The sequence below is a fragment of the Antechinus flavipes genome, chromosome 4 (assembly GCF_016432865.1).
Source record: "Antechinus flavipes isolate AdamAnt ecotype Samford, QLD, Australia chromosome 4, AdamAnt_v2, whole genome shotgun sequence".
Lineage (NCBI taxonomy): Eukaryota > Metazoa > Chordata > Mammalia > Dasyuromorphia > Dasyuridae > Antechinus > Antechinus flavipes.
Window position 1 is genome coordinate 39,073,198 of NC_067401.1, and position 144,179 is coordinate 39,217,376.

At 36.7% G+C, this 144,179-nt stretch overlaps 2 protein-coding genes, 1 long non-coding RNA gene and 1 other non-coding gene across 13 annotated transcripts; 3 read left to right on the forward strand and 1 right to left on the reverse strand.

Annotated features, from left to right (window-relative positions):
• The first annotated feature begins 30,412 nt into the window (after positions 1 to 30,412).
• Positions 30,413 to 30,519, forward strand: LOC127563581 (U6 spliceosomal RNA). Its single transcript, XR_007954028.1, has one exon. It is a non-coding gene; the product is annotated as a U6 spliceosomal RNA (small nuclear RNA).
• Positions 30,520 to 57,923: 27,404 nt separating this feature from the next.
• On the forward strand, positions 57,924 to 118,737 carry POGZ (pogo transposable element derived with ZNF domain). 10 transcript variants are annotated; one of them, XM_051992646.1, is made up of 20 exons: positions 57,924 to 58,415; positions 73,083 to 73,207; positions 74,096 to 74,254; positions 96,343 to 96,450; positions 99,704 to 99,879; positions 103,633 to 103,741; positions 104,634 to 104,924; positions 105,033 to 105,227; positions 105,738 to 105,844; positions 108,573 to 108,907; positions 109,174 to 109,328; positions 111,995 to 112,095; positions 112,548 to 112,694; positions 113,762 to 113,896; positions 114,013 to 114,185; positions 114,356 to 114,496; positions 114,782 to 114,841; positions 114,992 to 115,104; positions 115,399 to 115,423; positions 115,542 to 118,737. In XM_051992646.1, exons 2-20 carry the CDS (start codon positions 73,084 to 73,086, stop codon positions 117,187 to 117,189), a joined length of 4,302 nt encoding a protein of 1,433 aa, XP_051848606.1. In that variant the 5' UTR covers positions 57,924 to 58,415; position 73,083; the 3' UTR covers positions 117,190 to 118,737. The 10 variants fall into 10 exon arrangements, with proteins under 10 accessions (XP_051848606.1, XP_051848607.1, XP_051848609.1 ...); XM_051992647.1 differs by having other exon boundaries at positions 113,765 to 113,896; XM_051992649.1 differs by having other exon boundaries at positions 99,707 to 99,879.
• A 1,175-nt stretch (positions 118,738 to 119,912) lies between these two features.
• PSMB4 (proteasome 20S subunit beta 4) lies at positions 119,913 to 123,237 on the reverse strand. The gene is made up of 7 exons (XM_051992658.1): positions 123,067 to 123,237; positions 121,732 to 121,938; positions 121,252 to 121,398; positions 120,990 to 121,071; positions 120,680 to 120,796; positions 120,421 to 120,509; positions 119,913 to 120,066 (listed from the first exon to the last, which is right to left on the reverse strand). Exons 1-7 carry the CDS (start codon positions 123,204 to 123,206, stop codon positions 120,054 to 120,056), a joined length of 795 nt encoding a protein of 264 aa, XP_051848618.1. The 5' UTR covers positions 123,207 to 123,237; the 3' UTR covers positions 119,913 to 120,053.
• Positions 123,238 to 123,273: 36 nt separating this feature from the next.
• Positions 123,274 to 124,486, forward strand: LOC127559073 (uncharacterized). The gene is made up of 2 exons (XR_007953061.1): positions 123,274 to 123,365; positions 124,230 to 124,486. It is a non-coding gene; the product is annotated as an uncharacterized LOC127559073 (long non-coding RNA).
• Positions 124,487 to 144,179: the final 19,693 nt, after the last annotated feature.

Consider the following 144,179-nt stretch of genomic DNA (forward strand, 5'->3'; position numbering starts at 1 on the left):
ACAGCAAGAGTATATGATCATCAATTCTGATATCATGGCTTCTTTCAATCATGAAATGATTCAGACCAGTTCCAATGACCTTGTGATGAAGAGAGCCATCTGCACTCAGAGAGAGTACTGTAGGAACTAAGTGTGGATCACCACATAGTATTCTCACTCTTTTTTTTTTATAATTTGCTTGCATTTTATTTTCTTTCTCATTTTTTCCTTTTTGATTTGATTTTTCTTGTGTAGCAAGATAATTGTATAAATATGTATGCATATATTGGACTTAATATATATTTTTACCATGTTTAATATGTATTGGATTACTTACTATCTAGGGAAGGGAAGGAGGGGAGAAGGGGGGGAAATTGGAACACAGGGTTTTGCAAGGGTTTATGCTGAAAAATTATCAATACATATCTTTAGAAAATTAGAGAGCTTTAATAAAAAAAAAGTGCTCTCCACCTCCAAAGAAAGAACTAATGAATTCTTGAGTGCAAAATGAAGTATAATTTTGTCAATGTCTTCTTTATTTTTCTTGCTTTTTTATTTTGTAACATGGCTAATATGGAAATGTATTTTTGCATGAATTCACAAATATAATTGATATCATATGATCAATTCTGATGTGGCTCTTTTCAACAATGAAGTGATTCAGGCCAATTCCAATGACCTAGTGATGAAGAGAGTTATTTGCACCCAGAGAGAGGACTGTGGGGACTGAATGTGGATCATAACATAGTAGTTTCACCATTTTTGTTGTCCTTTGCTTGCTTTTCATCTTCTTTCTCATTTTTTTCCTTTTTGATTTGATTTTTCTTGTGTAGCAAGATAATTGTATAAATATGTATGCATATATTGGACTTAATATATATTTTTACCATGTTTAATATGTATTGGATTACTTACTATCTAGGGAAGGGAAGGAGGGGAGAAGGGGGGGAAATTGGAACACAGGGTTTTGCAAGGGTTTATGCTGAAAAATTATCAATACATATCTTTAGAAAATTAGAGAGCTTTAATAAAAAAAAAAGTGCTCTCCACCTCCAAAGAAAGAACTAATGAATTCTTGAGTGCAAAATGAAGTATAATTTTGTCAATGTCTTCTTTATTTTTCTTGCTTTTTTATTTTGTAACATGGCTAATATGGAAATGTATTTTTGCATGAATTCACAAATATAATTGATATCATATGATCAATTCTGATGTGGCTCTTTTCAACAATGAAGTGATTCAGGCCAATTCCAATGACCTAGTGATGAAGAGAGTTATTTGCACCCAGAGAGAGGACTGTGGGGACTGAATGTGGATCATAACATAGTAGTTTCACCATTTTTGTTGTCCTTTGCTTGCTTTTCATCTTCTTTCTCATTTTTTTCCTTTTTGATCTGATTTTTCTTATGCAGCATGATAATTGTGGAAATATGTATAGAAGAATCATATATGTTTAACATATATTGGATTACTTACTGTCTATGAGAGAGGATGGGCTGAAGGGAAGGAGAAAAAATTTAGAACATAAGGTTTTGCAAGGATAAATAGTGAAAAATATCTTTGCATATATTTTGAAAATAAAAAGCTAGTATTTAAAATGAATTGATATATTGCTTGCCTTCTCAATAGATATTGAAGGAACTAGAGGGAAAAAAGAATATAATGTTATTCAACATTTTTTAAAAATGTCAAAAACAAATAATTTTTAAAAGGACAAATAAAAGACAATTTTATTTTTAAAATAATACATACAAATAAAAGACAATTTAAAAAAGAAAACCAAACCAATCAGGGTGATATCCAAAGTTTGTAACAGCATCTCACTTCTCCTGTGTAGTCACATGTAATTGTCCATTGGCCCCCAACCTTTATACTACTTGGTGTTTTCTCTTGTTCTTGTTATTTTGTTGTTGTTGTTTAGTACTTTCAGTTCTGTCTTACTCTTTGTGATCCCATTTGGAATTTTCTTGGCAAAGACATTGGTTTGGTTTGATATTTCCTTCTTTAGTTCATTTTACAGGTGAGATTGAGGCACAAAGAATTTAAGTCAGGGTCACATAATTAAGTGTCTGAGGCAAGATCTGATCTCAGGTCTTTCTGCCTCTAGGACCTGCTTTCTACCCATTGAGTCCCTTAGCTGCCTTACTGGATAAGGATATTCCAAAATTCACAGATTTCTTGAAAATTATGCTCCCATTCAAATGCATCCCATTCTTTTTTCCCTCCTCATAATAGCCCCCCAAAGAATTCCCTCAATTGGCAAGTCTCTAAATTACATTTATAACAGTGAAAACTAAAGCATAATGTCATTACCATCCAAGTGGCAGGAATTACTGTTTGTCTTTCATTCTTGACAAGCACCATGGTATCAGGGAGGTGATTCTATAACATGTAAGTGAACTGAATTTAAGTGAGGGAGACTGTGTAAGGTCACCTGCCTCACTTTCTCCTCCAGAACCATCTGGGTCTAGTGGCAAAAATATAGATCAGGATTACTGGAAATTAACTCTGGATACAGTGGGACACCTTAGTTACCTCTATTAAAGTCTGAATAGCTATCTCACTCCATCATGCTAGTTTTTCTTTGTTTTGTTTTGTATTTGAAGTGAAGGAGGAGGCAAAGGCACACAAAGGACTTGATATAGAAGAAGTATCATTAAAGCTGGTTTCTTGATCTTAAAAGTCACAAGGTTAAGTAAGATGATCAAATGACCATAGCAGGTGACTGTAGATTGTCAAGTTCAATGTACCAAGTCACAATGGCCTGGTTTCCTGGACTGTTGCTACTCCAGGCTTCCCTTCTAAACTGACTAAAACATCCTGCTCTGATTCCTGAGCTCCAGAATTCCCATAACTTGATCTAACTTCCTGCAACTAGATTTGAAAAAGACAAACCAAACAACTAAGATTGACCCCATTTAATTTTCTAATTAAGAAACATAATGAAGCCCTTCAATGATGCCAAAACTGCCTAGTTTCCTTGTTGACTCAACTTGACAAAAGTACACAGAGGTCCTTTGTTCATAATAGGCTGTGAATTAAAAAAAAAAAAAAAAACAGGATCCTTCTCATATGAGGGACTAATTTACAAAATTCATCATACTGATATCAAACTAGCAGAGATCATCTTTCTTTTCTTCTGCCATCTTGGAGGATTGATGATTTTTCTTCCAGGTTCCAGAGATAAGAGGTTCACAAATTTCTTTGTATAGTTTAGTGATTTTTCAGGTATAACTCTCCAAATTCATTTCTAGAATGTTGGACCACTCATGGGGTCAATTTCTTTCTTTCTTTCTTTTTGGGTGCCTATTTACTTTATTATTTTTTTTATTAAAGCTTTTTATTGACAAAACATATGCATGGGTAATTTTTCAACATTGACCTTTGCAAAGCCTTCTGTTCCAAATTATCATCTCTTTCCCCCCACCCCCACCCCTAGATGGCATATAATCCAATACATGTTAAATATGTTAAAATATATGTTAAATCCAATATATGTATACATATTTATACAGTTGCTGCACAAAAAAAAAAATCAGATCAAGAAGGAAAATAAACTGAGAAAGAAAACAACAACAGGAAGAATGAGAATGCTATGTTGTGATCCACACTCAGCTCCCATGGTCTTCTCTTTGGATGTAGATAGGCTCTCTTCGTCACTGAACAATTGGAATTGGTTTGAATCATCTCATTGTTGAGGAGAGCCATGTCCATCAGAATTGATCATCGTATAATCTTGTTGTTGCCGTGTACAATGATCTCCTGGTTCTGCTCATTTCACTTAGGATCAGTTCATGTGAGTCTCTTCAGACCTCTCTAAAATCCTGATCATTTCTTATAGGACAACAATATTCCGTAACATCCATATACCATATTCAGCCATTCCCCAACTGATGGGCAATCACTCAGTTTCCAGTTTCTTGCCACAAACATTTTTGCACATGTGGGTCCCTTTCCCTTCTTTAAGATCTCTTTGGGATATAAACTCATGGGATCAATTTCTTTTGTCAGTTTCATTTTCTTTGCACTAAAGAGTTTATTTAATCAGAATAAGTAATTCTTTTAGATTACTCAAAATTATGAAAGAGATAAGAATCTCAGTAGAATGAGTGTGGACATAAACCAATAAATATTAATTATTGTTTGGAATATGAACTAGACAAGCAACTCAAGTTAAGGAAATAAAAGAAAGGGCTGAGAGACTCAGCAGTTTCTATATACAAATGCAAAATGACTAAAAAGAAAAAGACCTTGCTTATGCATGCTTAATAGGACTCAGGCAGTTTCCATATACAAATGCAAAATGACTAAAATGAAAAAGTCCTTGCTTATGCATGCTTAATTTCTCCTCCACTCTGAGATTATCTTTTATTTATATTGTATATTGTACAAGATATATTGCATATATCTTGTAGGGGTGTCCACAATGTTCAAGAAAGATTAGAATCTCTGTGTGTGAGGGCTTGCCAAGTGCTTTTTGGGGCTGCTCACCCACCTTTGATGTTTACCTGCCATCCAACTCTCACCTATGGCTCCAAGCAGTTTTAATATGTGCAATGGCCATATCTGCAGATGGGCTGAATTGAGGTGAACCAACAAGCTTCAAACTCACCAGTGAGTTAGGGGGATGTCTACCTCAAGCATATGAAAACTCTCCTTACTGGAATGGACAGATGAATACAATTTGTTCCAACGGCTACAAAGGCAACTGAAGCAGGCACTGGGGAACACTTAGAGCTTGATCAGACACTGAAGACACTGCATCCCAATCGATTGCTAAGTCATCTTGACTTCTGACTTGTCACTGGACTTCAATGACTATGGAAAAAAGAGGGAGATGAGTGACTTTGTGCAACTCTACCTCTCGTAAATATAATTCTCAAGCAAGGTAAGACGTCCCCTTACCATGTCAGTGGTCCTCTTGGAAAAGAAAGGACAAATGAACAACATATATCTTGAATGTACATAGTATTTACATAGTTAGCAAGTGTCACCTCAGTTACATTGTGAATTCCTTGAGAGCAGGGGGAGTGTGTGTGTGTGTGTGTGTGTGTGTGTGTGTGTGTGTGTGTGTGTGTGTGTGTGTCTGACCTCTTTTTGTATTCCCAGAGCTAAAAACAAAGTCTGGCATGTGGAAAGAGCTTAAAAAATGCTTGTTGACTAATTGTAATTTAGGAGCTTGGATTGCCATCTGGTGGTCAATCTAGATATAGCTACCCTAGTAATGCCCTTCTAAACCTAGAAGTAACAGATTAAAAACCCCGTAGTCCTATCAAAGTTCATTCTGTTAAAAGGAAGCAACATTGTTTCATTTCCATTATTTTAGTAATTGTGTGTATGTACATACACACATATTATACTTATTTATCACATTTTTTTCACCCATTCTCCTATCCATGGATAGTTGATTTCTTGCCAGGATTTTGCTCCCATGAAAGTGCTACTAAAACTATTTTGGCATATGTAGTATCTTTATTTCTGTCACTGATCTCTTTGGGGTAGTAGTGAGATTGCTGTGTCAGAGTATGAACAGTTTAATAGCTTTTCTCATATAATTCCACATTGTTTTCTTTTTTTATTATAGCTTTTTATTTACAAGTTATATGCATGGGTAATTTTTCAGCATTGACAGTTGCAAATCCTTTTGTTCCAACTTTTCCCCTCCTTCCCCTCACACCTTCCCCCACAGGGCAGGTTGACCAATACATGTTAAATATGTTAAAGTATAAGTTAAATACAATATACGTATACATGTCCAAACAGTTATTTTGCTGCACAAGAAGAATCAGCTTTGAAACAGTGTACAATTAGCCTGTGAAGGAAATAAAAAATGCAGGTGGACAAAAATAGAGGGATTGGGAATTCTATGTAGTGGTTCATAGTCATCTCCCAGAGTTCTTTCACTGGGTGTAGCTGGTTCAGTTTATTACTGCTCCATTAGAACTGATTTGGTTCATCTCATTGTTGAAGAGGGCCACATCCATCAGAATTGATCATCATATAGTATTGTTGTTGAAGTATATAATGATCTTCTGGTCCTGCTCATTTCATTCAGCATCAATTCATGTAAATCTCTCCAGGTCTTTCTGAAATCATCCTGCTGGTTATTTCTTACAGAATACTAATATTCCATAATATTCATATGCCACAATTTACCCAGCCATTCTCCAATTGATGGGCATCCACTCAGTTTCCAGTTTCTGGCCACTACAAAGAGACCTGCCACAAACATTCTTGCACATACAAGTCCCTTTCCCTTCTTTAAGATTTCTTTGGGAGATAAGCCCAGTAGTAACACTGCTGGATCAAAGGGTATGCACAGTTTGATAATTTTTTGAGCATAGTTCCAAATCGCTCTCCAGAATGGCTGGATGTGTTCACAATTTCACCAACAATGTATCAGTGTCCCAGTTTTCCCACATCCCCTCCAACATTAGCATTATCTTTTCCTGTCATTCTAGCCAATCTGACAGGTGTATAGTGGTATCTCAGAGTTGTCTTAATTTGCATTTCTGGAGCGTCTTTTCATATGGCTAGAAATAGTTTCAATTTCTTCATCTGAAAATTGTCTGTTCATATCCTTTGACCATTTATCAATTGGAGAATGGCTTGATTTCTTTTTTTTTTTAATTTTATAATAACTTTTTATTGACAGAACCCATGCCAGGGTAATTTTTTGCAACATTATCCCTTGCACTCACTTCTGTTCCGATTTTCCCCCTCCCTCCCTCCATTCCCTCCCCTAGATGGCAGCAGTCCTATATGTGTTAGATATGTTGCAGTATATCCTAGATAGAATATACGTTTGCAGAACTGAACAGTTCTCTTGTTGCACAGGGAGAATTGATTCAGAAGGTAAAAATAACCCGGAAAGAAAAACAAAAATACAAATAGTTTACATTCATTTCCCAGTGTTCTTTCTTTGGGTGTAGCTGCTTCTGTCCATCATTTATCAATTGAAACTCAGTTAGGTCTCTTTGTCAAAGAAATCCACTTCCATCAGAATACATCCTCATACAGTATCATTGTTGAAGTGTATAATGATCTTCTGGTTCTACTCATTTCACTTAGCATCAGTTCATGTAAGTCTTTCCAAGTCTCTCTATATTCATCCTGCTAGTCATTTCTTACAGAACAATAATAATTCATAACATTCATATACCACAATTTACCCAGCCATTCTCCAATTGATGGGTATCCATTCAATTTCCAGTTTCTGGCCACTACAAACAGGGCTGCCACAAACATTTTGGCACATACAGGTCCTTTTCCCTTCTTTAGTATCTCTTTTGGATATAAGCCCAGAAGTAACACGGCTGGATCAAAGGGTATGCACAGTTTGATAACTTTTTGGGCATAATTCCAGATTGTTTTCCAGAATGGTTGGATTCGTTCACAACTCCACCAACAATGCATCAGTGTCCCAGTTTTCCCGCATCCCCTCCAACATTCCTCATTATTTTTTCCTGTCATCTTAGCCAATCTGACAGGTGTGTAGTGGTATCTCAAAGTTGTTTTAATTTGCATTTCTCTGATCAATAGTGATTTGGAACACTCTTTCATGTGAGTGGTAATAGTTTCAATTTCATCATCTGAAAATTGTCTGTTCATATCCTTTGACCATTTATCAACTGGAGAATGGCTAAATTTCTTATAAATTAGAGTCAATTCTCTATATATTTTGGAAATGAGGCCTTTATCAGAACCTTTGATTGTAAAAATATGTTCCCAGTTTATTGTTTGCCTTCTAATCTTGTCTGCATTAGTTTTGCTTGTACAAAAGCTTTTCAATTTGACATAATCAACATTTTCTATTTTGTGATTAATTATGATCTCTAGTTTTTCTTTGGTTACAAATTCCTTCCTCCTCTACAAGTCTGAGAGTTAAACTATCCTATGTTCTTCTAATTTATTTATAATCTCATTCTTTATGCCTAGGTCATGAACCCATTTTGACCTTATCTTGGTGTATGGTGTTAAGTGTGGGTCAATGCCTAGTTTCTGCCATTCTAATTTCCAATTTCCCCAGCAGTTTTTGTCAAACAGTGAATTTTTATCCCCAAATCTTGGGTCTTTGGGTTTGTCAAACACTAGATTATTAAAGTTATTGACTATTTTGTCCTTTGAACCTAACCTATTCCACTGAAGAACTAGTCTATTTCTTAGCCAATACCAAATGGTTTTGGGTAACTGCTGCTTTATAATATAATTTTAGATCTGGTACAGCTAGGCCACCTTCATTTGATTTTTTTCTCATGAATTCCCTTGAAAGTCTTAACCTTTTCCCTCCAGATGAATTTTGTTGTTATTTTTTCTAAGTCATTAAAGTAGTTTTTTGGAAGTCTGACTGACACAGCACTAAATAGATGAGCTTTTTGTCATATTTATTATATTTAGTAACATATTAGTAATTTAGTAATAGATTAGTATTGTCATATTTATTATATTTGCTTGTCCTAATTCCGCATTATTTTCTAGAATAGTTCTTACAGATTTTTATTGATATGATAAAGTTGGTACCCAAGATGGTAGCTGTTGATCTATGGTATAGTGGAAAAAGGCTTTGAACTGGAATAAAGAAGACTTCAGTTCAAATCTCGCTTCTGATCCTTATTAACTATTTGATCTTGGGCAAATTGCATTGTCTCTTCATGAAATGAAGATATTAGACTAGAGGACTTTAGAAGAAAGGTCTTTTCTAGGTCAATTTATGGTATTTGAATTAACAAATACTTATGAAACATCTAATATGATTTTTTCCTAAATGTTATGTTTTCCCCTCTTTGTTGATTCTACAATGCTTTCCAAACTGGTTATCTCCAATACAGATTTCTATAGTGTGTACTTGGTCTGGTCCAATTCTTTTCTTGTCCTTTTTGGTGTCATTTTATTTCTTTCTTTTTAACATTCATATTTAAAAATTTTTGAGTTCCAAATTCTTCACCTTTCTCTATTGAGCAGACAAGTAAATTGATATATATTGTACATGTGTAGTCATGCAAAACATATTTCTTAGTCATATTGTGAAAGAAAACAAACCAAACAATCCAAGAAAAATAAGGAAAGTAAAGAAAATTATTCTTTGATCTCCATTCAGACTCCATCAGTTCTTGCTCTGGATATTAATAACATTCTCCATAATAAATCCTTCAGAATTGTCTTGAATCATTGTCTTGCTGAGAATGGCTAAGTCACTGATCACCATACAATATTGCTATTACTGGGTTTAGTGTTATTCTAGTTCTGCCCACTTCACTTTGCATCATTTCATGTACATTTTCTCGGGTTTTTCTGAAAGCCTCCTCCTCATTTCTTATAGTACAATATTATTTCAGCACAGTCATATATTGTAATTTGTTTAGCTATTCCCCAAATGATAAACATTTCCTCAATTTCCAATTCTTTGCCATCACTAAAAGAGCTGCTATAAATATTTATGTACAAATAGATCCTTTTCCCTTTTTTTTAAAAAAAAATTTATTTGGGATAGAAACTTGATGGTATTATTTGGTCAAATAATATGTATGCTTTTATAGTTCTTTGGGCATAGTTCCCAAATTGCTCTACAGGACAGTTGAATCAGTATACAATTTCAGAGTATTAGAATCTCAATTTTCCCACATTCACTCCAACATTTTTCATTTTCCTTTTTTATCATATTAACCAGTCAAATAAGTGTGGGGTGATAGCTCACAGTTTTAAAAATTTGCATTTCTTTAAATAATAATTATTGAAAACATTTTTTCACATGACTATTGATAGTTCTGATTACTTTATCTGAAAACTATCTGTTCCTATCCTTTGACCATTTATCAATTAAGGAATTGTCTTATGTCTATAAATTTGACTTAGTTTTCTATATTTTTGAGAAAGGAGGTCTTTATCAGTGAAATTTGTTATAAACCTTTTTTTTTTTCCCATACAGGATTACTATATATTTCCCTCTATCTTATTTCCCTCCCCCATTCTCTCTCTCCTTTCACTTATCCATTCTCAAAAGTGTTTTGTTTGTTTTTGACATTTATCTCCTCCAATTTGTCCTCCTTTCTATCTCCTCCCAAATCTTCTATTATCTCCTTCCCCTTCCACTTTCCTGTAAGATAAAGTAGATTTTTAAACCCAACTGAATGTGTATGTTATTACTTCTTTGAGCTAATTCTGAACAAAGTAAGATTCGTATACTCTCCCTAACTCCCCCTATCTTCCCTTCCATTGTAAAAGCTCTTTCATGCCTCTTTTGTCAAATAATTTACCTCATTCTAGTTCTCCCCTTTCCTTTCTCCTGGTGCAAACTTTAATTTTGTTTTTTTAGATAATCATCCTATCATGTTCAACTCACCTGTGCCCTCTGTCTATGTATACTCCTAACTGTCCTAATAACGAAAATGTTTTTTAGGAATTACAAGTATCATTTCTTTTGTAGTAATATATAATATTCTAATATATATAATATGTATTATATATTATGTTATGATATATAATATTAATATATAGTAGGAATATATAGACTTTATTAAATCCCTTGTAATTTCTCTTTCATATTTGCTTTTTTATGCTTCTCTTGAATCTTGTCATTTCTATTCAGCTCTGGTCTTTTCATCAGGAATGCTCAAAAATCCTCTATTTCATTGAATATCCATTTCTCCTCAAAGAATTATATTGAATTTTTCTGGGTGAATGAATCGTGGTTATAATCTTAGCTCTTTTGCTCTCCAAAATACCATATTCCAAGCCCTTTGAATTTTTAATATAAAACCTGCTACATCTTGTATTATATTATCTTGACTATGGCTCCATGATATTTGAATTGTTTTTGCTTGCTTTTGCTTCTTGTAATATTTTCTCCTTGACCTGGGAGTTCTGGAATTTGGCTATAATATTCATTATTTATTTTTAGGAAAAGGAGGTAATTAGTAAAGCCTTTCAATTTCTATTTTAACCTACTGGTTCTAGAATATTAGAACAGTTTTCTTTTATAATTTCTTGAAATATGATGTCTAGGCTCTTGGTTTTTTATCATGGCTTTCAGGTAATTGAATAATTTTTAAATTCTCTCTCCTGGATCTATTTTCCAGGTCAATTGTTTTTCCAATGAGATGTTTCACATTTGAAATATTTCACTATTTTTTTGCATTCTTTTGATTTGGTTTTATTATTTCTTGATGTCTCATGGAGTCATCAGCTTCCATTTGCCCAATTCTAATTTTTAATGAATTCTTTTCTTCAGTGAGTTTTGATCTTCTCTTTCCATTTGGCCAATTCTGCTTTTTAAGACTTCATCTCTTGAGTGAGTTTTTGTATATCTTTTTCCATTTTACAGATTCTGCTTTTCAAGGCATTCTTCTCTTTGGATTTTTGTCTTTCTCTTACCATTTGGCCTATTCTTTTTTTAAGGTGCTATTTTTTCTACAGTATCTTTGCATCACTCTCATTTTTCTTCCAATTTTTCCCTTTACTTCATTTACTTTTTAAAATCCTTTGCGTTCTTCCATAGCTTAAAACCCAAGTCATATTTTACTTTGAGGCTTTGGATGCAACAGTTTTGAATTTGTGATCTTCTGACTTTGTGTTTTGATCTTCTCTCCACCATTGTAACTTTTTACAGTCAGGATATTTTTTGTTGTTTGCTCATTTTTCCAGGCTATTTCTTGATGTTTAACTCTATACTAAAGTGGGGCTCTCTTTGTAAAGTGGAGAGGGCACTTTCCCATATTCAAGTTTTTTTGTGCAGCTGTTTTCAGAGATAATTCTGAGGATCTGTAAGTTTTTGGTTCTTTCAGGATGGTATGACCTAGGGAGAAGTGTTTACTACTATCCTTGCTCATACTCTGGAGTGACCACATTGTGGTGAGTGACCACAAACACTCTTTTCTGCCCTGAAACTGTGAGCAATGTCCTAGCTGCCCTGTGACCACAAGCTCTGATGTGCTATTGCTCTTCCTTGACCTAGGATTCAGGACATGACCAAGATTGAAGTATGGACAATGAAACAGAGTCCTGCCCCCAATACCAGCAGAGGGACCCCTGTAATATCATTCTGTCCAGTTGTCTAACCTCCTTACCATCTGTGGGCTAAGAGGTAGCACTGTTATTACTGATTCATTGGACTCCACTGTTGCTCAGACATAGCCTGTTCTTTGCTCTGCTCTCAACCCAATGCAACAAACTTTTCCTGCTGAACTTCTGAGTTGTCTTGGGCTGCTATTGTTTCTGCCATTTCATAATTTGTTTAGAGGAAATATTTAAAATTGTTTGCAATGGTTTTGGAGAGAGCTCAGCTGAGTCTCTGCCTTTTTATTTCTGTCTTGGCTCTGTCCCCTTCAGTGTCATTTTTTACTCCCTTATATATTATATTAGGTACTGATATTTGGGGGACTTAATATAGTCTACTATCATCCATAACGAGAACTCACTATTGAAATTATAATAAATTTTCTCCTTTTTAATATGAACAGACAATTTTCAGATGACGAAATTGAAACTATTTCCAATCATATGAAAGTGTTCCAAATCACTATTGATCAGAGAAATGCAAATTAAGACAACTCTGAGATACCACTACACACCTGTCAGCTTGGCTAAGATGACAGGAAAAAATAATGATGAATGTTGGAGGGGATGTGGGAAAACTGGGACACTGATGCATTGTTGGTGGAGTTGTGAACGAATCCAAACCCTTCTGGAGAGCAATCTGGAATTATGCCCCCAAAATTATCAAACTGTGCATACTCTTTGATCCAGCAGTGTTTCTATTGGGTTTATATCCCAAAGAAATACTAAAGAAGGGAAAGGAACCTGTATGTGCCAAAATGTTTGTGGCAGCTCTGTTTGTAGCAGCTAGAAACTGGAAAATGAATGGATGCCCATCAATTGGAGAATGGCTGAACAAATTGTGGTATATGAATGTTATGGAATATTATTGTTCTGTAAGAAATGACCAGCAGGATGAATACAGAGAGGCTTGGAGAGACTTACATGAACTGATGCTAAGTGAAATAAGCAGAACCAGGAGATCATTATATACTTCAACAGTGATACTGTATGAGGATGTATTCTGATGGAAGTGGATTTTTCCAACAAAGAGAAGATCTAACTCAATTTCAATTGATCAATGATGAACAGAAGCAGCTACACCCAAAGAAAGAACACTGGGAAATGAATGTAAACTGTTTGCATTTTTGTTTTTCTTCCCAGGTTATTTTTACCTTCTGAATCCAATTCTTCCTGTGCAATGAGAGAACTGTTTGGTTCTGCACACATATATTGCATTTAGGATGTACTGTGACATATTTAACATGTATAGGACTGTATAGGACTGTCTGCCATCTGAGGGAGGGGGTAGAGGGAGGAAGGGGAAAAGTCGGAACAGAAATGAGTGCAAGGGATAATGCTGTAAAAAATTATCCAGGCATGGGTTCTGTCAATAAAAAGTTATAATTATTTTAAAAATTTACTCCTTTTTATTTTTGTTGTCTACCACTTTTATCTATAAATAAATGCTCCTGAGAGAATCTGGCTGAGTTGGGTTTCAAGCCAAGTTTCCTGTTCACTTGTTTTTCTTTTCCATGTTTTCCACTATTTTGTGAGGCAATCTGTTCTTAATGGTTACAGAAATGTAAATAAAAACACCAACTAAACTGAACTCAGATGACCAATATTAAACTCAGAAGAGAGATGACTAATGGATGTTGAATGTGATGAATATGGATAGAAATAGTTGCTTTTTATTGATGTTATCAAGAATAATGATGAAAAGACCTCCACACAAACATCATATTATGATGCCTCATTGTGGTATGGAGGGGATTCTAGGTTCTTGATGTCTAGATAAGCTGAGAGAAAGCTCTATCAAGCTAAATAGATTTCAAGTTTGGCTGCAATGACAGACTGGACCTGATGTCTAAAAACCATTCTCATTAAGGAGAGGTTTATCACCAGTAGAATCTCCTCCAGGTAACAAATTCTTTAGCTATATAATAAGTCATGAAACAAAGAAAAATACAAAGTTGTCCTCAATTCTTTGTGTGAAAAAGACATGTGGGATGATAATTAAAACCAAAAGTGGGAAAAAGAAGGAAGAGGAGAGGAAGAAGGAGAAGGGGATGATAGTGATAATGATGATGATGATACATTTTGACTTGATTTTCCCAACTAAATGAAATTATTCTTTTCCTAAATAACAGTTCTACTTTTTTCCTTTCTTCTACCAGATAGAAACATTCAATTAAAAAAAAAAACCTACAGTAGTTGTAGAAGACAGTATTATGGGATCACTATAAGAAAAAAAAATTCAACATGATCTCTGCTCTGATAGAGTTTTTAATCTAGAAAGGGGAATTGAGAGTTCTATGAATATACTCTTAATTATATATAACAGGATCTTGGATTTGGGAAAGGGAATAACTATTTTCATCTTTCTCCATGAATCCTTTTTTTTTTAATTGAAGCTCTTTATTTTCTAAACCTATATAAGGATAATTTTTCACCACTGACCCTTGCAAAACGTTGTGTTCCAATTCCTCCCTTTTCTTCCATGCTCCCCGATGTTAGAATCCTTACAAAGTGTTAAGTCATTAAAATTGATAAGAGACAATAATTATCTAATTTAGCATGATTCAGTATGATTGATCTGATCCTACAAGGAGATGTTATGGGCCAGAATTTGAAACAAGGTACTAAGTGGAATTGAGGAGACAATGTTTAAATCTAGTTTAGAATTGATTTAATGCTACAACAAATAATGGTTTCCTAGTGATATAATAATTGGTGTGTACTCAGTGTACAGCATATAAGCAAGAAGCTCTTAGGGCCAGACACAGAAGCCCAGAAGCCCAGACAGAAGCTCACTCTCAGAGGCGGAGACAGATTCATTCCATATTCTACCTTTGTGCTGGCTGGAGACATTTGGAGGGAGCTAGGAGCTGAAGCTCAAGACTTTGAAGGACACAATAAAGGACTGGATTTTAACTCCTGGCTGCATTTGGAGTGATTATTACTTGGAAATGAAACTAAGGCTGCCTCCAGAAAAGCTCCCCAAGAAACCTGCGCCCAGAGAACCATTATATATTATACAAAAGAAGAGAACACCACACCCCTAGATTGCAAATAATCCAATATATGTTAAACATGGTAAAATATATGTAAATCCAATATATGCATACATATTTATACAGTTATCTTACTGCACAAGAAAAATCATATCAAAAAGGAAAAAAGTAAGAAAATAAAATTCAAGCAAACAACAACAAAAAAGTAAAAATGCTATACTGTGATCCACACTCAGTTTCCTCAGCCCTTTCTCTGGGAGTAGATGGCTCTCTCCATCACAAGATCATGGGAACTGGCCTGAATATCTCATTGTTGAGAACAGCCATGTCCATCAGAATTAATCATTGTATAATCTTCTTGTTGCCATGTACAATGATCTCCTGGTTCTACTCATTTCATTTAATATCAGTTCTTGTAAATCTCCCCAGGCCTTTCCGAAATCATCCTGCTGGTCATTTCTTACAGAACAATAATATCCCATAACATTCATATATCATAATTTATTCAGCCTTTTTCCAATTAATGGTCATCTACTCAGTTTCCAGTTTCTTGCCACTATAAAAAGGGTTGCCACAAACATTTTGCACATGGGAGCCCCTTTCCCAAGCTGAGAGGTGTGTATCCACTAATCCTTTATACTTTATATATGGGAAATTGAATGAGATTGTGTGTGTCTTCACTTAAGGGAAATACAAGATCCAAGAAGAAAGATTTCTGGAGGCAATGGGTGTTGGGTATTTGTCTGTTTCTCTGACAGAATTTCTGCTGCTCCCGCATCTCCTGCTACTTTCCTCATTCCGTTGGTCCCCTCACCCCTCCCTCCTGATGGTGTTTCCTCTCAGTGGTGGCAGATGTTCCCAGAAATGCTTCGTCTATTCCAGGGACTCTGGGATTTCCCCTGCGTCCATCTGTAACATGATGCCAATGAAAACTCTATATTGTATTTTGTTTGGTAAGATATAGTTCTTTAAGTATTTACTTCAAGAGTACAAGACCCCTGTTCCTTCCAGCTCCATCTTCTGCCATCACCTCCAGAAATCTTTCTTCTTGGATCTTGCATTTCCCTACCCAATCAGTGGAGAGTAGCATTCATTGCACACTATGGTGGCTGAACGTACTTTGGTTCACAGGTAGGTTTTGTTTAAACTATCAATCACTTAGAACACATTTATTAATCATTCTGTATGTGCCAGCTAAATGCTGATGACATAGATACAAAGGAGAGACAATCCCATTTGTAATGTAAATTCACAGGTAAATAAATATAAGCTATATGTAATACAAACAATACTGCTCTCCCCCTCCAAAAAATATTATATGATAAATTTGTGCAAAAGATAAGGGAATAAAGAAGGACCCCTTGAAGAAACTAGGCTTGAGGTGAGTCTTAAAGTAAGGGAGATTCCGAGAGCTGGAGGTAAGGAGTGAGAATATTTTATATACTGAAGGCAATTTATACAAAGACACAGAGGTGATCCATGGCATTTCCTGCATGTTGAACAAAAAGCAAGTCACTGAATGTATAAGTTGTTGAATGTGAGTAAAATGTAATCATCCTGGAATCAGTCTTGATAATCTGACTGGAATCAGATTTTGGAGGGCATGGAATGACAGAGAGTTTGTATTTTAATTTAAAAGGAATAGACATCTACTTGAACAGAAGAATGACATGGTCAGAGCTATGCTTTAGGAATATCAATTTGACAGCCATATGGAAGATGGATTAGGCAGGGGGAAAACTAGAAGAAAAGAAATTAGGAAGCTATTGCAATAGCCCAGGTAAGAGGTGATTAAGGTCAGAGATAGGGACACTTGTAAAATACATTGAGAAGACAGAATTAGCAAGATTTGGGAAATGATAGGATATGGGGATGGCATGAGAGTGAAGAGTTGAAGATGATAAAAAATTTATAATAAGAAAAAATGAATATAACAATATCTGTAATCAGATAGGCATGAGAAAGGGTGTTGAGAGAAGAATAAACTTTTTGGAACTTGTTTCAGTCCTGAAGAACTAATAATAAAACCAATAGATTTAATCCAAGTTCTTTGTTCCAAGACACCTGCAGGGACTTGACCTCCCACAGTGATTACTCCCCTATCTGTTCAACTTGTCTCTTTCTCTTTGATCATCAGTGCCTGCTCAGTTGCTACTTGTGCTATTGGCTCATTAAATCCCAAGAGGTGGTGAAGAAGCTACCGTTGCTGCTCCCTGCTCAGCTCATGCCAGATTCATCATTTCAATCATCTTCCCCAAATTTACATCCCTTTTTCAAAGCTACCAGGAGTGATTCAAGTCTATTTTCTGCTTCACACATTGATGGTTAATATTTCTCTCAAAGGTAAAGGAGAATTTGTATCCTTCTAACGTACAAATTCTGGAATGTCAATAAGTTCATAGTACACAACCACAATATAGAGTAGTCATGAACAATCAATTTGCCATACCAATAATTGAGTATTTTCTTACCTAGAACGCAGCATCTTTATTTGTCCTAATAGATAGTAGATACTACATGTGACATACTCCAATTATTCTCTCTGATATATATTCATATATCACGTAATTGCTGTTGCTATAATCTCAATGCCTCTGCTATGATTTGCTGATATTTCTGAATGTTCTATAAGCACTTCCATTTCTGTAGGGGAGAAGTTATTTTCAGGAGCATTGCCCATGGTATAAATTCTGTACCCATACCTATAGATACTTCTGACTATAGGTGAGGGCAAACAGGGCAATATATTTTCCTTAGATTTTCCTCAGGTAAATGGGCAATGCAAGTAGCTTCTGTACTTTTGAGATCTCTACTGAGGAAGTAGCATTCAGAAGGTATATTGTTTCTGAATTAAGTCCTTATTTTTTAACTAAACAAGCATCTCTTACATGCAGCTTTGGCAGTCTTCTGCATTTTCTAATTTATTTTCCCTCCATCAGGATTTTGGTCCAGAATGTTTCAATGTGGTTCTTCCTCCAAATCAAATGTCCAACTGGTTTTGGCAGGGTTTCATTTCTTGGCTGTTTTACACTTTTTCGGTAGTTTAACTAGTTCTCATATGGGTGTCAGATAAGCGAGATAACATTATCTTTGTAGGGCTCTGGCCATTCTGTGGGACTAATGTGGCCACTTCTCAACTACTTGGTATGGGGACATTGTCTATCAGTCCACCTCTTGTATATTCCGAGGATGCCAAGAGTCTATAGAAGGATTCTATCCCTCTTAATTTATAACAACTTGAACATCATGCTACTCTTTGTTTTTCTCAGTGTTAGGCAGGAGGACATAACCTGGTCTTTGAAGGGATAAAATATACACTTGGCACACTTTTAAGTTTAACTTGTATTATTAATATTTTCTCTATTACTTTATTAAGTCTAAACAATCAACAAAACAACAAATTGAGTCATGATTTGTTCCATTTGCCAATTCCCAAAGTGGAAACACATACGTTAAACATATAACAAATAGTTCTTGCAAGCTGGTTCAAATCCCTTGATCAAAACCCTTGATGTTAAATGCTAGGCTTTTCTCAACTTCATCTTCTTTCACCCTAAAATATATTTTAACTAAATTGTTTTCAATTATCAGGCACTTGAATTTTATTAATGATTTGGAGCATTTCTATATGACTGTAGAAAGTTTGGGTTTCTTCCCAAAAAAATGCCTGTTCATATGATTTGATCATTTATCAAAGAATGACTCTTATTCTTAAATTTTTGAATTATACAGTTCATCAACAAACATTTATTTAGTACCTACTATATTAAGCATAGAAATACCAAAAAATACAAAAATACAAAAAGCCAGTTCCTGCTCTTAAAAAGCTTACAGTCCAATGGGGGAAATAATGTACAAAACAAAACAAAACAAAACAAAAAAATCTAAATGCCCAACTACCTAAAACTGTACAAACATATATATAGGGATAGGGATGGCACTAGCATGAAGTAGGACAAGAAAAGATTTCTTGAAAAAAATATGACCTTATAAAGCAACAGTTACTAAAACCAGCTGGTATTGGCTAAGAAATAGACTAGTTGATCAATGGAATAGGTTAGGTTCAAAGGACAAAACAGCTAATAACTTTAATAATATAGTGTTTGACAAACCCAAAGACCCCAGTTTCTGGGATAAGAATGCACTATTTAACAAAAATTGCTGGGAAAATTGGAAATTAGTATGGCAGAAACTAGGCATTGACCCACATTTAACACCGTACACCAAGATAAGGTCAAAATGGGTTCATGACCTAGGCATAAAGAATGAGATTATAAATAAATTAGAAGAACATAGGATAGTTTACCTCTCAGACCTGTGGAAGAGGGAGGAATTTATGACCAAAGAAGATCTAGAGATCACTATTGACCACAAAATAGAAAATTTTGATTATATCAAATTAAAAAGTTTTTGTACAAACAAAACAAATGCAGACAAGATTAGAAGGGAAACAATAAACTGGGAAAACATTTTTACAATCAAAGGTTCTGATAAAGGCCACATTTCCAAAATATATAGAGAATTGACTTTAATCTATAAGAAATCAAACCATTCTCCAATTGATAAATGGTCAAAGGATATGAACAGACAATTCTCAGATGAAGAAATTGAAACTATTTATAGACATAGGAAAATGCTCCAAATCATTATTAATCAGAGAAATGCAAATTAAGACAACTCTGAGATACCACTACACACCTGTCAGATTGGCTAGAGTGACAGGGAAAGATAATTTGGAATGTTGGAGGGGATGTGGGAAAACAGGGACACTGATACATTGTTGGTGGAATTGTGAACACATCCAGCCATTCTGGAGAGCAATTTGGAACTATGCTCAAAAAGTTATCACACTGTGCATACCCTTTGATCCAGCATGTTTCTACTGGGCTTATACCCCAAAGAGATACTAAAGAAAGGAAAGGGACCTGTATGTACCAAAATGTTTGTGGCAGCCCTGTTTGTAGTGGCTAGAAGCTGGAAAATGAATGGATGCCCATCAATTGGAGAATGGTTGAGTAAATTGTGGTATATGAATGTTATGGAATATTATTGTTCTGTAAGGAATGACCAGCAGGATGAATACAGAGAGGACTGGCAAGACTTACATGAACTGATGCTAAATGAAATGAGCAGAACCAGGAGATCATTATATACCTCAACAATGATACTGTTTGAGGATGTATTCTGATGGAAGTGAATCTCTTCGATAAAGAGAGCTAATTCAGTTTCAATTGATCAAAGATGGGCAGAAGCAGCTACACCCAAAGAAAGAGCATTGGGAGATGAATATAAACTGCTTGCATTTTTGTTTTTCTTCCCGGGTTATTTATACCTTCTGAATCCAATTCTCCCTGTGCAACAAGAAAACTTTTCAGTTCTGCACATGTATATTATATCTAGGATATACTGTAACCTATTCAACATGTAAAGGACTGCTTGCCATCTGGGGGAGGGGGTGGAGGGAGGAAGGGGAAAAATCAGAACAGAAGTGAATGCAAGGGATAATGTTGTAAAAAATTACCCTGGCATGGGTTCTGTCAATAAAAAGTTATTATATTAAAAAAAAAAGAATTTGTGTTGATCAACTATGAAAGACTTGGTTCTTCTCAGTGTTCAGTGGTCCAAAGCAATTCCAATAGACTTTGGACAGAAAATGCCATCTGCATCCAGAGAAAAAATCTAAGGAGTCTGAATGTAAATTAACACATGCTATATTCATTTCTTTTTTCTTTTTTTTTTTTAATCTATCCCATGGTTTTTCCTTTTTGCTCTGATTTTTTTCTCCAAATATGATTCATAAAGCAAGCAATGTGCATTAAAAATAAACAAATTTACTAGGAAAAAGAGAAATAAGGAGTTGGCAGGAGGAGTGTGGGGATACAGTAAATAATAAATTCAGTTTTGAACATGTTCAGTTCAAGATGTCCAATAGGCAGAGATATGAGACTGGAGATTGAAAAAAAAATTACTGCAGATATATAAATCTGAGAGTCATTTGCACATAGTTCATAACTGATTCAATGAAAAATGATGTGATCACTAAGTTCAATTATTTAGAGAATGAAGAGAAGAGGTCCCAGGACAGAGTCTTGGGGGGACACCCACAGTTAGTTCAGGACCTCAAAAACGATCTGGAAAAGGAGAGACACGATTACATAGGAACAAAGAAACCCAGAAAAGAGCACCTTACAAAAATCTAGAGAGAAGAGGTTATCAAAGAGAAGAGCCTGATTGCCAATGTTAAAGGCTGAAGAGATATTAAGAATGATGAAGGTTGAACACCATTAGATTCTTTTTGGATCCTAGAAATGAGACATTTATTAGAGAAATCTGCTGTTAAGACTTCCACTCCACTCCTCAATCCAGTTATTTTTGTTGTTTTTCAGTTCTGTCTGATTCTTCATAACCCTGTTTGGGGTTTTCTTGGCAGAGATATTGGAATAGTTTACCATTTCCTGCTGTAGCCCATTTGATAGATGAAGAAACTGAGGTAAACAGGGTTGTGACTTGCCCAGGGTCACCCAGCTAGAAAGTGCCTGAGGCCAGGTTTGCGCTCAGGAAGATGAAACTTCCTGACTCTAGTTTTGTCATTCTATCTGCTTTTGTTCCACCTAACTGTCCCATCCAATTACTTGCTTCTCCTTTCATATTGGCTATATTAGGATGATGTCCCCTACTGTTAAAAATTTATGGTTTCTCCTTATAACTTATTTAACATTTCCTTAAGTTCTTAAATGATGTGCCATTCATGACACATATGTTAAGTGTTAAAATTAATTCAGTGTCAAGGATGCCTTTCAGAAAAATGTCATTTTCCCATTTATTTCTTTTAACTAAACCTATTTTTTGCTATTGCCTTTTCTGAAATCATGAGTGATATTCTTGCTTTTTTCACCTTGATTGATATATAGCAATTTTGCTCCTGTCCCCTATTTTAACCTTGTGTGAATCTTTATATTTCAAGTGTATTCCTTATAAAAAAGAATATGTTGTAAGACACTACTTTCTAATCCATTCTGCTATCTTCTTTCATCTCAATGATGAGTTCATTCCGTTTACTTTCACAAACTTGTTTGTTGCTTAAAGACTAGATTTGTTGTTTAATAGGGTCATGCTGACCCCAGAAACCTTCCAGAGTGATCTGGAGATTGCTGCAAAGAATGTAAGGAGCTACCTCCCATTATATGTCTTTAAAAACTCATATATCCATTCTGGAAATTGCCTCTATATTAGCCAATCATCTGTTTATTTATTTGTTCTTTCATTTAATATAATATAAAACTTTTAAGGAGGTTACTAAGGGAGCAGGTTACCTATTTTGGCTCTCCCTTCTACCTGATGACTAGAATTTCTTTCTAAAATTTTTTTCAGGTTTGGGTTTGTTCTTGACCAACAATATGGTGCCAGAAATGGGATTCCCTGATGGTCAGATAGAAAAGTCAAAGGCTCACCTGGTTCATGGATATTGAGTAATTCTCTGTGATCTTAGGATTGAGGCAGGTGATAATGACCTATATGGATTAACTATCACAGTGAAAACTTGGTGAGTATCCTAAAGATTTGGGTGGAACATAGTCAAGTTGCCTCTGATCCCAGACTAGATTTTAAGATTTAAGATTCTGGGTTCCAGAAACCATTTTAAACTGGGAATTAGTCAACAGTGGGTTAGGAATGGCCTAGTTGCTCTCATCTGCAAATTAATAGCCCTTATAACTTATGTTTAGTCATTTTGCAGGTGTGTGTAACTCTTTATAATCCCATTTGAGGTTTTCTTGGGAAAGATACTGGAGTGGTTTATCACTTCCTTCTCCAGTTCATTTTTAGAAGGGGAAAACTGGGGCAAACAGGGTAAAGTAACTTATTCAAGGTCACACAGCTATTAAGTATATGAGGCCAGATTTGAACTCTGGAAGTTGAATCCTTCTATTCTCCTGAATATATAAAGGAAGTACTTTATGAATTGAGCCATCTAGTTGCTCCCAAAATATAACTGCTGCTATATTTGAGTATAGTGTAGTATAATTTTGTCCTTGAAGAACTATTAGAAGGATGTGTTTCAATCTTTATACAGGGGATATAGTCATATCATCATGCTTATAATTTACATATTTTAGAAGAACACTCTCCTAAAAGAGACGAGATGAGAATATAAGACTGTCACCATAAATCTTCAGAACTAACCTCACTGAAAGGACTCTGCTTTATAATTTGATATGCTGGCAGCTAATGGCCCTTGAAAAAATTAAGATTTTGAATACCATTTATGATTGTAAATCCTGATTTGATTTGTTCTAAAAATAGATTATAATGTGGCCTCATTTAAACTAAAATGTATACTCCTGAGGATAATTATGATGTTTGATCCCCTATGGTAAATCATACCTTAATAGAAAATATAATTGATAATTGGCATTAAGGTGATATGCTTAGGAACTTCATGAATAAGAATTAAAAATGCACTTGCTTCAAAATTAGGTTCAAGAAAGATAATGAATACAAAATATATCATCTATTATTATTGATAATGATAGTGTATATCAATTAATTATTAAAGCTGATTAATAATAAATTCTCATAATTATGTTTGATGGAATTCAGATAGAAATAGTCCTAGGACAGGTTACTTTATTAATATTTTAAATTAATATTTTAAATTAATATTTTTATTTTATATTTAATGTTCAGTAAAGTGTTTCATAAGTAAAGAAAATAATTAATAGTAATTGAAAAAGATTGTTGGGCTAAAAGCTTATCTTCTGTTAACTCAGTAAAAGTATCTTTGGGACAACTCTTTTAGTTGAAAAAAAGACTGACGATGATGAATACTCTTTATCGTTCCCTTAAGGTTTTGATTTTTTTTCACTGTTATTATATTTTAAGAGCTTTTGATTTCATGTAGTTTGGAGCTTATGAATATTTGGTATGGCAGTATCTATTTAAAATAGCCTTAAATTTTTATAGGTCAATGTTTTATATAGGCAATTGTGGGAAAGCTTTATCTGTAATGATATTCCAATTTAAGTCATTTATTTGTTGAATTCTTAGGGTATTTTGAGGTTTGAATTTATAGTATGACAATCTGTTACAGGCTGTTAGTATATGAAGATTAGCAAGATTCTTATAAATAAAACTGGCTACTCAGTCATGTCTTTCTAGGCATACAGTAGGTGCTAACTTTTTTGGTTCCTTGAAGTAATATGTTGCACAGTTTTTGCATTTTCCTTTCAAAATCTGTATCAATTTACAAGTCTAGTCTTAAGAATAAATATTTCATAATTTCTGATTTCATGACATTGCTCTGCACTGGTTCTCATCTTATCTATTTGTCTGCTTCTTCTTAGTCTTCCTTGCTAGATCATCACCCAGGTTACTCCCACTAACTGTGGGTGTCCAACAAGTTTCTCTGTTCTTTTCTTCCTTTTTACTATCACTTGGAAATCTCATTAGCTCCCTGAATTCAATTATCTCTATCCTAATTATTTGCAAATCTTCTTACCCAGTTCTAATCCCTCTTCTGATCTACAGATTCTAATCTCCAATTACCTATTGAATATCTTCAACTGGATATCCTATAGATATTTTAAAGTCAACATGTCCTGAAACTGAACTCATTATCTTCTCCCTGAACTTGCTCTCCTCCAAACTTCCCTATTATTCTTAAAGGTATCATTATCTTCCTGGTCATCCAAGCTCACAACTTTGGTGTTATTCTCAATTCCTTTCTCTCTCTGTCTCTTTCTCCATATCTAACCTGTTACATATTGATTTTTACCTTCATAACACTTTTTGTATATATCCTTTTCTCTCCTTTGATATAGCCACAACCCTAGAACAGGCTCATATCATTTCATGCCTGGACTACTTGTAATAGCCTATTGGTGGATCTGCTTGCCACAAGGCTCTCCCTACTGATAGTCTATCTGTCACTTAGTCATTAAAGTGATCTTTTTAAAAAATAATATTTTATTTTTCTCAATTGTATATATAAAAACAAATTTTCCCAATTTTTGAATTAAAAATTCTCTCTTTTCCTCCCTTCCCTGTCCATTTCCTGATATGGTAAACATTCTGATATAACCTACATGCTAGATCATGCTAGATCTTCCTTATGCAAAACTTATTTTCATATTAATCATATTGTGAAAAGAAAGCACAGACCAAAACAAACCTCACAAAATAAAGTGAAAAATAGCATATTTTGATTTTCATTCGGACTCTTCTATAAGTTCTTTCTTTGGATAGTGATAGCATTTTTCATCATGAGTCCTTTGGAATTGTCTTAAATCATTAAATTGTTGAGAAAAGCTAAGTTATGCACAGTTTGTCATCATAAATATTGCTTTCATTGTGTGCAATATTCTTCTGATTCTGTTTGCTTCACTTTGCATCAATTCATGTAAATCTTTCTAAGATTTTTCTGAAATCTACTTGTTCATCATTTGTTATAGTATAATAGTATTCCTTACAATCATATTCCACAACTTGTTCAACCATTCCCCAACTGATAAACATTCCCACAATTTCCAATTCTTTGTCACCACAAAAAGAGCTGCTATAAATATTTTTATACAAGTAGGTTCTTTTCCCCCTTTAAAAAAAAATCTCTCCAGGATACAAACCTAATAGTGGTATTGATGGATCAAAGGATATACACAATTTTATAACCCTTTGGGCATAGTTCCAAATTGTTCTCAAGAATGGATGAATAAATTCACAACTCCACTAACATTACATTGATGCTCCAATTTTCCCATATTACCTCCAATATTTATTATTTTTCTTTTCTATCATATTAGCCAGTCTAATAGGTGATATCTCAAGGTTGTTTTAATTTGTATATCTCTATGGTTTAGAGGGTTTTTTCATATGGCTATAGATAACTTTTATTTCTTTGTTTAAAAACTTCCTGCTCATATCCTTTGATATTTGTCAATTGGGGAATGATTTGTATTCTAATAAATTTGACTCAATTCTCTACATATTTGAAAAATGAAGCCTTTATTAGAGGCATTTACTATAAAAATTGTTTCCCAGGTTCTGCTTTTCTTTCTTCAAACAAGACATCTTCATTTCCCATCTGTGAGCATTTAGACTGCATGGAATACTCTCTCATCTTTACCTCCATGCATGGAATACTTTCTCATCCTTACCTCCTGATTTCTCTAGTTTTTTTCAAGTCCTAACTACAATCCCATCCTAAACAGGAAGTTTTTCCCACTTCCTCTTAATTCTAGTGCCTCTCATTGACCCACACTTAACACGGAACACCAAGATAAGGTCAAAATGGGTTCATGATGTAGGCATAAAGAATGAGATTATAAATAAATTGGAAGAGCATAGGATAGTTTACCTCTCAGACCTGTGGAAGAGGGAGGAATTTAAGACCAAAGAAGACCTAGAGATCACTATTGACCACAAAATAGAAAATTTTGATTATATCAAATTGAAAAGTTTTTGTACAAACAAAACAAATGCAGACAAGATTAGAAGGGAAACAATAAACTGGGAAAACATTTTTACAATCAAAGGTTCTGATAAAGGCCTCATTTCCAAGAGAATTGACTCTAATTTATAAGAAATCAAGCCATTCTCCAATTGATAAATGGTCAAATGATATGAACAGACAATTCTCAGATGAAGAAATTGAAACTATTTATAGACATATGAAAATATGCTCCAAATCATTATAATCAGAGAAATGCAAATTAAGACAACTCTGAGATACCACTACACACCTGTCAGATTGGCTAGAGTGACAGGGAAAGATAATGGGGAATGTTGGAGGGGATGTGGGAAAACAGGGACACTGATACATTGTTGGTGGAATTGTGAACACATCCAGCCATTCTGGAGAGCAATTTGGAACTATGCTCAAAAAGTTATCAAGCTGTGCATACCCTTTGATCCAGCAGTGTTTCTACTGGGCTTATACCCCAAAGAGATACTAAAGAAAGGAAAGGGACCTGTATGTACCAAAATGTTTGTGGCAGCCCTGTTTGTAGTGGCTAGAAGCTGGAAAATGAAAGGATGCCCATCAATTGGAGAATGGTTGAGTAAATTGTGGTATATAAATGTTATGGAATATTATTGTTCTGTAAGGAATGACCAGTGGGATGAATACAGAGAGGACTGGCAAGACTTCCATGAACTGATGCTAAGTGAAATGAGCAGAACCAGGAGATCATTATATACCTCAACAATGATACTGTTTGAGGATGTATTCTGATGGAAGTGGATCTCTTCAATAAAGAGAGCTAATTCAGTTTCAATTGATCAAAGCTGGATAGAAGCAGCTACACCCAAAGAAAGAACACTGGGAGATGAATATAAACTGCTTGCATTTTTGTTTTTCTTCCCAGGTTATTTATACCTTCTGAATCCAATTCTCCCTGTGCAACAAGAAAACTGTTCGGTTCGGCACACATATATTGTATCTAGGATATACTGTAACCTATTCAACATGTAAAGGGCTGCTTGCCATCTTGGGGAGGGGGTGGAGGGAGGAGGGGAAAAATCGGAACAGAAATGAATGCAAGGGATAATGCTGTAAAAAATTACCCTGGCATGGGTTCTGTCAATAAAAAGTTATTTAAAAAAAAAAAAGAAATCATGCTATCAGACTACATAAGGATATGAATAATGAAATTAAATGATAATGAAATGAACCATATACTATATAACCAAAAAAAATTCTAGTGCCTCTGTTATTTCCAGTTTATTCTATATGTAGTTTGTTTATACAGAGTTGTGTACATATTGCCTTAACCCTTATATTGTGAGATCCTTAAAAGCAGGGACTGTGTTTTATCTTTCTTTGTATCCCCAGCATTTAGCATAGTACTTAGCACATAGTTGGTCTCAATAAATATTTATTGACTGACTGACTAGTAGCAACAGTGGCTTAGTCTGTATCATTATCATGAACCCCTTCTTTTTTGTAGACAAATTTATTTTACTCAGTCATTTGGGTTCCTTTGCTGACATATTACTGAGTTCATGGTGACATAATTAAGTTCATGTGAATATTGCCAATGATCAGCTTTTTTATTCTGTTATTAAATCTTATCCTTTAATAAGATTCATCTACTGGCAGACTAATATAAATTACATTCAATAAAACTGACTATATGTGTCTGTTATTAGTATAACAGTTACCTCAGTCTTTACTCTTTACTTAGTTCTATGAAGTGATGTCTGTTCTAAAAGTGTACTGAAAATTTTTGACCTGTTTTCAATGTCCTCTGAGAACATCCATCAATCTTTTTTTTTAAGAGTGTAAATTTTTTGTTAAGTGTGGTGGGGTGGTAGGCTGGATAATTTGTTATTGTTAAGAGTTGTTTTTTGTATTCTTTCTAAAACTGCTGTCAATGTTATTGTTGTCTTTCCTGTTTTCACACTCTTTTTTCATGAGGTTTAGACAAAAACAGTTTGGGAACAAGTTGCTTTTCTACTATTTTTATTATCATGCTCTGTGGAATCTTGAAGAAGTTGCTAAAATGGCTCCTTTATGTAATAGGAGAATTGGAAAATAAATTCATCTTCTATAGAACCACTGAAAATCTAATAGCAGACAGTAATGTATATTCATCTTGTTCCCATGTGATTTTTTTACTTTCTCTATTTTGTGCAAGTTTTGTATTCCACACAGCTTAAAGATTATTAGATTTTGTTATGGTGAAATCAATTAAAAACATTATTCTTAAGTTCTTCTGGATCAATGTTGTGTACAGGCAATTGTGGATAATAATTCTATCTGTAATGATGTTCTAGTTCTAGTACTATTTGTTAAATTCTCAAGGATAGTTTGGATATGTGTTTGCAGTACAGTAATTTATCATTTAATAATGTATGAAGGCTAGAAAGCTTGTCATCTACAATGTTAGCCAATTGTCTTTCAAGTTAATGGATTGTTGTTTGTCTCTTTTGGATTGTTGTCTCTTTTTGTATTCCTAGGCTTAGCATGGTGCTGAGTACACAGTAGATGCTTAATAAATGTTTATTGATTTATTTAATACTGAGTTGCAGTGGACCATTCTGATCTGGTGTAAGTCTGGCATTAATATGGTGGATTTATAATAAGTAGTGGGGTCAGCCTAGTGAATGGCCCCTGAACTTTCAGTTTGAGTGGTATAAGGACACCCAGTCTTTATCATCATCATTATTAATAGTAATATTATTATAAAGAAGATACAAGAAATTCTTGAGAGAATAAAGACACAATTAGCTCAGAGCACTAAGATAGGCTCTAGCTGATACTTTAATTGATTACTGAGGGAAATGAGGGAAGGAATCTCTTATTTATTATACCTTAAAGATAATCATCCAGTCTCTGCATAACATATTTCTCATGAAATCATCTATATAGGATAAAAAGTAAACATTTTTTCCTGGTGAGAAGGGAAAGAGAGGTATTAAAAATTCTTGCCTGGAAAATGTTAGAGGTCATCTCAGTCCAATTTTATAGGTGAGGAAACTGAGGTTTAGAGAGGGTAAATGGCTTGTCAACCAAAATCATACAGTGAAGAAATATTACCTAACCTTGATTTATTGAATGGGCAATGCCTCGGATTTCTAGCTTGGGAAAGGCCTGAAAAAGATCTTAATTTAGCAAGGCCAAATTCATCTACTTCATTCTGGGCCATTGCAGTTCATTTTTGTTTTGACTTTTTTCTCTCTCCCTCTTTTTTTTTTCATCTTGGCTTCTGTCTTGCCACTGGACTTTGATAACTGGAGGAAACAGTGAGGCTAAAAACTTTGTACAGTTCTGCTTCATTTCAATCCAAGTTAAGATATCATCCTCATGATGTAATTGGTTCTTTTTAAGGACAAGTAATGAACAAGTTATAGATAGCTCCTACCTTTTTACCACCTGCAATAGTTTTCACCACTTCATTGTACAATCATCAAGAAATATATCTGGGCTCCTGAAAGAGAACTTTTCTATAATTTCTAGTTATAGCACTGACCTGATCTCCAAATACTATATTAAATCCTTGCCATCTAAAAACAAATCTGCAAAATTCAGTAATTTTTAAAGCTCTTTGGCTGATACATAGAAATATGTAATATATGTATATATATAATGATTTTGTGGATGTTGACTAAGGAGTGCCTTTTTGATTCTGCTCTTGAATCGCAGTCATTTCATAGCTCTATCTTGAGATAAACCACTTTTACTTATATTAAACAAGTTATGTTTTCAATCTTTGTTATCATTTTGTGAAATGAGGTTTGTTAGTTCCAAAAGTATTTATGTAAATGTTAACATGTTTATCATGGGCTCTAAGAACTTAAGAAACACCAAAAATAAGGGTATTTCTATAAAACGAAGAAGAACACACAAGGAGGAATACATACCATTTGCTTTTTTTAAAATGGCACATTCAGTACTTTCTTTGGCAGCACACATACTAAAATTGCAATGATACAAATAAAGTTAGCATGGTACCTGGGTAAAGATAATAGAAAAATGCATGAAGATTCCATATTTTTTACCTAGGAAAACATTATGAGAGTCATAGCACAATTTGGAACCTGGCAAGCGGATCTACAGGAAGGAATGCCTCTGCAAATCTGCCTCAGAAACAAGGTGGGAATATTTATCCATCTCAGATACTGTTAATTGAAGCTACAGTTAAAACTCTAAGATATTGAGTCATGGAAATTTTTTCTTATTGTAAGAGGGTCAAATCAAACAATTTGTGGGCACTAGACAAAGACAAATCACCCCCAACTCAGATTTACCAGGGCAAAATGTTTCTCAAAAGCAGCTAAACTCAAGATGATGAGAACAAGATAAATTCTGTCTAACTTGATATTAATATGCATTTCTTTTTCTTTTGGGGCCTTTTTAAAATCTGTGTTAATCATCTTTTCTTTGTTATGAAGTTTTATTTTTTCCATTGTCTCTTACAGTGTCTGGACTCCTTTGGAAGAGCTTTTAGGTGCCAGATTTAAGGCAAAACTGAAAGTTTAGATCCAAGAGTTCTTTGTTTCAGTACCTTATAAAATTTATTGGTTACAATGTTATACTCTATGGCTGGGAATATTTTAAGGGTCCCAAAAATGCTTCTTTTGAGATCCAAATAGCCATCATGAAGCAATATGATAACAATAATAATAACAACAACAAGTACTTAGAGCACTTTACAAATGAGAAGGACTAGGTATATCAATTGATACAAAATTTTTTAGACATGTGAAACTCAAAAGATTAGGTTTTTGTACTTTGTACTTGATGATTTTTTCTATATTTTTGCTTTCAATAAAAAATTTTTTTCCAAAAAAATTGCTTTTCCAAACAACAAAAAGAATAAAATATGTGGTTCTGTCAGTAAGAACTAACTGCATCAAATGAAATATATGTTTAAGTACTTTATACTTTTGTTGCAAATATGAAGGAATGTTCCAACATTTATTGCTTTTGTGTCTTTTTTTGCCCATAGTAGTAGTTTTCCCTTGAAGAATCAGGAGATTTCATTAAGTGTTTATAAAAATCTGTGAATAATGAATTCATTTATTTATTTATTGCTGAGGCAATTGGGGTTAAGTGACTTGCCTAGGATCACACACCTAGGAAATGTTAAGTATCCAGGTCACCTTAACTTCAGGGCTAATGTTCTATCCACTGTACCATCTAGCTGCTCTGAATAATGAATTTATAAGATAAAACAAAATTTTATCTTTACATATAGTTTCTACTATTTTACTCATTTTTTCTGTTTTTTTCCAAATTTTCAGAATTTATAGTTTGGTCATTATAATATAGCATCCTTACTTATAAAATGTCTAAGAGACTATGGAGAACAGATTTTAGAAATATATTATTTAACTCCAGTGTTGAACTTTCAGATAATGAATTTGATGATGTAATTTCTGCAATTGCAATAATTGCAGTTTCGTAAAGCAGAGAAAGTATACATCATGATTCTAGTGACAGTAGTGACTCAAAGGGTGATGATTATACCAGTGAAATTCCTTCTGTATATGGCAATCTAACAGCTAAGGAGCAATATGGTTCTTATCAGATACAAGTTAACAAAAGAGACAGAGTCACAATATCTGAAGTAAATATATTTCTTCTTGACAACAGGTTGCTTCTTCTTAAGCAGTGTGAGGATATTTGCAATGGCTAAATATAAAGATATTACCACATATTCTATAACCCGTCTTATTAGGAAAAGTTCCTATTTCTTATTTTTGAATTATAGTTAGTGAATCCATGCTTATAAACATTCAGAAATGTACAAATGTTGAGGGTCAGTAATAGGAAACACAAAGTGATCCATTGTATTAGATTAATTAGAAAATGTCATTGATCTTATTGTTACTCTTGGTATATTAATGGTGGAAATTTAAAGAGGGAAGAAAAACGTGGAAGATCCACTGTGGAGAGTGGCATAGTGAGCTGATAAAGGGAACTATAGTAGAATTGTTTAGAAATAGTGAAGGTCCAGTGGACCCACTCAATCATGGTTACATGATTTTTTTCACCTATAATTTATGCAATATGCAATATACATTATTATACAAGCCAGACAAATTTGGCTTGAAATTTTGGTTAGCAGTGGACACCAAAAATAAATACTTGATCAACAGAGTCCCTTATTTGAGAAAATGTTATATTAGAAGCAAAGCTGCTAGGGAACCTAAAAAATAATGTTAAAGCTCATAAAACCACCATTCAACAAGGATTAACTTTGTCAATTAATGAATGATATTATACAATTTGATATTAGATTGATACTTTACATTCCTGGATTTTTCTTTGACAAAGTCAAAGTCAAGATCTAGCATAGTTAGCACTGTTCATCAGAATCATAGAGAATGTCTAGAAAGACATGTAGGCTTCTTCAAGAAATTCTGGTTTTGAAATTTCCAGAGAAGCCTCTAGGAGCCCTGACTTTCAGACAGGATTCTAAGAGATCCAAGTTTAGAACTATAACGAAGACCCTCCATCCAAATGTTCAAAGAACAACTCTAAAGAAAAGCCAGATATGATTTTATTGTAGTAAAAGAATAAGGCAGGGGGCAATGTTCTTAACTAAATAGTAAAAGGTTACTCAGTGCAAGTAGCAGGAGATAGATAGGAGATGGTCTCTCTCTATATATCTTCTACATATTCTCAAACATATGGATAATATGTATTGTAAAAGTTGGTAATTTAAACATTATCTGTAGGAGGATAATCTAAAAGGGGAGCAAAGAGCCTTTTGCCAATTCTTTAAGTGGCAAATTGAAAGTTATAGCAACTATGATTGAAGATACTGATATTCCAGCCAAAATGAGACGTGCTTGTTACAATACAAGTGTAGGAGCACAACCAGAGATGAAACTTTATTTGCAAAAACAAAAGCACAAAACCTGTTCACATAACATGAGCAACAAAAAAAACATGCAAAATGTGATTCTTAAATAAGTGACTATAAGGAAATATATTTGATAATATTTTCTTTCTCCTATCTGTTCAAATGTATTTAAAGACCAATAACTATAAACATATGATAATTTTGAAATAATTTTTTAATCTTACTATCACTATTTTCATCAATTGACAGCATTTGGTCTTTTGAATTATTCTTAAATTCTGATCCGTTTGGAGTTTATATACATATATACAAAATGTTTGTATACATATATATATATATAATATATACAAATATATATGCAAATGCTTTGTGATCCAGCTGTTTTAGTCATCCATCTCTTTATGACCACTTTTGGGATTTTCTTGGCAAAGATACTGCAATGATGAGGCATTTCCTTCTCCAGTTCATTTTACTAATAAAGAAATGAAGGCAAACAGGGTCACACAGCTAGCAAAAACTAGTAGGTATCTGAGGACACATTCCTACTTCCAGGACCTGGCACTCTATCCACTGTGCCACCTGACTGCCACTACACACACACACACACACACACACACACACACACACACACGCAGGCATTATTTCATGTGATTCCTTACAACACTGATATTTTATTATGTCTTGTCAAATAATTGTGACTGTTCAAAATCTCAGTTACAAAACCTAAGTACTTTTAAAAATTATTACTCTGACCCTCCATTTTTTGCCTAGAGGTTTTGTTTAAACTATTCTGTTTAGTCCCTTTTTTACTTATTTGTAGTATGATTGCTTAAGTCATTCTTATTCTTTAAGAAAATGTTTTTCATTTTGTTTATGATTTCTTATTCATACTTTTTTGTTTCATCAATACCATAAGCTTCACTGGACTGAGCTTCCTATTTGCTGTTTAAACATTGCTTTATAGTTTTGTAAATATGGAATAGCCAAGATTTAAGGACATTTTTGAGAAGGAATTGTGGATGGTGGGGGGAGGAGAATACACCACCAAGTTATTAAAACCTGCAGCTGGACTAATTACACTCCATTCTAAATACTACATAACACAATACTAAAAAGAAAACCTTCAACTGTAGACTGAATAACAAAACCTGGTGCAGACTACCTCCATCAACTTAACTGGAATACACAAAACCCTGAGGAACACAGCATCCTTTAGCTGCTCACAAATGTTGCACTCAACTCATAACCACAGACTTTCCAGATCAACTTCCTAATAGGGATAGACTCTATCCCATTGGTCCATTCAAATGTCATAGGGTACTGGTGATTGGCTGGGTGCTCTGAGCTGACCAAAGAATGCTTCACTGAAAAAGGAAATCTGTACCCCAGGAAATGGAAGCTGTTCTTGGCAAGCATTTTTCCTTGGAATGCTAATATACACACATATACAGTGTATGTATATATAATTATATATATAATATGTAAAATTATATAATACATTACATATAATGATATGTTATGTTTATTATGCAATTATGTTATTATTTTGTTATATATTTATTGCATGTAATAGATAAAGAATACATGACATTATGATTATATATGTTATAATTATGTAATTACAATATACTTATGGTGTATGTGGCAGCTAGTTCTCGTAGTGGATAGAGGGCTGGCCCTGGAGTCAGGAAGATTCAACTTCCTGAATCCAAATCTGGCATGTGATACTTTTTAGCCATTTGCCTAGGTTTCTTCATCTGTAACATGAGCAAAAGAAGGAAATGGCAAACCACTGATATTTTGCCAAGAAAACTCCAAATGGAGTCACAAAGAGTCAAGCACAATTAAGAAACCAACTGAATGACAACAAATATATTTCTGTGTGTATGTGCATATATGTATTTATATGTTTGTATATATACAACATAAATTGAACTTTTTATTTTCAAAGCAGTCCTGCTTATCTGTGCTTCCTTCTGAAAGTTCCTCCATTCTGGACTGTGCACTGTTAAAGATGTTTGAATGGCTGCCTTTTTTTTTTCCTTTTGGCATCATCAAGCTCTCTAATAGTAGGAGTAACTAGCATTTGTATAGTACCTCTGTACTAAGTATAAGGTAGGTACTTTACAATCATTATTTGATTTGATTCTCACGCATCCTGGGAAGTATCTAAGATCAGTTTAGAGCATAGGAAGGTGAGATTTCCTTATTCCACCCTTGGCAGCCTTACTGTATCACTTATTTGCCTCTATCCATTCTCTCAATTAAAAACAAAAACAAAAACAGAAAAACCTTGTAACAGATAAGCATGGTCAAACACAAGGACTTCATACTATGGTCATATCCTAAACTATATGAATAGACATGAATAGTTTGTGATCTTCAACAAATTTCACTAATCTTTCCCCAAATTTACCCCTCTTCTGAATTTGCCTATTATTGCCAACTTCCAGCTCCACAACTTCAATGTTATCTTTCACTCTTTACTCTCACCCCACATATCCACTCAGTTTTCAAATTTTGTCATTTCTATCTTCACTTCTCTTGAATCTGCCTCTTTTTCTCCACTGGCACACCATTCTAGATCAGCCCTTTATCACCTCTCACTTGGACTATTACAATAGTGTCCTAAATGATTCACCTGCCTTCATTTTCAATCCATTCTTTCGCACACCTGGTAAAGTTATTTTCTTAAAGCACAGTTCTGATTATTTAACTCTCTTACTCCATAAACTCTAGTTGTTCTTTATTGATTCCAGGATAAAATATTATTTCATCTTTAGCTTATTTACTTTAAATTTAGGGTTTTTTGTTTGCAGAGTTTGAAATTAAGGTGGCTTGTACTCTTTAGTGAAGGTTATTTGGAGGAAGTAAAGCTCAAGTAAGGTCTTGAAGAACTGTTGGTCTGTTAACTTTAGAGAACATAAAATCTAAATACATTAATATTGTACCTGTCTTTTTTCTCAAGACCCTAGGGTGAAAACTTGAGACTTGATGGCTTCAATGCCTTGCTAAAAGAAGCAGAAGAACATGAGTGGCAATGTAGTTTTTGCAAAGTCTACTGGAGATAAGAATACCTGGGTTCAATCTTGCCACTGACATTTATTAACTCTAAAGAAGCTCCTTAACTTCTTGGAATCTGTTTCCTCATCCATAAAATGGAGATAAAAATAGGACCATAGATCTAGAAGAAACTTTAAAGGTCATCTAATCTAACCCCTCATTTTACAGATGAGGAAATTGAAACCCAGGGAGGACAATGATTTACCAGTCATGTAAGATAGTTAATTGTCAGAGCTTGGAATTCTAACTCCCACATTCATAATTCCCTCCCTTGAGCCATGATGTAGCAAATTAAATGATGAATAGAAAATGTTTTGTAAATCCTAAGAAAGTATGTAAATATAGGTTATTATTTTAGAATGAGACTCAAGATGGTTTGGGTATGGGAGATAAGAAAAAGACATTTTCCATGCATGGTCCACCAGGAATTATCTCAGTGATCATATCACTCCTGATAATATGAGACATTTATCTACTTACATACACCCTTGAGTACATGAAGAAATGAGAAACGGTTAGGGGTGAAAAGAGGGAGTGGCAAGGGAAAATCAGCATAAAATAACTAGATAAATACTTTTGTATATGATGCTATATATAGTAGTAGGTTTTTTTTTTAATTGAATGTGAATCCCAGTTTAAAAAAATTAATATGTGGCTCCAGATGTGCACATTTATTTATTCATAAACAATACACGTTCTATTGTTTTGATAAATATGTACATTGCATAGTCTTATTGTTGCCGTGTATAATGATCTCCTGGTTCTGCTCATTTCACTTAGCATCAGGTTCATGTAAGTCTCTCCAAGCCTCTCTGTATTCATCCTGCTGGTCATTTCTTACAGAACAATAATATTCCATAACATTCATATACCACAATTTACCCAACCATTCTCCAACTGATGGGCATCCATTCATTTTCCAGTTTCTTGCCACTACAAACAAGGCTGCCACAAACATTTTTGCATATGTGGGTCTCTTTCGTTTCTTTAAATCTCTTTGGGGTATAAGCCCAATAGAAACACTGCTGGGGTCAAAGGGGATGCCCAGCTTAATAATTTTTTGAGCATAGTTCCAAATTGCTCTCCAGAATGGTTGGATCCGTTCACAAACTCCACCAACAATGAATGCATCAGTGTCCTTGTTTTCCCACATCCCCTCCAACATTTGCCATTATCTTTCCCTGTCATCTTAGCCAGTCTGAGAAGTGTGTAGTGGTATCTCAGAGTTATCTTGATTTGCATTTCCTGATCAGTAATGATTTGGAGCACCTTTTCATCCCACTGGATCTTCTTGAACATAAGAGTGACATGGTCAAATCTGTGTTTTAGGAATTTCATTTTGATAGTAGGTTCATTTACTATCTCTATGCAGATGATTACCAACTCTATATAACCTGCCGTAGTCGACATGAGTTGGAGAGGGAGACAGGCTAGTTAAATTTAGAGAGTTATCAAAAGGTTTATATAGTTTAAAATCTCATTATAAGTAAAAAGAAATCAATCCTTTAGGAATACTTTTTTAAAGCTGTCAAGAAATGTGCCATTTCTATTGAGGCTGGTGTATGAGTCACAAAAGCAGAGAAAATAAAAGGCTACTGAGAAGTCTGAAGCCTGAAAAATGGGAAATGGCTAGATACATACCTAATTCACAGTATTGGCACATTGCAGGCCATCTAGACTGGCTGAAGAACCACAATTATTTCTTAAGTGGATGAAGCTTAAATCACTTAGAAGCAGTGAAGTGATTTGCAAGCTAGGAAGTCTCCCAACTGGCAGTCTTTTGAATTTCATGCCTTTATGAGGTAGTTATATGAAAGAAGTGACTGAGAAAAGGGTGTTTTTCATTGGGAAATGGTTCTCCCATTCCTTAATATATTGCTTCTCTGTCATTTACTATTCTATTAATGCTCCCCCAAAAGTTTCTAACAGATCTTAATTAATTTCATAAATGAACATTCAGCTCCTTTTTGAGTTTCTGTGGTTAAAAAAAAAAAAAAAAGTTATTACCCAAAAGCCATTTTCTTGGGGATAAGTGTCTTTATACTTAGCTAGACTGGTCCTCAGAAAGTAGACATAATTTGTTGTGTATAATTTTTTTTTTTTTACATCACCAACATTTCCTCTTTTGTCCCTCCCTTCCCCAGAGACAGCCCTTATAAAAAACATTTTCAAAGGAAAAGAAAAAAAGCAACAAAACTGATCAATACATTTAAAAATAATGAAAATATATTCATTGTACCACATCCATGGATCTCTCACCTCTACAAAGGAGTGGAATGGGTATATCTTTTCATATCTCCTTTTTTTTTTTTTGAGCCATGCTTATTTTTCTTAAATTTTGCAATATTCACTTTTGATTATTTTGTGGCTATTCGTCCTACTTACATTGTTCTAGCTAATGTGTATAGTTTTCTTAACTCTGCATTAAATTATATAAATCTTTCATTGCTCTTCTGTATTTAGCATATTCATCATTTGTTATAGCAATATTCCTTAGCCAATACCAAATGGTTTTGGTGACTGCTGCTTTATAATATAATTTTAGATCAGGTACAGCTAGGCCACCTTCATTTGATTTTTTTTTTCATTAATTCCCTTGAGATTCTCGACTTTTTATTGTTCCATATGAATTTTGTTGTTATTTTTTCTAGATCATTAAAATATTTTCTTGGAAGTCTGATTGGTATAGCACTAAATAAATAGATTAGTTTAGGGAGTATTGTCATCTTTATTATGTTCGCTCGGCCGATCCAAGAGCACTTAATATTTTTCCAATTATTTAAGTCTGACTTTATTTGTGTGGAGACTTTTTTATAGTTTTGCTCATATAATTCCTGACTTTCCTTTGGTAGATAGATTCCCAAATATTTTATGGTATCAACAGTTATTCTGAATGGAATTTCTCTTTGTATCTCTTGCTGTTGGATTTTGTTGGTGATGTATAAAAATGCTGAGGATTTATGGGGATTTATTTTGTAGCCAGCTATTTGCTAAAATTATGAATTATTTCTAATAGCTTTTTAGTAGAATCTCTGGGGTTCTCTAGGTATACCATCATATCATCTGCAAAGAGTGATAGTTTGGTTTCCTCATTGCCTACTCTAATTCCTTTAATATCTTTCTCGACTCTTATTGCCGAGGCTAGTGTTTCTAATACGATATTAAATAATAATGGTGATAGTGGGCAACCTTGCTTCACTCCAGATCTTACTGGGAAAGGTTCCAGTTTTTCCCCATTGCATATGATGCTTACTGATGGTTTTAAATATATGCTCCTGACTATTTTAAGGAAAAGTCCATTTATTCCTATGCTCTCAAGTGTTTTTATTAGGAATGGATGTTGGATTTTATCAAATGCTTTTTCTGCATCTATTGAGATGATCATATGGTTTTTGTTTGTTTGGTTATTGATATAGTCAATTATGCTAATAGTTTTCCTAATATTGAACCAGCCCTGCATTCCTGGTATAAATCCTACTTGGTCATAGTGTATTATCCTGGTGACGATTTTCTGTAATCTTTTTGCTAATATTTTATTTAAGATTTTAGCATCAATATTCATTAGGGAGATTGGTCTATAATTTTCTTTCTCTGTTTTCAGCCTACCTGGTTTAGGTATCAGTACCATGTCTGTGTCATAAAAGGAGTTTGGTAGGACTCCTTCAATCCCTATTTTTTCAAATAGTTTATTTAGCATTGGAGTTAATTGTTCTTTAAATGTTTGGTAGAATTCACATGTAAATCCATCTGGTCCTGGGGATTTTTTCTTAGGGAGTTGATTGATAGTTTGTTCTATTTCTTTTTCTGAGATGGGACTGTTTAGGATATTTACTTCTTCCTCTGTTAGTTTGGGCAAGCTATATTTTTGGAGGTATTTTTCTATTTCATTTAAGTTGTCAAATTTATTGGCATAAAGTTGGGGGCAATATTCCTTTACATTTAAATATTAAAGTTTCTATATTCTCCTACTGATAACTATTTATCACAAAAAATGTATTAAAATTATATTGAAGTATATAGGGGCTTTCTTCTTAAAGAGTTTTCAAAGAGTTTGTACATTTTAGCTACTTTATTTGCATAATTCCAAATTGTTTTCCAAAATGACTATACTGAATTACAATTCTACCAATAAAGCACCAGTGTTGCCTCATATCACAAAATTACTCCACTACTGATAACTGTCTTTTGTCATCTTTGCTACTTTGCAAAATTTGACTTGTAATTACAGACAGATGGTGGCTCAGAATTGCACAAAATGCAGGGTTTAGAGTCAAGAAGAACCAAGTTCAAATTCTGCTTTAGATATTCCTAGCTATATGACCCTGGACAAGTCACTTAATTTCTATTTGCCCCAATTTCCTCAACTGTTAGATGGAGAGGATAATAGAACATACCTCATAGGGTTGTTGTAAGGATCAAATGAAATATTTGTAGAAAATATTTAGTCCAGTGCCTGGCACACAGAAGGATGCTATATAAATGTGTACTCCCTTCTTTATTATTAGAAATTTGAAGCATTTTTAATTGTATGTAATTCTTTTGAGAAATGCTTATTTCTCTATAGGGAAATGACTTTTTGTTTCATACATACATGTATGTGTGTTCAGTCACGCCTGATTTTGTTGTGATCCCATTTGAGGTTTCTTGGCAAAAATACAGGAGTGGTTTCCCATTTCCTTCTTTAGTTCATTTTACAGATGAGAAAACTGAGGCAAATAGGGTTATATGTCTTGCCCCAGGGTCACAGTGTCTGAGGACAGATTTGAATTCAGAAAGATGAGTCTTCCTGACTTCCATCACTCTATCCTCTATGTCACCTAACTGCCCTATATGTATGCACCATTATATATGTATGAATTAACTATGTTTCTTAAATGCCAAATCCTAATTTAAATTTGATAAAGAATTTTTACTATTTAAATTCTTTTCTTATCCTAGATATACTAGTTTTGTTTGTATAGCAGCTTTTGAATTTCATATAAATTCCCTAGGTGTTCTACTTAAATGGTGAAGGAGGAAGAGAAGCTCTCTGATACTCAACTTCCACCCTCTCCAAAAGAGGGGGAGAGAATTTGTAATGGAGACGTAGAAATTCAATGGATGAGTTCTTAAATGTATTGTTGTAGACTAATAGAACATGATTAAAATTTTTGTATTGAGATTCACTAATTATATAAGATTATAGTGCTTCTTTTGTGCTTTATCCTTCTCTGGTTTAAGCATTGGAATTATATTTTTCTCATAAAAATATATTGGTAGGAAGCATTCTTTCTCAATTATTGAGAATAATTTATAAAAATACTGTTAGTAATTCTCTTTATGAACCTGATTGAATTATGTGAAATTAATTCATCAGAATCAGTTCCCTTGTACACCTGTGGTAGTTCCATTACAGCTAGTTTTATTTCTTTTTCTTAGATTAAATTCAAAAATTTGTATTTGATCTTTTATTATTTTGATATTTTATATATTTCAAAGTCTTCCTCTACTTGTGGCCTCAGTTTTATTAGCATTAAACTATATATGATAGGTCTGGTAATCTTTTTTAACTTTTGGTTTTGTTGTGATGTCACTTTGTTCTTTTGTTATTGCTGAATTGATTTTCTGCCTCTATTTTTATCACGTTGGCTAAAAGTTTATCAATATTGTTAATTTTCTCAAAGAATAAGCCTGTGATTTTATCATTTCTATGGTTCTTTTGATGTCCAATTTATCTATTTCTCTTTTAATTTTTTAATGTACCCCTTTTGTGCTTATTTTTAAATTTTATTGGTTTTATATTTTAAAAACATATTCAGCTCACCAATACATTTTAAAAAATTATTAAAGCTTTTTATTTTCAAAACATATGCATGGATAATTTTTCAACATTGATCCTTGCACAGCCTTGTGTTCCAAATTTTCCCTTTTCCCCTCACCCTCTCCCCTAGATGGCAATTAATCCAATATATATTATACATGTTAAGATATATGTTAAATTCAATATATGTAAACATATTTGTACAATTATCTTGCTGTATAAGAAAGAATAGATCAAAAATAGAAAATGAATAAAAAAACAAAGTAACAACAACAATAAGTGAGGATGTTATGATCCACATTCACTTCCCACAGTTCTCTCTTTGGGTGTAGATGGCTCTCTTCATTATAAGATCATTGAAACTTGCCTCAATCATCTCATTGTTGGAAAGAGTCACTTCCATCAGTATTGATCCTTGAATAATCTTGTTACCATGTATAATGTTCTCTTGGTTCTCCTCACTTCCCTTAGCATCAGTTCATGTAAGTCTCCCCAGACCTCTCTGAAATCATTCTGCTTATCGTTTCTTAAAGAACAATAATATTCTATAATATTCATATACCATCACTTATTAGCCATTCTCCAACTGATGGACATCCACTCAGTTTCCAGTTTCTTGCCTTTATAAAAAGGGCTGTCACAAACATTTTTGCACATGTTTGGGATATAGGTCCAGAAGAAACACTGCTGGATCAAAAGGTATGTATGCACAGTTTAATAATTTTTTGAACAGAGTTCCAAATTGCTCTCTGGAATGGCTGGATCCATTCACAGTTCCACCAACAATGTATTAGTGTTCCAGTTTTCCCACATTCTCTCCAACAATTGTCATTATCTTTTCCTGTCATCTTAACCAATCTGAAATCACCCATCCATTTTTCTTCAATCTTGTCAATGTATGTTTTTAGGGTTATAATTTTCCTCTGAAGACTCTTTTAGCTGCATTTAAGAAACCTTGGTATATTATTTTGTCATTATCATTTTCTTTAATTGTTATTTTGATTTTTTATTTGAATCACTTAATGAAATCACAATTTGATTAAGTCTCCATTTAAGTATGTGCCATCTGTTTATGCTCCCTGAATACATGATTATTTTTATTGCTTTATGGTCTATAAAAGATAGTTACTATTTCTTCTTTTATACATTTTTTTTTCTGCTTCAATATATACACAACTTTTGTAAAAATTTCATTTCATGAGAAATATGTATATTTTAGCAGTCCAACTTAGGATATACCATAGTCCCTAGTTTTTGTTTCTCTAATGATTTATCCAATTTTTATTATTCTTTTAAAAAAACTTTTATTTCTAATGGAGCTGTTAAAAACAGAGAACATTAAAGATTATTGCTATTATACGTCTTTTGTAATTCAGTTAATTTTTCCTTTTAACTTTCAATGATATTCTATTTATAGCATATAATTTTATACTGATATTAGAGGTTTTTTCCCCCTATGGCTCCTTTTGCCCTCATATACATACTTATCTTAATTTTTATGTTGTGAATGTTTATTTTCATTTTGCTAATAGTATAATTTTAATTTCTTATTTTTTCTTTTGACTACCAGATGCAAAATAAATTTTGTTCCAGCCCCTCAATTTTATTTTAGGTATAACTTGGCTTTTTTAGGTATAAGTAACAAATTCTAGGATTTTTTTCTCATCTAATTCATTACTTTTTCATTTTATTAGATCATTTAATTGATTCACATTTAAAGATATGAGAATTGGATGATTTTCCATCATTTGTTTCTAATAGCTCTTTTCCTGAATGAGGATTTTTGTTTTTTTCTTTTTAAAGTAAATACTTTTTGTCTAATCAGTTAATTTTACTTAATTAACTCTATTCAGGCAACCCTGTTTTCATTAGCTCTCTTGTCTTCACCTTCAATGATTCCCCTATCCACTCAGAATTACCCATCAAGATCATTAACTTTTCCCTAGTGTTGGAGTTTTCCTTACTAATTCTGTTGTGTTTCTTCCTTTTAGTTACTTATCTAGTTCTTTTCTTTTTTTCTCTTAAGATGTCATTTAACTCCCTCTTCCTCTCCTTCCCTTCAATTTTTTTTTTCAATTTTCCCTCCTTTTCTAAAATGATTTCTTTCATTCTTTTCATTATTTCTCTTTCCTCTCAACCTAATCTAGACTTCTATTATTTGATTCATGGCCCTTATTCTTACTGATTCCTTTTTTTAACCTCTGTATTCATCATGGAATTAAAGATTCTCAGGTATCTATTTTGAGTTCCCTCTTCCATGTTATTATTTTAGAGATCTCATCCCCTTATGCTTTTTTAACCCTTTTGTACCTCATTCTTAGAGATGCCAGGAGGAAATCTGTTCTTTGGGTTTGCGCCTTACCAAGCTTCTAAATATCAACTGTCCCCAGGAACTTTGATCCTTCTCCTGAGGCAGGATGCTTTCCATGGAGGCATAACCTTCTACATGAAATCCCTGTCATTATACCTATTTGTTAAGTCCCCATCTCCTATTACAAAATGTCTTTCCAAGTGGACATTATTTGTTACAAGTATTACAAGCCTTTTCAGTTATGATAGAATCTGTCAGAATTTGTACTCTAAAAACTCATGGACTTCTCTAGATCTTGATGAGGCATTGTAGTAGAACTTTTGTTGAGATTTTAGAAGAGGGTAATGTTTTTATGTTCAATTTGGGGCAACAGGAACTTCCGAAGTTAAATTGTTGGTGATGCAGGAGGTATTATTCACTTAACTTAGAACATATTAGTCCTCATCTTCAAGAGAATTAATTTCTAAATTAATTCATCTCCAAACTGAAATGCAGATTCCCAGACAAGAATTGACGATAATTGAGAAAACATTAAAGGGAGTAGACTCGCTGAAGTGAGGCACTTGAACTTTGCTGGGAAAGCATAGCACTCCTGATTGTCCAGTGTTGTGTCAAAAATAAATGGTGACAGAATTAGAAGCCGCCCATTTGGGAGTGTTCTGGGTTGGACCTAATTCAGGTCAATTCCCTGGTAATTTAGGTTCAATACTGGAACAAAATGGGCCAGTCATAGATCATTCAGTAGTTAAAGAGATTTGCTTAGCCATAGTGGTATGTTCAAAAGGATGGCAAAAAGAACCTCTGGAGTTGATTAAAGTTAAGCAAACTTCCTTCCCTGAATCCATTAAGATCCATTAGCCAAGTATCAAAATGCTCTGGCAACAAGGAAATACCATCAACAAGACTTAAGGAAGATATCAAAAGCCATTAAGTAAAAACAAACCTATACTTGAATAAGGGGGTCAGTTAGGCTCCTATTACTCTTCAGTCCTTCCCTTTGGGGACTCTTCTTGTACTTTTTCTCTTTGGACTTTTAGCAAGGTGAAGGGAAGGAATTTGATCTCCTCTTCCATCCCACAGTGATAATAGTGATTTACAAGTACATAAGACCAGGGGCACCTAGGTAGTGCAGTGGATAATGCACCAGCCTTTAAGTCAGGATGATCTGAGTTCAAATTTGACCTTCCTAGCTGTGTGACACTGGGCAAGTCACTTAACTCCAATTGCTTCACTAAAAACAAAGAAAAAAAGACAAGTGCATAAGACCAAACATGCTTGCTAAGAGAAGCCTAACTCTTTGATTCTGCCTATTTCCTTCCTGAGTACATGTCCTTGACCAACAAGTCTGAGAAACAGTGTTTTCTTGCCTTGGCTAGCTACTTTATGAATTCAAATCTCTGACTTGGATGTTAGATGCTTAGGAGGGAGTTATTTCCATAGAAGTATAACTTCAGAGATCACATCTGGGATTAACCTGTAGTCAAGGAAATAAAGAAAGTCATGCTCTGGATAGTCAGGAGATCTGGATTTTATGTGTTGCCTGGGCAATGCAAATCTAAAATGAATGTGAAATAACTATTCAGCAAAGATAACAAAACTTGTTATCTTTGGGATCAGCATGAAAAGCAAAATAGGCCATTTGGTATGTTTTATGTGTTATATATATGTTAATGCTCATCTAAAAGTATTTTATTTTGTATCTGAAGCAATTTCTGTACTAAAGGAAACAAACCATTGTCCTATAGGTGACGTTCATGTTATACATTGAGTATCTTTTCAAAAAGGGACCTTGTTATCCAAGTGGGAGAAACCCTGGAAAAGAGTCATATTTAAGTTTTGTTTTAGAGATGTCTTTGAGGTTTTATTCCAAGTTGTGGGCCATATGCCAGGGACAGAGAAAAATCTAACACATCTGACCCCTTTCATTGGTGGTCTATTGTAAGCCCAAAGCTAGAAGATCTTGTTGGACAGGGACATCCTGGGCCAAAGGGTACATGTAAATGCCACTTACCCTTTTTGCCTCAATAGGCTACTCTATAACTTGCAGGCAAGTTCCTTAAGGGACAATTACCTCATGTTGTTATGCCAGTTTCCTTGAATTGTTCTATCTCAATTTCCTTGAATTGTTCTGCCTCAATTTCTCTGAATTATAATATCTCACCTGCATTAGTTTCCCTGCCTCAGTTTCCCTGAATTATAATATCTCAATTTCCCTGAGTTAGTATGCCATGTCCCCCACTTTCCCCCTTTTCCCTAACCATTAGAACTGATATAAATTAGCCTGGGAGCCCTGACCATTAGCATTCCATTAGAGCAGATGGTTCATCTCAGATACCTAGCTGCCACCCCCTATTTCTTTCCAGACTTTGTCTAGCTTAACTACCTTCTTCACTCCCAACTTAAGAGAATTTATGATCCTCACCCTAACCAGTTAAAACCAAATTTATGGTCCACTGACCAGTGTTCTAAGCCCCCCTCTGCCTTTGTCTTTTCTGATTGTTGAAGTCCTATAAAAATCCCTGGAATTCTTCACTCATTGGATTCTTTGAGATGCAAGTCCAATCCAGTCAATTTAAACTCTCCAATAAAATATTAAAACTTTCTAATCTCTATCTTGCCTCGGTTTCTCCGGCATTACAATATTACAAATCCTTTTTACATTTATACTCCTAACACATAAGTCCCCATGTAGTTCAGAAGTTAACTACAGGACATAATTAATTAAAAGAAAAGGCATTCACTGGAATAGTATCATAATATTTAAGAACAATTTCCAGAGGGCACACTTTCCTACAAACATGTACACCATCACTGAGAAAAGTAAACAAGTACAATAATCATACCTAGGCTTCTTAAACTTAAACTATGAAGTCTGATAGCTGAATATGGAAGATGCGAAATTATGATTTATTATCAGTAAATGTTTCATTTGTATACCTATAAACCTGGAGTCATGTAAAAATTTCTTGGGCAAAAAGGGATTGCAAGTGGAAAACATTTAAGAAGCCTTGGCCTACACAAAAGGAACAAAGATAAGCAACTTATCTCTGCCAAGTTAAGAGCTCTCAACATCCCCTAATGATGTCCTTGCATTCATTGTTCCTTGGGGGATACAATATTTTGGTTAGACATACTAATCCATTGGGCACAATGGGCCTGCTCTCTGCTAAGCACATTGCTCTGCCAGTTGGCAATAGCCTCTGTTGCTTCTAGCTTCTAAGCCACAATCCTTGCTAGGACATTGTTAGATTCTTCAGAAAGAACAAGACCATTTATTCTAGAACTAGAGAGAACCTCCTCATTCATAACCAAGGTCTGACATCTTCCAAGGAGCAGGATCCCAGATCATGGCACCAAACTCTCTGTCTCCTAACTTCTTCTATGCAGAAAGCTAGAGTTCAGGAAACAAAGGTTTTATGTTTTCCCATCAGATTGTATGTAAGTTCAAATGTCTTTTGAAACCATATAGATAATTGATTGTTATCGTATGCCATTCCTAAGAAAAGGATGGGAAAAATTCACCTCCCTTAATATTCTCTGCAAGAAAGCAAGTTCAGAGCTTCTTTAAGAGACCAGTTCTCCCTCCATAGTATATTTCCTTATATAGACTGTCTCAGTTGGGGGCTAACTTATTAGCACTTATTAGCTGTGTGAACCTGGCAGGCAAGTTATTTAACCTCAATTGCCTCACCAAAAACAACAACAACAAAATAACCTCCTCCATCCCCAACTACTGGAATTATCCATTTTGCATTTCATAATATTTTCTAGTTATTCTTTGTCCATAAAATCCTCCCTTTTTCATAGCTCTGAGAGGCAGACTATCCCTTATTCTCCTAATTTACTTATAGTATCACTCTTTATGTCTAAATAATGAATCCATTTCAACTTTATCTTGGTATAAGGTGTTAGATATTGGCCAATGTCTAGTTTCTGCCATATTATTTTCTAGTTTTCACAGAGATTTTTGTCAAATAATCAGTTTTTATCACAAAAGCTGGAGTCTTTGGGTTTATCAAACTATTCTATTTCTTAGCCAAATAGTTTTGATGAGCAACACTTTATAATATGGTTTTAGATCTCAATGATCCATATTTTATAATGTTGCCGTGCTCTTTCTGGAATCTCCTTTATATTCTATTACCAGATAATTCATGAGAATTCCTCAATTTTATCTGGGATTTCCCCAATTTTATTGACACAGATACACCTTAAAATCTAACAAACAAAGAAATATAGTATATGAGATAAAGCAACAAGATTAAATTTTACAGGGTTTTTAGGATCCCTTTTGTTGCTATATAAATATGTTATAGATATGCTATATAGACACTATGGAAATGCTATATATATATGTATATATATATATATATATATATACATTTAGATATATATATATTCTTTATATTAACTGGAAATAAAGTTCATTTTATTTATCATTTTTTCCTAAATAATTGTATCTGTTTTAAAAAATGAAATCAAACAAAATTATTTTCAAAATTTTAGTCTTTCACAAATAGAAAAAATAATAGTCATTAACAATGAGGTCTCTTCTGATCACTTATTATAAATCTATACTAATGGTGAAGAAATAATAAATTGTTGTTATAGTTTTTATATAACTGTAAAACAACTTGAATGATGTTTTAATTCTACTTTCCTTATTTTGCATCATTTTGTGTAAATCTTTCCATATTTCAGTGTAGTGTAATGGAAAATCTTCAAGTTCTACTCCAATTCCTGATTGTGGCATGCAGGTTGTTCTAAATATTCTTGAAGCCCTCACTTGTATATCTGGCATTACAGTGTTTATTATATGTATTTATACAAAAAAAGAGACTACCTTAAAAATAATTTGTTGGGGCAGGTAGGTGGTGCAGTGGATAAAGCCCTGAAGTCAGGAGGATCTGAGTTCAAATGTGATCTCAGACACTTAACACTTCCTAGTTGTGTGATCCTGAGCAAATCACTTAACCCTAATTGCCTCTGCAAAAATAATAATTATAATAATAAGTAGCCATTAACAACCATATGAAAGAATGCTCCAAAATATCTATAATGAGAAAAATGCAAATCAAAACAATTTTGAAGTTTCGCCTGCAAACTGGCAAAGATAAGAAATGATGAAAATAGTTAATATTAGAAGGATTGTGAGAAGACAGGTATGCTACTTCATTGTAGGTGGAGCTAAGAATCAGTATAGTCATTTTGGAAAGTGATTCAGAATTATGAAAAAAATGATTAAAATAACCGAGAGTATTTATTTCTAGACTTATATGCCAAGGAGGCCATGGATAAGAAGAAAATTCCCATATTTACCAAAATATTTAAAGCAGCACTTTTTTTTTTTTGTGAGTGCAAAGAATTGGAGGCAAAGTAGATACTAATCAAATGGAGAATAGCTAAGCAAATCATGGTACACGAATGTAACTAAATATTTCTGTGCTTTAAAAATGATGAATATAATAACTAGTATTTATGCTACATGACAAATACAAAGAAGCCTGGAAATAACTAAACAAACTGATGTAGAATAAAGTAAGCTGACAATGAAACAATTTACACAGTACCTATAGCAATGTAGAAGGAAAGAATAACCACAAAAAAATACCAAAAAGTGAATGCTGCAAAATTACAAAGAACAAGCATGGCTTGAAAGAAGAGCTATGATAAGATACTCCCCACCCCCACCCCTTTGTAGAAATGGGAGATCCACAAAGATGATGCATTACACACACATTCAGATTTTTGTTGTTGTTGTTATATTGGCCAGTTAAGCCAATTTCTCTCTCTCTCTCTCTCTCTCTTCCTCTTCTCTCTCTCTCTCTCTCTCTCTCTCTCTCTCTCTCGTGCATGTCCTTTAAATATGTTACTTGTTTTATAGCATGGCTCTTAAGGAGAATAGAGGAAATCCTGGAGAAAATTAAGGTGATGTTAAAAAAAAAAAAAAAAAAGAATAGCAGCATATAAGACAATATCTATCATAGAAGATATGAAGGTGGGAAAATTCATTAAAGAATTCAAGAAGACCCTCTAAATTAGATAAACATGCTTTAATATCTGATGACTTCAGTGCAAGAGGAAGGGCAGTGAAAAAAATGTTAGAAAACATGAGTCAGCAAAGTAATAGAAACAAGAAAACCTGAAGGCTTTACAAACTATACAGAAGTTTCACCACTCATATAACTTGAGAACTAGGAAGTACTAGATATGTTGAATGCCAAATAGCATCATTAAAAATGAAATTGGTTATATTTTAACAAATAGGAATAATTTCTAAAATGCTCTGTGAATGTCAGAACAAAGATCAAAATCAATGCTAAATTTTTTCAATAAAAAAAACAAAAAATAAAATAAAAACAAGATTTAGTACCAGTTTGAGGAAATTTTCAATATATCCCTCCTTCATGAAGAAAACCATCCCTTATAATAACAAATAAAAAGGAGAGAAAAGAAGCTAACCAACACACAAATGGAATCTGACAGATGTATTGAATGTTTCATATCCACTCACCCCAAAATGCTGCAATTAAAAAAAGGAGGTGCATTTTCACATCTCTTCTTAGGACAAAAATTGGTTATTATAAAGCATTGTTTTTTTGTTTTATTTTGTTTTTCATTTACATTTTTGTAGTCATTGAGTACACTGTTCTCCTGTCTCTACTTACTTCATTATGTCAGTTCATGTAAGTATTTTCATGCTTCTATGTTTAAAATTTCTCAAGAGTAAAATTCCAAGATATTCATGTATCACAACTGGTTTATCCATTCCCTAATCAATGGACACCTACTTTGATTCTAATTCTTTGCTACTCTAAAAAATTTTCTTATAAACATGTTGGTCTTTATGGGACCTTTCTTTTTATATAGATATCTAGCAACAGGATCTCTGGAGCAAAGCACATAGACATTTTAGTTCTCTTTCAACTCTCTTCTTTGAGGTTCATTCTATATAAATTTATCTTCCAATCAAGATCCCAATATCTACTATCTACTGGCATATTCTTTTTTCAAAAAGTGAAGTGCTTGGCTCACATTATCTTATATTTTTACCTCTTCCCTCGCTTCAGAAGACATATGACAATATATCAATATTGATTGATGTAGAAGGCTGGAACTCTGAAAAAGGTGTACTTGAATCTAAAGACAGCAGAGTGTTTAATTCTAAGTACTTACTCATTGTGAGACAATGATTCTATAAACATATACTTGGAGAATATGATGGCTCTCCTCACTATTGGTGCTTGCCGAATGTGTTTTGGTGAGGTAATTGGAGGCAAGGATTGGAGGGCTGAGGGAGATGGTCAGAGTCACTCTGCAGCAGTACAATGAGAAGAGAATTCAGGCTCCAGACTTCATAGTCCAGGATCCATCTTTAACGAGCCACATGGCAGCTTGCCTGCCTTTTTCACTTCTCCTCCTAAAGACCAAGGACTTTGATCCAAACTCTGACTGATCCTAAAGCCCTCCAGAGAGCTAGCCTGACCATTATAGATAGTTGGCTTCTCCAGTTTTCATGACCAACTGCTCTATTTCATCTCAGTTACATACAGGAAGGTCACATTTTGACTTTCCATCATCCAGAAGTGCTTGAGTTATGTGATGAAGAACTCTGAAATCCCATTACTACCACTACCACCTCTGCTGCTGCTGCTGCTGCTATTACTGCTACTATCATGACCATTACCACTACCACTGCTGCTGCCACCACCAGCTAGGATGAAAACTAATATTTATGTACAATTTTTTTTTTTGCAAAGAGCTTTATATATTCTCATTTGACCCTAACAACATTTCTATGAAGCAGATGTTATCATTATGCCCGTTTTACAGATGAGGAAACTGAAATTGAGAGGTTAGGTAAGAAGCCCAGTCACAAAGATAATAAATATCTGAAGTAGGAATGGAATATCAGGTCTCCCTGAAGCCAAGTCCAGCACTTTAGCCACTATACCACTTGGCTACTTCTAACTAGCTATCGTAATCCAGTGAAGCTCCCACAGTGAATTTTCCCAAGGAGAATATATTACAAGCAACTAGGAAAAAAAATTCTTTTTAATACTGTCGTCAGTGTAGCACAAGATTTAGCAGTGTCCACATGGAAAAGATTGAAGGGCATGGACTATTATATTTCAAGAAGCAAAGGAACTGGGTTTACAACCAAGAATAACTTACCCACCAAAGGTGAATGTAATTCTAAATAAGAAAAAATTATTTAATGAATAATAACTTTTAGTTATTTGTAAAGAAAAGATCAGAACTGAATGGAAAATTTTACTTATTAGACTCAGGAGAAACACAAGAAGGTAATTTATAAAGCACAATTATAAAGGATTCAATTAGGTCAAAATGTATTTTTATGAGAAAAAAATCACTAACTCTTAAGAATGTTATCATTACTTAGGTAGTTTGAAAGAGATAAAAGGCTTGGAGTTCATATAAGCAATACAGTATTATGGGATGATCACCAAAAAATAAAATTGAGTAGGAAAAAGTAAAACAAAGTAATTATACAAATAAAGCAAGAAGGAAGAAATGTTTCATTGAAGATGGGAGGAGATGAAGGGATTTTGTGCTAAAACCTTATTATCAGAACTAGGTTAATGAAGGAATAACATGTAAATCTAGAAGAATATAAAAAGAATTTACAAAGAACTAGGAATTTACAGAGAACTAGCTGGGTGAGGGAATAGAATAAGGGAGGTACTTTTAGAAGACTATGCAAATCAAGAAATAAGAGGGTAAAGGAAGAGGATTAGAAACATTAGAAATGCTAGCAATGGCAATGAGAAAAAAGAAAGTGAAGGAACGAACCAGAATGAGCAATGAGGGAATAAAACTTTCTTTTTGAAGATTATATGAATATAGGCTTGGAAAATTTTAGAGATTCAACTAAATAGTTAGTTGAAACAATAATTTTAGCAAAGTAATAGGATATAAAATAAGAGCACATGAATCATCAGCATTTCTACATATCACCAACAAAACTTTGCAAGAAGAGATAACGACAGATATCCCACTTAAAATAAATTCTAGATCATATAAAATACCTGGAAGTATTTCTGCCAAGACAAACCCAGGAACTACATGAACATAATTATAAAACCCTTTTTATACAAATAAAGTTAGATTTAAATAATTGCAGAAATATTGTTCATAAATGAGCAGAGCCAATATAATAAAAATGATAATTCTATCTAAACTAAACTTATTCAATGCCATTAAATTACCAACATTTTATTTTATTGAGCTATAATAACAAAATTCATTTGGAAGCACAAAAGGTGACGATATCAAAGAAATTAATGGAAAAAATATAAAGGAAGGGAGTTTAGCAGTATCAGATCTTAAACTATATTATGAGATAATAATTATTAAAAGTATCTGGTCCTGGCTAAGAAATAGAAAGGTGTATCAGTGAGAGTAAATCAGTAAATTATTTTAGTAATCTTGTATTTAATGTAAAGATTTAAGTTTTGGGGATAAGAATACACTATTTGGTTAAGAATTGTTGGGAAAACTAGAAAGCAGTGTGACAGAAATTGGATATAAATCAATATTTTCACCATTTACCAAAATAAGGTCAAAATGGATACATAGGAGAAGAATTTCTAATAAAAAAGAGATAAAGAGCACTGTGTGATATAAATTGGATAATTTTGATTATATTAAATTAAAAAGTTATTGTGCAAATAAAAACAATATAACCAATGTTAGAAGGAAAGCAGAAAACTAGGGGGAAAATTTTAAAGATAGTTTCTCAAATAAATTCTCCTATTTCAAACATATAAAGAACTTTTGTCAAATTTTTAAGAATTGATAAATGGTCAAAGGACATAAAACAGGTAGGTTTTTTTAAATAAATGAAAATTACATATACAAAAGTAAAAAATTCTCTAAATCATAACTGATTAGAGAAATATAAATGGAATCATTTTGAACTATGCACAAAGAGTTATAAAACTGTATACAATTCAACCCATCAATTAGGTCTCTATATTCTCACCAATGAATGAGGGAAATTATGTGTTCTAAAGTATTTATAGCAGCATTTTGTGGTGACAAAAAACTGGAAACTGAGGGGATGCCCATAAATTGATGAATGGCTAAACGTATACATATTCATGATAGTATACTACTCTGCCATAAGAAATTATGAGCTTTTTGACTTTAGAAACTTGCATGAAACTATGAAAAGTGAAAAAGTAGAACCAGAAGAATCTTTATATAGCATCAGCAATATTGTTAGAAGAATAATTGTGAATGATCAAGTTATTCTGTGTATTTTAAGTATTCAAATTAGCCACAAAGAATCCATGAAGATGCTATCTACTTCCAGACAAAGAAGTGATAAATAAAAGTAGGTACAGTATCATTTTATATATGTTTATAAATTTATATCAAATGGTGGCTTTCTCTAATACAGGGTCCAACTTAAAATGTAACCCTCCAAAAAAATTTGCAATAAAAGAGGATGTACTAAAGGAAATGTGGCCAAAAAGATTTGGTGAGGAGATATTAAGGCTGTCTTCAAATGCAATATGTGAAAGTCTGTCAGAAGATGCGTTAGATTTATTCTTTTTGTCTTCAAAGGCCAAAACTATGGCAGATGGATAGAAGTTAAAGAGATTTACCTTTCAATTCAGTTCAATATAGTGAACAGCCTAACAGAGTTTCCTGAAAATGGAATGCAATATTTCATGAAGTAGTGAACTTTCCATTAAGGGATGTATTTTGTTAGGATTTTTATAGAAGAAAAGATTATATTACATGCCCTCTAAAGTCCTTTTCAAATCTAAGATACTCTTAGTCTATGATCTCCTAGGATTCTTAGGGAAATCGACATCATTAAAACACAGAGGCAGTAAAATAACAATATCCTTTTACTGCCTGACATAAGCTCTCCTATGCTATTGTAGCAAGATTACCACTTAGCCAGTAAGACTTACAAGTCTTTACTTTCCTCCCTTTGAAGTTAGCTAACTCAGCACTCTTCTTTTCACATAGATACATTGTCTCTTATTGGAGCTCAGACTACAGGCAGGCAGTAGTCAATCTGTGTAAATTGAAAGTCATCCCTGACGGCAAAGATTTTCTCCAAAATACACTGCCCTTCTTACTCCCATGGCTTTGACCACCTTGAGGTTCAAAGTTCAGGGGAAAACAGGCTATTGGATTTATCACTTTCTCATGAATCTGTAATCTTTTCCCCAGTCAATTATCTTGCCTCCAGCTTTTGGTTTTATTTTATGGATTCCAATTAACCTGATTTTAAATCAGAGATATAAAAAGCTACTTTAAAAAAATCAGCCCAATGACATCATAGACAACATCCATAATTTGCTGCCTTTGAAGACATGTTTAAAGACATTTATCATTCCATCCTACCCTGCCACTATCCAAGCCACAGGTGGTTCCAATTTTCAAACTATATCAGAAACCATATAGCAAAGGAATGGGGGAAAAATGTTCTCATAAGCTATAAAAAGCCAAATACTCTTTGGCTACCTGATTACCCAAATGAGACCTTTTTTAACCATAACTTTTTCCTTTAGTTTCTCAAATTAAATACTCTTGTGAAAAGGAGCTAGTCTTCCTTAAGTAATAATTCTTGCTCATATTTTGGCCTTTGAATCAGAGATTTCTTTAGCTTTACAAGTCAGTACTGACTTGTCCCAGTTTCCTAATACATCATTTTATAGGAAAAATTGTCATCATTATCCAAAAGGTTTGATTCACCTTAATCATCATCTTATTTTCATTTCTCCATATATTAATATGGGCTTGATCAAACATTATAGACCAATTAATCTAATTTAGAATTTTTGTTTTACCATCTCAGGATGGTGTTCTGGTAATATCCAAATTAGTACTAATAATTTTCTCTTAGCCTTTCTTTTATAGTCCCATTGTTTTCAGTGAGCTATTCAATCTCATTTATATTTTCTCTCAGAGAACTGCTTTCACATTTCCAAGCTTCATTGAGGGCTTTCCTGAACCAGATTTGGATAGAATCCAATGTTAAATAGACTTGTTGAATGAATGGTGACTAGTGACTTTTCTAATATCTAATTATAGGGTCTTTTCTCTAAACATTTCCAAATCCCTTTTTGCAAAGTGCTTTCTTCACAACAATCCTATGTGGTAAGTAGTGCAAATACTATCCTCATTTTGTAAAAGAAGCTAAGGCTCAGAGGGATTAAATGACTGGTCATGGTCACAAAGCCAATGGGAAGTGTCTGAAGCAACTGGTGCACCCATCAATCTCCCAAAACCTGGTATTCTTTCTACTACAAGCTGCCACCTATATGCATGAAATTTATTGGACAAGTGCTGAATCATAAAATTTCTGACTTCCAAAAAATAGTTATTTTAACTCTCATTTTACACTACTTTTGTTCTCAAGAAAGTAAGAAGCAGCAGAACAAAACACTGAAAGAGGCTCCAAGTCATAAATACCTGAATACAAGTCCTACCCTTGACATACTGCAGTTGTGTGATGCTGGGCAATTTCTCAGAATCCAGACAACTTTCTAAGACTGTAAGTTATGGTCTGCATGAGAAGAGGCAGTTTCCTTATGGGGATTTGGGAGTTTACTTCCAGTGAAATTACTGGTTTGGGGCAAAAAAAGAAAGGGCCATTGTGTTTATAAAATAAAACAGAAGTAAAAAAGCAAATTAATCACATGCCTCTTGCCAATCTTTCTTGAGTTAATTCTGAATTTAGAACACAAATTGAGGTATTTAGAGAACCAACAAAATCAAATATCCAAGGAAAATATTCAAGCCCTATGATGACCAAGATTGGTAAATGAAGAGAATGTGAGAATTTGATTTGACATGGCTGAATGAGCCCAATTTCTTTGGTTGAAAATACCTAACCCCTAAATAGGCTGAATGAAGGATTAAGAATCTATTGTGTCTCAGATTTCTTCATCTTTGATGAAGATACTAAAAACATTTTTCTATATTCCCATAGTAACAACCAACTCAACTGAGCCTCGATAAGTCTTCTTGCCTAGAATAGAATGCCTGGAAAAATCACTGTCTACCTTTTTGGAGCTGCTCATGAAAACAATGCCATATGCAAAGATGTGGAATGGACATGGAAATGGATTTCACTGGGTAGGAGCCATTGTGCCTTCTTCCAGCCAACCAATGATACACTATGCTAGCCTAGGTTGACCCTGCCAAGTCTTCCCCTCTGACAGAGGCATAAGCCTCTCCTTTGGGCATCATCATATTGCTTGGGTGGGGATAGGAAGACCCCCCAGATCATGTTTAGGAATCCATAGGGTGAAATGAGGTGGCATTTCATTGGGCAAGCCCATTTTCATTTAATTTTTTATAATGAAAAACTGCTGCCAAATACTATTAAAAATATTATTTTTTTCCTCAGAAATGTGTTTTTTCCTTTATTTATTTATTTGAGGGCCCAGTCAAACTTGACTAGAAAAGAAGACCGGGTCGAGGAGTTTGGGTGATCCCGTGACGTGCAGCCGGCCCGGCCAATCGAAGACTCACGAGAGGGGGAGGGCGGAAGTGACGCCAACATATCCCTCCGCAGGGCAGGAGGGTCGGTGGGGGGAGTCGGCTTCTCTTTCCCCCGCGCCAGCTCCCGTATACGGAGCCACATTCCTTGGCCCCCCCCACCCCCCTCCCCCGGGGCCCTCCCGCCCCCCCAGGGGAAAAAAAACAACCCCATATCACTCGGGCCCTAGGGGGGTTTCCTTTCCCCGTCGGGGAGCCGAGGCTTGGCCAGTCTCTCTTCCTCCTCTCCCTCTCCCCCTCCCCCTGTACTACCGTCCCCTCCCACCCCCTTCTCCCAGCGACGGGGTGTAAGGTCCCTTTAAGGCGACGGCGCCTTACTCAAGTCAGACAAGCGGCGGCGGCGACCACGGGAGGAGGTGAGTGATCGGACGTTCTCTTCCTCCACCCCTTCTACCGGGGTTCCGTTATCTTTTCGGTGCCCGCGGTGGACGGCCGGGAGACAATGAAGGAGGGGGATGGGAAGTGGGGGGGGGCGCGCGAAAGGGCGGCGCGCGCGCACGCGTCCACCGCGAATCACGGAGCGAGCGGAGGTGGCGGAGGGAGGGAGGAGCGGGCGCGGCGCGAGCGTGTATGCGTGCGTGCGCCTCGAAGTCGCGGGACGGGAGGGGAGGGGAGGTCCCCCTAGGTCCCTCCTCCAACTCCTACCCTACACAACATCATCCTCCCGCCGCCCTCTTAAATGCCCGCACTCGCACGACGTCCCCGCTTCCCTTGCGGGAAGGGGGTGGGCGGGGATGCGCGAGCCTCGACTCAGGGGGGAGGCTCGGGGGAGGGGGACTGGAGGCGGTGGCGCGAGACGGAGGGGGAGGGGCCTGGCGAGCTCCCCCTCCTCTCGCTCGCTCTCGGGGGGCGAGCCTGCGGCGGAGTAGATGGTTGGTGGGGGAGGCGGAGGGATAACATTCTTTCATCGGGACTGGGGGTTACGCACTCGCCACTGCCGCTGCCGCCTCTCGAGTCTGGGGAGGGAGCAAGCGAAGAGTTGTTGGGGTTTTTTTGGGGGAGGGGTTCCTCTGGTTTGTGATGGGTGGATGGAACCCACCCCGGTTATGTAATCTCTGCCCGGTTTGACGGGCCCCCGAGCCTCTTACAAGGTGCGAACCGTCTGTCCGGGGCCTGCCTATCTTCTCGTAGAGATGTCGATCTGATTTGTTATTATTTTTAGTCTTTTTAAAGAGGGGCTTTTAATGACAACAGTTTGGGAGTTAGATGTCCTGCCGCGGTGGGCGCCATGTTTCTGCCAAGAACTATTTTCTTCCTTTGCTGACACCCTGGTAGAGGGAACGTTGGCTCTCCCCTTTATTCACCAGCTCTTTTTTACCCCCAAGCGGTGCCCTTCTTCCTCTCCCCCAACTTCTTTGGGCGTTCTCCGAAACTGTCAGGAGGGTGCGTTTTAGTATTTCTCATCTTGAGTAATGGTCTGGCCTCAGAGGAGATCCCAAAAATAATAGTCCAGCTCTACTCATTTTGTAGAGGAGGGGCCATCGAGATTTGACTCAGCCACCTCTTCTGCTCAGCGGTGGTCTCCCCTCCTTTGGTCCGTCTTTTATGCGAACCTCTCTCAATCATAGACTTGGTTGGCGGGGAGAGGGAGTAGTGTCCATGCCCTCTTGAAGAAACTCTGCTTACTGGAGGCATCCAATAGGAAGTGTTGGTTTCCGATGACTGATGATCCCTATATTGATTTTTTTTCCGATGGATTCTTATAGTAGCAACATTGTTCATTCTTTGTACCTTGCCACGGACTCTTTTGCTTTCCTTTAGTGATGATGTAGCACAAATTGAAGGAACTAATGGTCATAATGAATTATTTTGGTGACAAGGCAGTTCGTTTTCCATTTCACTCCCTTACACTTGTGGTGTAACTTGGGTGAGCTTTTTTGTGTTTATCCTGTGCTTTAGGTTCTATTCTTAAGAATGCTTCTTGAAGGAAGAGACTGTAACTTTTTGGTTTTATTTTTTCTTTGCGACAGTGCTCTGGAGCTTCCATCTAAGAGAATTTGAGAAGCTAACTTAATATTTCAGAGTCAGCAAAAGGCAAATGAAACTTTTAACCTACACTGTAAAATTGCACAAAATTACTTTTTTGAACCACTTTTCAGGAGTCTAGATAATTCATTTGTTAGTAATATACTGCCCCTTGGCAAGACTGGAAACTTGGCCTCTTGAGAAAAAGTTTTGTATAGTGGGAATTTACTTCATACAATTCTTTAATTTAGATCCTTGTTAGCTTGTTGTCGGTTTTTTTTTTTTAAGGTGCTTTTTTTTGTCATCATAGTTTTCTATTAAGTTAGCCGAAAAATTTTCGTACTGGTGACAAAAAACATTTACTTAAACGGTTTTTGATAGGGGGTTTACTAACTGTGGACTTCTACTGAGAGAAGTGACATTTTCTGTTAAGGCTTCTTTTGCTGAAACTGAACTTTTTGTATCGGAAGCATTTAGCAATTGTTTTTTCCACCTCAAGAAAATTATAGTCATGCATTAATTTACACAATCATCATTTTCAAGATTGTCATTGTAAAAGATTAGATGTCATTGCAAAAGAAAGTTTCAGTTCAGTACCATTAACTAAATAATGAGACACTCAATTTTTCTGTTAAGATAGAATTTAGTGTTTTTAATGAGATTTCATCGTTTTTTGTTATAAAAACCAGGAAATTGAATAAATAACAAGTAGTGATTCTTTGCACATTATGCTTATATTTTCTGGTGGGCTTGGGAAGAGATGGCATTGCTTCTTTTCTTGTTAGGGCAGCTTTTAGGCCAGACAGCCTTGGTATTTTCTGAAAGTCTGAACAAGTGCAGGTCAGTATTAAGTTCAAAAAGTGAAGGTACTAATGAAGAATGATGGGGAGAAAAATCCAAAATCAAGCCCAGGTTTCCCAAGTTTTTGTAGAAAGATACCAGGAAAAAAAATTTGCTATGTTTTACATTAAGGTAGTCCAGTGTCAAGGTTGTCAAAACAAGTGTTCTCTTTTGCAGTATTTGAATGGACTCTTTGTAATGAGTGCAATTTCCTCCATGGTTTTAGATTGTGCAAACTGATTAAATCTGATGAATCGAATTTTATATAAGATGAACATATGAAAATTGTTCTTATTGCATAGGTTGCTGCCATTTAATCAAATTGAAGGAGACTTTGCTTTGTTGTTCCTAAAATATTTTAGAAAGTGTGGATATTTAAAATTAGCAAAAAGATTGACAGTAACTCTTTAAATATGGTTGTAGATCTTTCCTTGAATTGAACATGTACTTGTTACTTCTGATAAAGAGCCAAGAGAGTAATAGTCTCAGATATACAAAATGACCTGTATGGTATTTAAATTAATAAAATCTTATATCGCCTTCATCAGAATATGATTTTTACTATTTTAATATACATATTCCGTATGTTGATAGCACCCTTTAGTAAATTGTATTGCAGCAGAGAACAGTTTTCTCACTTCTTTTTAAAAGAACTATCTAGCTGTTGAATTCTCTGCAGACAAGCTGCATTATTGGATTAGAAATGACAAGAAATTTATCTCCCTCCTGTCTCAGTTATTATTAGAAGAATATAACTTACAATCAGAAGAATACTAAAAGAATGATATACAGTTTATTGGGCATTTTTCTTTATATAATAGCTATTTAAAGGCTATCAGTTATTTATTTGAAAGTAAGAAGCTTTTTCTAATTGAATAACATTTAAAATCAGTATAGTAGTTTAAAAAGCTTTTTATTGGTCAAACATAATTAGTGCTTGCTAGACATTTTATTAAGAAATTTTGAAAGATTTTCTTTTATTTTGATTTTTTCCACAAAGAAATTGATGTCTTCAAGCTGATGGGTATTTATATAATTTTTTAAATAAGTAAATTATCCACATGTGAAAAATGAAATATGATTAAGAACTAATGTATGTGTAAGTTACCCAAGGGGAGAGAAACAGAGACGGGTGTGTGTGTGTGTGTGTGTGTGTGTGTAAAAGAGAGAGAGAGAAGGAGAAAAGATGGATAGAAACTTGGCCTCTTTCTGACATGTATTGGTTGCCTGACCCTGACTATCTCTGAACTTCTCAGTGCCCCACGAAGGGGCTTTTAGAATTTGAAGTTACTGAGCTATTTATCAATATGTATTGATAGATAAGGGGGAAGAAGTTCCATCAAGCAGTGAAATCACAGATCCTTAAACACGTTGATAACACCCTATATGGAGACAGCATTTGACTTGATTGTGAAACTTTTCTAATAAATAGCATCTTTACTGAAATAGGAAGAGTTGTGAGTGAAATATTACTGAATAAAAATGATGAACATGAAGTATTCAGAGAAGGGTGTTGCTGAGTGAAATAAATATCCCAGAAAACTATACACGATGACTACAACAATGTAAATGGAAAGAACAGAAACCTGAAACTTCTCTCTGTAATGACCAAGCTTGGCCTCGAAGAAAAAGAGAAAATGTATCTCCCATCCCTCTTGTTGGGACTGTGCACTATGGGTGTCATTATCCTCCCCACTGCACATACTGTCCAATGGGGATGATTTTTCGGTTGGTTTTGTCACAGGGCAGCTTTTTCCCTTTTGTGATCTTTGTACAAGGAATGGCTTGCTATATAAGGAGAAAGGGTTACTTCAAAAAGGAATGTGATGTAAAACCAAAATTTATTAATAAAAATGAAGTTTAATGATTATATAGTAAAATGAGAATACCTTAGTATAGTTTTAATATTTATCCTCTCTGTCATCCTCCTTATTTATTGGTTTTAGTATGCTAATCACTACCTTTTAATTTAAAAAAGATCTAATGATCAAATTTAAGGTTTGGGGGTTTTTGGTGAGGCAATTAGGATTAAGTAGCTTGTCCAGGATCACACAGCTAGCAAGTGTCAAGTGTCAAGTGTCTTGAGGCTGTATTTGATTTAGCTCCTCTTTATACCAGGACTCTGTGCCATCTGACTGCCCCTTAAAGTTTGTTGTTGCCTTTTGTTTTTAATGTCATTCATTTCTGGAAATATCTTTTCTGAATCTTCCCAAGAATTTGGACCTTCTCCTATTAACAAAAACAACTAAAAGAAATACTTGATAGTGTAACACTTGTAAGTGTCTGTGTAGGCAACTTTCTGACAGAGTACTTCTTGCTTCTACAAAAAGGAGGGAGGTATGTGTTGTTACTTATTTTCAAAGACTTTTTTTTTTGGTTGGGGGGGCGGATTTTTGTTTTTCTTTTGTAGCACAATCATTTCTGGAAATACCTCTGCTCCTGACCCCCCAGATTGAACTCTCCTTTGTAACTAAGACAATTCTACAAACAAATAAACTGTATCTGACAGTATATGTAACATTTTGCCTCAATGGTTTCCTTTCTTTTTAGGCATCTGTTATTTCATTATGTTCTCTCAGAACATTATTGTTTTTTCGATTACTCAGTTTATCTTTTTGTGATCTTTTCTTTTACATTAATCTTTGGGGTCAACTTTTTTCACTTAATTTAATTCATTCATATAAAATCTTTCTGTATTTCTTTGACTTCCTCATTCAAAATTTATTATAGAATAATATTTCATTAAATCCATATACCACAATTTACTCATCCATTCACTAATCAATTCTTATTTCTTTCTTTTCTTTTCTTTTTTTTTTTTTTTTGGCTGAAGCAGTTGAGGGTAAGTGACTTGGCCAGGGTCAAACAGCAAGGAAGTGTTAAGTGTCTGAGATCAAATTTGAATTCAGGTCCTGCTGACTTCAGGGCTAGTGCTCTATCCATTGCACCACCTAGCTGCCCCCACTAATCAATTCTCATTCTTCCCTTCACCTACTTTGTGGCTACCACAGAAAGTATTACTGTTTTTCTACCTTTGACCTCTCTAACATATATGACTGGTAGTGGAATTGTTGGGTTAAAGAATATGAACAGCTTAGTTACTCTTATTTCGTAATTACACATTGATATCCAAAAAGTTAAATATTTACTGTTCCCTTTTTGTTTGTTTGTTTTCTTTGTCAATTTGCAGTTTGAAGTTAAAACCTCAGGTCTGTTTTAATTTGCATTTCTCTTATTATTTGAGGCATGTTGTTCACATGGTTATTTATAGAATTAGGAAGAAAAAGGTTATTATCCACCAATGATCAGGAAAAGTTTCATAGAGGAGGAGATGTTTGAATTAAATGATAGGTAAGGTTCGAATTGGTCCATAAAATAAGAGCATTCCACAGATGGCAGCCCACCAAGTCTATTTTGACTGAAACCTAGAATTTATAGAGGGGAATAATATATTATGAAAAAGATAGTACATTGTTAAAAGTGTAGAATGTCCTTAAATGCCAAAAGGAGGAATTTAAACTTTATAATAGGAATCAGCTATAGAAGAAATGCTCTGGATTTCCTTCAAAGGACCTGAATTCTAATCTCCCTTTGCCATTTACCTTGGGAATCTGAACAAAACAACTTCAACTCCCACTGTTTGTTCATATATAAAATAAGACGATTGGACTGGATGACCTATAGTTCTTTTTCCAACCCTAAATTAGAGAATTCTTAAAGTTTGCACATTTGTTTTTCTTTTTGCTCATATCCTTTTACTACTCTGGGGAAAATTGTTTACATAGTGGAAAGTATTTTATCTACTTCACATGCATATTTTCCTCCTCCCCTAGGTGGTTGTTTATGCCACTTGAGTTCTTGTTTTCTGAAATTTCTACTTTTATCTGGAAGTTTTATCCAAAATTAAGTCCCCACGATTAATTAAGATGAAATTCCAAAAGTAATTTCCAAAAGCCATGGCCTTCAAAGCAAGAACTATGGTTTGACACCCTTAATTAACCAATCTTAATAGATATGGGGTTGAATCCCTTCTCTAGATAGTCATAATGAGATTTCTTTCTAATATAACCATATCTATTATCTCCCAATATTTCTTCACTCTGACTCCTCCTTTACTGTGCAAGGTCCTTATTTCCCCAATTATAAGAGCCATCACCCCCCCCCCCCCAGGGCAGTTATTAGCTAGCTGCTACCCCAGTACTATTATCAGCATCAGACAGATATCATTGGAAAATCTTAGATCACCTCTGTGTCTTCAAGAAGGCAAGCATTCTGTATAAGAATTGACAAATAAGAGCCTTTCCCTTCCCTCCCTCCATCCCCCTTTTGGGTGGGTGGGATCAAGAAGACAGGGATGGATTCTAATCTGCATCACATCTCATTACATTTTCTTTGCCCCAAATTCCATTCATCTTCTAAAGTTCATTATTCTTGAGGGCACCAATACTTCTTTACTTAATTCACAACCTAAATATTAATTTCTGTTCACTTGATTTCAAAATCTTATTTTTGCCTTGTTTTTCCAATTTATCCCCATTTTTCTACTCACAGAACCATTAATCTGCCTCTTGCTTGAACTATTGTAACAATCTTTTAATTTATTTTTCTGCCTTAAATCTCTCCCTCTTTCAATTCATCCCCCACACACCTGCCAAAGTTATTTTCCTAAAAAACAAGTCTGACTATAATTTCCTTGCTCAGGAAACTCCATTGGCTCTTTAATGGTGTATAGGATCAAATTTTATTTCATTGTTATCTTTTTAGAAAAATTCTCCTTTGTCTCTTGTACATACTTATTAATATAATAATATGAAACTTTGTAAGTAAATATATGCATTGGGAATACAGGTTCAAAACTTTTTATCAATAGTAGTTTATGATAAGAAAAATTTGGGATTACTTTATTATATGAATTACCATCTCTCGTATTTCATTTTATTTCTACCCCTTATGATAGGAGTGGTGAAAGACAGAAAAAATGGTCCTTTTTTTTGGTGAGAAAAAAGTAAACCTTTGAAACCAATAGTTAAATAATAGTGTTTTGGTTAATGTGGATTTCAGTAATGCATGGTACTGAACTACAATTGATTATCAGTTGAAATACCATGCGAATTAGCATAATACAGAAGAAATGATAGATTGAGTCTGAATTCTCAATTCTAGTTCTGCCATTTTTGATCTGTGTGACTTTGACCAAATTACTTAAACTCACTCTCTGGACCTGTTCCCTCATCTATAAAAAGAGGAGTTTGGACCTATAAAGTGCTTTCCATCTCTAAGTCTATGATATAATGATCAAGGTTGGTTCCCTGTTTTGAATCCTTGGAGAAGATGATTTTTCACTAAGTTGAATTGAGTCTTTAATTGTAAGCAAAGTGTATTGACATTGCTACTTGTTTCTATATTGAAGGCTAAGAAATAGTAAAAAGATTCCCTTGACATCTTCTTAAAGGACACACCAATTTATTTGTATGTTTATTTGTGTGTGTGTATTTATTTGTTACATTTACCAACAAAATACCTGTGTGAATCTATTGTTAACATGGAGGGGAGTGTCTTTTAACTTCAACATAACGATACTAAGAGACTACTACAGTTAACCAGAGTTTTGCTGCTTTCTACCTGATATTTATATTGTAGTTGTTGTGTTTGGGTTTTGGGGCTCTTTTTTTTTTTTTCACTGCATCATTTTTTTAATACTTGTCTTCCCAGTTTCTTCTGAATCTTTCATGTTTGCTTTCCCTTGTACTACAGAGATAATACTGCATTACATTATCATAATCAGGCTGGCCCTTCTCTAGTCGTTGAGGCCCAGCACCTTTCATTAAAAAAAAAAAAAATTACTTTTTTCAACCCTTAATTTCAAAAGAGTTTCTACTGCAAACAGGACAGTAGAATTTAATGTTTCTATTTAAAGAAAATTTGAGCATGTTTATGCTGCCTTGAGGAAAAAAAACCCCAAAGAATGCAATGTTTCTTGTGATAAGGAAGATTCAATAAAATAAACATCTGCAAAATGTTTATGGTGATCAAGGCATTGCTTCATGTTGAGGTTACAAAGGTTGAAAAACAAATTTAAAACAGTACAAATGATTGAGAGCCAAGGCTTTTTGGAAGTTCATACAGATTTGCATAGCAGTGATTTGCTTAAAGACTAGGGTTTCTAGTCAAATAGAAATGAATTCCTGTCTTTCAGAAAAGATGTCTTCCTAGCTTACTGAAAACATACATATTCTAAATATTTCATCCAGTTGGTCAAAGTTTAAAGAAAAAAAAAGGTCTGTGAAAATGATCTACAAATACTTATCATCAGTTAATATTATCAGGGCTAAGTAATAATAAAATTCATTGTATAAGATTTCTGTTCACAAATATGCGATGGATAAATAAAATAGATAGCGGAGTAGATTGAGTACTGGAATTGCAGGGATATGACTTATGACTTGAATGTGGCTTTTGGACAGTTTCAAAAATTAGTCAACAAGCATTTATTAAGTCCTTACTATGTGCTAGGAACTTTATTAAGCAATTGAAACACAAAGAATGGTAAAAACATAGCTTCTTTCATCAAAGGAGCTACATTATAATAAGGAGACTGCATACAATCAATTGTGCCTGCAGGGTATAGAGATACAGTGTAAATTGAAGGCAGTCTTAAGAGGGATGGCATTGGTAGCAGTAGGGGAGATTGGTAAAAGATTCTGGCCAAAGCTTTGAGCTAAGTCTTGAGCAAGGAGATAAAGATAGAGACCACTGCAGACATGGAAGATAGTTCCCAAATCAAGAAATTACTAAAGTGGCCAATGGGACTGATTTGGAGAATATATAGAGGAGAGTAAAATATAAGATTAGAAAGGCAAGAAAGGTTCAAGTTATAAGGGACTTTAAAAACCAAACATTGGAGTTTATATTGATCCTGGAAGTATTAAGGAGCCACTAATGCTCAATCATAACTGCACCTTAGGAACATCACTTTGACAGTTAAGTTGTAGGCTAAACTGGAATAAGGGAGGGATGGGGAGAGGAGGCAGGTAGCCCAGTGAAAAGGCTATTGTACTGAATAGTCCAGGTCATGAGGTCTTTCATCAGAGTAATAACTGTATGAATGGAGAAAGAATATTTATATGAGATTTTAGGAAGATTTAAATAACAGAATTGGCAACATATTGTACATGTGATATAAGTTTGAGGGGTCTTGACTGATACCTTGATAATGAGCCTTTATGATTAGAAGCATGGTGGTATCCTCTGTAGTAATAGCAGAATGAGAAGAGAAGCTTGAGGCTGTTGGGAAATAATGAGTTCCCTTTTGGACATGACTATAGTGCATGCATTTTGATATGGTCAGTAGGCAGTGAACATTAGGAATAGATAAATGTGAGGAGCATCTGCAGAAAACTTTTATCATGGGGATACTCAAAGTGAGTGGGTTTGAACTAGATGAAAAACCTGCAAAGGAGATAAGAATGATTACCCAGGTAAGCAGAGAACCAGGAGAGAGCAGAGTCACCTCTTCTTTCCCCCCTACTAGAGAGAGAATAGGAAAAAAGGGTGCTCAATATTGTCAGAGGCTTCAGAGATATCAAAAGGGATCAAGAATGAGTAAAGGCAATGGCCTTTACAATTAACAATTTACAATTACAATTAATTTACAATTAAGAGATCATTGGTAACTTTGGACTGTTTTAGTTGAATGATGATGTTGGAAAACATATTGCAGAATTTAGAAGAAAATACAAATCTACAAAGTAGATTTTGTAGATTTTCTCAAGGACTTTAGACAGAAAGGAGGAGAGATATTAGCTAGATAGAATGATCAGGTAAAAGTTTATTTAAAACTAAGGGAAGCATGGGTATGTTTGTAGGTAGCAGAGAAACTATTGGGAGAGATTGAAAATTAGTGGGAATGAGCATATTAGATGATAGAAAAGATGGAATGCAAGGAAGATCAAAGGTACGTGTTAGAGGTATTTGTCTTAGCAAGAAGAGCCAGCCCCTTTTTTTGTGTAAGACAAGGGTGAAGGAGGAAATAGTAAGGGAAGATGAAAGAGTGATGTTAGAAGAGGGGAGGAGAAGAGAGAATATAGAGTAAATGACCTCAGGTATTTGGGATTTTTTTAGTGAAGTTATCAGGGAAGATCCTCAACTGAAAAAGTTTAGTAAAAGCTACCATGGGAATCTTGAGGAGGGATAAGAGTTTAGAATAGCTGATATGTGGGACTGGGATAGGACCCAGTGAGCACAGTTTTATGAGGCTCTCTAGTTCTCATGTAAATAGCAAAGGCATTAGGTGGTGGTCGTCATCTACTATGGGGTAAAAGGGCAATTAACTCAAATGTAAATAAAGAATAAAGTAGAAGTGGTTTACCTTTGGGTCAAGATAGGGAAGGAAGGAGAATGTGGCCAGCATAGGGGTTGGTGGCTTGGAAAAGACCTAAGGGAGGAGGTCATGGTAAAAATGGAGAAAAAGACTAGGAGTCATAAAGCAGAAAAAAGGATGAAATGATAAAAAATTATTATTAGAGAAAGGACTTTCTAATTTCATGAACATGAATTTTGTTCTGCTTTCCAGAAGGCAGCACTAGAAGCAGTAGATAGAAAGTTACAAACGGGACAATTTAAACTTGATCTAAGGGAAGACATCTAACAATGAGAACTACCTCTAAGTATAAAGGACTATAAGGGAAGGTGGTAGAGGTTTTCAGGTAGAGACTGGATGATATTGGGTATATTAAGAGTAGGGATTCCTTTTGGTTTATGCTTTGCAGTATCTGGTTTAGTTATAGAAACCACATTTTAAGAAGGCAATTGATAACCTGAAGATTATCTGGAGGAAATTGGCCAAGATGATGCTTGGAGATCTTTCCATAAAGTATTGATTGAAAAAATTAGGTATGTTTATTTGAAGAAAAGTCTTGGAGGCATTCATTTGTTTACTTCAAATATTTGGAATGTTGACATGAAAGAAGGATCAAAAATATTTTGCTTCACCAGATGCTAGAACTAGGAATGATGACATTTCTAGACAGACAGACTTTAGGGCGGTATTATCAATCAGTAAATTTTTTATTAGATTCTATGTCAGGCATTGGGGACACAAAAGATAGTCTCTCACTTTAAGGAGCTTGTAATCTAATAGCAGAGAAAGATAACATATAAACATAATATGTGCAAAATAATTTATATACAAAATAAATATGAAATGAGAGGGAAACTTCTTAAGACTTCCAAAGGTGGAATGGACTTAATAGTGAAAGTCTCTTAGCAAAAGTTGTCACTATTATTATATTATGCTTTCTTGTTAGGTTTAGCATTATGGGATGACTATGCAGTTTCCTATGTCTGATCAATCCCAATTTTTAATTCTACGCGGTTTTCTTAATTCTAAACTCAATTTGTCCATTCACAGTGAACAATGGATATACATGCTAAGGATGCCTAATTGTATGTCACAATATGGGTGATATTCATCTTTTATTTACTTTGTTTTTCCGTGTGAATATTTAAACCAGTCCCTTTCACAGTATTGTGGATCTCACTAAAAAATCGTGAAATATTGTGGCCTCATCCAGATAGTGTTTTAACATGTGAATAAGCTAGCCTTTTAGTCACTAGATAGGTCAGTTAATTCTCTTTAGTTTAAATTCAGTAGAAGACACTTGAAAAAACTATAGGTGAAACTGTTTATTGTCTCATGCCTTTATTTGATGTCAGTAGACCTTTGAAAAAGTTGTTTCCATTGTTGATCTTTTTTCATTTGGCTTTATATTATTTAAATGACTAAGGGATGTTTTTAAGTGGTCTTCAGATTTTGCTATTTAAATTTTTTACTTTTCCAAATCAGTAATCACAGTGCAGTAGAAACTTATTTGCTAATTGTATGATTATAAAAATAAAGTCTACTATAGCAAAACTTTTTAAACTGTGGGTTGTGATCTTGTATGGGGTCACATAACTGAGTGTGGGGTTGTGAAATTATGATTTATTATCAGTAAATGTTTGAATTGTATACCTATTTTATATACCTATATTCCTGGACTGCATAAAAATATCAGGTGAAAAGGGGTTGTGAATGGAAAAAGTTTTAAGAAGTTATGCACTATAGGATTGTGAAAGCTTGCTTGTGCCTTCTGTTTTCATTGAGGATGGGACAGTCATTATAACTGTTTTCTTTAGTTGTCCTTTTATTTTTAAAATAGAAATAGTCATTTATGTCAGACCCATGGAATCTTCTCTGAAACATGTTAATTGATCAGTGAGCATTTAGGAAGCATAAAACATCATATTGTTGCTAAGTTCTGGGGATACAAAGAAAAAGCTAAGCCAATACCTGCCTTCAAGGAGCTTCTGTTCTAATGGGGGAGACACGGTATATACATAAATGTACATAAAAGATCCATACAAAGTAGATACAAAGTAACTTGTATCTCTAGAGGGGAAGGCATTTAAGTATTAAGAGAGGTTAGGAAAGGTGTCAGAGAACTGAGGAGATGAAATGAACTGAGATCGAACTGAATCCAGGTTAATATAAGAGATGGACATAAGGAGAGAGCATTTCAGGCACAAGGTTAATGAGTGGAGATTGGAGGTAGTTTTTGTGGTGTATAAGAAACAGCTAGAAGGACAATATGACTATTCTGTAGAGTGTATGGAAGAGAAGAATGTATAAGAAGAGCAGAAAGATAGAAAGGTGCTATGCTGAGAAGAACTTGAAATTCAAAGCCCAACATTGATTTGATTCTATTTGATCCTAGAAGTAGTAAAAAATTACTGGACTTAATGGGGTAGGCAGTGGGTAATTGGATCAGAGAGTGCTCCTTAGGAAAACCACTTTGGTAACTCTGCAGAGTATAGGTTAGATTAGGGAGGGACTTGCATCAAGGAGCCTTATAAGAAGGATATTGAAAAAAAAAAAAAAAAAAAAAAAAAGAAGGATATTGGTAAAGGGCTGAATGTGAGAGAAGAGAAGAGGCCTTATAGGAGAGATTCTGTGAACAAGAATTGGAACTGATTAGATAAGTGAGGTGATTTGATAATGAAGAGCCCAAGTTGATACTGATGTTGGGAACTTGGATGTTTAAAAAAACATGTAATATGTCAGTAAAATGGAAATACAAAAGAGGGGTGGGTTTTGGAGGAAAAGCTAATCTATGATCAGTTTTACTTTGAACATCTTGAGTTTGAGATGCTTCCAGGGCATTTAGTTGTAGATGTCTATCAGTAAATTAATGAAATTCTCTTTGGAGAAAGACTGGAGCTGAATATGTATCTGGACAATCATCTGCAATAGAGATAATTGAACTCTAGGGAATTGATAGTCACCAAATGAAAGTGTAGAGAAAAGAAAACCAATTCTTCAGTGTATTTTCTTTAAGTTGGGTTCTATGATTTCTTTGATTTAGGTACCTTTCAGTGAGGAAAAACTATCCAGCAATGCAAATAGTTATTCAACTTATTGCCTTAGATAGTTGTTCAATGTTGTTGAAAGATTAAGTGATTTGCTCTCAGGCATGTGTCAGCCTAAGTGCCTTTTAAAATGTCATATCAAATGAAAGAATGCAAGTGCTTGCCATATTTGCAGAGGTGGCAGGACCGTTGGTACAAAATAATATTTATACCATTAGACTTCATTGATGAATTGATTGGTTTTGCTGATCTACGTTTCTTTTTCTTTTTGTTTTTTATTATAGGGTATGACTGGGGAGAAGGGTGGGAGGAGAATGAATTTGGAAGGGAGTGATATCAAGTACAAGATATTAATAAATTGCACTTTAATGGTCAGAGAAGCCATTCTCCTAGGATGGATTTTTTAAAATGTATATACTTATAAATATATATGTGTGTATATCAGATTTGCACATACACATACATGCCTCTTGTACAGACACATCTTTATACAACAGGAATATTGTAATTCTGGATCATTCGAAATCTGATCTTTGGATCTGTGGATCCAAGAATATGATTATTTATTCTGCTTAACTTCTTTTTTTTAATATTTTATTTTATTTAATAATAACTTTATATTGACAGAATCCATGCCAGGGTAATTTTTTTACAACATTATCCCTTGCACTCGTTTCTGTTCCGATTTTTCCCCTCCCTCCCTCCACCCCCTCCCCTAGATGGCAAGCAGTCCTATATATGTTAGATATGTTTCTTCTTAATTTCTTACTCCAAATTATGCCAATCTTTTCATTTCTTTGTTTCTCATATAGCATGGCAGATACCGACCTGTTTATGGAATGTGAGGAAGAGGAGCTGGAGCCATGGCAGAAAATCAGTGATGTGATTGAGGATTCTGTGGTTGAAGATTATAATTCAGTGGATAAAACAGCTACAGGTAACAAGCTTGTCAGAGAAGAAGCTCATATTTAAGTTTTTTTTATTTGTTGATCTACATAGCATTTCTGTGTGAGAAAATGAAGTGGAAAAGAAATTCAAGCTTGCAGTGATCTTATTGTGGCAATGAGTGCCATCTTACTTTTTATCTTTTATCCTACAGGTGGATCCATTTCCTAATTTTTCTAAGAACATTACATTTACCACAGAGGTGCTGTGAGGTTGATAAAAGCCAGAGTACAAAGTGGTGGTGATGCTGCACACATTTATATGCTTAATACAAACACAGGTGTCTGTAGGCTTATTTAGTTGTACTTCTCTGTGAAAACTACACATTACTTCTTGTTTTTACTTTTGTAGCATTCCCTGGGCTCATCAAGTTTTTGTTCTGCATTGTCTCAGGAAATACATAGTACAGGGTCATATTTCAGGGTCACACTTTGGACTACTCTGGAATCTAGATGATGTATATTTTCTTTTTGTTAAAGCATAACCAGTTGTTTGACTTTTTTTTTTAAGAGATGGTTTTGGCTTAATCTGAGTTCAGCATTGTATCGTCATGATTATGAAACCAGTAAAATGATGTTGATAGAACTTTATTGAGCCCTGTCTGCTTGGTACTATATAAAACATGAAATTAAATACCTAGTACAGTGGATAAATCTTCTAACTTAACCAAGCAGACTCAACACTCAAAAAAGGGAAAGAATTGATTGTTTCTAAGTGGAAGAATTAGGGATAAATAAAAAGAAGAGTCATCCAGAAAACAGGAAATTTCTTGGATAGATATCCCCACAAAGGTAGAGAAGAAAAGCAAGGGCAGATTCCTTCTTTGTCTTCTGTCCCTGGGTCATATGTCTTCAAGTGACTGTACCTCCCCTTCCCACAGTTTCTGTGAGCCTGCAGCCAGTCTCAGCTCCAGTGCCCATCGTTGCCCATGCTTCTGTTGGTGGGCACCTCTCTACATCCACCACCGTTAGTAGCAGCGGAGTACAGAACAGCGACAGTGCCAAGAAGACGCTTGTCACACTAATTGCCAATAACAATGGTAAGTGGGATCCTTGGAAAATCTTCCTGGTCAGAAAGTTTAAGAAGATAAGGGAGAACAAAAAGTCATTGAAACAACTGAGCCTTTTTGAAGTAGCAATTTCATCCAGTCTTCCTAATGCACCACATTATCACATCATTCTTTTTATTCAAAAATCTTAGTACTTCCTGAATTAAGTATATGTTTCTCAAGTATAGTATTTGAGATTCTCTACAACATGTCTCTACTTTTCTAGTCTTATCCCATGTTTCTTCCCTTTATGTATTCTTAGGTTCCAGTTAAATTGGATTACTTTTTTCTTCTGTTTTCATTCTTCTCTCATTTGTGCCTTTACATTCACTCTTTTCTCCCTGCTAGAACTGGGATGGATTTCTTTCTTTCCAGTCTCTCCTGGTTAAAAATCCTTCCCTTTTTTCAAGATCTAACTGGTGCTCTTTCCTTTGTGAAACCTCTCTTCATTCCCCCTCAATTGAAAGCCATCTTTCCTTCATAACATTTTTCACAAGTGCTTTATCTAAGGTTTTTCGTTAGAACATTCTGCTTTGTAGCATTAGATATATCTTTTCTCCTCCTTCTATTGGACTATATATTCCTTGGGGACAGATATATTTCTTTCATCATCTTTGTATTCATAATGCTTTTGTAAATATTGCTGATTTGAATTCAATCTCTGGAATAAATAGGAGTTAGAATCAAAAAATGATTGAGTGATTGGCACTGTCTCTGCTGAGTTAGTTAGGTGATGAATTCTTGCTAGAGTATAACCGCACCAAGGACCTCTGGGCTATTGCTGAGGACACCCAGCACAAGAAACAATATGTCAAATTCCTAGTTATTAAGAGTTTCCAATTCCTTCTGGCAGAATTCTTCCTGGGTAGCTAAGATACCTTTCTCTTGTACATTAAGTTGTTTGTTAGTTTTCAAATATAGAAGATAAGATAGGATTGACATTAATACTGCAATTGAACGATAAAAGCATCTATATTAGAGGTGACTGCATTTTTAATAGTGGAAGAAGTGAGTGTCATATGATTAGCTGTAGTTTAATGATCAGAGAAGCCATGGTGTGTTTAAAAAAAAAAAAAAACTGTTTAATTTTACCTCCTAAGAATGCCTTTATGTTATGTACTTCATAAATTTTGGATTGTCTTCACATTGCTGTCTGAAAGCTTTGAGCTGAGTTATTACAGCTAAAATGCTATTTTATTGATTGTTATTTTCTCCTACTCTTAAAAAATAAGGGTGAGGATAAGGGTTAAATAACATTTTTAGATAGAATTTCCCCCTTTATAACATAATTCTGTTTCAGGCCCTCATTTTTGATGTTTTCTAAATGTTAAGACTTCTTAATATATTCATATTCCACTAAAGTACACTAGCCATTCATTCATGCATTCAAAAGTAGTTATTAAGCATCTCCTGTACAAGGAACTGTTCTAGGTGTTAGGGATTCCGGGACAAAAATGAAATTCTTTCCTTCTTTATTCCTTTATTCATTCTTCTTCCTACTAGAACTGGAATGAACTTCTTTCTCTTCCTTTCTTTGAGATCTAACTCTGCTACCTGCTCTCAAGAAGCATTTGCTGGACCATGAAGATAATCTCATTTTGCATCCTGAGCTACTTGGAAAATGAGGAAATCACCCCATTTCTAATCTTGCTAGACTTTTAATGCTGCAGGCTCTTATATTGCTAACCTTATATTTCTGAATAGCCACATCTTCTAGCAACAGTTGGAACACTTGCTGTAACACAGATAGGAGACTGAGGGTCTGGATTAAGGTTGGAATGGAAGGATAGGAATAAATGTCTTCTATCTCTTGTTCCTTTTCTATTTAGGCCTTTATTATTATCCTTGTAAATAGAATAGGTAGCTTTGTAACAATTTTCCTGCCTTCAGTGTCTCTAGTAATCTTGTATCTTATAGATACCTTCATCTTCCTAAAGCACTGTTGTTGTTTTTCTTGTTACTCCCCTGCTCATATATTTTCAATGGCCAGCAGTTGATTATCTTCAAGATAAAGTTTAGGTACATGTGCTACACCCTAACTTTCCAGCTGCCTTTACTCCTTCTAGCTGTTCTCCAAATGCATATTGTACTTTTCCACTAAAGAGCCTAGCTCATCCTTAACTAATATAGCTCCTTATATTTAAGTATTCAGCAAATATTAAAACGGAACTAGGAACAGTAAATAGAAGTAACTAAAAGGAAAATTTGTTTCACATAAGGGAAAACTGACTTAACAATTAGAATTGTTTGCCTCCACATATAGTAAATTTCTCTTTGCTGGAAATCTTATGAAAGCTCAGGAATTTGGATATATTGTATAAAGGTGTCTTGTTCAGATATTAATTAGACTAAATAGATGGTCTTTCAGCTCTGAAAGTCTGTGATTATGTGGATGTTATTCCCTTTGCTTGACATGCTTTGAATGGGGAAGTCCAGGACTTACTGAAAGCAGGAGAAATGATTCAACTTTCTTTTCTGTTTTCTTTATTATTTAATAGCAAATGCTATTTATAAACAGCTAATTTTTATTGTAAATCACTAACCACATCAGAAAGAAAATAATCCATGAACAAAAATTTTAAATTATGTTAAGGCAGATCTACTGGAATTATGGCTGTAATCACATAGCCTTGATCTCTCTGAAAGATACAAGAACACAACTACTGATTGTTGTCTCTGGATTTGTTCTTTGAGGCCTCTAGTCATAGAACATGGCTTTAGGCCTGCTGTTGATTGCACCGGTATAAGGACCCAGAATTGGAGTGCAGGTGTAGGGAGAAAGAAGTAGACAAAAGTTGAAACTTTTCGGTACTCTGTTGTGTAGAGAAACTATAGCTTTTCAGATGAAAAATGATGTTACTAACAGGTTTTCTGGCTTCTTAATCTTACTTTGGACTTTGCACTTTAATTTGTGGGGAGACAAAGTATTATCTATAGGTTCTGTTTCTAAATGTACACTTTGAGATCTTTGAAGAGACACTTAATCTGCTTCCTGATGCAAGGCAGTAGGGAAGACTCTATTCCATCCCAAAAGCAGTAAATGCCGCCTTCTTATCAAGTTTGAAGAGCTGGCATTTTACCAGGAAACTGTGTGTGTGTACATATGTGTACATATTTGTGCATAAGAAATATAAAATAATTTGGAGGAAAATCCTTTTAGATGCAGGATCAAGAAAGACTTCATGTAGAAATAAAGGTTTCAGAAAGGTAAAAGTTAATAGAAAAGTGTTCTAGGCAAGAGTAGTAGCCATTTTGAAGACATGGAAATGGGATGCAAAGCCATGGATTGTACCTATTGAGGTATTGAGGATTGAAAAAAGATTGTTCAGTGACTAAAATATAGATGTTTTGGGGCTGGTAATTCTCCCTGATAAGCAAGCCCCTCTGACTCTTAAAAAAAGATAATAATAAATGTGTGTGTGTGTGTGTAGTATTTCTTTCTTTCCAGTTACATGTAAAGATAGTTTTCAACATTCATATGACTTTATAACATTTTGAACTCCAAATTTTTCTCCCTCTCCTCTTCAAGACAGCAAGCAATCTGTAGATTATGCATGTATAATCATGTCAAACGTATTTCCACATTAATCATGTTGTAGAAGAAGCTTCAGAACAAAAGGGAAAAAATTAAAAAACATGAAAACAGTATGTTTCAATGTGAATTGAGATTCCATATCCATTTCTCTGGATATGGATAGCATTTTCCATATTTTATATCATTGTTCTGCTCACTTCATTCAATATCAATTCATGTTAGTCTTTCCAGATTATTCTGAAATCAGCCTGCATATCATCTCTTATAGCACAATAGAATTATACTACATTAATATGCTACAACTTCTTCAACCATTCCCCAATTGATGGGCAGCTCCTCAGTTTCCAAGTCTTTATCACACAAAAAGAGCTGCTATAAATATTTTTGTATGTGTGGGTCTTTCCCCCTTTTTTTCATGATCTCTTTGCGATATAGATCTAATAATGGCATTGCTAGATCAAAGGGTATACAATTTTATAGTCTTTTGGCTCTGAACTCTTAAAAATGAAAACCCAAGATGGACAAAAAAGCTGAATTTGATACTTCTGGTACTAATTTTTTAAAAAAAAGTATCCTGATAAATATTTCATATAAAAACATAGCTTCTAAGAATTCATTGGTCTTGATTTTCAAGGATTCTGTCTTTTTCAGTAATTTCCAATAAAACCTGCTTTTAAAAAGAAGAACCTCTTAGAAACTTGTTTCCCCTACTTCTTGGACTAATTTTAGCTTAAAAAGCACAAAACAATTTCCCTCTAACCTGAGGAGAGCAAAAAGAGAGGCCAGACTCAGAAATTCTCTTCAGGGTACACTTGTATGTACACACACAAACACATACATGTGTTTGTATATACTGATCAGGAAGCATTTTCCTAGAGTGAGTATGTTGCACTTATGTTGTTTAATGGGGGAAAGGGTAGGGACAACTTAATTCATTGCACTGTATATATATTTCATGTATCTGTGGATAAAAGGTCATATCTTTGCAATCAGTACCATTGTCAATTTACCACAAATTATAATTATAAATTGAAGTTTTTATTGTTGGGCAGTGTGTTTCAAGTGATTGTTTCAGAAGATAAGGGAGGAGACATCTGAGAGTTGAATAAGTGAAAGAAAAGTATTTAGGTACCTATACTTGAAATTTACTTAAATATTACATTTTGTCATTAGTCATTTTTCAGTCAGGTCTTATTCTTTGTGATCCTATTTGGGGTTTTCTTAGCAAAGATACTAGTGGTTTGCCATTTTCTTCTTCAGCTTATTTTATAAAAGAGGGAACTGAGGCACAAACAGGGTTAAATGACTTGTCCAGGGTCACACAGCTAATAAGTGTCTGAGGTTGGATTTGAACTTTCTGACTCTGGAAAAAGTTGTCTTTCTGACTCTGGACTCAGCACTCTATCCACTGTGCCACCTAGCCACTCCAAATGTTATATATATGTTTTGAAAACAAAACAGAGGGACATGAGACAAAAGGGATGACTTATTTGGCAAGACTTTTTCCTTATTTCCATCCATTTGTGAAAATCAAGAACTTTCTGTCCTGTTCCCAACACTTATTCAGCTCCAATCTCTCAAACTTTTGAGATCTCCTTATTTGGTCTTCCAAAAGTTAGCAAAATGTGTAATTAGGTCTAAGCGACAATCTCTTTTGAAATTCTCTCTATTTGTCCTAATGACAATTAGGGTCTGGCTCCACCTGTTTTTGAGAGTGGGGTCAGTTCTCATGGCTTTTCAAGTGATTTATTTCTGTACTCTTAATTCCTAGAGTGGAAAGTCTGAGAAGAGGGGAATCTCATAGCTCAAACACATGTTAGAAAAAGATGCCATTAAATTGATATTTGGTCTTAATAGATGAGTTAACTCTTGAGAATGGTACAGTAAATATTGATATTCACTTAGAGATTCTTTTCATTACTTCATACATTGTGGCATCTTGTATCTTATCTAGAATAGCAGGGAAATTCAGGGTTCTACAAAAAGGTCCATTATAGTCCTTCCCCTAATTTTTACATGTCAAAATTCTAGCCATTTTTAAAGGTAGCACAATTGCTAACTTCTGTTTAATGGCTTTCCTAGATCACCCAGAATACAATCACAGAACCAGAAAGGTATTTTAGAGACCACTATAGTTTTAACTTCTACCTGTTCCTTCTATACTGTAATCCACAAGAAGAAATGGAAATATTTTGCTTTGTTTTATTTTGTGATGGCAAAGAATGGAAAACCAAGGGATATGGAACTCCCATTTATATTTGTTATTTGCTTATATTTGACTTTTTGTGACCTCGTTTGGGGTGTTCCTGGCAAAGATACAAGAATGGTTTGCTATTTCCTTCTCTATCTCATTTAACAGATGAAGAACTAAGGCAAACAGAGTTAAGTGACTTGCTCAGGATCACACAGCTAGTAAGTGTGACTCAGGAGTCTTCCTGATTCCCAGCCTGGCACTCTATCCATTCTACCTAACTGCAACAATAACTAAACAAATTAATGGTATATGAATGTAATGGCATGGAAAACTGTTGACATCTATGAAATGATGAAGGGGGATGACTTCAGAGAAACTGGGAATACATGGATGAATTGATGAAGGAGGAAGTAAACAGAATTAGTAGAATAGTAACAGTGATGTTTAAAGCAAACAATCTTGGAAGATTTAAGGCCTCTGTAAACCCAGCTGTTGGGACTAGAACACAACTATTTGACGAAAACTTTTGAGAAACCCAGAAAGCTGTCTGGCAAAAACTATATATAACAGCTCATACCATATACCAAGATAAGCTCTAGGTGGTAACACAATTTATTTATTTATTTGTTTGTTTGTTTGTTTGTTTGTTTGTTTGTTTGTTTGTTTATTTATTTATTTATTTATTTATTATGGCTTTTTATTTACAAGATATATACATGGGTAATTTTTCAGCATTGACCCTTGCAAATCATTTTGTTCCAACTTTTCCCCTCCCCCTCCCCCAGATGGCAGGTTGACCAATAATGTTAAATATGTTAAGGTATAAGTTAAATACAATATATGTATACATGTCCAAACTGTTATTTTGCTGTATAAAAAGAGTCAGACTTTGAAATAGTGTACAATTAGCCTGTGAAGGAAATCAAAAATGTAGGCGGACAAAGATAATAGGGATTGGGAATTCTGTGTAGTGGTTCATAGTCATTTTCCAGAGTTCTTTCCCTGGGTGTAGCTGGTTCGGTTCATTACTGCTCCATTGGAACTGATTTGGTTCATGTCATTGTTGAAGATGGCCACGTCCATCAGAATTGATCGTCATATAGTATTGTTGTTGAAGTGTATAATGATCTCCTGGTCCTGCTCATTTCACTCATCATCAGTTCATGTAAGTCTTTCTAGGCCTTTCTGAAATCATCCCCTGCTAACTCTTTGCTTTAATTCTGCTCCTTTGCTTCTCCTTACTTATTAATAAGCTCCTCCATCCATGGATCCCTCCCTTGTCTTCTTCCCTACCTGATGAATTCCCCTCCACCCATCCCTTCCCCATTATCTCTTTATAGATTTTGGAGGGTGCTATACCCTTAATGGTATATATGTAGTATTACCTACTTAAACCATTCTCAATATGAGTCTTCCCCCCTCCAGTGTTTCTGTCTATTTATCCTTTGTACCTTATTTGCATAACATTATCATTATTTTTACCTTAATTCTACCCACTCTTTCTTTTGAGTTACCCAGTTGCTGATGTCAGTCTTAAACATACAATGTACATTTGTATGTAAAAAATATAAATATTTTTGTCCATGTTCTTTGAAATTTGATCTTTGATATTGGCTCATATGTTAAATTTTCTGTTGAGTTCAGTTTGAAAGAAAATCTTGAAAATCTGCAAGTTTATGAATGTGGATTTTTTTCATTCAATGTTACAGATAATTTTGCTGGATATGATATTTTTAACCTCAGGCTTACTTTTTTTGATTGCTGGTATATATTATTTCAGGACCTGTGCTCTTTTATTGTGTCTGCTGGTAAGTCCTATACAATTCTAATTGTAGCTCCAGAATATTTGAATTTTTTTTCTTGTTTTTTTGCAACATTTTCCCTTTGATTTGAAGGTTTTTGAAATTTGGCAATACTATTCCTATGTATTTTCCACAAAAGGATCTCTTTGAGGTGGTGACTGGGATTTTTTTCCTATTTCTAGTTTCCCTTCATGTTCTATCACTCCAAGGCAATTTTTTTGGATTATTTCTTGTATTGTTATATCAAGGTTCTTTTTTTGGTCATCCAATTATTCTTACATTTTTTCTTCTTGATCTGTTCTCTAAATCTGTTGTTTATTTTATACGTATTTCATATTCTGTTTTATTTTTTCATTCTTTATATTTTGTCTTGTTATTTCTTGTATAGCTTCACTGGCTTCCCCAATTCTAATTTTTCATAGAGTTATTTTCATCTTTAAGACTGTGTCTTCTTTTCTAGTAGGTTAACTTTTTCCCCCCATCATCTTATTTTTCTTGGTTGGTTTTTGTTTTGTTTTGTTTTAGTTTTTCTTCAATATCTCTCATTTGATTTTTAAGTTCCTTTTTGAGGAATTCTATAAATTCTCTCTGGGCAGGGAGCCATTTCATGTTACTCTTTGGGGTAGAAGAAGCTTTTTTTTTTTTTTTTTTTTTTTTACTTAAGTATCCTCCTCTGAATATGAACCCCAGTGTTCCCTGTTCCCATAGTAAATGTTTATGGTGGGGTTCTTCTTTGATGGTTTTTTTTTTTTTTTTAATATCAGTGTATCTCTTCTAATCGTGAGGGGGAGAGGTGATCCTACTTTCACTTCAGCTCTCCCTTTTGACCTGGAACCCCAAACCAAAAATTCCTGCCTTCTGTAAGTGCCTGAAGCCCTCAGCATCCCTGTCCCCCACCTCTGCACTCCTGGTGTGCTGATTCTTTCCCATCCAGGAGTTCCCAAGCATAGTTGAGCCTGATATTCCTAATCAACTAAGATTCACTCAGTCTTTCTGAACTCACTAAGCTATCCAGGAGGTGAAAGATTCTGTGGTTCCTGCTGAGGTTCCAGTCAAACCCAGCCAGCCCCAGAGGTCCCCACTTCATGTTTCTGTGGAGCCTGAAAGTGTTTACATTTCACACTGGTCAGTTGCCGGCCTAAAGGTTTTCTTCTAGTCGCCTTGGGTTGGATCAGGAGGATCCCTGTTCTGCCCTTATTCTTCTTGATTTTTCACCAGTCTATGAAACATTGTTCTGTTTATGGGGGACATCTGGAAAGCTTGAAATTTACTGACCTACCCCATCATCTTCCCAGAATCCTCCAATTAGAGAGTACTTGTGATAGAATTTGCTACCTTCTAGAAATGGGTAATGTTGAAATTTGGCTTATATAATGCATTTTATTTTTCTTTCTTTCTCAATGGAGAGGAAGGGAAAGGTGGGAGGGAGAAAATTTGGAGCTGAAAATAAAATTGGATTAAAAAACCCCCAACATAATACCCATCTTCAGACAGAGAGGTGGTGGACCCAAGCTGAAGATTGAAATATGTAATTGAAACATGTAATGTGGCTACTGTGGGAATTTGTTTGTCTTGATTACATATTTGATAAAAGGATTTAGTTTTTAATTGCTTCACGGGAGGAAAGTGGAGGAAAAGAAACTGATTTTTAATTGCAAAAGTTAATTTTTTTCTTTTAAGAAGACATTTCAATTTTGTTTGAAAACTTCTGGTGGTAGTGAACCCATTAGATTCTATGGTAGACTATTCCACTCTTTAATAACTTGGTTAGGAAGCTTTTCATAATTTTTTTTAATCAAACCTAAATCTATATCTCTTTAATCCATTGCTTTTCCATAGCTAAGCAGAATAAGGCTTGTCCCTTCTCTAATAACCATCAAGTATTTAAAGATTATTTTATTTCTTGAAGCCATACATCTTTTCTCTGGGTTAAACATCCCCATAGTGGAAGAACAGGTTCAGTGGATAAGAATTACTTGGACCCTGTATTGATTTCTTGAAGGAAAAGGCTTTTTTGTCATATAAAGCAGGACAGGACCAAATAGCATTAGGAGCAGCCTGATTGGTCTCGGGGGAAGGGGGAGGTACTTTGAGGATGGAGTATATAAGGAAATGTAGGAGTAGGGGAGAAGATGTTTACTCTTTGCTCATTGCTTAGATCCATCCTCTCCAGGGAGATATTTACTTCTTAACCATGGACCAAATTTTGAGAAAAACAAGAAATAGAAACCCCTGCTGAGGCCTGTTCCATTTCCCCATTTATTCGTTTGGCAAGGATAATAGGAATCGGGGAATAAAAGTGCAGGCTCTGTCATCTCTAAGTGCTTCAAACTGGCCAGGGACAAAAAAGAGTTATGCGGGAGGTTTTCATTATGCTTCCCAAGCTGCTTGAATGGTAGCTGCTGCTTCATCAAGGGAAATGTTGGCATGAATTCCTAGAAAGGTTGCCCACAGGAGTCCCATTTTCAGGATTTGCTAGAAAATAAAATGAGTAGGACTGTTAGAGAGATGGAAGAGAATATGGGGACCCCAACAAGAGGTATCTTAGGTCCTAGAAAAGGTAATTCTGAGTTTACCAAGCTTAGTGGGGAGATCCATAAGGCCTTCATGGACCTTCAGATGATGAGGATTGTCTTTTTCCATTGTTATGTTGTTTGAGTATTGAATAGAGGAGCTGTTGAGATTTAGGGTAATCTCCCCCCACTCATAGGGTGAAAGAGGGACTGAGATCTCTTTACCTCTAGGATATGGTGTTTAGGCAGTAAGAGGGCTGTAGCCACTACTGCCCAAAGATAGGAAAGCTAGCCAGAAGTGACTAGATCCAAGACTTTGGAAAAGTAATCCATAGAACAAGGATCAGGGCCCAAGAATCAGACAAGGTCACCCTGGACATAGAACCCATGCCTTTCATCTACACAAAGATAGAAGGATTGGCAAGATTGGGAAGGACTAATGCTGGTGCTGAAGAAAGACAGCACTTTAGATCTCGAAAGGACATTTCCTGAGAGGGCCTCCATCCAAGATGGGTGCCATCTGACTTGCAGATGGCTTCATAGAGGGAGATGGCAATGGAGCTTAAAAAGAGATTATCCAGACCTGGCAATATCCAGCCACATCAAGAAAAGTCTTCAGTTGTCTCTTAAAGACTGGCTAGGAAATGCAGAGAATGGCTGCAGTTGTGGATGGGCTTTAGGGAATAATGTTTCTAGTGGGATATCTTATGAAATCTTTAAGACATATGAAGACAGGAACAGTTAGACAGCACAGTGGGTAGAGCATCAGTCCTGGAGTCAGGAGGACCTGAGTTCAAATCTGATCTCAGCCACTTGATACTACAAGTAACTTTGCCTTGTCAAAAAAAAAAAAAAAAAAAAAAAAAGGATGGGAGTTGCGTTGAGGGATTTTCCTGGTATGCTGTCTTCCCAAATCTCTTGAGTTTACAAAATTTTGGAAAGGGTAGGCAAAATTTTGGAGTGGCAAGGATTGCCAGTTGGGAGAGTAACATAAGGTTAGACATAAGGTGTTGGGCATTTAGAAAAGACCAAAAATGATGAACAAAAAGGAAGTCCTTGTAAGCACAGGCCAAAGGTCTTTGGGATTTGCCATCTAAACTCACAAGGGATTGAGGGGAAGGATAGAATAGATCTTATCAAAGAAGGAGATGAGACCAGAATAAGTGACTCCTGTATGTATCAAGAAGGGAATAGATTTAACTTCATCCTCAGTTCAGCAAGAGAGATGTGCAAAGAGGGAGTCACGCTACCCAGAGGGCCCCATCAGTTTGAGTTTAGAGGACCTTGGGAAGGGGAAGGAAGCTGAATAGCTGGCTTCAAACCTTCCACATATATACGCTGGGGGCAGTCCCCTTTTCAGTGTCTCTCCTAATTTACATCAGGACATGGACACAAGGACTGGAGAAGATAGTGTCAGAACTATTGTCGTCCTTCCTACATTTAAAGCAAGAGTTAAATGAGATGGGAACCATGGCTTTGGTTATTGGCCACATCTATAGCAGTGGCTAAGGCCTGAGCCTTTTTTCTAATCCTCAGATCCTTCTCCATCTGCAACTTGTTCCTTATAGACCACAAAAGTCACTTAAAGCAATTCCCAAATGGGTTTAGGAACCTTTTTCAAGTTTTGGAGCTTGCAACAAATGTCCAGAGCTGAATGAAATAAAATGCATGGCCAGGACTGTTGCCCCCACCCAGCATTCAGGATCTAGGTCAGTGAACTTGACATAGAGTCCCAGAGTCTGTCCCTGAAAGTGGCAGGGTTTTCCTCTAAGCCTGCTGCATGCTAACTAGTCTTAAGATCTTGCAGCTAACAAGTTCCCTGATCCATCAGATTTCCAATTTATCTTAATCCTAAATAGCATCGATCAGAATAGATTCAATGATTGTCACCTAGTGCTATTTTCCAAATGGTGTCATACAAATCTCAACTTATGATTTCAATTATTTGTAGCATATTTTCCATGAGGATTATTCCAAGCATTTCATATTATGGGATTGACTTATTTCCAGCTAATATACTGCCAACAATTTTAAAAGTGGCAGTAATATACTCTAATTATCACACTTAAGAATACATCATAATTTAGTTCAAAAGTAGATTTTGTAATCTCAGAAAGAACCTGATGCTTATTAGTTTTCTCATAGCTTTCTGTAATTTCCTCAAACCTTCAAACGTGCTTAAACCTTCTTTTCATTTTTATATATTTTTTGTGGTTTGAAAACCCAAACTTTTATTACCTTCCATGTTCTTGCTTTAGTCCTTTCCTATTTTTCTTTACAAATCTCAAAAAAAACATTATTCAGACTATACAAATTTTCTTTGCTTGCTGAATTTTTAATTTTGGCACACATCTTTGATCTCTCCTCCTCTGTGGGGATCTGGGTGATCCTTCAGTCTGCCCTGTCTCCTCTCTGCTCCAAGGGCTGTGCTGTCTCGAGTCTCCTCCTCTGGAGCAGGAACTTTCCTCCCTCTTTGGAGGAATCATGGTGCGGAGCCCCTGCTGTCCCTGGAGCTCTGCAGGTGCAGACCTTCCAGCACCTCCGGACTCAGGCTGCTCGCACATACTTGTGTGTATTCAATGCCTCAGATCCGTGGGACCTCCTAGAATCCTTCATCTGGACATTGGCATCCCCATATCAAGGCTGCAGGAATGAAGCCTGCATGGGTGAGTGGGGAGCCTGTCTGGGCCCTGATAGAGTTACTAGAGTTGGGGCTGCTGGGACCAGGGGATGTGGTCAGCAGGACTGGGGGTGTCACCTTGCCCTTCTCCCTGAGATTAAGGAAGAGGTGAAACAGAAGAGCTGTGGGAGAAGAGTAGGAGGAGGGAAATGAAAAAAAAAAGTCTTGAGCCCATCTTGGGACCCAGGAGCAGAAGAAGGGGATGGAAAGGCCTATGTCTGGTGATGGCTAAGAGTATTAGAGCCATATTCAGGCCACTCTCCCTGATTTACTAAACTGTATTGAAGCCAGGCAGTATTGCAAAAGAAAGCCATATTCTTCCTCTTCAGATCCTGCCCTCAAATTTACTGCATAGTATACACAGGGGTCAGTTCCAGGCACTGTCCAGTTGCTCCTGGGGCAGGAGGAGCCAAAATCAAAAGACTAGGGGTGGGGGGGAGGCAGTTGGGGGGATGAGTGGAGGGTCCCTGTCTCATCTCTGACTTCTGTACCAGGGACTTTGGAATCTCAGAGGTCCAGTAGGAGAAAAGAAAAGAAAAATGCATTTCAACCAAGGCATCCCCTGCTGTATAGGAAGAGCAGATGGCTCAGGGTGCACATAGGCAGTTCACACCTCTTGATACTGTTGTCCAACCCCTCCTAGGGTAGAGACTCCCAGGAGCAGACAAAGAAAAGGGAAACAAGAAGGAAAGATAGGGTCTAGAAGCCAAAGTCAGAACTAGAGAAAGTCATCGAGGGCAAGGGAGAGGGAGCCCAAAGAACCGGCCCTCAAGCTCTGCCCCTTCCCACATTCCAGCACCACTAGAAATGCAGTGGGAGAGCAAGTGTGATAGGTAAAAATCAATTATCTGAGCAAAGAATTGGAAAATGAATAGATGTCCATCAATTGGGGAATGGCTAAATAAATTGTGGTATATGAAAGTAATGAAATATTATTATTCTATAAAAAATGATGAATAAACTGATTTTAGAGAGACCTGGAAAGATTTACATGAACTGATGCTGAGAAAAACAAGTAGAACCAGGAATACATTGTACATAATAACAGCCAGAATGTGTAATGACCAACTATGAAAGACTTGGTTCTTCAAAAGTGAGTGCAAGGGATAATGTTGTAAAAAAATTACCCTGGTATGGATTCTATTAATATAAAGTTATTATTAAATAAAATTTAAAAAAAAAGAAAGAAAGAAAGACTTGGTTCTTCTCAGTGGTTCAGTGATCCAAGGCAATCCCAATAAATTTTGGATAGAAAATGTCCCCAGAAAGAGAACTATGGAGACTGAATGTTTAAATCAACACATGCTATGTTCACTGTTTTTTTCTGTTGTTATTGTGTTTTTTTCTCTCCCATGGTTTTTCCCTTTTGTTACAATTTTTCTCTCAACATGATTCATAAAGAAATGTGTATTTAGAAAGTTAATATACATGTATGACCAGAAGAAATTTTTTTTAAAAAAAGAATTAATTACCTGAACACGAGACTGGATTCTGAAAGGAAAAGGCTTTATTGTCATATGAAGCAGGACAGGAACAAGCAGCATCAGGGAACTGGTTGGTCTCAGGGGGTACGTTAGGATATTTTATAGGGAAATGTAGGAGTAGAAGGAAAGATGCTTATTCTTTATTCATTGCTTAGACCCTTTCTAAGGAGATGTTTACTTTTTAACCATTAGCCAGATTTTGAGAAAAACAAAGAATAAAACCATGTAGCAGGACCCAGGCTTCCTGGTATCCTGTTTACTAGAACCCAAGCTTCTTGCACTGGGGGTGTGTGGTTAATCATGTTGTGTTTATCACAACCCAAACCCCTTGCACCTGTCCTGGTGGGCAATACCTTGTTTTTCTTCCCTTGTTCCTAACTATAAATAGGCCCATTCCACCTCTAGTTTCTTCAGTTGGTCTTTATGGCACTTGATTTTTTTGGCGTCTCTCCTCTTTGCTCTCTAGCAATTGTCCTTCCCTAAAATGGGGTTCTCTGACCTGAAAACAAAACTGAATGTGGGGGTCAAAAATTTTTCTTTATGATTTCTTATCAATAAATGTTTGATTTGTATGCCTAGTTAGTGGGATGTAAAAATTTCTCAGGCAAAAAGGAGTTGCAAGTGGAAAAGTTTAAGAAGTCCTGATGTAGATAAGGTCCAACTAGTTCAAGATACAGTTTTGTATATCTTTCTGTTTCTGGAAACTTAGCATTTCTTAGTGCAGTTTAAGATTGCATGGACTTGTTTGTTTGTGTCAGTCAACAAGCATTGTAAGCTCTTTATAAATGTTTGTTGCTTATCAAAATCATGAAAGTTTGCCCACAGGGCAATGTGTAAAAAGAAAGCAATCTCTCAGTCATAGGTGACTGATAAGCACCTCAAAAATCAACCAAACAAAACTTACTAAAATGCAAGGATGATCATGTATGACAAATTGAAAATAATTTTTTATATTGAACTACACTTTGATTTTGTATTTTTAAGTTATTTTTCTGAACTCCCAATTTTAAGACTTTGCAAATAGCTCTATTAAATTCTTCTGATCCAAGCACTGTCCAAGCACTTTTTCTCATTTGATCTTCGTAACAACCCTGTGATGTAAATTATTATTATTTGTATTTTATAATAGAGGAAAGTGAGGTTGAAAGAGGTTAAAATGACTTTTCCAGGGATACACAGCTAGTACTTGTTTGAAGCACAATTTGAATAAGCACACTATTCACTGGGACACCTAGCTGCACTATGCTATTTGTTTGCTGTTTTAAAATATATAGAATAAATTCTGCACATTATTTTAGAAATTGTCCTGCTTGATCTATCATCGGTCATTGTTGTTTAATCATTTGGATTTGGACCTGATATCCTAGCCTGTCAAGTCTTTTTAGTCCCAGTTTGCCCTGTCACAGCATAGCAGCTATCCTTCCTAGCTTTTGTTCCCTCTGCAAAATAGATAAGTTTACCATTTATTCCATTATTCAAATCATTAAGAAAAGGACCAAGTTCACACTCAACTATTAATTACTCCTTTTGGAAACCAACAGTTCTAAGTCTACCTAGCTATATTATTTTCTACCCAATACCTTTCTATCTCATCCACAAGAATGGCATGAGAAGGCATTGGCAAATGCTTTATTAAAATGTAAGCAAAATATAGTACATCATTCTTCTGATCCAAGCACTGTCCAAGCACTTTACAAATATTTTCTCATTTGATCTTCGTAACAACCCTGTGATGTAAGTTATTATTATTTGTATTTTATAATAGAGGAAAGTGAGGTTGAAAGAGGTTAAAATGACTTTTCCAGGGATACACAGCTAGTACTTGTTTGAAGCACAATTTGAATAAGCACACTATTCACTGGGACACCTAGCCGCACCATGCTATTTGTTGGCTGTTTTAAAATATATAGAATAAATTCTGCACATTATTTTAGAAATTGTCCTGCTTGATCTATTATCGGTTTAATCATCGTTACCAGGACTCCCAGAATCATGTTCCTGCTTTGCTGATAGCAACTTTAGATTTCTTATGAAAAAAAACATTGTGAATTAAGAACTGACTCGGTGCCTATATATAATTAAATGGTTCCCTGCAGGGTGTCAGGCCTCTGCAGCTATTTCAAATACAGCCAAAAACTCTTCAATAAGACTTGATTCTCCTCATTAATATGGTGGCTACGTGTGGAGATTTGCCATGATGAGGACCTCCTGATATAGTTTAAAAAATCTGTGCTTCAGTAAGCTTAAAGGATGGAGACAAGGAAAAAAAAAAAAAAAACTTAGGTGGAGTTAACTAATTTTTCAGTGTTTTATTAATTTAAAAAAATTGTTCTGCTTGTTTGTGCTGCTTCCTGAATTTTCTTCTGTTCTCTATTTTAAAATTTTTTCTTTCACTTTTAATTTGAGATTTCCTGTGCAGCATGACGAATATGGAAACATGTTTAGAAGAATTGCACATGTTTAACTTTTATTGGATTTCTTGCTGTGTATGGGAAGGGGAGAAAAATTTTGAACACAAGGTTTTACAAAAGTCAATGTTGAAAACTATTTTTGCATCTATTTGGAAAAATAAAAAGCTTTATTTTAAAAAAAAAAAAAAAGAATAGCTAAGTGTTTCTTACTTCTTTCCTGCTTTTGTTGGAAAACAGCTCCCTATTAACTTTTTTGTTCTGGCTATGAGTCCTGATAAGGGAAAGAAAAAAAAGAAGAGTAAAATATTTTTAGCAACACCTTCTCTCTATCTTCTTTTTTTGTTTTCTACATCTCCAAGCAGTGGTCCCATCATTTCTTTGACCTGCCTTTTTAGTTGCAGCTTTAAAAAAACTTTTTTTTTGGTTAACTTTAGTTTTTGTCATTAGACAAAATAAGCTGAGGAGCTTTAGCTTATTTTGGAGCTTTAGCTGTTTTGACACTATCTTAATGCTATACAGTTCTTTCACAATATTGGTACATGTAAGACTCTTTGCTATTGCTCTCTTCTGTGATATATTCCAAGAATTCACCAGGTCTCAGTAGTGTTTGTAAGGTGAAATTTGCCTTCTTGTTTAGGATGTCATCTTGTATAGTATTTGGCTTATATTGCTTATGTGGTATATATTGTTTATTAGCTTCTATTGTAGATATTTGTTGTATCATATTTACTATATGAAATTTGTAGGCTTCTTAAAGTCAGTTAACACAATACCTTTTATATCCCATGAATTCGGTTTGTTGAATGAGTTAAGTCCAAGAAATGCTGTGAAGAAAGAATTAGTGACTAGGTTTATGACTTTCAAATCTGTGTAAATGGCTTATTGGAATCAGTGTAGTACAAGTTCTCCATTTCCATTGAGGATAAAACAAGATGGAGTGGGCTTGAATTGGAGAAGGAAAGATGAGGTAATATGCCAAACAAATATTTCATAACTGTTAAACCTATTAGAGCAGGTAGGCCAGGGAAATAAGAGGAATCTCTCCCTTACAGATATTTAAGCTGAAGAAGCACGTGGAGTCTCACTCACTGACTGCAAGAAGACCAAGAAATGTTAGCTAATCCCTTAAACCTTAGAATTCTGTTATTTTTACGGCACTCAATGCTGGGTGTCTCATTGTAAGTCCTTGACTGCTTAAAGCAGAGTTTCAGGGTGAATTCAAATATTTGTCAATCTCTCTATTTGTTCACCTAAATGTTTTCAAGTTGCTTAAAGTTTAACTGTGTATAATGATAGTCTTGAGGTAGAAACTTAATTTTTCTTCTACCATTCTGAAAAAAAAATGATGAGCACTCATTTTGATATGTTGGTTCATTCATGAATTATTCTTTCCCTCATGTCCAATTATGATCCTTCGTAACCTCAATCTCTGTGACTCTTGACCATGTTTTACTGTAAGTCTTCCAGTACTGCCATGACAGTTGCCACCAATTATTTCTATATCACTGTGTTTTGGATAAACTTACTTTTCAATTGAATGTATCCTTGATTATGTATATTTCATTTTATTTCTTAAGTGAAGTAAGTTCCATGACCCATCCACTCCGTCCCAAACACTCCAAATAGAATTGTAAATAATCTAGATTCAAGAACATTTTTAGAGCTTTATTTTTTCCTCTAGATTCACAATTCTTTTGAAATGCCTAGAATTCCATATACAATAAAGTGCTTATATGATGATGATTTCTGGGGAATAATTTTCTGTCCTTTGGCTTCTAGATTAACTGCACAGTCTCTGTTGAAGAGTAGCTAATTAATCCTCAGGTTAATAAAAAAGGCAGAACATTGCCTCTAGTTGTAACAAAACTGCATCTTTAATTGTATTTGAATCCAATGTAAAATAATTGTCTTAATATAAATAAAATTGTGCACCTTCCTCAATGTACTTCTGAATTTAGGAATTAGTGATTTAATGTAGGCGTAAATTGATAGTCTTTGTGAGTTGCTGTGATCAAGAAAAAAATCACCCGATGACCAACCTTTTGATGTTACCTCTCTGCCCTTGAGGACTCAGATGACAGACATGCGGCTCAAAGCCAAACCCCTTATTCAGAGCCTTTCCATTTGGTAGAATCAGCCAGAGCTTGTGCTCTTCTAGAATAATAGCATCTTCTCAAACAATTGCCATGATACATATAATAAGTAAGGGATTTCTTTTTTTTTTTTTAATAACTTTTTATTGATAGAACGCATGCCAGGGTAATTTTTTACAGCATTATCCCTTGCATTCACTTCTGTTCCGATTTTTCCCCTCCCTCCCTCCACCCCCTCCCCCAGATGGCAAGCAGTCCTTTACATGTTGAATGGGTTGCAGTATATCCTAGATACAATATACGCGTGCAGAACTGAACAGTTTTCTTGTTGCACAGGGAGAATTGGATTCAGAAGGTATAAATAACCTGGGAAGGAAAACAAAAATGCAAGCAGTTTGTATTCATTTCCCAGTGTTCTTTCTCTGGGTGTAGCTGCTTCTGTCCATCTTTGATCAATTAAGGCTCTCTTTATCGAAGAGATCCACTTCCATCAGAATACATCCTCAAACAGTATCGTTGTTGAGGTATATAATGATCTCCTGGTTCTGCTCATTTCACTTAGCATCAGTTCATGTAAGTCTCGCCAGTCCTCTCTGTATTCATCCTGCTGGTCATTCCTTACAGAACAATAATATTCCATAACATTCATATACCACAATTTACTCAACCATTCTCCAATTGATGGACATCCTTTCATTTTCCAGCTTCTAGCCACTACAAACAGGGCTGCCACAAACATTTTGGCACATACAGGTCCCTTTCCCTTCTTTAGTATCTCTTTGGGATATAAGCCCAGTAGTAGCACTGCTGGATCAAAGGGTATGCACAGTTTGATAACTTTTTGAGCATAGTTCCAAATTGCTCTCCAGAATGGCTGGATGTGTTCACAACTCCACCAACAATGTATCAGTGTCCCTGTTTTCCCACATCCCCTCCAACATTCCAAATTATCTTTCCCTGTCACTCTAGCCAATCTGACAGGTGTGTAGTGGTATCTCAGAGTTGTCTTAATTTGCATTTCTCTGATTAATAATGATTTGGAGCATATTTTCATATGTCTATAAATAGTTTCAATTTCTTCGTCTGAGAATTGTCTGTTCATATCCTTTGACCATTTATCAATTGGAGAATGGTTTGATTTCTTATAGATTAGAGTCAATTCTCTATATATTTTGGAAATGAGGCCAGTAAGGGATTTCTTAGACAAGATTTTTAGTGATTTCACATAAGCAATAAAAGAAATAAAATAAAAGTGAATATTAATTATTATTTTGTTGTAGGGGCAACTGGATGGTGCAGCGGGTAGAGCACCAGTGCTGAAGTCAGGAGGACTTAAGTTCAAATGTGTCCTCAGACACTTAACACTTCCTGGCTGTGTGACCCTGGGCAACTTAACCCCAATTGCCTCAGCAAAAAGAAAAAGAAAAAAAATTACTGTTTTGTTACTAATTTTTGCAGATGAACAGATTCATGTGATCCATTGTTGTCTCTTTTTTGGCTCAGCTTTGAGATATACAATTGTGGCTTATAAATGGGTACAAATAGACTGGTTTTGTAAATTTTCTTCTTGCTTTGTTGTGTTGGGGTGTAGTTTTGCTCATCTTAAACTTGGTACTTTCCTTTTCTCCATGTGTTCCTACATAACCAAACTCTGCCTTTAGTTTTTTATTTATTATCCCTAGACAACTCAACGTGAACAGCTGCTAAGTAAATTCACTTTCCTAAAATTTAAGGCAAGCTGCCACAGATTTCTTTCCAATAACCACTCTTTTATCCAACCACTCCTTTCTGCTGTGTGGCTTTTCTTCTCATCATAATTTATCTCGGAGGGAGACCCTTTTGGCCATTTGGGAGGAGGTGACCAACTGTTACACAGATATCTGTCATTCTCTACAATCCCAGGGCATCTAACAGGAAAGGTCTAGACCTTTATTAAATCTAAATCTTTGGCTGGCCTCCTCATAAGCTTTCTGTTCCCCTCCTAGATGTGTTTGTGGTGATACTTGTCAGCTTATCTGCTCTTTACTGAACAGTCTCAAAACTCTACTACTGATCTGCTAAATTCATATATTAAAGTTTGTAGTTTTATGTCAAAAAATTACAATTGAAATGTCCCTGGATCTTCCTGATATCTTTAGGAGGAGTAACTGACATAGAGCCCTTTAAGATATTTTTGTTGTCTCATTGGAGACAACAAAGTAGGGATGATTAGTGTAAGAAACAAAATATCTTACCAAGAACTCCACTGACTCATTGATGAGTGCAGGAAAGATTTATTTTACATTCTTGCAAGAATGGATGCCTAGGTGGGTAGACATATCTTTGAAACTCCAAAGGCAGCATTTGATGTCCTATCCTGAAGCACAAGTCCCTCCCCTGATTTTCCTATTAATTGGATAGTACAGAAATTACAGGACATGAATCTTTAATCCTCTTTACATAGCCAGTCCCTGCCCCAAAGGAGTTTACATTCTAGAAGGGAGGAAAGTTACTGAGGAGGGCTAAGGGCAGAGAACAAAAGATTATTTTCAAATTTCAGGCCATCACCTCTGATTATAAGTCAGTAGCTGCCCCCAAAGAGCTTACCTCCTTTTAAGGGGAGATAAACTCAACTCTTGAAATAATCAAGATGTCCTTGTGGGTTTCAGTTTTCTAATTTATTTCATTTCTTTAATTTAATCTTCATAACTGTGGAAACCAAATATTCATCCATTTCTTACAGTCAGGATTATTATTACCCCATGCAGAGATGAGGAAACTAAAATTAGGTCACATATGTAATAATTATCAGTGTGCAGGATTTGAACAAAGTTCTTCCTGACCACAAGTGTAACATTTTGTAACCTCTGTCAGGCTTCCTTCCTTCTATCATATCCCTCCCTTTCCTCTCCCTTAGTCTTTAAGCATTTAATTTAATACTTTATTTATTAAATTTAATTTAATAAAAGGTACCCCATCTTCAAGGATCTTGATTTTTAATAGGAGAGACAGTCAGTATATACGTACAGGATTCAAACAGAATAGGTGACAATTTCAGAGGGGAAGCCCTAATCTTTTAGGACCATATGTAGATTGTAGGTTCTCTTATTGGGAATGATAATAGATTCAAAGATTTAGAGCTGAAAATAATCACAGAAGGAATCGATATTAGGACTCTCATTTTACAGATGAAGAATTAACAATAGTAATTGTATTTATATTATACATTAAGGTTTTTAAAGCACTGTACAATATAATTTCCTTTTGTCCTCATAATAACTCTGGGAGGTGGACTCTATTGTTCGGCCCATTTTATAGAACTTGCCCAGGATGACACGGATATAAAATGTGAGAGGCAGCATTTGAACTGAGATCTTCCTAACTCTAGGTCCAACACTATACCACAATACCTCCCTCAGAGATCTCCACGTGAAGCCACCATTGCTGCCTCCCAGCAATCCTGTAATCAGAAACCACTGGTACTCCTACCCCACAGGTGAGGAAACTAAGATTCAGGTTCAAAAATTTACAAATGGGAAGCGGAATGCCTGGACTCACAGTCACCAACCCTCAGAAAAGTGGTGAGACTCATGGCCATTCTCACCTCATACCCTGAGCTCTGAATTCACATTCAGCAAATTTAACAAGGGATCTTAGGAAAAATCACAGCTCTTAGTTCTTTAGGCACCTCTCAATGAGGAAACTCCTCCACCAAGGTAAATCTTTCCCTCAGCTTCTCATTTTTTAAAGTTGCCTGGGGTTACTGGGAAATTCAGGGACCTGCAGGTGTTCTATACTAGTGTGGCTCAGTCTTCCTGACTACCTCTGAGCTAGCCCTGTCCCCACTCCCCACACTACCTGGTCTGTTATGATTATCTATTCCTTTTTCTTAGCACTTCAACTTGAAACCTCTTCTCTAGCCAGACCAGGCTTTTTTCATTAATTCCCAATGCCAGTTATGTCAACCCAACCTCAAAGTTTTTACTTAAAGCTCCAGATGAATTTCTACCACCTTCCTGAAGAATGAGGTACTAAAGAACCCTTCTGTTCTTACAAACTGGTTTCTCAAACCTGTCTGGTTATAAAATAAAGAATTTTAAAAACATTTATAGATAGACTGTTCTCTCAGGTCAGGGCATTAAAAATTCTCTGGATAATTAACCTTATTTATTCATGAAATTGTAATCTTATGCACTTGAAGAAATGCATCTTGGTATAAGTCTTTTTAAAGTTATTTTGCTTGTCAGTCCTGATGTTATTAACAAAATTATTTTGTTATTAACAAAACAAAACAAAACAAAAAACTGAGCAGGCAGCCTTATTATTGCTGTGCTTTGAAAGACTTTTGTCTTTCACTCTCGCGGAGGCTTATCATTTTCTTGACAGTTCAAACTTAAGCTCCAAATAAAACTGAAGATACAATACAGAGAAAGGAATACTCCTTTCTCCTTTGGGGCTTTATGGACTTGTGTAATAGTTGGTTTCCAATGTTAGATCAGCCAACTGTTAAATTAATTCTCAGTGAAGTTAGGTTTATACAAGAGTTAAAATCTCTAGAAAAGAATTTGTATGTTTTCTAGGTCTTCTCTATGGGACTGTGCTATCTAGGTGATCCTTATCCACGTTTTCAGACATGTTGACAATAAGCATTCATAATGTGCTAAACACTGTGCTGAGAATTAGGGATTCAAAAAAGGCAAAAGACAATCCCTGTCCCCCGTAATCAATGAGGGAAGACAGCATGGAAACAACTATGTACAAACAAAGGACAGGACAAAGAGGAAGTAAGCACTGAGGGAAGGCCCCCAAATTCAGAGGTGTTTAAAAAGGCTTCTGGCCCAGGAGATGAAACAATGTGCCTAAAATCAGAAAGATATGACTTCAGCCTTAAGAGCTGTGTGATTCTGGCAAATCACTTAATTGTCTTTGCCTCAGTTTTCTCATCTGTAAAATGGGGATAATAACAGTACTTACCTCTCAGGGATGTTGTGAGGATCGAATGAGATAATAAGTACAATGCACAGTGCCTGATATATAATAAGTGCTAAATAAATGTTAACTGAAGGATTCTAGTCATAGGGGACAGGCAGTGAAAATATCCAGAAGTGACAAACAGAATGTCTTTTCCAGGCATACCATGGAGAGGGATGTCACTGTTGGGAGATGGGGTTATAAAAGGCTTTGAAAGATACATAGGATGTTAGGTGGTGATAAGGAGCCACTGGAGTTTGAGTTCTCCTGACTCTTAGGGCCGGTACCATCTAGCCCTTCCACTTAGAAAAATCACTCTGATGACTGAATGGAGAATGGACTGGAATGGAAAGATCCTTGAGGCAGACCCACTAACAGACTGCAGTAGCCCAGGGGTGGGATGCTGAGACTTGTGTTAGTTTAGGGCAGAATCAGAGGAGAGAAGGGGATATATTTAAAAAATGTCACAAAAGTGAAATCAAAAGGACTTGGTAACCACATGTGGGGAAAGAGAGGTGGAAGAGTCAAGGATGACTCTTGAGAAGATGGTAGACCTGTGACAGGATTGGGAACTTGACAGAACAGTGGGAACAAAGATAGGGAGTTTGTTTTTTAGCATGTTGAATTTAAGGCAGCCAGTTTGAGATGTCAGAAAGGTATTTGGAGATTGGAGGTCAGCAGAGAGGTTAAGGCAGGACAGGTAGATTTGAAAATCGACAACATCAAGATGATATTTAAATCCATGGGAAACTGTGAACTTGTGCAGTGAAGTAGTCTATGTGGAGAAGAGGACTCAGAACAGGTTGGAGGACGTGATTAGGGGGAGCCATACAGCAAAAGAGGATCCAGATAAGTAGAATGAGAAGCAGGAGAGAGTATGTTTTGAAACCTTAGAAAAGGTAATGATGATTTCAATACAATTAGTAGAGAGTACAATGGCAATAAAAGAAAGCTTCAGTTTGAATCTTGACTCTCACTTCTACATGTGCAGTCCCTGAGCAAATCAAGTAACCTCCAGCAGATTCAGTTTTCTCATCTGTAAAAATTGGGATAATCAGAGCACCTAACACAGAGTTGTTGAGAATCAGATGAGATCTACTAATCAGTCAGCAGGCCTTTATTAAATGCCTGTTATGTATTGGGCCTTATGATAAGAACTGGAGATACAAGTACACATAATAAAACAATACCAACTCCCAAGTCATTTATAGCACTTGGCAAATTTCAAAGTGCTATATATTATTTTAAATTTTCATTTATGCCTTTTGGTTTTAGATTTTCCAGTCTATTCCTCCCTTTTCCACTCCTGAGAGTTTTCTGTATAATAAAGAATGAAAAAAAGTTTTAGCAAAACTAAGCAACATATCAACCAATCCAACATTATATGTAGTGTTCCATACATTTAATACTTGACCTCTGAAAAAAGGAAAAGAGGGTACATTGTGAGCTGTTATTACTAATTTATTTTCATAAGAAGTATAGATAAGAGATGTCACACTGATTCCTCTCCAATTCTTATTTTGCTCTATGATTGTCAGGGATTTTAGAATCTTTTTAGATTATGCTTTTTTGATAACAGATTTTTCTCTCTACTTGAACATTTAAATTGAAATAGTATTATTATTATTAATGGATTTTAAAGGATTTTTATGGATTTAGTGGATTTTTGAAGGATTTAGTACTTATCTGAGACCATGATATTTCCTATGACATTGATGTATATGGAGAAACTTGAGGAGTTTGATATTTTTCTTATATATCCCCCTTTAATGTTTTAGCAGGCAATCCTTTGGTTCAGCAAGGTGGACAACCACTCATCCTGACACAGAATCCAGCCTCAGGTCTGAGCACCATGGTCACTCAACCAGTATTGAGGCCTGTCCAGGTCATGCAGAATGCCAACCACGTTACTAATTCCCCTGTGACCTCGCAACCCATATTCATCACTACACAGGTAAATGGGGCCTCATTCTTTTTTTGATTTAGTAAAGGAGTGGGAAAATATATTAGACCATTTTGGGACTATATTATCAGTTTGGATCCTTAGTATCTAGAGCAAGGGTTAGCAAAGTGTGGCCCGTGGAGCAAACCTGGGTTGCCACTTGTTTTTATGTGACCCATGAGTTAAAAAATAATTTTCACATTTTTAAATTGAAAAAAAAATCAAAAGTAGTATTTCTTGATGTAAAAATAAGTTGAAATTCAAATTTCAGTGTCTTTTAAGTTTTTTGGTAGCAAACCATGTTTATTAGTTTTATGTATTGCGTGTGACTGCTTTTGTGCTATAGAGTTGAGTACATGTAACAGAGATCAAGTTTAGTGCTCTTGTCACTTGCACTGGTGCTCAGTACCGTTTCAATTGCAGTGATGCAGTTATCACTCAAAAGTAGCACGTGTGTTGTGGTATCTTGACATTTTATTTTGATGTTGTATTTTTTGTTTGTTTAATGTTACCAGTACCTACCCATTTTGTCAAAACAAGAAAAGTGGTCTTTCAGTATCATGCTTTTAAGACATAAGGGTGGATTATTTTGTTATTGAATTAGACACCAAAGCATTGTGTTTATTATGCAGTGACATTGTAGCTGGGCTAAAAGAATACAGCGGCCATCAACATTACCATTCCCAGCTTACAGGAAAGCAGCAGTCAGGAAAAAAATTAGAAAATTTAAAATGGAATATCTCGTCATAACAGAATCTCTTGACAAAAATAAAAAATGAAAATGAGGCTGCCGCCAAAGTAAGTTTCAAAGTTTCATTTGTCAGGCAAGTAAGGAAAGCCATTCTCTTATGATGAGTTAATTAAATCATGTCTGAGTGCAGTTAAAGAAATGTATCCAGAGAAAATAAACTTGTTTAATTCTATTAAAACTTTCTTTGAGAACTGAAAAAAAAGTGGAGGACTTTGGGAGCAACCTCATTAGTCAATTAGAAAACAAGATAAAATGATTTTGAGTAGTTTTGCTTAACTATTATGTTACCAGTACGGTGGTTGTTTATTCAGGGAGTCCTTTGTGAACCTAAGGTGACTGAAGAATTGGCTTCCAAACTGTCTTTGTGAACTGACAAGGGAGAATATTTCTTTTTTTTTTTTTTTTTCCTTTTTTTTCTGAGGCAATTGGGGTTAAGTGAGTTGCTCAGGCTCACACAGTTAGAAGTATTAAGTATCTGAGGTCACATTAGAACTCAGGCCCTCCTGACTTCAGGGTTGGTGCTCTATCCACTGCGCCACCTAGCTGCCCCAAGGGAGAATATTTTCAAAGAAGTTCAAAAACAATTCCGTACAACCTGAAATGGAATCTGCTAAGATGTGTTTAGTGATGTGGTGTTGATATGTGTGGAGCAAAAAGAAAGCTTACAAGGCTGGACAAATTTACAAATCTAGTGAAAATGAAAAGTGTTTAAAGGCCTATGATTATTTATTGTATTATTCATCAGCAAGTACTGTTTGAAGAATATTTGAATCTCTCATGTATTATTGAACCAGTACTGACACTGGTGAACTTCATTTGGTCTCACGGGCTTAACAGCATGGTCAGTTCTGTGAACTTTTGTTAGAAATAAGAAGTTGAGTATCCTAACTTGCTTACCAGTGGTAAAGTTTTATCATAATTTTGGCCCTGAACTCAGGCCAAGATCAAAATTTTTCTGAACAAGAACTGCCTTTAGTCATATTGCTGAATACCAGATGACTAGAACTTAACTTTTCCTTCAAACTGGATAATGTTTCTTAATGAATTTAGCTTAAAATTAGAAGACAAAAACAGTGCTTACAAGCAAAACTTGTACTGTAGTAAAACAAATACCAAAACAACTAATGTTATTTGAATTACAGGTAATGTCACATATTTCTGTCAAGGGCAGCTTCATAATACAGTGGGTAGAATTCTAGGCCTTGAGCCAGGAAAACCTGACCTTAAATCTGTCCTCACCCACTAGCTATGGGATTCTTGGCACATCACTCAACCTCTGTGGGTCTTACTTTAGTCACCTATAAAATGAGTGTAATAATAGCACTTTCCTCTCAGGATTGTTGTGAAGCACTTAGAACAGTGCCTAGACATAGTAATTGCTTTATAAAAGCTGATTGTAATGGTTGTTATTACTGTTAGTAATAGTAGTATACTTTCCATGCTGTCAAAATTTAAAACAAGGCAAGATTTCCATTCTCACTCAAATTTGTAACAGATATATTTCCTGTTTTTCTGACCTGAGTGCGAGGTACAAAAAAAAAGTCTATATTTCAGAATCCATTTAATATTGCAGTTGAGGAGCTTTCACTTGGCTTTGATTGGAAGTAGTTTATCTACAATATAATGACATGTAGGTCAAGAGAAGGACCTAACAGAATTCTAAAAAAGTTTTCTACATTAGAATATACTCAGTTAAAAGCATTTGCTTGTGGATTGATGTCAATATTATTTGGAGTATTTGTCTGTGGAAAGATATTTTCCTTTTCTTTTTTTTGCTGAGGCAGTTGGAGTTAAGTGACTTGCCCAGGATCACAGAGCTAGGAAGTGTTAAGTGTCTGACGCCAGATTTAAACTCAGGTCCTCCTGAATTCAGGGCTGGTGCTCTATTCACTGCTCTACCTAGCTGCCCCAGGAAACACAGTTTCGAAGATGAAATACACAAAATCTCATTGTATATCAATATTAATAAATTAATATTTGCAGTTGAATTTGCTGATAGAGAACATTTAACATTGAATTCCAATTAAGTGAAATGTTATTCCTCAAGAAAGAATGCCATTCTTCTCATTAAGTTGACTTGTTTTACTATTATATTTTGAAATTTATCAAAAAATTTATGGAAATTTGTTTTTTCTCTTGTTTATAGATATCCTTGATTTTGTTTCTTGACCCACAAATCCTAAAATATTTTTTCTATCTTCATAGAAATGATTTCATTGATCTAAAATTATAAGTCCTCCATTTTTTCTCTAGTTTCTTTTACAAGTTTACAGAATTATTATTTTCTAATTTGATACCATCATTGTGTAAATAGCTTTGCAGAACCTGATTGCTGTTTTTCCTGAGGCTATCACACAAATTAGTGGCAAGATCTGGATTAAAACTTGTTATCCTTGGGCATCTAGACTTCTCCACTCATGCTTCTTTTGTTATCTGAGATGAGTTTGGGGATCCCTGTGGAAATATTTTTGGGGAAAAACTTTTGTAAATGTAGAAAGGGAACATACTTGTTATTGATAACATGGTGAGCTAAGGTAAAAAGCCCTCCTATCTCTGAGCACTAAGTGAAGCTTCTCTTTGCCTTGGACCTTGAAACTGCTTAAGTTTCCAGTTGGAAATCTGCCAAAGATTTATGGCCTAGAAGTGGTTTTTTTTAAACAGTTCTTTAGGTTTATGATTGTTCCTGTGATTGATATTGGTTTCAGCCTTCCTTCTCTGCTTCAACCTATTTAAAGACTGAGCCTTCTAGACTTGGGTCCTCCTAAGGCAGGAATTGGGCTTTCATTTCTTGAAGTAATATGTCTAAACTCTCTGTTTATTAAGGATGTTCCCAAACTATTCATCCTCATTCATTAAAAGTTCCAACATCAGCAGAACCTCAGAACATGAGAGATTCTAAGAATTATATTTAGACCCAAATTTTGCCTAGTATTCAACTTCTTTTTCTTGGGCAAACTCTGGTCCATATTGATTTGTATGCACATGTTAAAGTTTGTTTTGCTTTTTTAATGCAGGGATTTCCTGTAAGGAATGTTCGGCCTGTACAAAATACAATGAATCAGGTTGGAATAGTGTTGAATGTACAGCAAGGCCAAACAGTTAGACCAATTACACTAGTCCCAGGTAAGAAAAAAGTATTTATTCCCTTGAACTAAAATGTTATCCAACAGAAGTTTTGATTTTACTGTTTGGGGCTAATGAACATTATGTGCTAGGCTAATTAGAAACCTTGTCATATGTTCTAACTGACATTGTATATCTAATTGATTAAAAAATCCATAATTTTAAAGATATTCCCAACTTTTGACTAGAAGGGGTTTGGTTGTTTTGGATTCTTACCACCTATCATGAGGCACTGAAACAGAATTTTCCCTGCTTATCTTTTTTTTCAAGTATTCATTTCCATCAATTCCTAGATTTTCAGTGCTCCAAGAACATTTATTTGATCCCTGAATTCCATATTTTGTTTCCTGAAATAGTCTTTAAGTTTCAGAATTATGGTATTGGAGCTGGAAGGGGATTTGGAAATGACCTCATCCAGCCCTTTGATTTTACACACAGCTAACTGAGGCTCAGAACAGAGCTGGCAAGCAGTAGAATTGGGATCCACACTCACACTGTCTGAGCCCTTTTTCTGCTGTGCCCTGCTTCCTGCCTTAATTCTAGAGTTGCTTATGTCTTTTCCCTTTAACACCTTGTACTGCTGAATCATAGGCTATCCGAGCAGACCAGAGAAGCTTCTGTCTGTATGCAGTTGGCAGGCTCCCAAGGCTCCCTCCCCACCCCCCCAGAATTGAGCCCTTCCCGGTGGTCTCAGGTCTGCTGCCTCCTTAAGTCTCAGCCTTCTTTTGGGTGATGATGATAAGCCCATCAAGCCAGTCGGAAGGAGGAATTCTCCTCCTTCGTGTTTCCAAGCGGGCAGGGAGGGAGGCCGTGTTGGGGTTGCTTGACAGAAGGCTGCAATCTCTCTCTCTCTCTCTCTCTCTCTCTCTCTCTCTCTCTCTCTCGTCTGAAGCTCCAGGTACCCAGTTTGTTAAACCCACAGTTGGCGTCCCTCAGGTGTTCTCTCAGATGACACAGGTGAGGCCCGGCTCCACGATGCCTGTGAGGCCCACCACCAACACCTTTACCACGGTCATCCCAGCCACCCTCACCATCCGCAGCACCGTCCCGCAGTCCCAGTCTCAGCAGACCAAGTCCACTCCCAGCACCTCAACCACTCCCACTGCCACGCAGCCGACCTCGCTGGGGCAGTTGGCTGTACAGCCACCGAGCCAGTCCAGCCAGGCCCCGAATCCCAAGCTAGGTGAGGCTTGGGAATTGGGGGTGGCCGAGCAGGGATTGGGGTGGGTCAGGAGAACGGATGATTGTCATCTGGCAAACCTAGCTCCCTCCTTCCCCTCTCCGCCTGCAGTGAGCATTGCCAGCTTTGTCACTGTCAAGCGACCTGGGGTGACAGGTGAGAATAGCAATGAGGTGGCCAAGCTGGTGAATACCCTCAACACCATCCCTTCCCTGGGCCAGAGCCCTGGGCCAGTGGTGGTGTCCAACAACAGCCCTGCCCACAGCTCTCAGAGAAGCAGCGGACCTGAGTCATCAGCAATGAAAGGTACATAGCCTGGCCTGAAAGATCACGAGTCAGTCCAAACATTGGTAGGACATCTGATGAGTGTAAGCGCTTATAGTAGGCCCAGCGGGGAAGATTAAAAAGGAGGCAGTGGGCCCAGTGCCTGCCCTCAGGAAGCTTCCATTCTGTTGTGGGAGATAGGCCACACTTATGAAGACTCAGCTCTAAGCTGCTAAAACAGAAAACACACAAACTTTGCCAGTGCTTTGAGGGGAGGGTTGCTGTAATGAGAGTCAGCTCAGTTCAGAGATGGCTTCATGAACACTGAAGAACACGATTTTCAAAGTTGGATTTGGTGAGTAGAGGTATTTTAAAACTTCAACATGAGATCAGTGTAGTGAAATAAGGAAAAAGGACAACAGGAAGGTGCTCTCAACTTAGTGGTCCCTGCTCCCTGGCCCCTGTTCTCATATCCTCCAAGAAGAACTCTCCTGAGATCAGTACACTTAATATTCTCAAATCATTACCCTTTGCTTTTCCTTTCATTTTCAGTGACTTCTCCAATACCAACATTTGACCTCCAGGATGGTGGCCGGAAAGTCTGCCCACGCTGTAATTCCCAGTTCCGTGTCACTGAAGCTCTGAGAGGCCACATGTGTGTAAGTGATATTTCTGTACTGTGAACCAGCTTGAAGAACCATAGATGGTTTTAAGCAGGGAACCTGGGAGTAAAAACTAAGCAGAGAAAAGAATAATATCTTTATTTTTGTCTCTTAAAGAAGAAATAAAGATATCACCTCAAGGGAATCTATTGTAAGCCCACAAAAATATATTAGAGAAAGACGCAGGAAACCCAAGTCTCTCAGATAATATTTCAGTCAAGTCACATTTCCTATACTTCCTTTTCCTTTAGTGTTTAAATTAGTATTTTTTCCCAGAGATAAGTCAGGGCCCCACTTTGTTCAGTTCTGTTTTTTCTCTCTCTTTTTTTCCCCCTAAGGCATTTGGAGTTACGTGACTTGCCCACGGTCACACAGCTAGGAAGTGTTAAGTGTCTGAGGTCAGATTCGAGCTCAGGTCCTCCTGACTTCAGGGCTGGTGCTCCAACCACTGCGCCACCTAGCTGCCCCTATGTTTTCTCTTTTAAGAATAGTGATCTTTGCTCTGAGAAGATTATCCCAACAAACCAGCAATGGTTTGCCCAGTTTGGAAACTCAACTTTGGTGTGGCAGACAGCATCATACTTCCTTCACTGAGTTAATATAATCAGGCCAGATGAACAGCATCTTAGAGTGGTAAAAGGATTGGTAGGTAAAATTACTGAGCCACAGTGATCTTTAGACTATCTTGGGAAAATGAAAACATGCTTTGGGATTAGAGAAGATCAGATAACCACTTTTTCAAAATGAAACAAATTGGATCTGCAAACCAATGAACTTGCTTCAAAATCCTAGTAGTATTTTATAACATATTATTAAAGGATGAAAAAAATTTTTTTTAATTAAAGGGTGATTTTCAGATACTTAGGAAAGGAAACAGTAATCATTAAAAACCATCTTGGCTTCAAGTACTGGTCCTTTCAGACTAATCTCGTTTCTTTTTCTCATAAAATAATTAGACTGATAGATTAGGAAAATTCCATAGATACAACTTACTTAGATTATAGCAATACACTTCACAGTATTTTCATGCTATATTTGTAGATGAGGGTCGTTGATAATGTAGCATATTTGGAATTGACTGAATGGTCCAATTATTGAGTTGATTAAAGGAAGATTTCTGGTGTAGTACTCCAGGAATCTTTTGTTGACCTTAAGTTGTTCAGTTTTTTGATTGATACCTTGAATGAATTAAATTTCTAGATGATGGGAAATTTGTTAGGAAAACTAATAACATTGGATGGTAATCAGGATGCAGAAATGCTCAGCTGACTAGGATAGTTGGCCGAAAAAAATTATACAAAACCTCCTAGGGATAAATGTGAAATTCTACATTTGGATTCAAAAGATTAAGATATAAAATAAACCCACACAAATCATCAGCATTTATATATATAACTGACAAAGCCCCATCAGCAAGAGATAGAGAAATTCCATTTAAAATTACTGTAGACAAAATAAAATTCTTGGGGGTCTACCTTCACACAAATAAAATCAGATCTAAACAATTGGAAAAATATAAATTGTTCATGGCTAAGCTAATATATAAGATATAACATGGGGGAATTGGTAGCGAGATAATAGTTTCTGTGATAAAGATCCACAAATAGAACCAAGCTTAACATAAATCAGCTGTGTTGATAAAGTAGCCAGAAAAGCCAGTGAAACCAGTCCTAGGCCACATTTACCATACCACTTAATTCTGGTCAGATGAGGGTGGTCAGGATGGTGGGAATCAGAGAACTTGTTACACAAATAATAACTGGGAGGAATGGAAATGTTTATCCCAGGAATGAGAAGACTTAAGGGGCTTTTTGAAATGTTTAAAGAGCATTCATGGAATAGACTTGATCTACTCCACAGGGTTGAAGTGGAATCTAAGCCCAGAAGTTGCCAAGAGTCGGATTTTTAGACTCAACACACAAAACTTGCTTATCATCAGAATGCTTCAGAAGCAGAAGGGGTTGCTTTGAGAGGAAAGAGATTTCCTTTTCACTGGGGAACTTTAAGCTGAAGCCAAATGATCACTTGCTGGGGGCTTTGTAGGAGGGGTTCTTGACTAAATTGGACTTAGACTCATTAATAACCTCAGAGCCTCCTCCTGCTCTTAGATTCTTTGCTTTGTTTATGCCAGGAAAGGTTGAAGCCAGGAAGTGCTGCATTGAGGAGTTATGGCACCAAAAACTCTTAGGGAAGGGTAAAGTATGATAATAATAATAATGATAATAATAATAATAATAAACTCATTTGTGTAGTACTTGAAAGCTTATAAAGTGCTTTACTCACAACAACCCTGTGAGGCAGATAGTGCAAGTGTTACTTATACTCCCCATTTTCTAGATCAGGGGAGGCTCAGAGAGATAAGTTGTGTAATCATGAACAAGTCATGATTTCAGACCCAGGACCCCCCAAGCCCATTTCTCCCAACTCTGAGGCTGGTGCTCATCCCACCCTGCCTTTCATGTCTGAAGGAGGGAGCAGAGAGAGGGACATGTAATGGGTAGGTGGGAGGAGGAGGGAGAGGGAAGGGGGCATTTGAAGAGAATATATACAAAAGAAAGAGAAGTTGAGCTGTGAGAGCCAATAGGGGATCCCCTAAAACTGTTCAAAATTAAATGGAGTTTGTGAGATTTGGGCTAAAATTTGGGCTGAAATCTGAGCTACAAGGCTCTATCTAGCTCCCTTTAATGCTGACCACAAACAATTGATGTGATTATTATCTCCATAGTACTGCTGCCCAGACTTGGTTGATTTCCTGAAGAAAGGAAAACCTCTTGATTCAGAGCCCAGTATCACGTCAGCAACAAAGCCACCATCCCCAGAGAAGACCGCTCCCATGCCCTCCACACCATCTACACCTGCTCCTACCCTGTCGCCACCTGCCAAGGCCCCTGAACCCATGGAGAATTCAGGTGATGTCACTCAGAGCAAGCTCATCATGTTAGTGGATGACTTCTATTATGGACGGGACAGCGGCAAAGTGAGCCAGCTCCTCAATTTTCCTAAGGTGCCCACGTCCTTTCGATGCCCACACTGCACGAAAAGGCTTAAAAACAATATCCGGTAAGTTCATGTTGCTTTTGAGGTTTCATGGTGACTAATTGTTTACCTTTGCCGAGTCCATAAAGAGTAGGGAGAGCTTGCAGCAGGAAGGCTAAGCCTCCATCGGCAGGAAGCTCCTGGGAGAGGGAGGGAGGCCAGTGAACCTCCTTCCACAGTAGAGGAAAGACTCTGCCCTGTTAATGAGGAGGACAGCGGGGAGCTCTTGCACCCTGACCCTGCTTCTGGGCCTTGCCATGTTAGCTGGTCTTCTTTGTGCCGTCTTTCAGGTTCATGAACCACATGAAGCACCATGTGGAGCTGGACCAGCAGAACGGGGAGGTGGATGTCCACACCATCTGCCAGCACTGCTACCGCCAGTTCTCCACTCCTTTCCAGCTTCAGTGCCACCTGGAAAATGTTCACAGTCCCTACGAGTCTACCAGTGAGTAGAAGAGTTGCCGTAGGTCACAGGACAACTGGGTATGGGTCAGCAGAGGAGGAGTGCCTTCAGACTCTTCATTTACAACCTGCATTCTTGTAGGATTAAGTTTCATCCCTTTGGAGTATGAGGCCCTAAGTAATGTAAGGTCTTGGTTTCAGGCCATGAGGAAAACAAGGTGGGTGGGATAATATTTTTTCACTCCTGGTGGTAGAGGGGTTGCTAGTTATTTTGATTCATATTCCCACCAAAGTTAGTAATTATTTGGAGTTTTGAAAGGCCACAAAAGAAGTAGAAGATAGAGATCTTAGCCTCAAGGAGTATTTCATCTTGTCAAAAGAAATTATTTTTTGTATGAATTAATTAGAAGATTTTGTAGATGATGAGATTAATCAGTATGTTTACATACCAATTTATGTGGCAGAGATCATTTTCAGAAAAGGGAGAGATCAGTGTTGGCTAGAGACAGCAGAGTTTTCAAAACATGGGAACTGAGATCATGAAGAAATAGCATGATTTGAACAGGAAAAAAGTAAGAGGACGTGTATTCCAAGTTAGGGAAATGAGAGCAAGAGGGAAAAAGTGCAGAGACATGGATACAGAGGCATGTAGGAAAGAAAGGGAGACCTACCTTCCTTAGAGAAATCACTTCTCCAGTGCCTGGCTCTCTCTATGGATAGTAGACACAATTAAACTATCAAATGAAGAGACAGAGGAGGGGGGATGGAGGGAGAGAGGGAGATGCAGCAGTACTTGCAAAATGTAGAGCAGCCTGAATGCCACTGTGAAGAATTTAAATCTGATCTGGTAAATCAAGGGCTGCCAGCCTGGCCAAGGGCAAGAAAGAGAATTCACTGGGACCAATTGAGGAAGATCATCTGTACAGTGCCCAGTGGAAACAGAGAGGCATTTCATTTACTTCAAACTGTTAATAGCTTATTTATTCTATAGCAAGAATGGATACATGTTTACATCATTTGAAGTGATAATTGATTTAGTTTAAACTTTTGAACAAGATTTTTGCTTTATTGAAAATAGCGTAGAAGAAAACCATAATTGGAAGTTTCTTCCAAGCAACAATTGCCTATCTCTTATTCTTCCCACCCTGCCATTCTTGCTTTTTAGTTAATTAAATCAGCAAATATTTATTAAGCACCTACTATGTGCCTAGGTACTCTGCTGAACACTTAAAAAAAGTCCCTGCCCTCAAAAAGCTCCCATTCTATTGGGGAAGGCAACATACAAAAATCTATGTACAAACAAGATGTGTGTAGGATAGACTTAAAATAAACACAGAGGAAAGGAACTTATTTTATTTAATACTTATGTATGCCAGTCACTGTGCTAAATACTTTACAATTATTATTAATTCTCATATTGTCCTCACAACAACTTTGGAAGGTAGGTGGTATTATTGTCATCATTTTGCAGTTAAAGAAACCGAGGCAAACAGAGATGGAATGGTTTGCTCAAGATTGAATAAGCTAATAAGTGTCTGTGGCTGGATTTGAACTTGGGTCTTCCTCAATCTATGCCTAGTGCTATATCCATAGTGCTACCTAGCTGCTTGTAGAAAAAGAGAAGGCACTGCGTTTCAGGTGTCCTAGGGAAGGCCTCTTGCAGAAAGGATTTTAATTGAGAAGAAGAAGAAAATGACCCAGGGCAGGTCTGATGCAATATTGGAAGTCTCAAAAGTTAGGGCTGTATAAAAAGATGTCAGAATTGTTTGCATAAAAGTATTGCTTGAATCCATGATACAATGAAGATGAGAAGATCGAGCACAGAGCCTTGAAGTTCACCCATGGTTAGCTGAAGATCTAGCCAAGGAGATTTGAGAGAGCATAATCAGAAAGGACAGACCAGAAGAGAGCGTGGAGGCCTAGAGAGAAAAGAGTACCCAAGGAAGGAAAGTGATGGGCAGTGTTGGAGGCTTCCAAGAGTTCCTGGAGCATGATGACAGAGAGGAGGCCATTGGAGGTGACTGAGATCTGGGTGAATTCAGTTGAAGTGAGGAGACTGTGCAGGCTTAGAGGAGAGTAAGAAGAAAGTGGAGGTCTTCACAAAGATTTTAGGAATATAGATTGAGACCAGTCTGACATCAGTAATCTGATATATTTAAATTCTTGAGTTGAAAGTTTGTCTTTTGCTTTTATCAACTATAGTCGTTAATTGTGATGAAAACTATATGTTTTTTTAGACTAAACACTTAATAAATGCATTGAATAGATAGTAGGTATTCATATATTTGGATACTTTTAATTACTATTATTTTTTGGTTCTGGCCTTTGATTTTATCTGTTTTGGGAATACTTAGTATGGAAATTCTCTCCCCTGGTGCAGATGAGTTACTCATCTCCAAAGTAACAGACTTAGAAGATAACTTAAGGCACTGTGGGATGAACTATCTACTCATGGTCATGCATGAGCTGATATGGTTCTGGTGGGCCTCAAACGTAACTTTTCTCAATTCTGAGGCCGTCTTCCCTCGGTACTGTGCTGCCTTTCACTTCTTAGAGAATCAGTGGGATCATGATGGTGATTTCCCCACTTCTTAGCACATACTAAGGATTTGGTCAAAGTTAGTATGAACTTCTATGAAGGTGCCATTAGAGAAGGATGTGTTGGATTTGAAGACTGTTGGGTTGATCTCTTGCTTCCCGCCCTTACAGCTAAGTGCAAGATTTGTGAGTGGGCCTTTGAGAGTGAGCCCTTGTTCCTCCAGCACATGAAGGACACCCACAAACCCGGGGAGATGCCTTACGTTTGCCAGGTATTGTTTTACTTCCTGACTCCTCCCTCATCGACCACTCTGGGGATGAGCCAGTCAGGCCTGCCTCATGCCCAGGACTAAAGCATGTACCCACAAGGGTAGTGAGTGGTGTGTATAAGGACCAGTTGTCATTTCCAAAACTTTCCTACCTTTTTTAGAAGATTCATATCCAGGAGGGAAATATGTGTGCTGTCTTTTGGTCCAGAATATTGGCTTCTGCCTCTCCTGTTTGACTCTCTTTCTTCAGTGCATCTGCCAGCCTGGGATGCCCACCTAGACTTTTTAAAACTTAACTCTTCTTGTCACCAGTTGTAGCAATAACTTTAGAGAGTTTCCTCTTTTCCCAACGTGGTTGTGTGTTTCATCTGTATTGGGACAAGACTTGACTGCCTTTCTTGGCCATGGCCTGGCCCCTTAACCTCTGCCATTCCATCCTGTCCCTCCATGATTAGGTGTGTCAGTACCGCTCTTCCCTGTACTCAGAGGTAGATGGTCATTTTCGCATGATCCATGAGGATACCCGGCATCTGCTCTGCCCCTACTGTCTGAAGGTCTTCAAAAATGGCAATGCATTCCAGCAACATTTCATGAGGCACCAGGTAACTTTCCCCAAAGTTTGACTAAGCAGACAAGATTGTTATTAGTCTTGGTCACTTAAAAGAAGGATATGGCAACCCGATATTCACTATCTTGATCTGACCTCACCTGGGTCCTTGGGCCTTACCCAAAAGGCAAATCAAGGGACCCCAGAAAGGATGATTGCTAAGCCAGCTTGAATATTCTTCACCAGGACCTGTCAAATGGGCCTCTGGATTGCAGGGAAAGCTCTCAGCTTCGATTTAATGAGGCAGCTAGTGGAGCCATAGTGCACAGAGAGCTGGGCATGGAGTCAGGAAATCCTGAGTTCAGATCCAGCCCCAGACACTTATAAAAGCTGTGTGACCCTGGGCAAGTCACTTAACCTCTGCCTCAGTTTCCTCAACTGTAAAATGGGGATAATAGCACCTACCCAATAGGGTTGTTGTGAGGATCAAATGTGATAATATTTATAAAGCGCTTAGTATAGTGCCTGGCACACTATATAAATGTGCTATATAAATGCTTATCCCTTTCCCTTTCTCCTTTCCTTCCCTTTCTCAGATGCACTTCAACAGTAGGAGCCCTCTCTTTGTCAGAATCAAATAAGATCAATCAATCAACAAGCATGTACTCAGTGCCTTCTAGGTGCCAGGCCCTTTGCTAGTCACTGGGAATACAAATACAGTGAAGGAAAAAATCCCTCCTCAAAGGGACCTTTCAGGTGATCCTATGCAATTTGTTCAGGAATAGCTAATATTCCCATTATTAAGATAGAGATTGAAGTGTTGAGCGATTTGCCTAATACTGTATTGTTCAGTGAATCAGGAAGAACTGAGATGATGACTCAAGCCTTTGATTGAGTCCGCCTCTTGAAAAGCAGGTGTTGCTGTCCTTGGGTTCTTTTTTTTGTCCCTCGGTTAATCCAAATTCCCAATTTGGAATAAATGTATATGAAGTGTCTGTTGCCTTCACGCCCTTTCTCTACTCAGGGAATGACTCTAGGTTGGGCCCTTCAGGGTTTGTTTTTGCTTTGGGGTTTTTTTGTTTTGTTTTGTTTTGTTTTTTTTAAATGTCTCTTATTCCTCAGAAGAAGAGTGTCTATCACTGTAATAAATGCCGGCTGCAGTTTCTGTTTGCCAAGGACAAAATAGAGCACAAACTTCAGCATCACAAAACCTTCCGCAAGCCCAAACAGCTGGAAGGCCTGAAACCAGGCACCAAGGTAAAGGGCCAGGGCTGCTTGAAGTTAACTGAGCGTGTCAGCGCCTTAACATTCATCCTCCTTCCCCACTGAAGACCAAGAGTGGCTAAATGTACTTTCTTTTTACCCCCTTTCAGGTGACCATCCGGGCATCCCGAGGACAGCCACGAATACTGCCTGTCTCCTCAAATGATGCACCACCTAATGCCTTGCAAGATGCTGCCCCCCTGTCTACCCCAGCAGACCCTCTTCCCATCTTCCTTTATCCCCCTGTCCAGCGAAGCATCCAGAAGAAAGCTGTCAAGAAAATGTCAGCGCCTTCCACTAAGTGCTGGGCCACTAGGGGCTGGTTGGGTAGAATGGTTGCCAGCCACTGGGGTGGCTTGGTAGCCTTTCTGTGGGGTTCCGGGGGAACCCCTGTAACACTATGGAGATTCACTCTGATTCAGCACTAATGAGATTCTCCCTTTCTCTTAGCAGGAGTGTCATGGGCCGGCAAACGTGCCTGGAGTGCAGCTTTGAGATCCCTGATTTCCCCAATCATTTCCCTACCTATGTCCACTGCTCCCTGTGTCGCTATAGCACCTGCTGCTCCAGAGCATATGCCAACCACATGATCAAGTAGGCCATGTGACCAGACATTGGCCCTTCCCATTGCCCCCTTAGCATCCTCAGCTTTCCAAAATCTGTTCCTTACCCCGCTGCCTGCACGAGGCTTCAACCTTCCTTCTAAACCAAACCATCCGTTAGCTTTCATGTCTCAGTTTCTAACTTGGCAGAAAGAAAGGGATTGGGAAGGTGACTGGAGCCAGGTGGGGTAGAAGCAGCATCTCCAGTCTTTGGACCACTGAGAGGAGCAGCCAGTATCTAGTTGGATGGGTTAATGTCAGTTTTCTTTTGCCTCAGCAATCATGTTCCACGGAAGAGCCCCAAGTACTTGGCCTTGTTTAAGAACTCCACTGTCAGGTATGATGTTTATAATGTCATTACCAAGACAATTTCCTTTCATGTTTTCTTGGGGGTACATCTGGTGTAGTTGGGAAAAATGAGAAAAGAGGAGCTCATTTCTCAAACTTCTCTATTGGTGGCCTCATGCCGCCTTTTATTCTGCCTCAGTGGGATCAAACTGGCCTGTACTTCCTGCGTTTTTGTTACTTCTGTGGGAGATGCCATGGCTAAACATCTGGTCTTCAATCCATCACATCAATCCAGCAATATCCTACCACGAGGTGAGCCGGGGAGGGAACAGGAAAGGGTCAAGAAGGTTGTCAGGAATTTTTTTTTGAGGAAGAAAAGATCAGATACAATGATGAGCTCCTACTGACTGAGAAAGCAGCAGGATTTCTAGCTAGTGTCAGTTGTCTGCTCCTTAGTTTCTGCCTGGGGTTTTTGCTCCATTAAATCGGGAAATATTGTCTTTGTATGTATGTTTAAGGTAAAAACTTCAGCTGTTACTGATCCTTGAGTGGGGGAAGAGTTCCTTTTCTTAATTTAACTATCTTCTTTGACTTCTCATTCTGCAGGACTGACTTGGATATCCCACTCTAGGTAACCAAATTCCTTTTTGGGTATCTTTGTTTCAGTGTTGAATATTTTGGCCCTTTTCTCCTTGTTTTTTCTATTATTCAAAAAAGAACTTTCTTTTTGCTCTTCTTTTTTCTTTCAGGCATGGCCAGGCCCATGATCGGGGTATAAAAAACACCTACCCTTCTGCTTTCCCCCACAACAAAATTTCCACTGTGAAACCCGTGGGCACCCCCCCTGAGTGTGGGGAACCACCTGTATCCCAGGCCCAGCTGCTTTCAGCATCATCTCCACTTCTCCCTCCGGGAGCCTCTGGCTGTCCCCAGACTCCAGCATCCCTTCTGCATGGAGAGGGGGCTGAGTGCCTGAGTCTTGATGAGCAAGATGAAGGAGCCCTAGCTCTGTCGGACCCCGAGCCAACAGCAGCCGGGGGCCTCAGCGGAGCCGGCAAGAAGGAACAGCTGTCGGTCAAGAAGCTGCGAGTGGTACTGTTTGCCTTATGCTGCAATACTGAGCAGGCAGCCGAGCATTTCCGCAACCCACAGCGGCGTATCCGGCGTTGGCTGCGGCGCTTTCAGGCCTCCCAAGGAGAGAATCTGGAGGGCAAGTATCTGAGTTTAGAAGCCGAGGAGAAGTTGGCCGAATGGGTCCTGACACAGCGGGAACAGCAGCTTCCTGTCAATGAGGAAACACTCTTCCAGAAGGCCACCAAAATCGGGCGGTCGCTGGAGGGCGGCTTCAAGATCTCCTATGAGTGGGCAGTGAGGTTCATGCTTCGGCACCACCTGACCCCTCATGCCCGGAGGGCCGTGGCTCACACCCTACCCAAGGAAGTGGCAGAAAATGCTGGACTCTTCATTGAGTTTGTGCAGCGGCAAATCCATACCCAGGACCTGCCTCTTTCTATGATCGTGGCCATCGATGAGATCTCCCTCTTCCTGGACGCCGAAGTGCTGAGCAGCGATGATCGGAAGGAAAACGCCCTGCAGACAGTGGGCACCGGGGAGCCTTGGTGCGACGTCGTGCTGTCCATCCTGGCGGACGGCACCGTCCTTCCCACCCTGGTCTTCTACAGGGGGCAGATGGAGCAGCCCACCAACGTGCCAGAGTCTATCCTGCTGGAGGCCAAAGAGAGTGGCTACAGCGATGATGAGATCATGGAGCTGTGGTCCTCGAGGGTGTGGCAGAAGCACACGGCCTGCCAGCGCAGCAAGGGCATGTTGGTGATGGACTGCCATCGCACCCACCTGTCCGAGGAGGTGCTGTCCATGCTCAGCTCCTACAGCACCCTCCCGGCCGTGGTGCCCGCGGGTTGTAGCTCCAAGATCCAGCCTTTGGACGTGTGCATCAAAAGGACTGTCAAGAACTTCATACACAAGAAGTGGAAAGAGCAGGCCCGAGAGATGGCAGATGGCACGTGTGACTCTGACATCCTCCTTCAGCTGGTGCTTTGTTGGCTGGCAGAGGTGCTGGAGGTCATCGCAGACTGCCCAGAGTTAGTCCAGCAGTCCTTCTTGGTGGCCAGTGTCCTGCCTGGCCCCGATGGCACTGCTAACTCACCTACCCGCAACGCTGACATGCAGGAGGAGCTGATTACCTCCCTGGAGGAGCAGCTGAAACTGAGCGGGGAGCAGACTGAGGAGGAGCCTGCAGCCTCCACACCCCAATCCAGACCATCCCCTGAAGAGGTAATTGAACCTGAGAGCCTTCACCAGCTCTTTGAAGGTGAAAGTGAGACAGAGTCTTTCTATGGCTTTGAAGAGGCTGATCTGGATTTGATGGAAGTCTGAAGGGTAGACTCCTGGGGAGGGGAGGAGTAGGCAAGGGGGTGGGGGGAAATGAGGTACAAGGCGGGATGGGAACTTTGGTTTTTTAAGTTTTTTTTGCCACCCCCTTGTGTTGGTTCATACTTCCCTTTGAATTAAAGGAAATTAATGGATCATGTCTGAGCTGAGGAGCTGGCCAGAGGCTGTTCAGCTTCTGCAGGAGGGGTTTTCATGACTTTTTTTTAAAAAATAAAATCACTGTGTTTGGTATTTTTCCAACGAAACATAAGAAAAAGAAAAAAAAAAAATCCACCATGAGTGAATGATTTTTTTTTTTTTTTGGGTTTCCCCTTACCTCAACTGTATCATTGTTTTTTGTTTTTTTTTAATTGTGCGGCTGATGTCTTTGGGCATGATACTATCTAACCATTGTTAACGTAAGACCATTTCTGAAGATGGGAAAAGATAAAAATATGTAGCTGACAAACTGGTATATGTATATGTGTATACACATATACATAAAAATCTTTTTTTTTTTCCATTGTGGTCTTAACATTTTTTATATACAAAAGGGAAAAAAGATGTTTAAAAAAAATCACCAGACTCATCTCCACCTCCATCTTCTTTTTCCTTTCCTCCCCAGAGATAATTGGTTTCTGCTGTGATCCTACATTTAAAATTGTGGCTTTAAAAATGTGTGAAACCGTCTCTAAGTATCCAAAATACTTTTTGGATTTTTAAAAGTAATTTTCCACAGAAAGTAAATAAGCTCTGGCTTTTGTGAATACTTGACTCCCTTTCCCCATCCTTGTCCCTCTGCTCCTCCCCTATCTTGATGAGATTCATCTTATTTCTAGAGATTGGGAGCCTGGAGTAAACAAAGTAACTGAAGGCTTAGGCACACAGTAGGGCATGGGATCCTCTCCACCTTCCCACTGTGTGCTGGTCTGTATCTTGCCAGTGCCCTTAGGAAGAGGGAGGGTCCTAGGGTAGGAAGGAAAGCCCAAGCCTGCTCAGGAGAATTGTGTGCACCATAGCCAGGAGATATAGTTGTACAGGCCATGGTCAACCTTTAAAAATTTTTTTTAAAAATGTAAAAACAAAAAAATAAAAATTTAAAAAAAACATAGCCAATTCCCTTGTTTTTTGTGTGGCCTTGCCACACTTTCCCTAGAGCTAGAGAGAAGAACCCAACCCGGAGACAAGATAGACTGGGGTGTGCACAGACATTGTATCTTTTTATTTTTCACTGCCAGCTTCAAAGAAGGAAAAAAGGAAAAAAACCAGAATTTTTCTACAATTTGCATGTTTGAGGGTTGTTTTTTTTTTATTGTATGTACTTAAGATATAAACGGAAATAAATGCATTTTGACATAACAGCAACGAGGAAAAAAAAAACACCACCAGCCCACCTTGCCCACGGCTACGCTTGTTTGTCCATCCTGAGGTTTTTAGCAACTTTCCCTCCAGGGAGCCGGGAGGCAGTGTGCACAGACCTGTAAATGATTCGTCTTTAAATTGTACATAAGTGGAACATTTAATAAAACCAGGGAAAATGGATTTATAAACAAATTTGTTTTTATTTTGGGTATTCTTGTCTTGGGAGTAATAGGTCTAAGTTATCCCCTACTAGAGTTCCCACCCTTCTTAAAATCAGAATTTAGCAATTACATCATCTCTTACAGAGGCAAATATTTGGGAAACTGACCTTCCTGAAACTAAGTCTGTCGGAAGTAAGAGTTGGAGATGGCATGGGCTGATGTTTTATGCCATGTTGTCCATTCTGCCCAGGCAGAACCTCCGGTTGTTTGCATCACTTCCCCACACCCCAGCAGATTCCACCCTGGATTTGGTATTTGCTATCATTTGGGGTATTTAAGAGCTGCAGAATTCAGGTTGAAAATTCATGTCGGAGTGGGTGAATTACATTTGATACCTAGGTATGTATGTAACTTAAGGGGGAATGATCATACTTAATACTTAAGGGAGAAAAATACATAATACTTCTTGCCAAGGATAGTTTATGTAATCATGTAACTTATATGGGCTTTGAATTTCAACTGCTTTGGATATAATTTTACTTTTAAAAAGGTGATTTTTTTTTTTTAAACACTGAAGATAAAATATAAGCCCAGATAACAAATGTACTAGAGATAATTTGAAGTTTATTTTAGAACCAACATTGCTTTTCTTCTTACTGCCTCTCCCACCTTTGATATAGTGAGTTTTGTGATTTTGGAAGCCACACAGTTTGAGCAAATTTGCAGATCTCTATGGAATGAGAGGTCAGACCAAGAACAGACATATGAGGGTGGGTGAGGGGGTGGGGCAAAAGCACTCTGCACTACAAAGCCAAGGCCCATCTATCCTTGGTTTTCTTTTACTTTTTCACTTGAAGGTGTTTGTTTTTGTTTTTGGGGGTGGGGATAGCCCAATTTTGTGGCTGTATTTGCAATTCTCATTGATCTTTGTTTGCCACTAGATTATTAAGCATCTTATTGCTACTTTGAAAATGCAGTTTTGTTGAAACCAGGGTTAAGGTTAGAGTATTAGCATTAATCTTTGGGGACTTCCTCTACAGAGTCTGAGATCCAAAAAAAATCAGTGTAGATACTATGTCCTTACAGAACAAATTAATTTTCTTGAACAAAGATGTCTTGAGAGAATGAAAACTAGGTCGTTGCATGGGTGGAAGTGAACTGCAAGAGGCAACAGGCTCACCATCTTATCCCACAAGCACAAAGACAAAAAGTCCAGAATTATTTATTTCCTATCAATCGCTTATAAAAGAAGAAAGTCAAATCTCAGTCCTGGGACAGCCAACATGGTTAATAGCAGGGTCAGTAGTAACTTAGAGCATAATAGAAGAGGCTGGAGATAAAACTGCATCACTCAAAACCACTAAAAAAGAGAAAGGAAAAAAAAAACAACATTACAGAGGCAGAAAAGACAGGATTATGGCTTATAAACAGCAGTGTTTCACAAGTACTTAAAGCATCTATTTTTAAAATGACCATGGTTCCACAACTAGTAAAAAAGGCAGATGGAGGATTCAAATTCAGGTTTTTCTGACTTTCAAGGCAGTCACTCTGACCAGTGCCCAAATTCTAGTAGAAGACAGCTCAAACTCTCCTCTAGAATTTATGGCATCTTCAGAAAAGGAAAAATCTTACCCAACAAATTTCACATTTACCATTCCCATCTATAATCCTTAATATCCCTCACCCAAAAAAGAAACCCTGAATTTCAAGTCACCTGATCAGGTGGGCAATATCCCAATTGGTCTCTGCAGACAGAGGTCCCTCTACTTCAACTCCTTTCTCAGTCACTGTGGCAACTTCAAACTAAAAGGGAGAACAGTATGTGAGAAAACTCCCCTGGCTTGGTGTTGGAAGTCAGGTCAAGGAATTTGATTACCCTCAGATTTTAAGAGGAGTAAGATGAGGAATAAGGTGATATGCACTTTAGAAACCACAGACCTTCAATGACACCCCCTGGCTTGACTGTGCCTTACCCTGTTGTAAGAACGAGCATCCCGGTAGTACAGCACGCGCATGCAGCGTTCCACCAGCTCCCGTGCCTCTGCCTGGTTTAGAACTGGCTTCTTTTCCAGAAACTCTCGCATTAAGGGCTGAGAGGGAAAGAACCACAGGGTTATGGAACTGGGAGGTGGTGGCAAAGAGGGAGAAGACACATTTCTACCGACCTCTCACATGAGGGAAACAGTCTATTCACAAGCCTTACTCTAAGTACTTTGAATTTTGTCTACTGGAGAAGCCCTCCCATTCTTGTCACCGCTGGGAGGTCAGAATCAGCCTACTTACCTGGGCTAAGTAGGCACCATAACCAGTGGCCAGTGTGGGGGCTTCATAAGCTACACCGAGCATGTCCACATAGCCAAGGAAGCTGGAAAGAGACAGCGAAACTGGTCAAAGGACCTCTTCTACCTTGGACCTCCCCAGATCCCACCCTACCATTAATTTCTGAATTTGGACCAGGGATGAGACCCTGGATGCGAGAACTGAGCGAGTGAATACAGCCTTGGGGTAGAGGCCCTGACAAAGCAACAGATGTCTCCAAACCTACCTTTCCCCATCAGCGTAGCCACCGATGACCATGGTGTTCCAGAGCGGATTCATCTTAGAACGGCGGCTGTACATGGCTCTAGTCAACCAAGAATGGATGGCTTTGGGACTGTAGCTGTGTCCATCACCCAGCAGTTCTTCATCAATCCTTCAGAAGAATTGATCAGGAGGGAAATAAAACAGTAAAGCAGCAGCCAAGGAGATCCTTCTACCCCCCTCCCCCCAATAAGATGCCAGTCCCTCATGCTGAGCTCTATGGGAAAACAGCCCAGCTCTTGCTACATCTCCTGCCACTGGATTTTTCCCTCCTCCCACTACAGGCTCAGAAAAACATCCTAATGCCCTGTGTGGAAGGAAGATAGAACAGTTCCTTCCTCCCCACTTGAGGACTCCTCAGGATGGGGCCCTAGAAATGAGAAGTCACTTCTTTGTGGAACTGGCACCAAATGACCGGAGAAACTGGGTCTTCATATTGACTTACACCATCTGATCAATGACTTGCTTCACATACTGGAAATCGGCATAGTCCCCAGAAGCACCAAGCATGGTATTGTTGTTGACACGCATGATTCGAGAGATATTTCGAAAACGAGCCAGGGAGCCATAGGAACCCAGCATATCTGCCGCAATTATTACACCACCCTCAAATTTCACACCTAGGACAGAGGTCCCTGTCACCATCGGGTTCCTGGAAAGATGCAATGGCGATAACGTACGTTTATACAACGCTTAAAAATTTTCAAAACCCTTGGCATACATCCTCTCCTCAGGCTAAAAAACAACCCTGTGAAGGCAGACACTGAGGAGAACAGTAGCCCCACATTCCAGATGAGGAAAATGCATCTGGAGATGAAGGGACTTCTCATCATTCTGCACCTACTGACTGGCACAGAGCAAGAAAGCCGGTCACCCAGAAGCCACTCACACACAATCTAATAGGACAGAGCGTGTGAAAACCAATAGGATAAAAGATAAAGTGGGGGGGGGGGGGCGCGCAGGAAGCTAAACAAAGTACTGAACTTTAATAACTACACAAGAACGAAGAGGGGAGGAGGGGGTCTGAGGCAGAGCATCCTGTCACTCAGGCCACTGAGGCCGAGGAAAGTTCACAGACAAAGCAGTGTCTGGTTGGGAAGGAGGACCAGGGCTGGGACGAGGGGTGGGGGTGGGCGCCTCTAAGAGGCCGAGGCCTGAAGGTGGATTGAGTTAGAAAGGGAGCTTTCGTTTCGGATCCGAGGATGAGCGGCCGGCCCGGGGCCAGTTACCCGGGGGCTGAGCGGAGATGGAATAGGAAGGTGGGTGTGCCCGGCACCGAGGTATAACTCAAAGCACCAGAGCGACCAGGACCTGGACCAAAGCTCGGGGAAAAGACCGAAGGCCCACAGAGGGGAGGGCGGGTGACTGCGGGCCTGGCGGTTTCAGCAGGAGCAGAAAGGGCCGGGGAGCGGCGGGAGGAAGCTTGGGGAAGCTTCGGGAAAGCCCGGCAAGAAAGGAAGGAGCAGGAGAAAGGCTCAAATGGACAGCGAGCGAAGAAAGGCAGCGGTATGAAGGAATCAGTCAGTCGCAGAGCCCTGGCGGAAACTAGGCCGGCGCTGGAAACGCCCCCAGACTCCAGGACACCCTCACTTCCGGTTTTCCACGGCTTTTTCCGCTACATTCCCCCCAGCCAAGCCCTCCACACCGGTAACCCCCGGGCCTCTGTCTCGGCCCCGGCTCCAGTTCCAGCTGCCGTCCAGTCAGCCATCTCCCCCAGGTTCCCCTTCAGTTCCCCCCGGCGGCCCCGATGCCCGGGTTCGGGAAAGAAGTGGACACTCACTGCGTCCGAGTAATCGGGCCTCCGCAGGTAGTACTTTCCGGCCCCGGGAGGACTCCCGGAACGGGCGGGATACGATAGAACTGGCCAGGCGAGGGGCCCCCGGCCCAGAAACCCAACCGCGGCTCCAACAACGGTTCCATCTTAGTCACTCTGCCTAGGGGAAATGAAGGCGCCTGCGCGAAGGGAAGTGGAAGTGACGTAGAAAACCTTCACCTTCTTTCTTCCCTCCTCCTCGGGACAGACCAATGAATGGGGTCCAACTCGAGGATGACGTCGTCGCCATGTTCAGTGTGGCCGAGGTGAGATGGGGGCGGGGATTAGCTCTGGGGATGGGAGTGGCGAGTGGATGTAGAGTAGGACCTGGGAACCCACAACCTGAACTGCGGAGTAGTCACTTTCCCCGTGTAATAGATGTGATACACATGTGTACGGGACAATGCATTTTTATATATAATGCCATGATGTAAGTATGCACACATATACATATATTTATAAGCACAATCCCATTTGATTTTATTTAATGAGGAAACTTTAAACAGGCTAAATATTTTTTCTTTTTTTTTTCTATTTTAATAATTTTTTATTGATAGAACCCATGCCAGGGTAATTTTTTACAGCATTATCCCTTGCACTCATTTCTGTTCCGATTTTTCCCTTCCCTCCCTCTACCCCCTCCCCCAGATGGCAAGAGTCCTTTACATGTTGAATAGGTTACAGTATATCCTGGATACAATATATGTGTGCAGAACCGAACAGTTTTCTTGTTGCACAGGGAGAATTGGATTCAGAAGGTATAAATAACCTGGGAAGGAAAACAAAAATGCAAGCAGTTTATATTCATTTCCCAGTGTTCTTTCTTTGGGTGCAGCTGCTTCTGTCCATCCTTGATCAATTGAAACTGAGTTAGATCTTCTCTTTATCGAAGAGATCCACTTCCATCCTCAAACAGTATCGTTGTTGAGGTATATAATGATCTCCTGGTTCTGCTCATTTCACTCAGCATAAATATTTTTTTCTAAAGCAGTGTAACTGAAACATTAAGATGTTCTAAAATGCCAGCCTCTGCATAACGCTTTAATGTTAGCATAGCACTTGACGCATAATATGTCATTTGATTCTCACAAGAACCCTGTGAAGTAAGCATTGTCATTCCCATTTTACAGATGAAGAAACTGAAGCTGAGAGGCTGAGTGCCAAGTCCAGAATTCTCTTCAATCCAGTGCGCCACTTAGTGGCCACCGAGAGGAAGTAACGCTAAATGAAACTTGCTCAAAAGGGCTCTTAAGCCCCAACCTGTGTCTCTCCAGTTATTCCTTAGGGTAAATAAGACCTGTAGACACATCTCCCTGGTTCAGAGTGGAGCCCAAAGCTCCATGATTCCACAACTAATAAAAGAGGCTGAGGGAGGCTTCAAATTCAAGTTTTTCCTTCTGGCCAGGTCCATTTATTTACGTGGACAATTAAATTCAGCATTTATGGCAAAAAGGTCTTGAGAAATTTCAGAAACTTAACAGGTAAGCAGGAAGTGCTGCTTTTCAATCCCCTTAATTAAAAAAAAAACAAAAAACCAACTACCATAACAAAACCACTTTAGAAGTTTGCAAGGCATTAAAGTTGAATTCCCTGATCTGTTTTGTACAATCATTCGTACAATCTGTTCTCTTATTTTTCAAAATCAGGACATTTGCCCTTCTTCCAATCTATCTCCACAATCTTGATTTGCCAGTTTTTTCATTATCCCGAGACATAGTACATCCAGAACTGGGACTTAAACTCAAGGCAGCTAAATGTTCTCTATCTTTCTATTTATCTTCTGTTTCAACTTCCTATTATTTAGAGTTTGTTTTTCCATTTCTAGGTCAAAGCTCATTTTCACTGGAAAAGAAAAAAATAAGCATAATAAGAGTTGAGCAGTTCTTCCTTCTCTCCATCATTCATTATCATTTTATCTTCATTGAAAGTGGACTTATTCTTTCTCTGACCCTATTCTTTCTCCCTCACTCCCATAATTTAAAAAAAAATCCTTTTTGTTAACTTTTTGGTTAACTTTTGTTAACTTCCTTATCAGCCTGATTTCATCCTTCGCTTTGGCATTTCATGCCACACTTTCATAGTCATCCTCTATTTACCTGCCCTTGCTTCAACTTCTGTACATATTATCTAAAATACTTTTTTATTATGATAAATTTGATAAACATAAACACAAACATTTCCTTATAGAAAGAACAGAAAAAGAGGCCTATATACGACATCACAAATCTCTATTATGTACAATTTGATTTTCTTAAGAGTAGATTTTTAAAATTTTTATGTGATTTATCCAAGGTCACACAGCTGGTAAGTCTCTAAGGCCAGATTTTAAAGTCATGTTCTCCTGACTCTTGGGCCAGTATTCTAACCACAATACCACCTACCTGCTCCTAAAAGTAGATATCATGTAGCATTCCCCACTCTCATGGGCCATTCCCCTAGCTTGCATTTAAACTTGTTATTTGAGATACACCAAACCAAAGGGAGCTATTGCGCTTTGAGGATTAGTGTGGTGATAACCCTAAGGAGCTAAATTTCTAGTCTTGTTGCTCATAAGTCCCTACCAGTGTGTTCCCCATTAACAATCAGCCAACCAGAGTTATTTAGCATTTTTAAAAAGGAATTTACTTTAAAATGAAACAAGAACAGTTCATATATTATCTCTAAAATCCAAGGTAGACTCTTCCACAAATACAATGACCATGGAGTAGGGTGCTCAAACATAAGGTAGGGGAACTTTCCAACTCCTGGCCCTGAAAGACTTTTTATTTCTTTGTGGAATCTTCATGAAGTTTCCTTAGTTGCATCTCTCTACTGAGATCCAAGGGTTGATGCATTTCAGAATGCATAATTGGTACTTCTTTCTGTCACTAAGTATTCACAATGTCTAAAGCACCATTTCTTTAGATAACTCTCATTCCAAATCCATTTGGATCTCTCCAATCTTTCTACAGCTATTTCAAAAATGCAAAATATTTTTGAATATTACTCTGGAAAATCTTGCTACAACTGCCTATTCAGCTCTGCCTACCGGTGCTCTGGCCGGATCTGTGGATTTTCCAAACTCATGAGGTTGCCATTCAAACAATTCCATCTCTACCTTGTCATGGATATAAGTTTGGCAAAGAAGAAACAAATAGAATTAGGCATATGTTCATATAGGGAAGAAAGGGCATCTACCCTACCCTCTCCCAAGTATTGTGGAAGCAGGTCAAAATAGACCCACCTCCTTGCAACTATAAAGAAAGCAGACATAATGTTGGATTGATACTTTTGTGTACCACTCAGTTCTAGCTGAGCAACTCCTGAATTGGTAGTTTCAACTAATTAGAAGAATTTTTATCATCTCAAAGTTCTGGGCTCTTATGACTGAAAACAAGCTCACCCCCAGATTTCTACACAATTACTTAGACCGAAGCCAAAAAGAAAATTTTCACATATTTCAAGGAACCCCCACCATAGACTAATCAACTCCTATAATATAAACCATTCTATATTTGCTTTCTTTAGCAAATCTGCCAAATGAAGGGACATTTTGGACTTTTTTGTCCTTATTTCCAGTCCAGAAATTATCTTGGGCTTAGTGAGCCTTAAGCACTGTCCTTTTAAGTATTTTTTTTAATAAAAACTTTTTTAAAGGAAGTTTATACTACCCCAAACTTACAGGATGAAATTACTCACTCCCGAATACAGAATTATGCACATTTGGAAAATAATGCCTATTTTATAAAGCCAATCAGAATTTGCTGCTTGCCAAAGATATGTAAAAACATTCTCTTGGTGCTTACTCCCCAAATCCAAAAGCAGTTGGAAAGAGAGAGAAAGTCAATCAAACTTCATGTATTAAAAGGAAAGCCTAGTAACTATAGGGTTATCAGAAAATGTGGGGTTCTCCCCACAAGGATTAAAGATCTAGAGCCAACTGAAAGTTAACTTCTCATCTTTCAGGTAAGATACAAAACTGGTTTGGTTTGATGCTTATGCAGAAACACTGATTTCTTAGCATTGAGCAATTGAAGGAAAGGGTCATTTTTTTCTTTTCCCACCAAAGAGCTACCATGTGCCAGGCTAAGTGAGGTACCAGTGCTCTGTTAATAACAAATCCTCTGGATCCGATTGCCAAAGTATTTTGGGAGAAAGCCTTTTCAATGTATGGATTTTCTTGCCAGCATCCATTCTGAACAAGTCAAACTTTTTTTTTAATAGCTTTTTATTTACAAGTTATATGCATGGGTAATTTTACAGCATTGACAATTGCCAAACCTTTTGTTCCAGTTTTTCCCCTCCTTCCCCCTATCCCCTCCCCACAATGGCAGGTTGACCAATACATGTTAAATATGTTAAAGTATAAATTAAATGCAATATAAATATGTGTCCAAACAGTTATTTTGCTGTACAAAAGGAATCAGACTTTGAAATAGTGTACTATTTACCTGTGAAGGAAATCAAAAATGCAGGCGGACAAAGGTAGAGGGATCAGGAATTCTATGTAGTGGTTCATAGTCATCTCCCAGAGTTTTTCCCCTGGGTGTAGCTGTTTCAGTTCATTATTGCTCTTTTGGAACTGATTTGGTTCATCTCATTGCTGGAGATGGCCACATCCATCAGAATTGATCATCATATAGTATTGTTGTTGAAGTATATAATGATCTTCTGGTCCTGCTCATTTCACTCAGCATCAGTTCATGTAAGTCTCTCTAGGACTCTCTGAAATCATCCTGCTGGTCATTTCTCACCGAACAATAATATTCCATGATATTCATATACCACAATTTATTCAGCCATTCTCCAGCTGATGGGCATCCACTCAGTTTCCAGTTTCTGGCCACTACAAAGAGACCTGCCACAAACATTCTTGTACATACAGGTCCCTTTCCCTTCTTTAATATCTCTTTGGGGTATAAGCCCAGTAGAAACACTGCTGGATCAAAGAGTATGCATAGTTTGATAACTTTTTGAGCATAGTTCCAAATTGCTCTCCAGCATGGCTGGATGTATTCACAATTCCACCAACAATGTATTAGTGTCCCTGTTTTCCCACATCCCCTCCAACATTCATTATCATCTTTTCTTGTCATTCTAGCCAATCTGATAGGTGTGTAATGGTATCTCAGAGTTGTCTTCATTTGCATTTCTCTGATTAATAATGACTTGGAGCATCTTTTCATATGGTTAAGAAATAGTTTTAACTGCTTCATCTGAGAATTGTCTATTCATATCCTTTGACCGTTTATCAATTTATCAAAATCAATTGGCTTAGAGTTCTTATAAATTAGGGTCAATTCTCTATATATTTTGGAAATGAGGCCTTTATCAGAATCTTTAACTATAAAAATGTTTTCCCAGTTTATTGCTTTCTTTCAAATTTTGTCTGCAAAAAAACATTTCAAGGAATGTTGTCTCTGGCAGATACCTAAAAATCTAGAATTGTACTCGACCACCTACAAAGAAACACACAACCTGATCATTTCAACTGAATGCTGATGAAAATGTTGAGAATATTGAGACTTGAATATTAATCTTAATGGAGTTAACATATGACATTTCTAATACATATATTCCACTAGAAATGATGCTGCAGACTTTAACCATGTTTGCTTATATTTGGCAAGAGCCAAGGCAATGCTTACCTATTGACATGTTTGAAAATGATACAAATAGTCACAGCTGATAGAGAAGCCAATCAAGTAACATGACTTCACCTCAAGAGATTTATTTCTGAAAGAAATGATATGATGAAACCATTCATCAATTATTCAGTCTGCCTAAACCAAATATAGCCTCTGAAAGTGACATTTAATGTCACTATATTAATAATGTTATATTATATAATTATATATGATAGATAATATAGTACATATATAATTATATAATAATTATTATGTAATAATGTTAATAATAAAGATGATAATAATATCTAGAATTTATATAGCACCTACTGTATGCCAGATACTACTGAGTACTTTACAAATATCCCACTTGATCATTACAAGAACCCTAGGTGGTCATGTTTTACATTTTACAATTGAGGAAAATGAGGCAAAGTGTGTCATCAGCCTGATGTCACACAGATTTGAATTCAGGTTTTCCTGATTCCGGGTCCAACACTTTATCCACTGTGATACCTAGATACTATTAGTAGACAATCATACTTGAAGAAAAAAAACATCCTAGAGTCCAGGGGTCCTCAAACTATGGCCGGTGGACCAGATACAGCAGCTGAGGACGATTATCCCCCTCACCCAGGGCTATGAAGTTTCTTTATTTAAAGGTCCACAAAACAAAGTTTTTGTTTATGCTATAGTCCGGCCCTCCAACAGTCTAAGGGAGAGTGAACTGGCCCCCTATTTAAAAAGTTTGAGGACCCCTGTGACTATGTGTAAAAAAAATCCCCAGAGCAGAAAAATCCTGATAGTGAAGTGGTCCTCTATTCATAATGTTGAAGCAAAGAATAAGTTCCAGAAGAATTCAGGCCAGTCACTAGACTCACTTATAATGGTGCAGGTGAATCTGAACTGGTAACACGTGTCCAGGTGATGGTAGTAGAGAGTTCCGACCTAAAGTGTGCCTTCCATATAAATGTGTGTATTTGTTATTGCACATGTTAATTATTACCTGCCTGGGTTAATGTTTGTTATGGTTTTGCTGGTATACTTACTGAATTATGTGCTTGTGTAATGTTTGTAGTATAACACCACCCATGAATTGTTTTAGTCTTGGTGTGTGTATGATGGTATTTATAGTTCTGTTTGCTCTGATAGCCTGTTGATAGTTACAGCTAGCTTTGCTTTGCATTCTTTGCTTTTTATGAGTACTTCCTCTTGTACCAAGTATATGCATGGATGCTGCCCATGCTGCCCATGTAAAATATGGACATCCACATGGGGAGTCCATATGTATTGCCATTGGCTCAAGGGGAGGCACTGATAGATTTCTCTAAATTCTTGCCCACCTTTCTTCAAGGCATTTTGTGATTCCTACCTGTGGAAAACATAAGGGAACATGAGGTCAGCTTCCCTGCTCTCCTCCGGGAAAGAGGTACTCAAATTTTATCTATCTACATCCCCCCCCCCCAAATATTGCTAGTTTAGGAGCACATTTTCATGTTTAATAGCTGGTAAGTGGGCAGCTAAGTGACACAGTAAGTTAGAGTAATAGCCCTGGAATCAGGAAGACTTGAGTTCAAATCTTATTTGAAACACTTAGTAGTTATGTGGACTGTCACATAATGGACAAGTCATTTAATGCTTATTGGCTTAAAACTTAAAAAAAAATGCTTGCTTCCCTGGTCATTATCCCTTAAAAAGTGGGTATCTCTTAGTTTATACTCGCCAGATTGATGCTTTCTCAAATGCTAGTTACAAAAAAAGACCATGCAAATAGAAAATGACAAGTAAACTCACCACTCAGTCAGAGCATTAATTTAGCTCATATTATGTTCTAAGAATTGTGCTGAGCACCTGGGACACAAAGAAAGGCAAAAAACAGACCCTGCTCTTAAGGAACTTATAATCTAATGAAGGAAACAATATGCGGACAAATTTGTATAAACAAGCTATACACGGGATAAACAGGAAATAATTAAGAGAGGGAAGGCACTGGAATTAAAAAAGATTGGGAAAAGCTTCTTATAGAAGATGGGATTTTAGTTGGGAATTAAAAGAAACCAGAGAAGTCAATAGGCAAAGATGAAGTAGAAGAGTATTCCAGGTATGGGAGAGAGTCAGAGAAAATGCCCAGGAACAAGAAATGGAGTGAATTCTGAAGGAATAGGCAAAGTGGCCAGCCAGTGTTACTGGATTGAAGAGTATGTGATGAGGAGGGGCTACAATAGGGAAAACTAGTAAGAAGACTGGAAATGTAGGATAGATGCTAAGTTATGAAGGGCTCTGAATGCCAAACAGAGGATTTCATATTTGATTTTGGAAATGAAGACAGCCTGGAAGTTTATTGATGAGGGGATGACATGGTTGGACCTTCACTTTAGTTTGATGGCTGAATGGAGGATGGATTTGCATGGGAAGAGATTTAAAACAGGCAGATCCATCAGCACGTTATTGCAGTAGTCCAGATGGGAGGTGATGAGAGCCTGAATCAGAGCAGTGGCAATGTCCTAAGAGAGAAAAAGGGATATCAAGGGATGTTGCAAAAGTGACATCGACAGACCGTGGAACCAATTGGATATGAGGGGTAAGAGATACAACTCCAGGATGACATCTAGGTTGAACCTGAGGGACTGGGTAGATGGTGTTGCCCTCTGCAGTAACAAGGAAGATGGAATTCAAGAAGATTGGGAGGATAGAGTTTGGACATGTTGACTGTTAAGGTGCCCACTCAATATATAGTTTGAGATATTTGAAAGGCAGTTGAAGATGAGCAGAGAGGTTAGAGCAGTATAGGTAGATTTGAGAATCATCATATAGATAGTAATTAAATCAATTGGGAGCTCAGGTTATCACCAAGTGAAGTGGTATAATGGGAGAAGAGAAGAGAGCCCAGGACAGAACCCTGAGGGACACCTATAGTCAGAGTGATCTGGAAGAGGATATAGCAAAGAAAACTCAGATAGTAGGAGGAGGATGATCAGAGAATGATGCCCTAAAATCATGGAGAGAACTAGGTATCAAAGAAAAGAGGATAATAATAGTGTCAAATTTTTCAAGGGACTAAAAATATACGGTCCAGGGTAGGCATGTAATCTTTTGTCACTATTATCTTGAAAAAGAGAGATATTACCCTGGAACTCATCAACTAGTAACATCATTTAACAGGAGCGTAAAGGGCTGCTTTGTGGAGATTCCTGGGAGAAAGATGGTAGAAGGAAAGAGGTTACATTGAGCTTAGAATTGAAAATTTGCTCTCCATTTTGGAAGTGTGCTTGCCAGGTATATTGGTTACTGGCATTCTGCTCCCAGTTCTCCCATGTGGAGAGAAATTGAGACAAGTAGGCCACTGATTTTCCCTTAAATAGTCTCCACACTCCTCTTGTCTTCTGGATTTACTCAATGAATGTACTTTATTATTATATAATACCACTCTCCTCCCTTTTGCCCTTACTGTTTTTCTCTTCTATTCCATTACAATAAGATTTCTAGAGACATATTCCAGTCTTGGGTCTTATCCTATCAAGTCTCAATAATTCCTGTGAGATCAAACTTGCCTCCTTGGATTAGATTCACCATTTCATCTTGCTTGTTACTCATTCTAAAGTGGGAAAGGAAGAATTGTTCTCCATTTCTCTTGAGGACTGACTATGATGAAATGAACTGAATTCAAACAGGAAAGATTTAGAATTTTTAATGATGTGAAGTTTTTAAAATCAGAAGATGCTGATGTTCTTCCCTCTATTCCCTTCTTTGTCTTCTCTTCAGGTGGAGCAACTTAAAGGTTGATAAATCTCTGAGGAAAAATTCAGATACATGAATCTAGTCTAATTTTATTGTTGGTTATTCCTTTTCATTTTACCAGTAGGAAAAGAGAGCTCAAAAAGGCTGGGCATGGCCCCACATGGGCTTCAATCATTCAGAAAGCTAGGACAAGAATCATTTCTCCTTTACCTCTCTGCTGTACTTTCTCAGAAGAGATATCATCACATTGAAAATCACTTCAAAAATGGAAAATAAATTGTCAGAAACTTAGCATAGACCTACATCTCACACCACATACCAAAATAAGGTTAAAATGGGTACATTTTTTGGACATAATGGATGATGCCATAAACAAATTAGGAGATCAAGGGATAATTTATCTATCAGATCTCTGGAGAAGGGAGGAATTTATGACCAAAGAAGAACTAAAGAACATTATGAAAGGAAAAGTGGACAATTTTGATTACATTAAATTAAAAAAATTTTGCACAAATAAAACCAACAGAAACAAGATTAAAAGGGAAGTACAAAGCTGGGAAAGAAGTTTTATAGCCAGTATTTCTGATGAAGGTCTTATTTCTAAAATATAAAAATAACTGTATTACATTTATAAGAATACAAGGCATTCTTCAATTGATAAAAGGTCAAAGCATAGGAACAGACAATTTTCCAATGATGAAATTAAAGCCATTTGTAGTCCAATGAAAAAAATGCTCTAAATCACTATTGATTAGAGAAATGCAAATTAAAACAACTCTGAGGTGCCACTTCATACCTCTCAGATTGGCTAAGATGACAAGAAAAGATAATTATCAGTGTTGGAAGGGATGTGGGAAAACTGGGACACAAATGCATTGGTGGTAGAGTTGTGAAATGGTTCAAACATTCTAGAGAGCAATTTGGAACTATGCCCAAAGGGATATCAGACTGCATATCCTTTGATTCAGCAGGGCCATCACTGGTTCTGTATCCCAAAGAGATTCTAAAGGACAGAAAAGGACCCACATGTGCAAAAATATTTGTGGTAGCAAAGAAATGGAAAATGAGTGGATGCCCATCATTTGGGGAATGGCTGAAAAAGTAGTAGATGAAGATAATGGAATATTATTGTTCTATTAAAAAAGATGATGAACAAGTGAAGCAGCAAAAATGTACAATGATCAACCAATGAAAGATTTGGTTCTTCTCAATGGTTCAGTGATCCAAAGTAATCCTAATAGACTGCACAGAAAATGCCATCTGCATCCAGAAAAACAACCAAGGAGACTCAATATAAACCAACACATGCTATGTTCACTCCTTTTTTCTGGTCTTTTAAAAAAATCTCTTCCCAGGATTTTTCCTTTTGCTCTGATTTTTCTCTCCCAACATGATTCATAAAGCAATATATATTAAAAATAAATAAATTATTTAAAAATCGCTTCATATGCCATCCACATCTAGAGAGAAAACTATGGAGATTGAATATAGATGAAAGCTTAATATTTTCATCTATTTGTTGTTTTATTTTCTTTCTCATGGCTTTTCCCTTTTGGCCTCATTTTTCTTGCACAACATGACAAATATGAAAGCACATATTTAATCAAGTTTTTGTTTTTACTATAGTCCGGCCCTCCAACAGTCTGAGGGACAGTGAATTGGCCCACTATTTAAAAAGTTTGAGGACCCCTATAATTGAAGGAGCTTCATACCACCACCCCTATCTCATTCTGTATTTGGGACTTTTATTTCTCCCATTCTGAGCATATGACCTCTGAATGTTTGCTGAGTAATTGGGTAGGTCCCCAGTGAGAACATTTTTCTCTGGGGGCTTCTTCTTTCATTACTTTAGGAGAAGGGTAATGAGAATCAAGGTTAATGGGCTCATAAATTTGGAGATGGGAGAGAGGTTAGAAATCATTTAGTCTCATTTTACAGATGAGGAAACTAGACCTCAGAGAGATCAAATGATTTGCCCAAAATTACACAAAAAACAGCAGTGTCAGGATTCAAATTCACGTGCTCTTCCTGAGGCATCTAAAAATTATCCTCATCATAAACATTCATATGCTATCAATTGGGGAATGACTGAATAAGTTATGGTATATGAAAGTAATGGAATGTTATTGTTCTATAAAAAATTATAAACAAACTGATTTTAGAAAGGCCTGGAAAGATTTATATGAACTGATGCTGATTGAAACAATCAGAACCAGGAATACATTGTACACAATAATAGCCAAATTGTGTGATGACCAACTATGAAAGACTTGACGCTCTTCTCAGCGGTTCAGTGATCCAAGGCGATCCCAATAAACTTGGGACAGAAAACGCCATATGCATTCAGAAAGAGAACTAAGGAGACTAAATATAAATCAACACATTCTATGTTCACTTTTTTTCCCCCTTTTTTTTCTCTCATGGTTTTTCCCTTTTGTTGTGATTTTTCTCTTCCAATATGATACTAAAGAAATGTGTATATTTAAAAATTAATGTACAGATATAACCAGAAAAATAAGGAAAACAATAAATTTTAAAAATTATGCTTAAAAATTCATATGGCACTTACTATATGTCAGATGCTTTACAATTATTATTTCTTTTGATTCTTATAGCAACCTTGAGAGATAGGTGCTATTATTATCCCCTTTTTATAGATGACTAGGACAGAGTGAGTCATTTTTACAACAAATTGTCCTCTTTTGAGGTAGCAAAAGAATTGAAAATGAAAGGGGTACTCATATTTGAGGTTAGTTGTATAAACTATAGTATACAACTCTAATAGTTTTGGGCAATGATAATAATCAATATGAGGAGTTCAGAGAAACATGGGAATTTGTATAAACTGATGCAGAATATAAAATAAGCAGAAACAGGACCAATATATGCAAGTACAATAATTTAAATAAAAATAAAAAAAAACATTTAAATAGAGTTGAAGTCTAATTATAATAATCAATTTTGGGCTTAAAGAAATAACAAGAAAATAAGTCTCTCTCCTTGTGTAGAGAGATGTTACATCAGGGAACTAGAATGTTATATACGTTGTTAGATATTGTAACTATGTTCATTGTTTTTATTTAACTGCCTTTCTTTGTTACAAAAAAAGATATGGAGAGGGGAGATTTAGGAGATAGATTCAAAAATGACTGAGATGTTATAACAAAACTTTTTTCAGAAGCCCAATGTGTAACAGGTTTAAAAAAATTGTGGTAGATGCATGTAAAATAATATTACTATGCTGTAAAAAAATTAATAGGAAGAGCACAGTGAAGCATGATTAGATATTTATGAACTATTGCAAATTGAAGTAAACAACCAGGAAAAATAAATGTAGAAAAACATGGAAAAGATGAAATAGCCCACAAACATTATTGTATATGTAGTCATACACAATGACTACAATTTTTTTTTTAATGGAAAGAAGAAAAAAAAACCCACCATTGGGTAATTTTAATGACCAGGCTTGACTCTGAAGGAAAAAGGAGAAAATATACCTTTCCTTTCCTCCCCCTCTTTTTTTAATGCTCAGTATTAAGAGTCTAAGCATTGCTTATACTGCCTGACTTGATTAATGTGTTGGTTAATTTTGCTGAATTGCTTTTTCCCCCTCCTTCTTCATCTTGTTCTTGTTCTTTTCTTTTTTTGTTCTTTCTTATAGAGAATGCAGCTCTGGGTAGAAAGGTAGGAGTGACTACATTTGGAAATGAAGTTGATAAAAACAAAGGATAGCAATAAAAATCTTAAAAAATAAATACATTAAAAGTTTTTAATTTTAAAAAATAAAAGAAAAATACATTATCCTTACTCTCATTTCCTTCTACGGTTACCCCTTTTCTAATTCTCAACTCTTTCTTCTCCATTCCTACTTCTGAACCACAAGAGGACATTATGAAACCTTGTTGACTGAATTCTTTGCAAATTCGTGTTATCTAACCTTAACAGGAGCCACATCATTGTAATACTATCCTTTTATTAACCTCTAGCTCCCCTATCATACTCCCCAAACCTCTCTTAAAGCCCTTAACTCCAACCTCTATGACCTCAGTTTCAAAAAATGGCCTTGCCCCCTACTTTGCTGAGATAATAGATTCTCTTCATTCAGAATTCCTGAAGCTCCCATCCTTCATAGTTCAAATTCTCACTAGGTCTCTCACTCTCTCCCATCGCTCCAGTCTAACAAAATAAAATGGTTCCCTTTTTTGCCAAAGCTTCTGTTTTCTCATTCATATATTACTATCTTTCAAAAACAAAACAAAACCCAGAACTTTCACATGATTGATTCAGTCATTCTTTTACACTGTTATCCTAGATTTCCTGTATTTAACTGTTGAATTATCATTAAAATAAGTCAGGAATGTATTAGTTAGTCCACTTTTTGGCAGAAAGATAACATCATCAGATGTCTGAATATCTAACATTTCTCCAAGACTACTACATCACGCCTCCATTTCAATTTGAAAATGTTGACCATTTTCTAAAGTCCTTGTTTATTTCTTCCTTCTGATGATATGTTAATATTCATGATAATATCATTTCTGTCTCCTTTTCATTAATCTTGACCATTTCTCCTTTCTTGATAGGTTTGAGTGGGCATTCATCCCTCAATTCCTATGACACAAGTGCTCTCTATCACCTTTTTGCCTTTGGCTCCTGTATTTCCTCCCATAAACATTATTATGATCTCTTTCTAGCCCTTGTATTTGTCTGCAGAGCCATCTAATATATACAATAAACTGCTACGGGAAATTCTGAACAAAAGTACTGAATGAATGTTAATCTGTTTACTGCACTTATATATTTTAAAGTTTTAGAGACTGTCTTGGAAAAATTAAATGTGAAGTCATACACTTAGACCATAGATAGAATGAATAATATTTTTGATGGTATTTATTAGGGTTTTTGTTTTGTTGTTATCTACTTATTCTTTAAATTCCTGAGCAGTCAGTGATCTTTTTACATAGACTTTCATACTCTGAAGAGTCTGAGATTTAGAGATAAGCCACCTGCAAAACTCTAAGAGCAGGCTCTGTTTTTCTACTTAAATGATTAACCAGGAGCTGAGCCAAACTCCTTCTCCATTCCAGTTACCCCACATTTTTTTTGGACTTGAGGATAGGACCAGAGGAACTTAGAAGTTTTCCAGGAAGTTTCTGTGGCAATTTTTTTTTCTGAGTAAGATTTCACAAATAAAAACAGAACATCTTTTCCAACTACATTTTCCAACTGATACATACATACATACACAGCATATGTATGTATGTATGTGTGTGTGTAAGTATACCCTGTTTTTTCTAATATACCTAATATATCTTGCAATACCTTGCAGCACCTCTATCTTTGGAATTAAAACTTTGGGGCAACCCTTCCTTCCCAAATATCTTAGGTACATATTGCCTTCCCCTTCATAAGCGTTCTTACTGGGAAAAGTTTCAAGTATAGTTCACGTTCAGATTTCTATAAATATAAGTAGCAGAGTTTTCTATTCTCACTCAAGCACTCAAGGAAAATAAATATATTTACTGGTTATAGAACAGCCTTTATTCCAAGCCCACAACAAATGGAAAAGATTTACCAAAGTTCATAAACAATGTAAACAAATATATAAAGGAATTAAAATAATTAATAAACAATTTCCTCTTCAATCTTACTCTTCCTTCCCTCTCCGAAGTTCCCCAAATTTTCTAAGATAAACAACACTAGGAGCAGCTAGGTGGTACAGTGGATAGAGCACTAGCCCTGAAGTCAGGAAGACCTGAGTTCAAATTTGATCTCACACACTTAGCACTTCCTAGCTGTGTGACCTTGGGCAAGTCACTTAACCCCAATTGCCTCAGGGGGAAAAAAAGGAGAAAAAAAAGAAAAAAAGATCAACATTATTCTATAGTTTGGACTCTCCTCAGAAGGTAAGCAAAATTGGGATCACCAGTAGGGAAGCCTCCAACATTTTAGTAAGTACCATTTTTCACAGGGACACATGCAGTGCCCCAGACTCATTGTACCATTCTGTGATTTCTGTTATCCTCAAAAATAAAATGCATTTGGTGTTGTTACATAGGCAACATTACCTATAATATGGTGGAACTCATTTGAATGTTGGGAACTTTGCAATGATGTTTCCCAAATTTTCAGGGTCATCCTATGCATTGGACCTCCTCAGAAGGGAAACGCGCTTGTCCATTGAATCTGTATCATATTAATAACCTAATAATCTATGATAAAAACAAAGGATAAGATTCTTGGATCTACATATAATATCTTTCATTCTTTGTTGATATATTTATATGTAAATATTTTTATCATATATATTTATTATTTATATATGTTATATATAAATAAAAAATATTTATTTTCCTTGGGTGCTAATTGTACAGGAATAGAAAACTCTGCTACTTATATTTATAGAAATCTAAACATGAACTATACTTAAAACTTTTCCCAGTATGAACTCTTATGAAGGGGAAGGCAATATGAACTTAAGAAATTTGGGACATAGGACACTTATGATCCTCTTGCCTCTTCAAGATGCACACTGCCTAGGAAGGTTCTGTTCTGTTGATGGAAAAAAAAAATTCTCAAATTGTCAAACTTTGGATTACTCACAATTTCCATGCTGGCACAGCTTCCCAAAATCTCCCTTCTTCAGCTAGGAAGCTGGATCCTCTTCTTTCACTAGAAGGCTGGAATCTACACTCTCCAACTTTGGCTAAAGAAGCACGTCTCAAGAATTTTCATCATTCAGCCATGTGCTTTCTTTGAACAGTCGCCACCTCCAAGACTGGAGTGAACTTTGTTCAGAAACTTTCTTTTCAGCCCACATGGGTGACTTCTTACAGCCCTTCTGTGCATTTGCTTCAAGACTGTCATTAATGGTTCTTAATGGGGGTGAATTCCCCTGACCCTCTCTGCAACATTTTCAAGGTCATTCTGGAAAGATAAAAAGGCAAAACAGAATCCTAAGAGGGCTAGTTACTACCTTTTATAGGTCAGCACAAAGAGGAAGGTCTCCCCTAAATTATCTATTTCACAACAGTGGAGACCAATGAATTCATCATGGAGGTAATATAAAAGACACTATGAAACAGATTCATACTCTCATTAGGAAGATCCAACTAAAATCTCAAACAAAGGCTTACTGCTTTGTAATCTCACTGAGTTGACCAGGAACTCCTTCACAAATAAATGAACAGATATTTCAATCCCTCTATATTTTTCTTATTAAACTCCCAGATGTCTCTTTCTCTGTCTCCTTTGAAACAATCACTTGGGAAAAATTGACCTTCAATACCATAACTCATTATTCTGAGTTATTATAAATTGACAGTATAGTTTCTAATCAATAAACATATGATCATTGTCTTGAATTTAGAGCTGTTCTCCCCCTTTGCCCATTTCTATGCCTTTGTACAAACATCACATCATGATTGGAATACATTCACTACCTACTTCCAACTCACCTAATGGAATTCTCAGGTTCCTAGGAAGCTTCTTCAGGTCCCAATTCCTACAGGAGTCCAATCCTGATCTCCCTAATCATTAGCCTCTTCTATTCTAAAGTGATTTTATATGTATTTTACCTTTTATGTACATATTGTTTTCACTAAATAAAATATAAGCCCTCTGAAGGCAAGGATGCTTGCTTTTTATATCTTCAGCCCTTAAAACAGTTTCTGGAACATAGCTGATGCTTAGTAAATTCCTGTTGAATTACGCAATATCAAACAATACAAGTATAAGCACTCCATTGTGGGGAGATCTCCCTGATAGAAAGAATACACATTTAGGGTGTGATAAAGAAAGTTTCCCACTCATCAGGAAGAGTTTGTAGAATGTCAAATCATTTTTTAGGATTATTCATAGTAATTTTCTATGCAAAGTCTGGGCATGCTTTTTGGTATTTCCTAGAGGAGGGGTTTCAGTGATGGAGAAATATTTTTCAACAGATAAGTCTTTTTTGTTTCCTGACAATAGCAGCCATAGGGTGTGGAGTTCTTGTTCTTCTTTAAAATAATATAAGATGTAGATGGTTCTCTCTGGGAGAAAGTAGGTTTCTCAGGGAGGTTTTCTGGAGGAAGCCTTAGTATCAGTTCAGATCAACAATTACTCCAAATGCAGCCAGCTGGTAAAAATACAAATGTTTATTTCTCTTTCCAAGTCTTGTCTCTTTCCTTGGGCCCGGATAGCTAGATTCTTAGAGGCCTATCTTTCTGCTCAGTTCTGAGAGCTCTTGCAGCTTTGTTCTTTGCCTCTGCTCCCTTCAGCTTCCAGCCAGCACAAAGATGAATCTGTCTCTCTTGCCTTCCGAAGTAATTCTCTCCTGGCTCTAGCTCAACTCCAACTCGTGGTTTCTTCTGACTTGATGCTCCCCTCTACATGTAATTTGGCTGAATTCCCCCCATTGGGCCTCTGCTTTCTTCTTATATACCAGAGAGAGGGATTTTCTCCCATAGTGCTCTCTGGCCCTAAGAGCTTCAAGGGAGGTGTGAATTCACAAAGTTACAAAGTTTACTTTGTGAATCTCCCATACTTGTGAATTCCAATGAGTAAAGGTGTAAACACAAGCATTGTATCAATTAGTTCTACTTATTTCAGGTTCTGGCCCAAAACATCAACTCTAATGAGTTAGCAGTTTGTAAAGATTCCAACAATAGGGCATAAACTAAGCAGTGAGATTGGATAGGTGTTTTGTTTTGGGGAGAAATTTGACATGGACTGGTCTTGTTCTCCTCATTTCTCACCTGGCTATACTACTTTGAGGCTTTTTTGACTTTTCATTATGTCCCTGAGTCAGGTATTTTCCTAGCCAGCCTGTATATTAAAGAGGCTTCCTGCCTAATTTCTACACGATGACAATCTATCCTTTGGCTTTTTGTAACTTCTACTTGCTTCTTATTTGTTCCTTTTTCTCCTTTCACATAGATACCACTCTGATGTAAGCCTTCATCGATTCTCTCCTAGACTATTTCAATAACAGTTCATAATAATACAATACTAAGCCTAATTGCTTTTTCTGACTTAAATTTTTCACAACTCCAACCTTCACTCAGTTTCCAAAATGATTTTCCTGAAGAATAGCTCAGATTAGGTTATTCCTCCTACTGAGTAAATTCCAGTATCAATAAAAAAATCTTATTTGATTTTTAAATACCTCTACAACCTGGCTTTTGGAATGAAGTATAAAAACATATTCTGGTCTTCTAATACTTGACTTCCTTCCACTCACTCTAAGATCTAACAACACTGACCTTCTTACTGTTCCTAGAATACTACTCTTCATCTTCTGATTTTGGGGCTTTTCTGTACTTGTCCCCAATTCCTTGAATGTTCTTCTGGCTTCTTCCAAGCCTTTGCTTAAATCCCATCTTCTATTGGAGGTATTTTCTATTAGTGCTTTCCCCTCTGGAAATGCTTTCTATTTACATTCTATCTCATATGTACAGAATTATTTTATCTCTCCCCTTCCTCCCTGGAGCTCCTTTATCCATATGTCTCTCCTGAAAAATGTCTGGAATCAAATCAATGTGTATCTCACATATAAGAAAGATGTTAAAAAGGCAAAACTGATGAAATCTAACACCAGATTGTACATATAGGGTACTGGTATAAGTAAGGATTGAGTTCTGAGATTGGGCTAGTTCTGAGATCTTCCAGAGAGCTAGTCTGGATACTATATTTTAATCCACCCCTGGGAGCTGTAGAAAGCAACAGTACATTTTGTCACCCCAATTTGGGGGCTCCAGAAAGTAGGACATTACATTTGGATGTGCAGACTGCTGACTGGCTGGCTGACAGACTGCTGAAGCAGACTGGGAGACTGAAGGAGACAATAAACACTTTGGACTTTATCCCTGACTATTCTTGTGGTGATTATTCTACTGAAACCAAGGCCCATTCAGAGGATCTCCAGAGAGCTAGCCTGGACATTACATTTTAGCATCTGAACATGGAAATAAAGATTTACATTCAGCAGTTCGACTGACACAATAAGTTCAGTGGAGTCCCTGTGACGTGGAAATAGGATGAGTATAAAAATAGACAAGTAGGAAACTTTGGTAAGAGCTAAACTAGTGTTTCAGCTGAAATGGGTCAAATGCTTAGAAAAGAACCTTCCCCACCCCAAGGGAAGTGGTTAGAGTGCATAGAGAGGCTAATAAAAAACCCAAGGTTTGATTGTAACTTGCAAGTAGATCACTGAATTCTTAGAAACATTACAGTCTCTTTGGTTTTCTAAGGAAGAAAAATTAGAGCCAGATAAGTGGACACTAGTAGGAGAGCAACTAATTGAATATTACAATGACAATGGTCCTGATTAAATTCCTGAAGAAACATTCTATATATACAACATAATACAATTGGCTTTAAGGAATTTCATAAGTATTAGAATAAGGAAAAAGAAGAAAGAACAGAATGGGGATGGTAGTGACTAAATAGCTGAAAAGCATGAAGAATTAGACAAGAAAGAAATTAAGTAGAGTGCTTTTGAAATTAAGAAATATGGTGCTTCACAGCAGGAGCCATTAGGTCATTCCCCATCCCTTGACACCCCCCCCCCATCTTCTCAATTAACTCTTCATGGGTGAAGGGAAAAGGAGGAGGGGGAAGGGCAGTGATACAATCAGCACTACCCATGAAGCACCTTTGTCTATCCCATGACAAGATTATAAAAGGCACTAATTGAACCTAAAAAAAAAAAAAAAAAAAAAAAAGGACAGGATATATCTGATTTAAGAATAAAAGCATATCCTGTGACTAAAGAATTTGATTCTTCAGGTCAAGCCAGGAGAAGATACACTCCTTTTGATCTGGAAATTATCAAAGATCTTAAAAGAGTTTGCACTCTTTATGGGGCTACATCATCTTATGTTAAGATGGTATTAGAGAATTTGGCTTTTGAAATTTTAACCCCAAGTAATTGGAATTCTATAGCAAGGACATGTTAAAACCTGGGCAAAACTTGTTGTGGCTTTTGGAGTATAGTGAACTCTGTAGAATACAAGCCTGGAGTTAATATATCAATCGCCTCTGATCAACTAGCAAGTATATGTCAGTATGCAGACACTTTATCGAAGATTAATTACTCTTTGACAGCATATGAGCAAATTGCTTCTGCTGCTATCAAAGCATGGGGCACCCTCCCAAGAAAGCAAGATAGAGGGAAAATAGAGCAAGGTCCAAATGAACCCTTTGCTGATTTCGTGGGATATCTGCAGACAGATGTCATATGAATTACTGGTAAAAATGCAGCAACAGGAATAATGATAAAACAACTTGCTAGAGAAAATGCTAATGAAGGTTGTAGAAGAATTATACTGGGCCTACAAAAGGATGCTACTTTAGCAGAGATCATAAGACACTGTGCCACAGTGGGCACAAATGCTTTTTATACCTAGGCTATGATGCAGAACATGGGAAGATGGGGTCTTTCTTGGCAAGGGACTTTCAGAGAGACTCGTAGATGCTTTCAATGTGGTAAAGTAGGGCATCTGAAAGCTCAATGTTGGCATATAGACAGAGTGAGAAAACAGGATGGGAGAACAAGACCCACAACCCCATGTCCAAAATGCAACAGAAGCTTCCATTGGGCATCAGGATGTAGATTGATTCAGGGAAATGGAAAGCAAGGCCCAGCTCCAGGTCCCAGGCAAAAAACCCTTGGGGAATGATGGCAGCTGAAGTTACACCCAGAGAGTTTTTAGAAGTTCAGTACTCAGCTATGATCAATCAGCTGAGAAGCAA

What these genes read in the sequence shown, in the direction of transcription:
- PSMB4 (XM_051992658.1), bottom strand. Translation starts at nt 123,206, where the DNA reads ATGGAACCGTTGTTGGAGCCGCGGTTGGGTTTCTGGGCCGGGGGCCCC. An exon ending in CAAGTCATTGATCAGATGGT is followed by an intron (nt 121,399 to 121,731) that starts GTAAGTCAATAT and finishes ATTCTTCTGAAG; the next exon opens with GATTGATGAAGAACTGCTGG. An exon ending in ATGCTCGTTCTTACAACAGG is followed by an intron (nt 120,510 to 120,679) that starts GTAAGGCACAGT and finishes TCTCCCTTTTAG; the next exon opens with TTTGAAGTTGCCACAGTGAC.
- POGZ (XM_051992646.1), top strand. Translation starts at nt 73,084, where the DNA reads ATGGCAGATACCGACCTGTTTATGGAATGTGAGGAAGAGGAGCTGGAG. An exon ending in CTGGTACTCCTACCCCACAG is followed by an intron (nt 96,451 to 99,703) that starts GTGAGGAAACTA and finishes TTAATGTTTTAG; the next exon opens with CAGGCAATCCTTTGGTTCAG. An exon ending in TATGCCAACCACATGATCAA is followed by an intron (nt 114,497 to 114,781) that starts GTAGGCCATGTG and finishes CTTTTGCCTCAG; the next exon opens with CAATCATGTTCCACGGAAGA.